We start from the raw sequence: 144,179 nt of genomic DNA, 5'->3' as shown, positions 1-144,179 counted from the left end.
GGTCCTCCCTCATTTCCCCATCTCTCTACCCTCTTTCTTCACTCTAGGAAGTGAACACTGTTCCAGCTTGGGTCAGGTGGCTGTTTGTTGGTAACTGAAGGATTGAGGGAACCTAGGTTTCACAGTCTCCCCAGACTTTCCAGTGGGGGAGAGGTAATTTTTCAAAAGGAAATCAAGGTGGAGTAGATACCATGTTGTCAAAAATCAGCATGTTCCACGATATGTCAATTATAGAAGAAGGGGGCATCTAAGTGCAGCAGACAATATATTTTATCCCATTCACTCTAATAGCTTGTTAATTTGTCTCTCTCCCCCAATAGACATTGAAGACCTTGAAGGAAGAACCATGTCTTATTCAGCTTGTATGTGTGGCCCCTCATAGACACTCATAGACACATACAATAATTATTCAGTGTATGAAATAATGAATCGATGTCCTTTTGAGTGAAAGCTTTGATTTGGCTAGTCTTTCACCTTTCAGAACTACGTTATGGTCCCCCAACCCCAGCCTTCAATGATCCTTCTTCCTGACCTAGAATCGCTCAGCACTGAACTCAGCAGCTCTCAGTCTGTCCACTCCCTGGGTGCTGCCAAAAGAATAGAGAGAGTGCCAAGGGACTACAGGTCAGATACAAGACCTCTCTTTCTTCTTTTATTCACCCATTTCTTCTAATACCATTTTAGTCTTCAGGGACTTCTAACATCCTTTTGTTCCTGGGGTGCTTAGTCATCTTGATGTGCTGACATCTAACTATTTTATCTGACATAATACAATAGAAAGAATGTGCTTTGAAATCAGACAGATGTGGGTTTCAGTGTGAACCACTAATTACTAGCTTTGTGACCCTGGCTATTTTTTTTTAACCTCTCTGGGTTTTGAGTTACACATAAATCCACTGAAGACACTACAAGTGTAAATGAAGTAATATATGCAAAGACACTTGTCATAATGCTTGGCATGTGACAGGTGTCCAGTGAATATCAGCTCCATTCTGCTTCAGTGGCTTATAGCAACAGAGGCATGAGGGAAATCTGCAGTGCTAGAGTACATAATTTGAACTGAAAGGAGAAAGAGGAAAAAGCAGAATGAACATACTGAGTTGCTTTAACATGAATCAAAGTCAATTATTAACTTTCCACTGATTATATAAAACATACCAAAGTTTTTAAAAAATGTAACAGCTGGGCTTAAGGGAGAAACAAACCTATATATTTTCTAAAACCACAGCAGAATTAGATATTCCCCAAACTACAAGCTTTATAGGCATAAGATTTAATTGGAAGAGATTTCTTCTCTAATGAGTGTTGTCTTGTTCTGCTGTAGGGTGCATTGAGATGAAATCTTGGGTTCATTATGGGTTGTTAGTTTGCATCACCTGAGAGGTCACATGTGAGGGTACTTCAAAAAGTAAGTGGAAAAATGGAATTTAAAGATAATACAGTCCTCCCATGAACTTTTGGAAGTACTCTCACATGGAAACCCCGGGGGAAAATAGATCAAGGATCAGAGAGTCAGGAAACACCCAAATGAGCTCCTGCCTAGAGGCAGGAAGGTGGGGTCTACCTAATAACTTTCTTCAATCCTCTGGCACCATCTTTTTTTTTTTTTTTTTTTTTTTGTCTAATCAATTAACAATTTTTAAAATGAATTACACCATATAATGTGATAAAAAAAAATTTTAAGAGATCAGTTCTAATAAAAAGAATTAAATATCATTGGCTATTATTGTGCTCTGTTTTCCCTTCCTATTTAAAAAATTACAACCAGAAAATTCAAGGTACTGCAGTGGCAATATGATTCAAGTTTCCCTCAGATTAAATCAAAAGTGTGTTGCCTTGGGAAGAACTGAAGTCAACTCAACCCTTCCAAAGGAGCACACAATATCCACCCTGCCTGCCTCTTTTTACTCATTTTTTCCCTTTCTCCAAAATTCTAAGCTGCTCACACATCCCAGGTTATTTTTGAGGTGAATAAGCGCATGCTATCCTGGTGTGGAAATGCCTGGTATGTTAACTCATAGTTTGGAGGAGAGGGAAAATATGAAATAAAACTGGAAGGTAGCGAACTAAAAATGGTATACCCCACCTCCACGCCTCCCTCTTTAGCACAGGGCCACCTCTTTCCTTGCAAAGGGAAGCCATGCTGCCACAACAGCCGAGGACAGAGAGCCTTGGTTTGTTCCTGGGACACACTTTTTTCCTATGGGAGTAACGACTGTCTACCACAGTGCCTTCCCCTACCCTGGGCAGAGGGAGATTGGACACCTGACTGGCACTAGGCCTACCAGATGCTCTTGACCTGGAATGCCAGTGTCGGGAGAAGTGACACAAAAACTGAGAATGGTTGGAAATCATCTTCCCTTGTGGCAATGGAACTAAGGAAACTGCATTATTCCCCAAACCTGAATTCCTGGAGTTTCTTTTACACTTTTATAAGGCAGATTCTTCAGCTTCTTCTGTGAGCTACTCTCTTTCCTTCCAATAAATTCATTTGTTTGCTTAAGATATCTACAGTCAGCTTCTGTTAACCCCATCACAGAATTCTGACTGAAGTAGCTTCTCAGATGCTTCAGCCTCCAATACGCAGTGTTAAAGGTCAAAATTTAGAGGTTGGGGAGAGTCACTTAGGTTAAACATTTACTAAAGCACCAAGCTCAGTTTTTCTCAAGCTATTCCTCCCCCAAATGTTGGCTTTATGGCATCCCTTACAGAGTGGTGGTCACACAAGACTGGGAAAGAAACAGAGCTCCCAAGCCAATTTTCTTGGGGTTAATTTGATTGAAATCACCAGATTCTCTAGTTCTGCCAATGCTATTACAGTGAGCATCACAAATTCTATAAAAATGTCGGTGGTGCTGGTCTAGGTAGGTTTCAGTCAGTCCTGTAAGAGGCAACAACAGAGGTGCACAGTAATTATATAACCAATTCTGGTGGAGAAGCAGCCACTGCATTTAAAAAATCACTGCGTGGGAACATTGTCAAACCACAGCCTCCCATTAGGAGCCTACACTTCCCAGAAGATCCTTATTCCTTCATTTAGGCAGCAGTTTTAAAGTCAGCTGGAACCACTGTTTCTTCACAACAGAAACCAAAAAAGGGCCAAGACTGTATTTTACTTTACTATAAGCAGCATCTCCCAGTGGTGCCATTTTGTATCCCTAGGATGTCACCTTGGGAAGTTATTTCTAGCTTTGGTTTGAAAAGTAACCTAAATCAGCAACAACCAGCCTTTCTCTCGATGGGGCTGAGGGAGTAGGGGAAGGGGTGCACCAGAGCCCTCCTGAACCTGTTGAAATTTCTCCTCCTCCCCCTCCCCTCCCCCCCCCCCCCCCCGTTTGTTTGTTTTTGCTGCCAGTGCTACTCCAGCATTCTGATGAGAGGAGCAACTTCTGTGTATTCTTTCATTCCACAAACACTTGTTAAGTACCAAGAGGTACAATGTCCTGTACAAGGCACTGGTGAACTACGCAGGCGAAGTCCTTGCCTTCAAGGAACTTCTATTCCAGTGGACGAAGACAGAAACACACACAATGATTTCAGATCTGCTTGGCCCACCGAGGAGGCCCTGATTCTAACCAGGGATTAGATCTCCTTACTTTCCAGGTGGCAATGGTTGCTTATGTGACAAACACTTCAGACAAGGAAAACTAAAACAGGAGATCTTTGTTTTCAAATAAGTTCAAAGAAGGAAACTCTTTCAAGGAAGTTTTTACTTCCATGGACTTCTTTCATTACTTATTTTCATTTGAGACCTTTCAACGAGTACACTGTGTCTGTGGATTGCGCTGTGATTGTGCATGTGATCTTTGTGCACGTGATCTCATTTGGTCCTGTGAGAAGGACTGAGAAGATATCACCCTGATTTTACAGATGAGAAAACCAAGGCTCAGAGAACTTGCCCACATGCACTCAGCTTCCTCAGGTATGACCAGAAGCCAGGCCTTCCCCTTTCCTCTGCCCTGACTTCTACCCGCCCACCTACCTCGTCGCCGTCTTTTTCATCCATCACAAAGTGCTCTGCTGCTGTGGGTTTGATTGAGATTAGCCATAATATTTTGATTATGAACAGAACATTCCCACGACATACACACTCCTAGAAAGTACACACCCCTGTAATTTGCCACCATCATTCGTCAAAAATTATCATTTCTTATGCTTTTATTGGCTTGGCTCGGAGACTAGGAAAAGAACTACATTTCCAGTGTCATTTGTTCCTTAGCAGGATAGTTGTAGGAAGCAATCTAGAGAGCAACACACCTAATTATTGTTGTGCATCAGAAACACCAGAAGCAGTAACTGATGCCATATTGATAACCGCAACCTCTGGATTTATAACAGTAAGTCTCAGTCTTCCATGACCCATTTCCCTGATTCATCCATCCCTATAAAAATTGATTAATTTAGTGACAACAGGATGGAAATCACATATAAATAAGTGTTATAATAATGTGGCCTGTACTAATGAAGCTAACATTTATCTGAACACCTGTTACAAGCTAGGCCCTATGCTAAGGGTTGTGTGCAATTATCACATTTAATCTTTACCCCAGCCTTTTCATATAGGTGCTATTCCTATACCAATTTTAGGTGAAGAAATTGAGGCTCCCAAAAGTTAATTATTTGGCCCAACAATACGCAGCTACTTACAGGTGGAGCCAATGTTTGAAGCCAGGCCTATCTGACTTCAGAATCCTCTTTTCTAATCACTGTCTAATCGGGGGCACAGATTATGAGAGTTAGACCGTAGTTCAACTCCCCGTTTTAGATACGAGGGGGCAGAGGCCCTGGCAGATTAACGATCTGCTTAAAGTCACACAATAAATCTTTACCAACAGAATGAGACTTGCTTCTACATTGCCTCTCCCAGCTGAAGAAAAGCTAGAATGAGTCTTTTGATATTTGCCTATAAATTTAAAGAAGAATATCTTTTGAGAGTTTGAGTAGAGAATACCCATGCCATATAAAGTAGAATCTTGACAAACTTGTACTCAAAAACCCAATTTTGAGGTTATCTATTCAATCATGAGAAACATTTCTAAGTGATTGAAATCTAGCCATAGTCCAATAGGAGTCTCCAATTTCACCTGGCTCTGTTTTGATAAGCGCAAACCTGGAGAATGATAATCTGTTTCATAATAGTATGTTTATCCCAAGCTTTCAGGGGAGTCATCTTTGAAAAACTCATAAGCAGGAAGTTAACTGCTGTAATAAGCTATGGTGATAGTGTGAGTTTTATTACTTTTGTTATTTTGGTTGTTTTTCTTTTCTTTTTTTAAGAACTCAGTAAACAACACTGAATGTTAACAATCCATTAGCTCTAAAGGAAACATTTTTAGCTCCAACAAAATTCCTTTTTCCTCCCAAATCTGAACTTGTAAACACAAAACCTCTTTGTCTTATAAAAAGGCTTAGCATTAGTTGTTTCCACAAGATTAGCCCTATTGATCTGAAGCACTTGTGCTTCTAAAAAATGTAAGACATCAATTTTTAACATTTGTCCAGGAAGCTGTGCTTGGGCTCATGTTATTTATCCAGCTGGGTATACCGACTAGGACAGAGAAGATCAAAGTAGTTGGGGATTGTGTAACATCTAAGATCGGCCCTGATAATCAATCAAGCCTGGAGCATATGGACCTGATTACAAAACGCCATCTCATACATTCTTTCAGGATACTGGTAAAAGGAAGGCAGTGCTATATCTCTCATGGCCATAACCCACTTCAAGGATTCCTAGGAGCTCTTTTTAGGTCATTCAGTTGTTCTGCTTAGTTTTCCGGATGGTAAGCATGCAGAAGGCACTAGATGAAAACCCTAACATGCAATTTGCATCAATGAGACCCTTGGGGTTGTTAAAAGAACAAATAAAAAAGGGTGTGGGAGGAAGTCTGTGGAACTGTGTGTTCCACCCCCAGATGGGCCCTCTCCCAAGAAGAAGGCTGTGCATCCACATGCTGTCCCCTCCTCCTGCACTCACTCTAATGGCAGGAAGGCAGTGAAGAGCACACAAAAAGATGCTCATTAGGAGAAACAGCTCTTTCAGTCTCTGTGTTTAACCTTGAATATTCAGTAAAAGCACTAGGGCTGGGAACAGAAGGGCCGAAACAGGAAGAGGAAAAATGCAAGATGGTTTGGCAAGAAAGCAGAAATGGAAAGAGCCCCCAAAATTAAAAAGTAAAATAAAACAAAAACCACAGGCTGCATTTACCTGACAAGCAAGAGAGTGAAGGAAGTAATTTAAAAACTAGAACAATGCAAAAGTGGCAGGCAGTGCAGAGAGCTCCCACCACCTTCCCCAGCCAGGCTGTGAGGGGGCCATGATCCATTCAAACCAGGCACCGCCAAGTCTAGCCTCGCTCAACTGCCAGGAAAGGAGCTTGCATGAAGGTAGGAGGGCAACGATGCAAAGAACCTGCTGGAATGCCTTCTCTCTCTCTGAGTTTAAATGCATCTCAGAGAACTTTAAAGGCTGACAGCTAAATTTAATCAGGGTTAAATCACCGAAATGAAAATGATGTTCTTATGTAACACAAATGAAGAGTGATTCTGCCAGTGCTTTCCCTACAAGGTAATGAATGGTACAGGCTCCTAGGAGCAGCCTAGCAGTTTGGAAATGTTATGAATTCAGGGGAGGCAGGAAATGTGAAAGTCTGGTTCATTGCTAATATTGTCTTCCGGGGATGTTAGCCCTGTAGGTTACACAGGCAAGGTTCTACAGCTGGTATTGTGTAATGACTGAGCACTTGCTCAGAAATTCTTCATACATGGCATCCTAACTCCATTCTATATTTAAAACAGTCGTTTTTTCTAAAGAATTCCAATGTTTTCTGCATAGGAGCTTGCATAAACCTTACAACCAGGGACTTGTACTGAATGAAGCATTAGTTTGTTTTAAGATAGTTGGGCAAGCTGATTTTCTGCCAGTTTAATCATCTTAGAAAATGCACAGGTCCGGTTCTGGTTCAGACTGGCTTACCACTCGATTTATTTTCTTTAAAACTGAATGTTAAGTCAACAGTGATAAGTCATGTATGCCTGATAGGATGTGATGAGAAGGGCACTTTACCTCCATAGTTGTCCTTCCAAAGACCTGTAACTCCTGTCTAGTCATGAGAAAAACATCAGATAAATCCCACTAAAAAACATCAGATCAATTACCTCACTAGCACTCCTCAAGGTTACCCAAAACAAGGCAAGTCTGAAAAACTGTCACATTCTAGAGGAGCCTAAAGGGACACAACAACTAAATATAATGTGATACTTTGGATGGGATCCTGGAACAGAAAAGGACATTAGGGAAATCTGAATGAAGTATGGGCTATAGTCAATAATAATGTATCAGTTTTGGGTCCTTAGTTGTGATGAATGTACCGTACTAATGTAAGATGTTAACAGTAGGCAAACTGGATACGGCATACATGGAAACCTCTGTAGCTTATCAACTTTTCTGTAAATCTAAACTATTCTAAAATGTTTATCAAAAAATAAATGTCAAAACAATTCCTTGAACTTGTTAAGACAAGTGAACAGATATGATGTAGTGGAGGGGAGGAGAGAGAGGGAGGGGTAAAGGGACATGAAGATCAACTACAATTTATATTGAAAAGTTAAAATAAAATTTAAAAAACAATAAAAAATAAATAAATGTCAAAAGTGAGTTTGTCTCATGGATCTTCAAAACTAATAATTTGAGCCTATTTCAGATTTCAATTTCTGGTTGGTTTAAACTCCTGTTCCCACTGTCTCATTATCATTAATACTTTACCAAGAGGAAAACTGAAACATAGAGATAGGGAGGAGCACAAGGTGAGGGACGATGTGATATAGGAGAGTTTCTCTTCTAGAGCTCGTCTACCCAGTTCTCCACTCAAGCACCCGGCTATGGGCCTTGCCCGACCACCTTCAGGCAGGATGCTGGGTAATAAAAGCATTTCCTTTTAAAGGGCTTATGTACCTCAATAGGATATTTTGAAGAGGGTTACGTAGGTACTAAGGAATGATTTTATAATGGTGGAATCTCCAATAAAGAGGCACTTAGGGACAGAGAGTGGTTCCATTGGTCCTCCAACTCCTACTCTTTGGGCCAGCCCCTACACAAACAACACAGTTCCAGCCAGTTTGTATCAGGGCAGCGGTCATAAATTCTGATTCTTAAGGTGGTGACTTCTTGGAGACATTCAGAGATCACGTGACTTCTCATGTCAGGTGTTTGAGATACAGTCAGTGTGGGAGTGAGGCCTGGAGCCCATAAGAGTGGGAGACCAGCCTCTGAGAGGTGACCTGTACCTTGATTTTTTGTCTTTAATAACCTGAGACATTGCTGCCAGCTATCTAACCAACGTCTGCCACTGCCCTAATGAGACCATGACAAACACTGGACTCATAAAGTCCTGAATTCACCTCCCCACTTCCAAGTTTGCCACTTCCTGGCTAGGTAGCCCAGGTCAAGCTACTTAATCTCACCGATCTTCAAGTTTTCCATCAGGAACAAGGCTGATCATAATCCTGCCTTGAAGGATTGCTGTGAGGATTAGCTGCACTGAGTGTGTGAGAACCTGTTGCCCAGTGTCTGGAATACAGTAGATGCTGAGCAAATGTTCCTTCCCCTCCCCCTCTCCTTCCTTTCTCCCAAAGCCAAGACAGTGGGGACAGGCACAGCCTGGGCGGCTCAGCCCCTATCACAAACGGTTCTCTGTGTTCTCACGAGATTAGCATTTCTAATAGGATCAGAGATTCTTCTAATTCATTGATCATGAATCCTGAGGTTGGCAAATAAGCTCTTCTAACTTGTGCAGAACCAAGAACTTAATGCTCTTTTAGAATGTACACTTACGTATTGTTATTTTGTTGCTATTCAATAGAAAGGGCCAATTTTATCCCACCAGAAATTGTGTGTGTGGCTCTCTTGCCGGACAATTAGGGTTAACTGAACCCAGGAGCTATGCAAAGTAGACACCAAAGGAGGATTGTTTAAAACAAGCCGGGCACTGGCTGCTCAAGGATGCCTCTCAGCGAAAGATGCCAGTATATCTCAGTAGAACAGGGGGAACAAATAAGGCACCTAAGACAGCTGAAAGTGGCGGGGAGAAGAAAGAAAAAAACAAAAAAAACAAGAAAAAAAGAGGGAAGCAGCCAGGCAGGGTAAACAAGAAGATGTCCCTCAATCCAGAGATGGTCTGGACATGAAAATGCTTGGAAAATTTTCAGTCTGAAAATCTGATAGGGAAAATTCCGAAGGGAAAGATTTCCCAACACACAGGCCATTTTTATTTCTGACTGCTAGCCGCCTCCAGGGTAAATGTGTTGCTGTTATAATAAACGTTATCAGGTGCATCTGTTATATGAAGCCTGTCCTACCTGTGTGGCCTGCTGCACTGTATGGTTCACAACTGATAGAAGAAAGTCTCTGCCTCTCTGTAAACCGAACCAGCATCAAAGTACCACACTTCCATTATTGTTGTTATTTACAGTCTGCATTATAACATAGCAGTGACACCTGTCAAGTAATCCATCTTTGGACTAAACATGATTTTGAAGAATCACACAGAAATCTTTGTATATTGGACCCAAAGGGGTCTTCTGAGGGGCCTTGAACTGTTAGGGGGAAAAAAGACATGAATTTTACAGTTTTTACTACCAAGTGTCCTTTGCTATATTATTTGAGAAAACTTTTTAATAAAACAGTTATACATGTTTATAGCAGAAAATTCTGAAAGTGAGGACCAGCTGAATAAACAAATACCACCCGTTATCTCATTAACCAAAGATAAACTACTAATTAATATTGTTTTAAGATTGTTTCTATTTTCAATATAAAATTATAATACAAAATATGAAAAACAGGGAAAAAAAGAAAAAAGAATCCATAATTATTCCACCTTAACTACTATCAGAATTTTGGTGTATTTTTTTTCTTAGGTTGTTTTTCCATTCTATGAATACTATTCCTCCTTTAACATGGCTGCAGCCACACTGTATATTCAGTTTAGTATCAGGACATTTTCACTTAACTGTCATAAGCTTTTCCAGGGTTACAAGTTTTCTCTTCAAAAGTCTTTATTTCTACCAGCACCCTAATATCACATAGAGTAGTTTTATTGTTGCTTATTTTAAACTATTCTCCGATAGTTGAGATTTAGTTTGTTTCCAGATTTTATTAGAAATACTACTGTGTCAATAACACTACCATAATTTTTTTTTTTTAAGATCCTGGAAATGGTATGTTTTGCTACCTCAAGTTGTTTCTATTTATATTATAAATTTTATTGAGGGCCTGGATATATGCAGGGTGCTGGTATACCTAGATGATTAAGATACAGGCCCTGTACTCAGGAGATTGTAGTCATATAGTGGAGACAGATGCTTCTACAGCATATTTTAATGCACCTTGAGATGTACTATAATAGAAGTAAGTGCCAGGATCTATGAGCTAATGTAGTCATTTGCACTATACTTGGCACATAGTAAGTGCTCCATAACAGAAGTGCATCATAAAAAATGACGATGACAATGACTGCAGACATCACATTTCTGATAGAATCATTCAAATGCTGGTTTCCATGATTCACAATTACAGAAAAATAAGATGAAGAGAGCAACAAAAAGTTCTGCATGAATTATAAAAATCAATGATAACCCAAATATGTCCAGGCTATGCCAGCAAATAGCAAAAATTATCAAGTTCCTCTTTATCACTAAGACGAAGTTCCTTGTATAGAACAGAAACTCCTTCCATGGTGATGTTCTAATGGCGTGATGTCATCCTAGTTTAAATGCTGTCAGACAGAATGACTTTGCTTTTCTGCACAAGACATGGGACAGATAGAGAGCTATTTTCAGATAAGAGATAAGTCAGGTTAGCTGTACTTCTTTTTCTTAAAAAAAACAACAACAAAATAACCATGTAACTTTGGAGATCAAGACAGATAAGGGAACTTTAAAATTTTCCATAGGTAGAATTTTTTTGCATATAATTCCTGATTCCCACCATTGCCTTTAGCTACCAGGTTCACAGACCTGAACAATGGTTAATGTTTAAAAAGGTACAGCGTGTTCTGGTTAACAACCCTGCTCGTTTCCTCTTCCTGATGGTGCTTCTGTGATTGCAGGTCTCATGTAAGGGCTTTTTCATTACACTAGAATACATGAGAAATGATGCTCAAGTCATAATAAATGTGAGATAAAAGTCACTTGAAAATAAGGAAGTTGCAGCCTTAAGGAAAAACTTGAATGGCATGGACCTCTGTGGGGGTAGGTTTACTATAGTCTGTGGAAATAACCCACAGCCACCATTGAAATATGTGTAAAGATTTCAGACAGGAAATGAAGGAAACGCTGCATTAAACTGAATGCATCGTGGGATTTAAGTAAGCTGCATATACATTCTCCGGTGAGAATTTCATCAGGGCACCACTGGCATTGGCTTGCCCTCTCACCAACAGTAGTGGAAAGAATTACGTGGTCTGCCTGTCAGATCCAGAATACAAAGTGTCTTCAGTCCCCCAGCTATCCTCCTTCGTCTTTGACTGACCCCATTTCTCATGAATCCTTTGTATGATCTTCCACGAGAGCCAGTTCAATGCGATTACTGACATTTCCCATAAATGATTCCTACCAATCCGATTAGTTCTGCTTCCTTCAAACTTTACTCAAAACTCAACTCATCTGAGAAGCCTGGTGCCTTACTGTCATTCTTTGTCCTTGCAAACCCTGAGCAATTACTTATTGATATGCTCACTATGACTGTGTATTTCCTTATGCCCAGCATTGGGCTTGGCGCTGGGGCTACACTGATGAGTCTCTCCCGGTCACTGCCCTCATGGAGGTCACAGTTCACACATGCACAAAACATCCTAATAAAATGTGATAAGGGCAGTGTTTGAGCTGAGATAAGCATGCGGAAGCACGAAAACATTCTTCCTCTGGGGTGTCAGAAGGCTTCCTGGGAAAGCTGATGCCAGAGTTGAGTTTTCTGGGCTGAGACGGTGGGCAGGTAAAGGAGGGTGGGGGAGGCACAGATGGTGTGTGCGGTAGGCAGTACAGGCCAGGAACCCCCTTGTGTGCTGTGCTGTGCTTGGTGTATTAGTAATTTTCTCTTGATAAGTTCTCTAAATTTGGGGGGGGGTTTGTTTTGTTTTGCTTTTTTCCTGCAATTGAATTATAAGCTCCTCCAAAGACCATGTTTTCTACTTATTTTGCCTTCTTCCCCATGGGTCTGTTATGGTCCCCAAAAATTTTCGAAGAGTGTGTTTCACTGTCCTGTGGAACTGACCACCTCCTGGCCCCTCTGCCCTCCAGAGCTAACGGGTCTCTGTGTGGCCATAGGAAGATGTATCTTGCTCTCAGCTGCAAGCCTTTTATCAGCTGTCAGGATAGACCCAAGAAGACACACACGTCTGCCTCAAAGAGGCTCATGTTGCCTAAGAGGAGGAACCATCCAAACCACTTTCTCCCCAAATCCATAAGTACCCATCAAACACCATCTTTCCACTATTTTATATTCTTAGCCTTTGCTATGATGAGTTAAATTTTACAATTAAAGTGCTCTGCACTGACATTTCTATTACGATTTCATATTGGATAATAAAAATTGTCACTAAGCAAGTATGGAATGGAAGTTTTAATCATCCTACAGAAACAGAAAGTAATCATTTTTTAAAATTGATGAGGCTGATACTTTTTCTTGATGTGATTGCTAGCTCAAAAGTGCCCATGCTGGGTGGTTCACTGCCCTCCCTTGATTCATATGACTTTATTGAAAGGTGGAAATGCTTAGTGGGCAAACAGACCAGTGTGTTAGGAGCCTTTATGAGCTTTATGGAATCCCTCTGCTTCCCAGCGAGAAGGCTGGATCCCTCAGATTGAGGTTGAGGGTGGGTATGTGTTCATCATTTCTGGCCTCATATTTGGCCCCTAGGTAACCAGACCTCACATTCCAAGGCTGCCAAATTGCCATCTTTCATGGATGGTTGAATCCCAATCCCTCCCTGACTGCCTGGGGTCAGGAGTAGAGGAGGAGAAGAGGCAGAACAACAGCAAACTAAACTCAAACAAAAAAAGAGGAAAAAAGCACCAAGCGAGTTTGACCGTCTCTGCTGCTCCAAAGCTGCCATTTCAAGGTTATGGCTTTACAGTGACAGAGGAAGCAGTTCTCCACCTGAGCCCTCCTTCATGGGAATAGCCAGAATCTAGCCTGCCTATGAAAAGAAGAAAGGAAAATCCTGGAGCATGAAGCCAGACGGGGACTTTTGGACACTGAATGCAAAGCTTTAAATGGTACTAAATAAAATACGATATAGGAACTTGATTTCCAATGACCCAGTAACAGGGCCTAAATCATATTTTAGTGTGAAAATGAAACTAATAGTCTGTTTTAAATTCCCCAACTCGAGTTACCAAACTCTGGCAGTATCCTAATAACAAAACACTCCATGGATGAGATGGTTAAAGCCACTTCCAAATCCAAGGCTGAATCACTGAGGAGGAAGAAAGGAAGCAATATTTCTTAATTCTGTTAAAGTTCACAGTACCCAGGCCAAGTAATCCATGTCAGACATATTAGAAGAACTTGTATGCCAATACTTTGGGAAAACAAACAATAATTTGTGAGTGACTTTTACACCAAGCCCCTTTATCCTTATTAGTCTATTTGAGATTTTAATACATATCTCAAAAGATAGTTACTGACTTCGTGTTCTTACCATCTTGATGCCGATTATTTAACCAACTCATAGTGTTTCTTTGTTCATGTTTTCTTTCCTGGTGGGGTCTGGAAAATTCACTGAGGACAGAAACTTTGTCTGATATACTGTTCTTCCCACAGAGAACTGCACATAGTAGGCAGACAGTAGGTGCTCAATGGATGCTTGTTTCTACACCTGCAATGAACTGCTTCACTCCTTTCTGACTTTTCCTCCCTCTCAAGCTCACACAAAGGATAATGGGAAAACGTAAGATGCTTTTCAATACTTCAGTGGCCTTTCTCCACTTTTAAGGACAATAGGCCTATAGGAATGGAACTAGAAGGAGGAGGGATTTCTTAACAAATGTTGACCTAATTAAAGAACAATGCCCGAATTACCCAACCAGGACAACATCACTGGCTGGTTATTGCTCTCTAACTAGCTTTTTATGTGCAGTCCCAGCAAAATGTAAGTTCAAAAGCAATCATCTGGCCAAGAGTGCATTTTACAGATAACTCCATATCTTTGCTGAACACAGCTCTCTAATCTGTTGCAAAATACCAGCACCCTTACAGTGGCCGCATTGATACCTACAGCCACCAGGCAAGGAACATTTGGGAAGACGAACTTCTGTAGATAGATGACTTCTATAGACAGATAAAGAAGGACATTCAAGATTACCTAGTCTTTCGTTTCTCAGATGAGCAGACTGAAGTCAGAGAAGTTACAATCTGCCCAAGATCACATGGCTAGTTAGAGGTTGAGCTAGATGAATGAACCCACGTCTGAAGGTTCCTAGTCTGATCTGTTTATTCAAAAAAATATTTATTAAAGGTTTACTACGTGCTTAGTATGTTGGAGCTACAAAGAGGAGAATGACATGGGCCTTATACTCAGGGATTCTAAAAGGCAGTGAGACAAGACACAGCTGTACAGCAATGTAGAGTGATGAACGTAAAGGATACTGTGCGAGCCACGTATAGGATAAAGAGAATGAGGCACCTACTTCAATTCCAAAATGTAAAGGGGCACCAAAAACTCCTTAATCAAAATATAGAATATTATCAAGATAAAGGCAGTATCAGTATTACTGGCTTTCCCTTTTGGCTCCAATATAACTCAGCAAGATGCTATTGCCAATCCTGTTTAACATTGTAATATTTCGTTCATCATGGATTTTTTTGCATTAGTTTTGGTTGTTTAAAATATTGAATTAAAATATTCTTTTTCAATGACTGAGTTTTTTTGGCGCCCCCACTCTGAAATTTTCCACCTTAGGCGAGGGTCTCACTGTCACCTTCAGGAGAATCTAACAGAGGCCGGGGTGGCTGGGAGGAAAAGGAGTGTCCTTTGTGCATATCCCAGCAGAGGTACGAGGTTTTCAGAGAGGCCTACAGAGCAGCTCTGCCTTGATCTGTTTTGGTTGTTAACATTTTATGTAATAGTTTATAATATTCCTCGTTTGGAAGAAAGAGTCTCTCAGGTTTAAAAATTTGTTTGAAAAGCTCTTACAATAATGTATTAGTCTGTTTCTGTTGCTTATAACAGAAAAACCTGAAACTGGATAATTTTTCCTGTTTGTTTTTTAAAGTTTTTTATTGTAACATAGTTGATCATACGTATCTGTGGGGTACAGAGTTGAATATCAGTACCTGTGTGCAACATGTGATGCTCAAATCAGGATACTTACTATATTTAACATTATACAATGTAATCGTTTTTCGTGTACCTTACCAATTCCTACCCTACCCCTCTCTCCCTTTCCCACAAAACTAGGTAATTTGTAAAGAAACAATATTTATTGCTTACAGTTTTAGAAACTGGGCAGTCCAAAGTCCAGGGAACACAGCTTGTGAGGGCTTTGCTCTTGATGACTCTTCAGTGACTCAGGGTGTCACATGGCAGATGGCGGAACAACAGAAAGAGTTCCTCACATGCTCTCCTTTTAAAGCCCTCAGAACCACGCCCATGACCACCATTAAACCATCAGTTTATTAATCCATTTACTAGGGCATGGTCCTCACAATCTAATCACCTCTTCAAGGTGCCACCTTTCCTTTATCATAATAGGATTTCCCACCTTCAACAGTTACAGTGGGGATTAAGCTTCAGTGAGTTTTCGGGGGGGGGGGACATTCAATTTACCGCAGATAATGAGAAAAGATTAGATTCAAATGTATAAGGCCCATTATATACATCATGGAATTTGAGCATGGTGGTGGTGGGGGGGCAGTGTAAACAGATAAAGCAGGTGAGGCGTAAGGGTCCCAGGAGGCGTACTAGATGCTGGCTGTCTCACCAAACTTGCAAAGGGTCCCAGAGCCTGGCTGTTCATTTTCCTCCCAGCTTCCTCTGGAGAGCCCTGTCAACAGACTCATTCAACAGACATGTTCGGTCATTACTAGAGCAAATGGCTTACATCCCCCTCTTCGTCTGCTGGAAAGAGGGATTAAAGGATAATTTTCAAAATTTGGCTATCACAATAGAAAGTCTGCTTTCCTTAGACAAACGCTTAATATACGAAGAGGGACAAGGACAGAGCAGAGAAAAAAATATATCTTAGAAATGATTCCTAAAATTAAGTGAATCCAGCCAGACATTTTTAGGGGCTACCGCATTGCACAACTCCAGGGGGCAACTTCTCATTGTAGTCTGTGTACATGGTGCCCCTGCTGGGGTCATGCAGTGCACAACCAGCTGAATATATGGGACAGCAATAGTTGATGACAGCCCTCTAAATATCCACCCAGGAATAATAGCTTGTGTCCACATTTGGATAATTAATTCACAGATCCTAATTCAAACTATTAGAATTGCTTGGTTTTAACAAGCTGGCTTCTCACATTCCAGAAATTTTTTCTAGCAAAAGTGCTCAAGTGTTTTCTGAGGAGAGATTTTCATTCCTTTCAAGCCCTGCAGTTATTAGGGAAGGAGATATGTGTGTGTCTGTTAACAAGTGGTTAAGGTAACAGGAAATTTGGGAGATGCTGAAAGTAAAGTCTGCTAAAAAAGTTTTCAACAGCAGATTTGAGTTTAATATATTGGTTTTATTGTATACAAAAAAAATCTGATATGACCAAGTTTTGGGGATAAGTTGCAAAATTTCACTCTTATACACCTCCAGAGAGATGCAGTGTGGTACTGTATTTCTGAAAGGCTATTTGGGGTGTGTGTGTTCAGATTCTAAATTATATGCACATCAAAAATTTTAAAGCAAGTTTTAAAACGATGTATAGAATGACTCCACAAAAGATACATGTGAAGATAGGAAAAAGAATGGCAGAGAAGGAGCTTGGGGCTGGAGTTACATTTGGGAGTTTGTCAATATATCTATGATATTAGCGCCAAGAGACTGGATAAGATCACCTAAAGACTGAGTTTAAGCAGGGAGGCTGTACCCAGTCCCTGCCTTCTGGAGCTCCCTAGAGTTGAGGCCACAGAGATGAGGAGGAGCCAGGAAGGGGTGCTAAGAAGGAAGAGGTGAAGGAAAAGGACAAAGGTGCTCGCTGTGTTCTGCAGCCTGGTGAGAAATCATCTTTCAAGGAAGAGGGATTGATGATCTGTGTCACTGCTGCTGGGGGGTATGTAAGATGAAACTGAAAGTTGTCCATTGGCTCTAGCAGCTGAGAGGTCATTGGTGACCTTGACAAAGCAGTTTTGGTGAAGTCTGATTGGAGTGGGTTTAGCAAAGAATGGGAGGAATAGGAAACAGTGAATGAAGACAACACTTTCCAGGGGTTTTGCTGCAAGGAGAAGAGGAGAACTAAACCTGTAGCTGAAAGTGGAAATGGGACCAAAGGAAGGTCTCCGGCTATTCATTTTTAAAGATGGGTGAAATAAGGAAGGGGGGTGGGGGGGGAGGGGAAGAGGCGGGTTAATTAACATATGAAGTGACCAAATCTAAATCAACTTCTTACAGTTGGTTGCTTAGCATATGGAATATGCTTACATGAAACACCTGAGGGTAATTAGTTAGCATAAAGAAATGTTAGAAATAATGTTTCATGGGGGAAATTGTGAGTCAACACTGGTGAGACAGGACCCAAGGCCCTAGCACATGGGCAAGGATATGAGCCCACTCCCACTCAGGTCTGGGGTCTCCTAGACCTGGGTCCGTCTACTCCATGGAGGATCCTCTTGCTTGATCCAACTCAAATGTCACCTATAGAGCCCTGCTGTGAGTATGTCAACAAGTCTGCTTCTGACCATGCCTGTCCTCTATGATGCTGTTGGCACATATGGCAGCAGAGAAGGAGCTGCCCAGAGCCACAGTGAGGGCTGTGCCTGCCTGCTAGCATGTGTCCACATGTTTGACCTATTTGTTCTGAGACTTGCTTGAATTGTCACACACCAACTGGTTTGGATCAAATAACACCCACTGGCCTGTTAGAGGAAACTACCAAAATTTACCAGAAAGAACCTCATAGTTGTCTATTGGCCAGATTGGTTTAGGCCATTTGCTACAAAGAAAAACAATACCATTCTGGGGAAAAGCTGAAAGCTTTTCCTTTAAGAACAGGCACTAGACAAGGATGCCCACTCTCACCACTCCTATTCAACATAGTGTTGGAAGTACTAGCCAGAGCAATCAGAGAAGAGAAGGAAATAAAGGGCATCCAGATTGGAAAAGATGAAGTCAAACTGTCCCTGTTTGCAGATGACATGATCCTATATATCGAACAGCCTAAAACCTCTACAAAAAAACTGTTGGAATTGATAAATGATTTCAGCACAGTAGCAGGATACAAAATCAACACACAAAAATCAGTAGCATTTCTTTTCTCCAATAGTGAACATGCAGAAGGAGAAATCAAGAAAGCCTGCCCATTTACAATAGCCACCAAAAAAATAAAATACTTAGGAATTGAGTTAACCAAGGAGGTGAAAAATCTCTATAATGAGAACTACAAACCACTGCTGAGAGAAATTAGAGAGGATACAAGAAGATGGAAAGATATTCCATGCTCTTGGATTGGAAGAATCAACATAGTGAAAATGTCCATACTACCCAAAGTGATATACAAATTCAATGCAATCCCCATCAAAATTCCAAAGACATTTTTCTCAGAAATGGAAAAAACTATTCAGACATTTATATGGAACAATAAAAGACCAAGAATAGCCAAAGCAATGCTCAGCAAAAAAAATAAAGCTGGAGGCATAACACTACCTGACTTTAAGCTATACTACAAAGCTATAATAACCAAAACAGTATGGTACTGGCATAAAAACAGACACACTGACCAATGGAATAGAATAGAGAATCCAGAAATCAACCCACACACTTACTTCCATCTGATCTTTGACAAAGGCACCAAGCCTATTCACTGGGGAAGGGACTGCCTCTTCAGCAAGTGGTGCTGGGATAACTGGATATCGATATGCAGGAGAATGAAACTAGATCCATACCTCTCACCGTATACTAAAATCAACTCAAAATGGATTAAGGATTTAAATATACACCCTGAGACAATAAAACTTCTTAAAGAAAACATAGGAGAAACACTTCAGGAAATAGGACTGGGCACAGACTTCATGAATACGACCCCAAAAGCACGGGCAACCAAAGGAAAAATAAACAAATGGGATTATATCAAACTAAAAAGCTTCTGCACAGCAAAAGAAACAATTAAAAGAGTTAAAAGACAACCAACAGAGTGGGAGAAAATATTTGCAAAATATACATCTGACAAAGGATTAATATCCAGAATATATAAGGAACTCAAACAACTTTACAAGAAGAAAACAAGCAACCCAATTAAAAAATGGGCAAAAGAGCTAAGTAGGCATTTCTCTAAGGAAGATATCCAAATGGCCAACAGACATATGAAAAAATGCTCAACATCACTCAGCATCCGGGAAATGCAAATCAAAACCACATTGAGATACCATCTAACCCCAGTTAGGATGGCTAAAATCCAAAAGACTATGAACGATAAATGCTGGCGAGGCTGCGGAGAAAAAGGAACTCTCATACATTGTTGGTGGGACTGCAAAATGGTGCAGCCTCTATGGAAAATGGTATGGAGGTTCCTTAAACAATTGCAAATAGATCTACCATATGACCCAGCCATCCCACTGTTGGGAATATACCCAGAGGAATGGAAATCATCAAGTCAAAGGTATACCTGTTCCCCAATGTTCATCGCAGCACTCTTTACAATAGCCAAGAGTTGGAACCAGCCCAAATGCCCATCATCAGATGAGTGGATACGGAAAATGTGGTACATCTACACAATGGAATACTACTCAGCTATAAAAACGAATGAAATACTGCCATTTGCAACAACATGGATGGACCTTGAGAGAATTATATTAAGTGAAACAAGTCAGGCACAGAAAGAGAAATTCCACATGTTCTCACTTATTGGTGGGAGCTAAAAATTAATATATAAATTCACACACACACATACACACACACACACACAAACCGGGGGGGGGGGAAGAAGATATAACAACCACAATTATTTAAAGTTGATACAACAAGCAAACAGAAAGGACATTGTTGGGGGGGAGGGGGGGAGGGAGAAGGGAGGGAGGTTTTGGTGATGGGGAGCAATAATCAGCTACAATGTATATCGACAAAATAAAATTTAAAAAAAATAAAAAGGCAATAATGGAATTTAAAAAAAAAAAAAAAAAACAATACCATTCTTTGATATGTATAGGGAAATTGTCTCGGTAGTATATAAAGTGGATGTAAAATCATATTTAGAGAATTTTGCTACTTTTATTTGTTATATATAATGTAAGTATTAAAAGTGTGCTACCTATGACATAGCTTTAAGACAGCCCTCAGCTATCCATCCCTCTTTTAACCAGATTGCTGCCTCAAGATGCTGCTACCCAGATTCTATCGCTGTCCCTCCCACGGAAGATTCGGCGTGATTTTTAGGAGGCATCTGCCTTGTTTCCACAATGCATCCCTTCCCTTTGAAACAGTTCCTCCAGAATTTGAATTTTCAGCCCCAAGTTGGCATTTCTCTGATCCATTTGCACTTTATGCACTATTAATGTTTGAATTGATTACACTGGATAACTTTGGAGGTTAAAATTGATTCATGCAAATGGACGTCTGAGTAAGCAGTAGAAATATGACCTAGAATAATCTCATGGCTTGATATTGCATGAACATGTTTTATAATCTGTTTAACAGCAAACTTGATACTTCCTAAATGTGTCAACCATAGCACACCCTTTTCTGTTAGAAGAGAGAAAAAGAAAAACCATATTTTTCTTCCCATTTATAATCAAGGAGATTATGAACCTGAGAAAATCTGCTTGCCCCATTAATACACTTTCTTGTGCCTTTTTTTTTTCACCCTATATTCTTTTTTTTTTCTATTTTGTGCAGGACTGGAGCAAAAAGCAACTCTCATACTTGGAATGATGACATTTAACCTCAAGTTTATTATTTTAAATACACCTACCTGAGTTTGACAAGGAATCAGAGTGAACATCACCAGTAATGGTACAATTGACATTATGTGTCCTTTGATATGACGCCCTGAGAAGAACACAGCACCACTTCTGTGATATTCCTGGCCAACTGCATATACCAATCATAAGGAAACATCACACAAATGCAAACTGAGGGGGATTCTACAAAGTGACTGGCATAAAACCTTTAAAAATATTGAGGTCATGAAACACAAAGAAAGGTTGAAGAACCACTCCAGACTAAAGAAGACTGAAGAGACGTCAAAAGTAAGCGCAGCACGTGATCCTGGACTGGATCCATATAAGTACCGCGCGCTAACCGATTGCGCCACTGGAGCTTCTGGATCCAGAAACAGAAGAAAAAAGTTGTTTCTGTACATATTGAAACAATAGGCGAATTTGAACGGGACGAGTGGATTAGGTGGCGATATTGGATGCTGATACTGTATAAACCTCAACTTCCTGCTTCTGATAGCTGAACTGTGCTTATGTAGGAGAATGTCCTTGTCTTGTAGGAAGTTCACACTGACATTTCTAGTGGGACTGGGGTCATGTCTCCAACTTTCAATTTTTTCAGGAAATGCATAGATAATGATAAAACAAAAAGTGGCAAGATGTTAGCAGCTGGGGAACCTGGGTAAAAGGTAGATGGCAGTTATTTGTAGTATTCTTTCTCCTTTTTCTGGAAGTTTGAAATTTTTCCAAAATAAAAAGTGAGGAAAAAAAGAGGAGACTATTAAAGTGTATCTTGAAGCAAAAGTCATTACATTACTTACCATTACTATTAAAATGAGTACTAACTACCTCCATAAAACAAATTGCAAATACCTGTATCTATAGATAGATAGCTATACATGTACAAATATACGATATAAAGAAAAGCTACTTATCTGTATCTCATATGTGCATTATGTGTATCATTTGTCTTGAGATCCTGCAGACCTGCTCAGTTAGCATATGGGCGAGCTCCTGGAAGCTCCAGGGGTGACTGTGGTGCGCGGCCAGCGAAGCAAACCATGAGTCCCTTCGGTTCCTGGAGCTCGGGGGTAGGTCTGGGAAGGAGAAAATTCTGCTTCCTGCCCTTGTTTTTTCTCACATTTCAAGTCCAGTGCCCACTCTCTCTCTCTCTTGTTACTTCACACACTGTTACCTGATATCGACTCAGTGTAGCTTCCCAACCTGTGTTCTTCAACTCTCATGCGTTTCCCGAGACAAGTGAAAACAAAAACAAAACTCATCTGGTTCTCGGGTTGAATAGGTCCGCATAATGCCTCACACGGCGGCTCCTTTCTGGGAATGTATAACATGCATTAGTTCATAAACCAATTGTGCTTAATTCAGCACTTTGCACGTTTTTGGCCATGGAACACTTCACCCCTGCCACTTAACACCAGTCACACACACCCTGTGACACGTGTGTTCTCTGGGTTTACTCCAGAAAACCTAGATGATCCTCTTAGGATGCTGAAGGGAAACCCCTAAGGGCAGTCAGGCTGCAGGTGTGGCTCAGTCTGGGACAGGCTCAAGTCGTTATTCTCACAGTTCTGCCTTCTGCTGTGGGTCAGCTTTATCCTCAGGGTGACTTCCCTTGTGAGATTTTAAGATGCTGTGAGCAGCGACTAAGTCTAAGGCTTCTCCCTTCACAGCCAGGGAAAGAATGTATTTGTATTGAATCCACTCTGGTCCCACTACCCCCGGACCAATACACCAGATCAAGGGAAATAGGATTACCCTGTTGTTTTGGACCCATCTGGGCTCTTCCTGGTGGCTTCTAGGGTCCCAACCATACATGGTGGCTACACAATGGGGAGGGGGTGGAATGGTAATCGGATTGTTCTCCACGATGTGCAATTGGAGGCAGCAGAGCATTGAACTGTTCTCTATCTCTGGTTACTTCTCCTGGGACAAGGAAGGAGCCCCCAGAATATATTCCTCTCCTCTCTTGAGTGGGCAGGGAGCGCAGGGTAAAGGGTAAGAATACTGAGGAAAGGGTAAAATAGTATATTGCATCACTTTTTCCATTTCTTTCTTTTTTTTTCTTAAATATTCTCATGATTTCCCATGATTGGATTTTTATTTTTCTTTAGCTCCACCCAGATTTCCTGCAAGCCTTGGCTCTGGAGCACACTGGTTACTGTTCACCTACATTCAGACACCTCTGAAATGAACAAAGATTGCCTGCCAGTTCCCTCACTGGAGGCTGAATTCCAAAGGTTATTTTCTCTAAACTTTAATCTCAACCTTTGGCCCCAGAATTTTCAAGTCAAATCCTTCTTAAGGTGGGTCCTCCCAAAGTGCTAAGAATGAAACAATGTGTCTTTCTGGACCTTGCAGTAATTTCCAAATCGCACTGGTGAATTCAAGTATTTGTAAATAACTTTGCATGGGCCATCCACGCTGCAACCAAGAAAACTACAGTGCTAGGTTAACCTTAGAGCTTTAGGTTGATGTAATACAAATAATGAACAGAAGTTAATACAGCCCCACTTGTCCTCTTTTCCTGTGAAATAGTTAATAATAATGTCACAGGTACAGTGCTTTCACATGACGACAGGGGCTTTGAAGGTGGGCCGTCCCCATTTATCACCCAAGTAGATGAGAGATTCTAGAAGTCAGGCCTCTTTGCAGCAGGAGGCTTTGGACAGTGCCCAGCGCCTCCCCAGAGCAGGTGTCCAGTCAGGTGCTATCTTTCTCTTCTCTTCATTTCTCCCTTCCTTTCCTTCCCCCAAAACACTGCCCCAAAGAAAAAGACCCAGGGCATTACAGAAAATTAGTGTAACAAGTTATTCCCTACAGCTTTTTTCCTACTGCCCTTCTGGAAATCATCAGCTCCTTATTATTAAGTTACTGCCTAATTCATTTCATCAATTACTATGTGAGAAGGTGTGTTACCCCAAACACATACACACACGTGTATTTAATGTGAGGCCTTCAACACCTCAATTCAAAATAGTGACAAGAGATGAGAATCTCAGGCCTCACCATTCAATGTTTGCTACTCTCTTCAGTCAACCCTAGAGGTAAACTGGATTTGAAAGTTTCTTGAGTTCCTTAAGGCCACCTGAGACTTGTGAGTCTCCTCTGGCCCCAGAATTACCTCTCTATTTACAAGTTCAGTAGATGTAAACCACAGGATCATAGAGTCTCAGGGCAGGAAATGAACTGAAATGCTCTATCCTCTATTCTAAGCTACAATTTCCCTTCCAGTTGGTAATCTAAATTATCTCCAGGAACAAGCTACCCTTTACCTCAAAAGGAGGTCCATTTTGCTTTCAGACAGTACTAATTGCTTGAAATTCCTCATATATCTGGTTCAAGGCTATCTTTCCACAGTCTCTACCCTCCTTCTGCCTCTGGAACAATATAAAGCAATGTCTAGAGTTTCTACAGGACAGTTTAGAATTTCTAGACTCCAGGCTATTTCCTGCAGAGGAATCTTGTGTTTGAGCAGGTGGGCCTTCTGTGTTCACCGTTCCCAGCTGGGGGATGCAGTGTACTTCCTTGTACCTCAGTGGCCATGCTCTATGCACTCCTGTCATTCTGATCAATCTATGGGCTGATCTATGTCCCATGAGGAGACTTAGCATGAATGTTTGTCTTACTAGGGATGATGGTGACTATATTCATCAATGAGATTCTTTCTTTTAAGAATTGGTCTGGAAAAATGGGAGAGGCTAGTTAAATAGTAACATCAGCAAAGCAGAGACAAAAGAAAAATAGCCAAGTCATGTTAATGGTGGAGCACTAGAATAGGAGTCCTGCTGTGGGGTGGGGTGTAGTAGCCAGGCTACTTATAATTCAGTGGACTCTATCAATAATTTTGGATGGTTTCCTGCATTTGATTATAGTTCTAAGCTTAGGCCCCACTAGACCATAACTCATCATTGAATAGGCTGGACTCTGAGCTCTTCCTGGGTTGCCATAATTGAGATTCTTGCCCACTTTATTTTCACATCTATCCTTCTAGAAATTCTTGCATTACTAGAAGTAAACCAAATGAATCTCTAATCCTTGCACCCACAAAAACCTAACTAATAGTTCTCACATTCTCTAAGTCTTCTCTTTTACAGGCTAAAGATCTCCCCAAACATTTAAACCATCGTTATGAGGTGGCTTCCAGTCTCTTCACCTTCTCCACTTCCCCCTCTCTCCCATCACCCTTCTTGAAATTTCTACTTCTCACCTTGTGTCACCCCCGGTAATCAGCATCACCAATGAAGCATATCAATGGCATACTAAGCACTGTACACCGAGTCCTCCTGCATAAGAAAACTTTTATGAAATCAAATGCATACCTTTCTTTTCATTTTTCAAATAATCGGAGTAAAGTTTTCCTTACCTGACCATGGAAACCAAGCATTGTTGGAACCAAACTTGTGAAAATGAACTAAAGTGAATGATTATCTGCATGCTCTTGAAGGGAATATGATGTAGACTCTTCTACTTATCTCCTGACCCATCCCCTTCATTGGATAAGATAATCAAAAGTACTGGCTCTAATTTCAAGTGACTTAGCATTGGGAAAAGAAGTAAAAGAATATTCTAAACTCCACATAATGTGTTTAAATGTATTATTTGAAAGAAAATGCAAATGTTCTTATGTGTATCCATTTTTTGGCTGCAAGTAATAGAAACCCTAATAGTTGCTTAAACCATAAGGACGTTGTTTAATGAGGCATGTAAAAGTGGGTGCATGTTCCATGTTTTGTTTTGTTTTGTTTTTTTCACTTGAGGTTAGAATCTGTAACTCTGCCTACAGAATTCTGCTTGGCATTTTCCCATAACCAGAAGACTTCCCCTCACCTCATTAGTCAGGGCGGAAGCACATGGCCAGTCTGAGCTACAGGGAGGCAGGGAAGTGAGTATCTCTGGCAAAGGGAAGTAGATTGTCCTGACTAGGCAGAGTGTCTGTTTCAATGTGTTTAAAATTTTTAAAAATAGAGTTCTATTTTATTACAAAAGTTAATACATAATTATTAAAGAAAGTTTGGAAAGTAGAAGATTCCCTAATGCCATAACCCCAAAACTCCTCAACATACTATTTTAAAACTGTTCTAATCCTATTGCACAGAGTTTGATTTTTCTTTTTTCTTTTTATGCTTAACACACAATTATTTTTAAGCTTGATGGTTTTAAAAGTATATTTACCATATTGAAATAAAATATAAACTAAAGGAGGCAGCATAGAACAGTGGAGAGAGAACTGGCTCCAGAGTGAAGAGATGGTGTTTGAGGCCTGGGCTCTGGCACTAATCCATCCCTGTATTTCCACTTCCTCAAAATAAAGAGGTGTGTTTCCTTAGTTCCACATCATCATGAGAGCTGTGCCTTTGAGACACACAAGTCACACTATTCAGGTGCTGATTTAACATAGCAGGTTGGGGTCACAGAGACAAGCAGGCCAGGTGAACTGAAGGTTGCTTCCATATATAATCAGATGCCCAATAGAATATAATATATAATATATGACATATAATATAATACCGGGTCTTCCCATTTTTCAACAGAAGCCAGGAATCTAGATTTTCAACTGAAATTGTTTGATTTTTAAATACTGGCATCTAACTTGAAAAACAAAACAAAACGAAACACTATACAAGCTAAACAAAACACGTCTATCGAGTGTCAGTTTATAACTCCAGCTAAACCGGCAGTCAACTTCATCAACACTGGGCAAAGAATGGATGGAAGGGGGCTGAGAAGAGCTTGCTTATAAGACATTTTGGCTATACAGCAACTGAATTATCACAATGAGTCTAAAATACCAAATGCTTATATTAATGGTGAATAAACATAGTCTAGGATTTTATCATCTCTAGTTTTTTTATATTGACAGTATTAATTACTTCCCATTGCTGATTCCAAAACGCCCCTGGGAGTGAGCTGAGCTTTGATGTGCTGCCTTGAATAGGTGTGTACTGTTTCGGAAACAACTAAGTCAGGACCCTCCTACCTAGGCCTCAAATTCTTTTATGTGTATTTTCCATGATCACATCTGGTTTAAAACGAAGTCCTGCATCTTTTGCCCTAATCACTCAGTTTAGGGTAAAAATGAAAATGGAAAATGATAAAAGTCTCAGACAGGTGCCCCCTTGAGTAAGAACTGCCTCCTCAAGCAGTTAATTCTTTTCCTCCCGCTCTCAGTGTCGCATCTGTAATCTCTCCTTTTCAAAGAAAGAATGATCAACATCACTGGTTGTGAGATTCTGACTCTGGCTTGCTGAAAGCGCTGCAAAAGGGGGATTTCACGACTTTGAACTTTTCATGTGATTTTTGCCTTTGACAGAGTTGTTATTAGAGTTTTGAAAAAACAACACCCACCCCCCTGCAAGAACGTCAGGTTTCTAAATGATTCATCTCCTTGCAGACCTTGATATTCAATCCAGGTGTAGGAATAAACAGTATAGCCCTCGGCTGCTATCCTTGGGGATCAGAAAAGCTTCTGTGAAATTCAATAGCGAAAGGTCCAGGCGCTTCCCCTGATTTTCTCTTTGTTCTACTAACTTTTTATCTGTGAAAAGCAAAGGGATTTCCTCTGGGGATTAAGTAGAGGAAACAACCTGAGGTAGCAACAGTGTTTCATTAGCATTAAAGAGATGCAAAAGTATCCCGAAGCCATCTCAGCAGGAGTTCTTTTCACAATCTTGGACTGTTGGTCTTCCATGTACAGCACCAAGCTCCACAAACCCTTGCCCCATGGAGGGTGTCTCTTTCTCCTGGTCACAGGAATATCTTGGGCAAACAGTAGTGATTTCTTAAGTAAGGCAGAAGAGTGCTTCATCTAAAAGTGATACAGGCTGACTTTTTTTTCTTTTTCTTTGTATTTTTCAAAAGTTTTTGCATGTAAAAATCAATGGGTACCTCTCATCCTGCCGTGTCTTGGTTTACCGTCAATGAAAGGATCAAAGGAAGGAGACAGGTGATTAATTTTCTTAATGATGGATCTTAGATGCTACTGTATGAAGAATTTCCTCTTCACAGGCTTCTGGGTTTGCAAGGTGCCAATGTGCTGCTCTATAAATTTGTCCTACTTTTTATGGCAAACCAGGAGTCTGAAGAAGGGTTACGTATGACAGTAAAGGATAAGGATTTGTGCCAAAGCAGCTATACGAATGGCAGCCTGACATATCCATCTTCTGTCAACATAAGGCTAGATAAAAAGTAGATAGGTAGCTGCTATTCAAAGGCCACTAAAAACTCTTGAAACAAACAATAACATAAATCACATTTCCATTAGATTTGTTTCTGAAATTTTTACATTCTGATTTGTGGCTAGCACTTACTTTAAACATATTTGATGGTAACCTGAATGACCAAATCCTAAGGTAACCATGTTTTTAATTACTTTCAAAATAAAACAAGTTTTTTTCCTTTGGATGAATGATTAATTTTAAAATTTTCAAAGAGCCAATTATTTTTTACATCTCTTATTTTAACTTTGTTATATTTTCTTTCACTTATTCTGATCACTCTTTTCATTTTTAGGGAGATGCTTCATTCATACTTTGATTGCTTTAGCAGTATCCCATCTAATTTAACATATCACATTTCTATTTTTATTTTAAAATACTCTACTATACTTGGGGTTTCCCCTGTGGCTCAAATATTATTTAGTGGAATTTAAGTTTTCTTTTTCATATTTTCTGTGTGATTGATCATTTATTTTATTATTTCTAATTTTACAATTTGCTCTCTGGCTATATGGCATATGGGGTTTTGACTAATATTTATATCGTGTGGTCCAGAACATGGTCAATCTTTGTTTGTTACTCATGGGTAAAAATGCAAACGTGCTTATAGGTGCTTCCATGTAGTTGTTTCCACATATGTTAAGTCTGCCTTATTAATATTGTGTGATTTTGTATGTGCATTAACTAAATTCTACTTTTAAAATGGTGATATTCCCAATTATATTATGTGTTGCATTTCTGCCAGTTTTTTCTATTCATGTACTTTTTGCTTTATAAGTTTAGAATTTTCAGATGATCAAGTTATTTGTCCTATTGCTTTTGTTGTGAAAGCTACTTTATTAAGAGAAGAATCTCAAATCGGAATCTTCATTTTTAGTAGAAACACGTTTGAGATTTGACCCAAAAGAAAATGCAACTAATGTACTTTGCAAAGAAAGAAGTAGCTGTGCACACACCTCTGCCCCTTCCCCTCCTTACTAATCTTTGCCTCTTGGCCAGCCATTGACCTATTTTCCTAGTAAGCACAGGCTGCAATTGTGTTACCTGGCTGAGTCACAGTTGGAGCTTATGGAGGGCAATGTGGCAATTACACTGTGTTCCTAGATTCATTGCACATTCATAAATCCTCTGGTGCATGAAGTCTAAAACCTCGTGACTCGATAAGGCAAAAAGTTGTTTAAGCCATCAGGAAAAATGAAGCATATAGTGTACTGGTGGTATAATTTCACATAAAAATCTACAATAGACCCATCTGTTTTTGTTATTAAATTTGTTCATGGATTCATCAAGATTATTTGTCAATAACTTCCAAATATTAGAATCTTTTCTTTCTCTTAGCAGCCAAATATTTCTATCCAGGGACAGATGGTTTATCTTCCAATCCTCTTAGATGCATAGGCTTCGTCATGGGAATAACAGCCTCCGAGTTTGCTGTACACATGAATGAAATGTTAAGCGAGGATTTGGAGTATCTTGTCTTTGGAGAAAAGGCAGGAAACAAATAATACCTGTTCTCCAAATGGTCAAAGGGCAAGGGTAGTATGAGTTCCAGGCAAGTCTTTTTCTCAGTGAAACTTAACTTGGTTCCAGGCCCTTTCCCCACTTGTCGTTTTTGCTTTACTTTTCTTTAGCGTAATTATGGCATTAGTATTCTCAGGCTGAATTCCTCAGGAGTTGCTCAGTGACCAGCGTTTGGCCAGACCCTTGAGGTTTTCTGTGTATAGAAGGCTAATTTCTTTTATATAATTATTCTTTTTGTTGAATTTTTTAAAATGCAACATTAACTTTGGATTAAATACCATGCCTTCATTCACTACCACTTAATATTAGTCCCTGTATCTTTTCTACAGTTATAGTTGAAATCATGTTATTTGGATGTGCAGTCCAGAGAAATAAATATATAGCAATATAGCAATATAGCTATATATAGCAGTAATAGCTACTGTTTATTGATATTTACTCTGTGACAGATACTGTGCTAATCATTTCACCTAGTTCACATTTTTATTTTCACCATTTATGGTTAAGGAAACTAAACTTTGTGAATAACTTCCCTAAAGGTCATACTGCTAGAGAGTAGCATAGCCAGAACTTGCACCCAAGTCTTTCTGGCATCAAAGACTGTGCATGTATCTACTGAGCCACACAATAAACAGCAGGTCATAGGAATACCCACTCAGCCCCAAATATAAAGCATCTAAATTTTTACCTGTTATTTCTTCCTGCCCACTCACCCTAGTTTTAACTGCTTTTGACTTTAAGTGGAGCAAAGAGCAATGTGTTGTATTTTTTTTTCTTTTTCTTTCTCCTTAATTGATCCATGCTAATTGTATATATTTATGGTGTACAATTTAATATTTGGATGCACTTATACAGTGTGCAATGATCATATCAGGTACTTAGCATATCCATCACCTCAAACAGTTGTCACCTCTTTGTGTTGGGAACACTCAACGTCTTCTCAACCAGCTACTTGAAGTTATACAGTAATTTGGTGTTGACAGTTGTCTCCCTATATTACTACAGAACCCTAGATCTTATTCTTCCTTTCTCTTTACAGTTTTGTACCCATCGACCACTCTCTTCCCCTCCCTCCTTCTGTGTTCTCCCTCCCCTACTAGTCTCTAGTAACCACTATTCTACTCTCTACTTCTATGGGATCAACTTCTTTAGCTTCCACATACGAGTGAGGACATGTGGTTTTTCTCTTTTTGTGCCTGGCTTATTTCACTTGGCATAATTTTCTCCAAGCTCCTCCATGTTGCTGCAAATGGCAGACTTTCATTCTTCTTTATGGCTGAGTAGTATTTCATTATGCATATATACCATATTTCTTTATCCAATCATGTGTTGATGGACATTTAGGTTGGTTCCAAATGTTGGCTATTGTGAATAGAGCTATGATAAACATGGGAGTGCAGTTACCTTTCTGACTTGCTTTTCTTTCCTTTGGATATATATATACCCAGTAGTGGGACTGCTGGATCATATGGTAGTTCTATCTGTAGTTTTTTGAGAAAACTCCATACTGTTTTCTATAGTGGCTGTACTAATTTAGTACTCTAGTACAACATTATATTAGAGTTTCCCTTTCCCCACAACCTCACCACTGTTTATAATTTTGTTTTTTTGATAATAGCCATTCTAACTGGGCTGAGATGATTTTTTTGTGTGGTTTTGACTTGCATTTCTCTGTTGATTAGTGATGTTGAGCATTTTTTATATACCTGTTGGTCATTGTATGTCTTCTTTTGAGAAATGTCTATTCAGCTCATTTGCCCATTTTAAAATCAGATTATTTGATTACGTACTAAGTTTTTTGAGTTCCTTGTACATTTTGGATATTAATCCCTTGTCAGATGCATAGTTTGCAAGTATTTTCTTCCATTCTGCAGATTGTCTTTTCACTCTGATGATTGTTTCCTTAGCTGTGTAGAAGATTTTTAGTTTGATACAATCCCATTTGTTTACTTTTGCTTTTGTTGCCTGTGCTTTAGAAGTCTCATTCATAAATCTTTGCCCAGTCCCATGTCCTGAAGTGTGTGTCCTCTGTGTTTTCTTCTAGAAGTTTTATAGTTTTGGGTCTTACAGTTGAGTCTTTAATCCATCTTGTCTTTATTGTATTAGGATAGTTTCCTTCAACACCTAGTTTTTAGGTTAGGTGTAGAAAAGAATTTTTATCATGAAGGGACATTAAATTTTATCAAATGCTTTTTCTGTGTCTACTGAGATGATATGTTTTTTTCTTTCATTCTGTTGATATGAAGTATTATGTTTATTGATTTGCGTATGATGAATCATCTTTACATCTCTGGGATAAATCCTACTTGATCATGGCGTATACTCTTTTTGATGTGCTGTTGGATTACGTTTGCTAGTATTTCATTGAGTATTTTTGCATCTATGTTTATCAGGGCTATTGCCTTGTAGTTTCCTTCTTTTTTTCTGTCCTTGCTTGGTTTCAGGATCTGGATAATGCTGGTTTTGAAAGAATTCTGTCCATTTTAGTTTTTTGAAATAGTTTAAGAAGTATTAGTTCCTTAAATGTTTGGTAGAATTCAGCAATAAAGCCATCTGGTCTGGGGCTTTTCTTTGTTGGGAGACTTTTCATCACTGATTCAATCTTATTACTTGTTATCGGTCTATTCAGGTTTTCTGTTTCTGCTTGGTTCAGTCTTGGTAGGTCATATGTGTCCAGGAATTTATCCATTTCCTCAAGGTTTTCAAATTTTTTGGCATATAGTTGTTCATAACAGTCTCTAATGATCTATCGTATTTCAGAAGTATCACTTACAATGTCTCCTTTTGCATTTCTGATTTTATTTACTGGGGTCTCTCTCTCTCTCTTTCTCGGTTAGTTTGGCTAATGATTTGTCAGTTTTATCTTTTCAAAAAACTCAACTTTTCATTTGGTTGATCTTTTGTATTGTATTTTCAGTCTCGATTTCTTTTATTTCTGCTCTGATTTTTATTATTTCTTTTCTTCCATTTACTTTGGGTTTGATTTGTTCTTGCTTTTCTGGTTCCTTGAGGTGTATTGTTAGCTTATTTATTTGCGATCTTTCTGCTGTTTTTTTTTTATGTAGGCATTTATTGCTATAAACTTTCCTCTTAATACTACTTTAGCTGTATAACATAGGTTTTGGTATGTTCTGTTTCTGTCTTCATTTGTTTCAATAATTTTTTTTATTTCCTTCTTAACCTCTTCTTTGACCCATTGGTCATTCAGAAGTATGTTGTTTAATTTTGGCATGTAGTAGTTTTGGAAATTCCTCTTATTATTAATTTCTAGTTTTATTCTATTATGGTCAGAAAAGGTACTTGATATGATTTCATTTTCTTTTTTTTTTTTTTTCTTTTTTTCAGCTTCCTCACTGCCCCCTTGCCAGTGGCTCCTCTGGTTTCAATTTTTTTGAACTTGTTGAGACTATTTTTGTGGCCCAGCATAATCCTGGGGAGTGTTCCATGCTGATGAAAAGATGTGTATTCTGCAGCTGTTGTATGAAATGTTTTGTAAATGTCTCTTAGGTCCATCTGGTTTATGGTGCCATTTAAATCCAATATTTCTTTGTTGATTTTCTGTTTTGATGATCTGTCCAATGTTGATAGTGGGTGTTAAAGTCCCCAGCTATTATTGTGTTGGCATCTATCTCTCCCTTCAGATCTGATAATATTTGTTTTTTTATAACGGAGTGCTCCAGTGTTGGGTGCATATATATTTACAATTGTTATATCCTCTTGCTGTACTGATCCCTTTATCATTTTGTAATGTCCTTCCTCATCTCTTAGTACAGATTTTGATTTAAAGTCTATTTTATCTGATGTAAGCATAGCTACTCCTTCTCACTTTTGTTTTCCTTTTGTGTGGCATATCTTTTTCCATCCCTTCACTTCCAGTCTATGTGTGTCTTTGTAAGTAAGGTTTGTCAACTGGGGTGCAAGGCTGTGCTTCCCCCATTGGTTTGGGAGCAGGTCTGCCAGCAATGGGGCTGCTGAGCCACTTGTTGGGGGCTGGGCAAGGCCACTAGACAGGGGCTAGGGAGGAGGCCCAGACAGCTGCTTCTTAGGCAGTGGGTAAGGCTGCTAGATGGGGCAGTAGAGAGGGGGCCCTTCCAGCTGTTTCTTAGGCTGTGGGTGAGGCCACTAGTTGGTCCTGTTGAGGGAAAGACTACCCGGCTGCTTCTCCACGAGGGCATGAATGCCCTTTAGTTCCACTGGCCCTAGGGTATGTTCATTAAGGTAGGGATCTGTGAGCTGTTTCTCCAGGTTGGGAGCTCGGGTGCACAGAACTCAACCTATTGGTGAAGTGGGGAAGGGGTCTTCCTGTCTGGTCTCTGGCCAGAGACATGGAGGACTGTCTGTTCAGCAGGCCTGGGATTGGCTTCCTAGACATTCAGGATTGAGGTAACAGCCACTCCTGGGTCTAGGGTTCAACTGCTATGATCAGGGCATTATAGCTTCTCCTGTGAGTGCACTGGGAAGAAGGCTGAGGTTTAAGACTAGGGAAGCACAATGGCTACTGGCCCTAGGGCAGAGCATGCTCCCGCAGTGGCTCTGGCTTCAAGATGGTGCAGTACTGCATCAGCTTGGGTCATGAGGGTGGGGGGTGCTTCTGTTTTGAAGCAATGCAGTGCATGTGTTCTAAGCAGCTCCCCACAATTGGCTCTGAGCTTTCCGGGGCTGTGGAATCCTCCTGCAGTGGGAACTGCAGGTCTCTACGGTGAGGATGGAGGTTGGTGGATGTGGTAGTATCAAATACTGACAATATTAATATGGCTTTTCTTCCCCTCAATCACAGAAATCCTAAAGACTCAGTCCTCTTCAGCCACTCACCTGAAATTTGGTTTCTTGAAATAGGCTGCTGAGGCACTCTGCTAAAGAATATGAGTTGTCTCAACCTTAGTCATGGTTGAGAAGCCACTTCAGGGGTAGTGGAGGAAAAAGTCTGCAACTTAGTAATTGTTTTCATATATTCACAAAACACATGCTGTGTGCCTATTATAAAGTGGGTACTATTCTCAGTTCTAGAGACCCATCAATGACTGACAGCAGAGTTCTTGCCCTCCTGGAACTTGCTCTTAAAGGGGAGATGTATGAGTGAATCAACACATATGTGAGATGGTACTAAGTGCATTGGAGAAAAGGAAGCCTGGTCAGGAGGACAGGGAGAGTATGGAGGGTTGCTATTTCAAACAGGGCAGTCAGGGAGGGCACCTCTGAAAAGTCAAGGAGTGAGCAGAGGCTGAAGTTTGTGAGGCATCAGTGCCTGAGGGTAGAGCATAGAGTGTTCCAGGCAGAGGAAATGGCAGGTACATGCTCTCAGATGGGAGCAATTTGCTTCTCCAAAGGGAGGCAAAGAGGCCTCTGTGGCCAGAGGGCTATGAGTGAGGGTGACCCAAGGTGCAGGAGAAGGGAGATCAAAGAGGAGGTGTTGGGGGTGGGGGTACAGATCAGATACTGTCAAGACTTCAGTTTTACTCTGAATGAGAAGGGAAGCCCTGAAGGGTTTTGAGCTGAAGAGCCACATGCGTTGATTCAGGCTTTTCAAGAGCCATTCTGGCCTGCTGGGCAAGGGTGACAGCAGGGAGACCAATGAGCAGGCACGTGTAGTTGTCCAGGCAAGATGATGGTGGCTTGGGCCTTGGTGGGAGATGGAGGTGGTGAGAAGTAGTCAGGTGTTTCATACATTTTGACAACATTTGCTGGCTGAACGAACTGCGGGGTGTGACAGGAGTCAGGGAGCACTCTAAGCTTCAGCTTGAGCAACTGGAAGGCAATTTGCCATGTTACTGAGACGGGGAAGACTAGAAGAGGAGCTGCTGGTGACAGTGGCCTTGTGAGAGAGGACAGCAGAACTGGTTTGGACCATATTTAGAGATGCCCTAGTAGACTTCCAAGTAAGGACTTTGATCAGGCAGTTGGATATTCAAGTTAGAAAAGAGAGAGGCTGGAATCTCATGAAGAACAAAGAGATTCCTCAAAAGCTAAAAAAAAAAAAGGTTAAAAAGAGGGGAATTATAAAATGACTCTCTTGAAAAAGCTTCAAGGCTTTTTCATTTATATCACTAATTTTATATCATTTATAAAGTTCTGTGATGACTGCAAAAGTATGCAGGTGTAAGAGGTGGCTGAAGCTAGATCAGTGGTTCCTAATGTGTGGGCCTCAGGCCAAGAGAATCAGCATCACCTCTGAGCTTGTGAGAGATGCAAACTATCGGGCCCACCCAACCTAGTGAATCATAAATCCTGGAAACTGTTTTGACAAGCTCTCCAGGAGACCGTCAATCACATTAAAGATTGAGCTAAGTGATAAGAAGTTTAGTATTTCCAGGTTTTAGTCATATAAAAAGGAAAGGAACAATTATTTTTTTAAAGAAAAATGTCTTTATTGTTTGAAGCATAAAAAATAAAAATTGGTATGACATTTCATTTCTTATTCTTCTCAACAAGGTTATAAAAATACAATGCCACTTAGTCTCCCTCTGTAAGCTCTTAAAATGTCTAGAAGTTCACACTTAGTCTGATACAAAAAGGCACTTTCAACACACAATGAGATGATTTTTAAAAACTGACCTCATAGATGCAATTGAAATTGCTTTGAAAGAAATTGCTAAATATAGACTCCTAAATAAACAAGATTTTTCACTTTTCCAAAACGTAGATGCATTTTCCCCATGTTGCTTACAGACACCGTAAGTATGGACTGCTTTCTCCTACCTTTGTTATTATATAGGTTAATAAAAAGCAAGCTAAAATTAATTTACCTGCTTTTCTTTGCTTTAATCTCAATTTTGTTTAAGGCAAAACAAAATTCTTAATTTGTAACCAAGATCTTTTAGAATACCTGGCTCATTTTGATTTTGTTTCAAATAACAATTCATTAAAAAAAATAGGAAGACAATACAAATTTTTTTTTAAGTACTTATTATTTAGCTGTCAAAATCACCCTAAACAGCAATATGTCTGAAGCGTGTGTATTTTTAAATGTTGTTGTCGCATTATTCTGGCTCTTTAGTATACTGAAATCACACTAACATAATTTCTGTGAACCATGACCATGGGTTCAGATACAACCCAAATCACTCAGTGCATTCATCTGTGATAGGAAAGATACGGGCGCTTCACATGCTTCTAACTCTTCATTGTCCTTCAGGAGGGCCAAAGGCTAAACGATGTACACCATAAATTAAATAAAAACCCACTCCCTATTAAGTGCTATTGCTAATTAACATAGGGGTATTCTGGCTGTGAAAATTCTGTGGTCTGAGAATTTTTATTAGATCATCTTTTCAAGCCATTAATAAAAAATGTAAATTATTTTTGAAGTACAAGAAATATGAGTCACATCAATAATTCCTGCTGTTGTATACAGAATGTTATTTTAGAGGTAAGTAAATTATTTCATCCCAAGGATGTGTTCGCTAAAGAAATACGTTAATTACTTTAAGGAATTGCCTGAGCATGGTTAATCTGAAATGATTTAACAATGAAATCCAGAAATTTGGTTACTTTCCTGGCTGGATTTGGACTATAAATGAAAACTGACATTAAAATAATATGGGGGAAAATTATAGAGTCACTTGAATGCTTATCATTTTATTACTACAGTCATAAATGATAGTGATTTAAATTAGTCCTTGATATTGATTTGTGTGTTTAAATTAGTCCTTAAATATGCCTTTTCTGCCTTTTGTTCTGTTGCTCACCCCTGAAGAAATGCCACAGTAATTAGCCCATGTTTGTGTTGCGTGGAGCATCTTGTACTACCTTCCTGAGTATACGGACATGTGTTCATTTATCATGCCTCTGTTCATACTTTTCTATTCAACTTTTCTGTTGGACAGCACTGAAAAGCTTTTGCTGATTTTCAAGGCAGTCTTTCAGTTTATCCTCAGTCAAAGTCAGTCGTTGCTCTAAGATGGAAACCGTCTGCAAAAAAGGAGGACAAAATAATCAATTGCCTGGTAACGTGGTGCTGAGAACAATGATCATCTCTACATGGGAAATCCTTTTTAGAAAGGATTTAGAACTGGGAAGCCCACCCTTTTGCCAAGAAGTTGGCTCAGAAATGAGCCCCAGCACAGAAATGCTCTGGGTATTACTGAAGGGCAAAGCACTATCAAGCAGTTTGAAGAAAAGAGAAAAACTGATGCATTCGAAGAAAAAGGTGTAAAAGATCAGGCCTCTGTAGACAGCTCTTATGTCTGCTCCTCTGAAGCATCAAGGACGGATCACACATGGCATTCATTCCAATGGTGCCATAAACTACTCAGTAGTGTGGGGAGTGCAGATGGGGGTGAAATGCCACATGTCCAGCCCAGATGCTACTGAAACGTCATCACTGGTCATTCTGTCACAATCCAATCCATAGAGAACCATACCTATAACACCCGGACAGCTGGATTTAAAATATCATAATTTGGGGGCAGGCCCCGTGGCGCACTCGGGAGAGTGCAGTGCTTGGGAGCGCAGCAACGCTCCCGCCTTGGGTTCGGATCCTATATAGGAATGGCCGGTGCGCTCACTGGCTGAGCGCAGTGCGGGCGACACCAAGCCAAGGGTTGCGATCCCCTTACTGGTCACACACACACACAAAAATATATATATATATATATCATAATTTTGCTACCAGTTCCCTCACCCAGAAGATGATAATAGTACCTCATAGGGTTGTTAGGATGATTGAATGAAATATTCCATGTAAAACACTTAAGCTAGTGCTGGGAGCACAGGACTTGATAAATCTCAGCTATTCTAACTCCTTTGGCTAATAAATGATTGCATACTCATTTATTAGCCGGAGGAGTTAGAATATGTTGGGAAAATAGGATGATTCGATCAGGCTCCCCTCACCTTAGGGCCAGATAGGGGCGGTTCCATAAACATTGTGTGTGTGTGGGTGGAGTAAGTGTGCCCCTACTGCACCACTTTGCCTGGTGTTTACTGCCTCCAGCACTTGCCCTGCACGGCCATGTTTTTTCCAGACCTGTAGCTTCCAAGGACCATGTGGCCGGTTACCTAGCTTACAGACCTGCGTGAAGGGGTCTGGTGACCCAGCCTGGCCTGTGAAAGGTTTGTGATCCAGTCTGTGAATGGGCTTGAGGGGTCTGGGGCAGCCCTAGCTCAGCGATAGGCCCAGGCGGCGCAGGATTACCGGCAGGTAAAAGAGCCACAACAACTAGCATGGTCGCCTAGCTTTACACTTGGTGTCATGAACAGGATTAAGAGCTAGACAATTGGTGCTGTGAGTAGGATTCACGACATTAGCCTTAGCCTTAGCCTCGCAGTAGCTAGATAGAATACATACATACATACATATATACATCAACTTTGGGAAATCTCATTTTTTGTGATATTGACTACTTCGCCTGCTCTCTTTTCCATCTTTTTAAAAAATATTATGAAACACAGATCATTCAGGAAGCCACATAAAGCACATATGTCATGTAATGAATTCTCATAAGAAAAACACCCTTGTAACCATCACCCGTGTCAAGAACTAGAACTCTACCAGCCGCCTCCCATTACCTTACAGGTTCTACTACAATCCCCTTCCCTGCCCTCACTCCGTAACAGCCATGACCCTTTATAATAACCTCTTTCTTGTGTTTATGATTTTATTTCTCAGGTGGACATCTCTAGACACTATAATAATTTTTTCTTTCCCATTTTCAAGACTTGATGTGTCACTTAAAGTCTCTTTTAATCTACAGATGCCCAGCCTCTCCCTTTCTTTTCTTTACAATTTTCCTGTTGACAGGCTCAGGCCATTTGACCTATAGAATTTCTACCAGTCTGGATTTTAGGGATTGCACACTCAGGGTACACTTCAGCCTGTTTTTCCATCCTCTGTATAGTCTGTAAATTGGCAGCTGTATCCAAAGGCTTGATTAGGTTAGATTCCTTGGTAAGACTACAGGTGATGGCTTATTCTTTCATTAGAGGGCACGATGATAATGTTTGGTTGTTTCTCTTTTAATTTTGGGGCATTGTACATAATGATATTTTAATTCTATCATTTAAAAATTTATTAGTTGGGATATGGCAGGATAAACACTTGATTATTTTAATCAACAAGTTTCAAGACAATGAATTGATTCTCTATCATCCTCTGAAGGTAACCAATTTTTAAAATATCATTATTTAATAGCTTTTGCTTTCACATTCCATACTATAGATTATGACTAATTAAAAATAATAGTGACACTGAAACACTTTCTACCATTTGTTGAGTACCTATCATGTGCCAAGCATTTTGCCAGATACTTTATATACATTATCACAGTTCCACATGCTAACATTGTTGACACATATATTATCAGACCTTTAACTCTGGTTATCTCCATTTAAAATGTAAATTCATTTTAATTTATTTCTTTTATTTTTTATTTATTTTCATTTTATTTCTAATTATAGTTCAGTAGAGATCATTATAAACACCCTTAGTTAGGAAACTTAGGTGATGTTAAGTCATCTGTAATTCAAGTGAATCAAAACATGTTTTCTTTACTTGCTACTTGCCTGCAGATTCACTGCTCCCCTTTTGCAAGTGCATTGTGCCTGCTTTTAACCTCTTTAAGATGTAAAAGGAATCCAGCCCTTCAAAATTAAAAATAAAAATCTACAGAGGAATTCATAAGCTTGAAGTGATTTATTTAACCTTGAATCAGGTAAAAAGGAGGAGAAACAGGTCAGGAAGCTGAAAGAGTGGGGAATGGAAAGATTCATTTGGAAGAGATCCTAATGAGGACCTGAAACTAAAAGATGACAGTGTAGGGAGGAAGTCATGGCAATATGGGAAACAAGCCAACTAAAACTAAATCTGGCATGAAGCTGAGACGTCAACAGCCTCTAAAAAAGAAAAATGTCTGATAAATACGAAGTCACCTCCAGCACAATATTACGAAGTGAAATGGGTGATTTTAATATGATTTTCATTGAGCAAATCCTATGATGATTTCAAGTTCTCATATGGCTACTTCTCACAATCTGTCAGGACCCCCAAACCACATACTCTTAACTGCAGAGGCCCTGAGATGGTATCAACAGGATAAAAAATTCACTTAATTAGTGGTTCTAAACACTGGCTGCAAAACAGAATCATAAGAGGGGCTTAAAAGATGATTCCAGACCAATGAGAGTGGACCCCCTGGAGGTGAGTACTGGACTTGTGCATGTGTTTTAGCTGCCTCGATGATCACAATGCACAGCTGAGAACTGAGTAAGGTGATTTCTGTGCAAGAGATATTTCAAATTGAAATATTTATTCTGGACAAGTGATTGACGTCTCTCCAGTTCACATTAGCCTCTCCTTCTGCATAACTTGTGACGATGTCCATTCTGACAAATATTAGTATCCTCATTCCAACATCAAAAAGGAACAACAGAAGACTTCTTCAAAGGAAACACTGAATCAGCAGAGCTGGGAGAGAAACCTTTGGTATATTTGTTTTGATATACTACTTCCCTTAAATTACATGTATAGCTCCTGACCATGATTTGGAAGACTTTCGGGACATTATTTAAGCCACTACATTCCTTCTTTGCAAAGGTAAATTGGCCTCAAAGGACTGGGTAATATTCTAAAATGAGAATGCAAAACTATCACCTCTGGAAGAACACTGCATCAGTGTAAGAGGCCTTGGAATAAGGGAAGTTATAGAGTGCAAAACTATAAACATTGGCAGTATTTCATATAAACCAGGAATGGTTACTCCCAATATATTTTTCTTATGGCCCTAGATATTTCTTTATAACTAGCCTAATCTGAACACACTGCATCACAAATTCTAAGGGCAAAACATTACTGCCTAGAATCAAATACATTTGTAGCATGGAGTGCCACTGCTGTTCTTCATACCCATACTGCTCCCTTCTGGACCCCGATGCCAGAGATAGCACTCTGTATGTGTGCGTGTGTGTGTACATATATACCCATACATGTACATGGGCTCTGAGCTTATCTTCACAGATCTTGCTTAGAGCAGGTCAGCCAAGTGTGCCTTGCCATATTGATTGACACCGTCAGTTTACCTTGCTGGAAAATTTTCCCCTTGCTTCACTAGTTCTGAAACCTGCTATAACCAGGATTGTTTTGTATATCTTACCCCCAAGTGCAAAGCATGCCAACCCACCTGTGTCAAAACATTGAGCTGTTCCATAATATGCTCTAAAGCATCAGTCACAGCGAGCGGTATGCTTCTTTGACTCTCGGAGGGGTGGTCACTCATGTCTTCTGCGTTTTTTTTCATGGTTGTTGGTGAACATTCCGGTGACATTAAGGAAGGGTTCAAGAAACATCCACAGGTCTCTTCACCCTTGTCTGGTAGAGTTCTACTAGTGGTTTCTGTTGTCTTTAACACCATCGAAAAGATAGAAAAAGTTATATTTTCTAAACTTTAAAATGATATATATAAAAGTTTTAAATGTTCCTCTTCTAAAAAGCCCAGACTTAACATTTAATTATCTATCCTCAATTTTAACAAATTATGGAAATTACAATTATAATAAGAAAACAAAGCTGACAGAAAATAGAGAAAATTCACAATTTTCCTTGATTTTCTTTTCAATGAAATACACTTTGCATTCATCTGTCTGAGGGATCAGGTATTCCACCATTAAAAAGATTGTTAAATGTAGTTTAATTCTTAGTTAAACTAAAACAAATAGTTAAAAAACAAATATTCACATTCATTAGGATGACTAATATTTTTTAAAAATGGAAAATAACAAGTGTTGGCAGGGATGTGGAGAAATTGGAACCCTTGTGCATTGCTAGTAGAAACGTGAAATGGTATAGCTGCTGTGGGAAGCAATTAGACAGCTCCTCTAAATGTAGAATTACCATATGATCCAGTAATTCCATTCCTAAGTACATATCCAAAAGTACTGAAAGCTGGGAGTCATACAGATACTTGGACACCAATGTTCATAGCAGTATTATTCACAACAGCCAAAAGGTAAAAACAGCCTGAGTACCCATCCATGAATGTATAAACACAATGTGGTATAAATATACAATTGAATATTACTCAGCCATAAAAAGAAATGGAATTCTGATACATAGCATAATACAGATAAACCTTTGAAACATTATGCTAAATAAAACAAGCCATACACAAAAGGACAGACATTTTATGATTTCACTTATTTGAGGTATCTAGAATACGCAGATTCATAGAGACAGAAAGTAGAGTAGAGGTTACCAGGGGCTGGGAGGAGGGGTAAGGGGGAGTTATTGCTTAATGGGTACAGAGTTTCTTTGGAATGATGAAAAAGTTCCAGAAATAGATAGTGGTAATAGTTACACAACATTGTAAATATTGTGAATGTACTTAATGCCAGTGAATTATACACTTAAAAGTGGTTAAAATGGTAAACTTTATGTTATGTATATTTTATCATAAATCCAAGACATGCTGAAGCACTCCATATAATGTAACTTTGGGATCAAAGCCCCTGTTTCCCATGATCCTTTGCATTTTTTAGGAAGACAAAAACTTTCAAGTATCCCCCTGTCATAGTCTTGCTAATTCATCATTTGTTTAAAAACTAAAAAAAAGCCCTCAAAATCTATTCACAATTCAAGTTCATTTTAAAAACATGTATAAAATACATTTTAGGTTGGGGGGGAGGGGGGGGAGGGAGAAGGGAGGGAGGTTTTGGTGATGGGGAGCATTAATCAGCTACAATGTATATCGACAAAATAAAATTTAAAAAAATAATAAAATAAAATAAAATAAAATAAAATAAAATACATTTTAGTATTCCCACCAAGCTAAGTGTATCTGCTCAGAGTCTTTTCATTTGTTCACTCAACAAATATTTCTGGGGCTGCCCTCGGTGCAGGCACTAAGTGGTGGGGACCCAACAGTGGGCAACATGATCCAAGACCCCGCCCTCCTGAAGCTTACATTCTGGAGTCTTCAGTCATTTGGTAACTTAACTACTTTTCTCCCTCAGAGATTTATGAGCTTCTACATTTTGTTATGTTTTTGTTTTCTTGTCTAGCAGGTTACATATATCTTGAAAAACCATACTGTTCTCTAAGGAGCTATGCTCTGTAAGCCCCCCCTTCCCTCCTCTGGGATATTGCTAGAATATGAACTTAAAATACCTGAGGGAGAATGACTTTTTAGGGTATGAAGCACCCATTAAAATCCACAGTCTCATTACTATCACTTTGAATCACTCAATTCTATATGACAAAGAAAAGTTAAAATTGTACTGAAAATGTCCAGAAGAAAACTCCTAGCTATCACAGGTCACGGAAGAACAAGTTAACATAAAGGATTGTTAATGCTACTCATTATGTCACCCTGTTATTATGGGGTTATACTCCAGTGAGTGAAGTACAAAATTAAGTATGTAGATATGCGATGTAACACCAGGTGACAAGGTTTATGAAGAAAAATAAAGCCAGGTAAGGTGCTTCACTATAATGTAGTTATACTGATGATGAAATTTTTAATGGAGAAGTAGAGAATGAATTTTAGACACATTAAATTTGAGATGTCTATTAGACTTCCAAGGAGAAAAGTTATTAATGCAATTAGAAATGCATGATTCTAGATTTCTGTGGAGTGGCTGGGGCTAGAGATATAAATTTGGGAATTACTGGCATACAGATCTTTATATCCATGGGTCTATGATTACGTAGGCAGGAGCCAAACACCAGAAGAGCTGCAAAGACTTTAGAAGGTAGGGGGAGGAGAGCATGAAAGGGGACTGATGGCTCTGGAGGTGGGAGGGGCAGTGGCCCAGAAACCAAGTGAGAAAATAGTTTCTAGAAGGAGAGAGTGGTTGCCAGAATCAAGTGCTGCAGAGAGGCTGAATTACATGGGCCAATGGGACCTTGACACGAGTGGGATGGTGGGCACAACAGCCTGACTGGGGTATGTTCAGAAGAATGGGAAGTGAAGAAATGATGACAGTGAATCTGAGCAGCTCTTTTGAGAAAAGTTTTGCTACAAAAGGGAACACGGCAATGAGACAGGAGCTGGAAAAAGATGAGTCAAGTGAAGTTTTTGTTTTTAAAGATGGGAAATATGAGCATACTTTAAAAAGTTCGTGGAAAAATAGAATTAACAGATAACACAAATCTTTCCACGAGCTTTTTGGAGCACTCTTGTATATCACAAATGTGTGCTGCTGGAAAAGACTGAGTAGAAAGAGAGCATCCAGGACACAGGATGGTGAAGGTATAACTGGATCACCACCCAGTAAGTGGGCTCACTAGGCATAGGCTAAGTGCCCCTGGAGCTTTGCATAAACAAATTTAAGGTGAGACCAGCCAGCCTGGCTGTCTAATCAAATTCAGCTCCTTGGGTGTAGGCATGAAGGAGGCAGAGGAACAGACTTAACCTAGGTTGGTATGTTTCTGGGTGAGGACAACAAAGGCAGAAAGGGACAAGAGCATGGCTGTGGTGATATGATAGAACACAGAATCCAAGCCAAGTAAAGGAGAGAGGCACCGACATAGGAGATGGGCAGTGGAAAGGCAGGAGGCTTGATGGATTAGAGGCCCTCTGGGACTGATGAATTATCAAAATGGGAAAGCTTGAAGAGTGGTGGCCAAAGATGGGAGGCCCTATGTTGAATTTACAATCAGCACAATGGGTTCAGACAGTCACCGAGTTCATGGGAGAATCCTGATAAAGAGGACGGCTGTCTTGTAGAAGTGACTCAGAGTGTTGCTTTATTTTTGGTTCTTTTCTTAAAATCAAAAGCCAGTGTTGACCAAGGAGTGGATGGACCAGTCAGGGGAACAGAAAAAGGAGCTATAGAGTCACCCAGATGTGGTTGTCACGGGACCACAACATAGAATTCATTCTCAATTTTTAAACTTAGGCTGTTGATCCTGAAGGAGAAAACCACATCTTTTCTATCTTATACACTGGCACAGTGTACTGCGTATCCCTGTTTGAACATACCCATCTGATCAAGTCTGATTGATTTAAAAGTATTCTAGTGTAAAAATGAAAGAATGTCATGTGAAATTTTGCCTCCCAAACTAAATTTGATGAGTTGAGAAAGACCTGTTTGTCCTTCAGGAGAAATCATACAGCTCTTTTTCAAAGAAAAACCTTCAGGCTTTGGGGATAAGGTTTTACAGAGAAGACTTTGCTTTTTCTTCCTGAAAGCAATGGGAAATTTCATTTCTATCAGATGACTTGAAAAACATATCCCTATGTAACTATCAACTAGAAAAGACAGCTGAGATCACAAATCTACTGTCTGCCTTTGTCATTAATCTTAGTCTCATTTCTAAAGAAACTTATTAATTTTAAAGCCATGAATGGGTAGAATACAAGACAAAGAAAATATGTACAAAAATTTCTTTCTACATTTCACTTTTTACATGATTAAGCAATCAATTCCTTAAAGGAAGATCTGCCTCCTAAGACCCTATGCTGATCTAGAACAGTGCACTGCACCAGACATATCATAATTAATAATAAAAATACTAACCAAAAGTATCGGAGGTGGAGGTGGGACAGGGAACAGGCAGTGAAGTAGAATTAGTGCACTCTCTTCTGAGTTAATATTAAACTAAAAAAGCTACAGGTATATGTTATTCCCAGTATTCTAGACCAATATAACACCAATAAAATTTTCTGTAAATTGAAAAGGAAAAAACAAGAAGCCATTACTTCTTTTGTGAACCCTGCTGGTACACTTCAAAGGGCATTCAGAGTAAGGGATTTATCCTTTTTCTCTCTTTCATATAGAATTCAACAAGAAGCATTTACACAGTATGCTAAACAACGAGGGAAAAAATTTATAGTTATCTTTCACTCTGTTTAAAGAGAGAGAGAGAGTGTGTGTGTGTGTGTGAATCTAAATTCTGAGGCAGGTAATAGCTTATATTATAAAATTATGTATCTTTTAAAAGATATTTTATATTCAAGTAGGTATTACATCTTGGAAAAAATGGGGGTTTGACTTGGAAAGCCATATTTGGTTAGTTTCACCCACATCATGTCTCAGAAAAGCCATCTGTTCACCTTTCAGAAGCTGCCCCTTTCTTGAAAGCATGGCACCAATCAAGTAAAATTAATATGAGGGAGTAAGAAATGCAGCCTCACCGCAACACTAACATTTTTGAATGAATCAGTAGTCTTTCTCTTTTTATCTAACTGATAACTACTGAATTTTTAAAAGTTCCAACTATGCTTTAATAAATTCAATGAAAAGGTATAAGGAATAACAAAGCAACCTTCTCTCCCCCAGCTTAAGAAATAAACCCCTCTCTGATCTCCCTTCCTTTTTCTCCTGAAGTATATACTACCATACTGAATATGGTGTCTGCCATTCCAATTCATGTCCCTTTACTTCTATCACATATGTTTCGCATGTATTAGAACTTCACATAAAATAGTATTGTATTACATTAGAACCTTTCAGTATTTTGTATTGTGATGTATGCAACTCTAGTTCACTCATTTGTACTGCCAAATCGTATTCCACTGACTGACTACTCCACAATTTATATACCTCTTCTACCATTAGCTAGCGCTGACTGCTATAGTGAGCATTCTTGTAAATGTCCCCTGTATAGAAGTATGAGATTTTTCTCTAGAGTGGAATGGCTAAGTCATAGTTCTACCTCATACTGTTCAAAACAGAATTAACTTACACTTCTACCAGCAAAAAAGGTTTCCCTTTTTTCTACAAAGTCATCATATGTGATCATTAGACATATTAAATTTTGCCAAAATTATGAGCAAGAAACAGTATCTCATGGTTTTAATTTCATTGCGCATTTCTTTGACTATTAGCAACTTGAGTATATTTTATGTGTATATTCATCATCTTCCTGTAAATCACCTATTTAAATCCTTTGTTTACTTTTTTTTTTTTTTTCCTGACCAGTAAGGGGATCACAACCCTCGGCACAGTGTGGTCTGCACCACGGTCAGCTAGTGAGCACACCGGCCATCCCTACATAGGATCCAAACCTGCAGCCTTGGCACTACCAGGGCCGCACTCTCCCAAGTGAGCCACGGGGCCGGCCCCTTTGTTTACCTTTGAATTGGTCTACTTTTCTTTTTTCTAATTTATATTTAAGAGTTCTTTAAGAAAGAAACAATAATCACAATAATATGTTGAATTTTCAGAAGGAGAAAACAGAACTGTGGTTACTTGAGGTGGGAAAGGGGGAGAGGGAAGGAGTTAGGGAGAAATTGGTTAATGGACAGCACATATTGTACACAAATACTGATAGTCAACACTGTATCACACAAATACAATCATGTTTCAATAAAAAAAAGAGTTCTTTTATATTTCAGGTAACAATACTTTGATGTTTATACATATACATCTCTTGCTCTGTGGTTTGTCTTCACTTTTATTTTATGGGCTTTTTAAAAATTTACACAAGTTTTTGTGTTTAATATAGCCAAATTTATAAACTTTTCTTTTATGATTGGTGCATTTTATATTTTGCTTAAGCAATCCTTGCCTACCCAGAATGTATAAACGTATTCTTCTGTTTTCTTTTAGAAATTTTAAAGTATTGCTTTTCACATTTAATTCTTTAACCCATCTGGTACTGATTTTGTTTGTGGTTACAAGTATGAACATGATTTTATTTTTTTCCATATGGATGGTTATCCCAGCAACATCTATTAAACAGCTCACTTAGTGACAAGTCCATCTTCATGGATCTGCAAAGTCAAGTCTTTCATGTATTAACTGTCTGTATGGGAGTGGGTCTGTTCATATGCTCTTCATCATGGTCTCTCTGTTTCTCCCTGTAACAGTACCATGCTTAGAGCTTTCTGAGCCTCCAATCTTCAAATTTCTTCAAAATTGTCCTGGCTATATTTGGCTCCTTGCTACTCCATAAAAGCTTTAAATTAGCTTTTTAAGTTTCACTAAAATTCTTACTGAGATGGTTATATGAATCGCCTCCAATCTGTAGATTTATTCAGGGAGATACATCTTTATGACATCAAGCCTCCCCACCTATAAACATGGTATTCCAAAAATCATGGACTACTTTGAAAATTTCATGTTATCCTGACATAGAAGCTACTCAGTATTCTTGTATCATTTCAATTTTAATATGGGTGCTGCAGAAGCAAACATACCACCACCACTTTTGTATCCTAACAATATATACAGAAAGCCAACCACTTTTGTATCCTAACAATAAATACAGAAAGCCAACCACATCAACAGGTTGAAGTATGTCCTCAAATAACTGCCCTCATTTTTATAAAGCAAAAAATCATGACAGAATTAGAAACATTATTTAGAACACATCTCTAAAAATTATTTTCCAGGCTTGCTTATTTCCTGAGATAAATAACATTATTCCTATGGGCCCTATTCTGTCCTTCAAAACCCTTCAAGTGCCAAATTCAACAGAAGTGAGCTGTGTGTTAAAAGTCACGAGATGATTTTTTAAAATTGGACATACAAATTAAGTCATGCTTTGCTCACTTGAATAAAATTTTAGCTTCCTTACTGTATTTGTTTTAATGCTATGAAGAGGCAATTTTAAGGCAGAAATGCATCTAATCATTTAACAAAGCTACATTCAAAAAGCTGGCAAGCTTTACACATCACCTTTTAGAAAACAAATATTTTATTTATTTATTGTTCTATTCACTATCCAGCATAATGAGACCATTCTAGTATGATTAATTTTTACCCTGTGATTATAGAGTAACAGTAATGTATATTCACAGCTAGACATCAAGAACCATGCTTCTGTCTATTCATTATTCATTAAATCATTCAAAAATCAGAGAGTGAAAGCTTTCTATGTGAACTTAGTATATAAAGCCTACAATATCTTAGTTGACTTAATTTGTATTTACAGAACAATAAAGTTTTCCCTCATCTTCCCCAAATAGATGCAATTTGTCCCTCCTCCAAATCTCTATAATAATTCAGTTTTGCTTCTTAAGGCAATTACCAATTTTTTCTTGCATTTCTGCTATTTGTGGTATGATATAATTATCTGTGGTATCACATAACATGGTGGTTATATAAATGGTACATCAAGTCACATTGACTTGGGTTCAATCTTTTCTCTGCCCTGTATCAACTGTATGACCTGGGACAAATTACTTGACCTTTCTAAGTCTTAGTTTCCTCATCTGTAAAATGGAGATAATAATACTGGGCTACATATATGGTTGTGGTGATAATGTAGGTAAAGAATTTAAATCTACAGTTTGCATTATATTACCTACCATCATCATTATCATCATATCATGCCCTTTCCTGCCCTCCCCCAAATTCTATACTGCACCTTTCTTCAAGGCAGAAGCCATAGTTCACCTTTTTTCAGAAAGCCAGCAACATGCTGAATAATTCCTATGTGTAAGGCACACAAAAAGTAATTAATAAACTTTCTTGAATTAAAGATATTTTTCTATCCATTATGCTCTCAGTTGTTTTTTTTGTTGTTGTTGTTGTTGTTGTTTTTTCTCTTTCCTATTTCTATGTCTGGTTTCTCAAATTAAATAATAAGCTATTTAAAGGCAGGTGGAGTTCAATAAATAAATAAATGAGCCATACAAACTAAATGTTAACAGAGTTATAAATGAATAAATTATGCATTGTATATACATTTAAAATGAAAATCTCTGTTCAGCAAACCCCAAATAAAAAAAATTAAGATATTTTCAAAAAAAAAAAAAGGATATTTTCAGATGTAATTTTAAAAAGAAAAAAAAGGTTTCAAATTTCAAGCAGCTGATTGAAAAATGTACATAATACTTTCTAAAAATACACAGCAGACAAAGATCTAACATCTATTTAAAAATTCTGGTCTCATCATTTTAGTGGATGAAAAATTATTTCCTAACAATCATACAGGAAGTCAATCTAATATCAAGCAATTAGAACTATGAACTTCATCTAAAATATTTAACACTTTGATAAAGATTATATAACTGGACACAGTTGAAAAACTATGACATGAAAATCTCTAGGAAGAAGAGCATTCTCAAATTGCTTATGAGTAGAGTATCAGTAACAAATACTTCATTATGAATAACTGAAAATAAGATGTTTTGATAACACTATACTGTTTGGTAGAGCTACCATATTTTACCTCCACCCATTTTTGTGTGTAAAAAGATGTGGGTGTTTTCCTCATTTCTTATGTTGCTGGTCAAAGAAACTCAGAAACCAAAGACAATAAAAATAATGACTGTGTTTAGAAAGAAAGATTTTTTTTTCTTAACAATCTCTATGGGTAAAAATGGCCCAGAAAAAATAACATTCAAATATTACCATAAAATGCAAAAATATTCTTCATAGCTGACATGAGTCAAAGACAATATGAAATAGATTCTATAACTTTTTAAAAAGAGTTGTTAAGAGTCATGATAATTTATCTCACCCTCTGGAGCGTGCACATGTGCACACACACACAAGATGAGTAAGCAGGAAGTTCTTAAAGAGGAAGTTATGACACCACTAGAGCATGTCCACATTCACAGCCATTAAATGTAACAAATTTTATCTACTTCATGTTTCGGTCACAGAATTTACCAAATAATCAGCATTATTCAAATAAGCAGTCTTCTAAAGATCCCACCTGATGAATGGGATGCAATTAAGGCAGAACATCTGTTTATCCTAATCACTGTCACATTTACTATGGAGCTGCAGTTTAGGGGTCACCCTGTGAGACATTGTGGCTTTATAAATTAATTAAAGATTCTCAAATCTGTATTTCTGGACTAGATGCTCCATACCCAAACCCTGTCTCTTCCTGCCTTGATAACAGTGCCATTATCTACCCAGCAGCCCCAAATTTGGAAGATATTCTAGACTCTTCCCTCTCCTCCCCTGTTCAGTCAGTAAACAAAACTTGCTCACCCTCTCTCTTCTGTATCTCATGAATCGGTCTCCTTTTCTTCATTCCCTCTGCTACTGCTCTACATCAGGCACTTATCACTTCATATCTGATTCCTCCTACAAGTGCCTCCTCATCCTCCGTCTTCCAGTCTCACCTCCCTCCACTACTCTGTTTTCACATCTCCAGAGTAACTTCCCTGAAACCCAGATTTGCTCTTGTCACTCCCCTGGCTTAAAATCCTTCACTGGTTCCCCGAAAGTTCTGAGGATAAATCCAAACATCTTCAAGTGCCGTTTAAGGTCATTTACAGTTCACCCTTATGTCCTCTCTCCTTTCTCATCTCTTGCTATCCCTTGATCTCAGTACTGTAGCCAACTTGAAATGCTCACTCCCCTGAATTCACTCCCCCTCAAGCCTTCCTCATTTTTCACTTGCTGAGCTCTGTCCCTGTTCACCTTATTACCAGCTGAATTCTTAAAGAATCAGCTCAAGTATCACTCACTTCTAGAAAGGTATCTCTGACTAACTTTTTGTCTTCTCCACCCTACCCCAATTCTCCAGGGAGCATGCATGCACACACTCCTCCCTCTCCCATGCATCACACCTTCTCTTTATTTAACCACTGCACTCCCATAGCAATTTAGGCATATGTTACTGTTATTGGATTTAATCTTTCACTTGTATGTTCCCATTGCTTGGTACATAACAGGAACTTACCAAATGTATTGAATAAAATAAAAAATCTACTCTAGCTCTCCTTTGCTCACCCTTTCCCCCTACTCACTCTTCAACCCATTTCATACTGGCTTGCACCTGTATTACTCCACCATAAAAGTTCTCCAAAAGGTTACCAATAATCTCCTCTAAATTCATTAAACATTTCTGCATCTTTCTCTGAATTCTGGGCAATGCTGACTTCTACCATCCTCTTGAAGTGCTTCCCCTCCCTTGATTGCCGTGACACCACACTCTGGCTTCTTTGCTTCATACTAGCTTTCTCCGTCTCCTCTGCAGATTTATCCTCTTTCATTGGACAATTTTATTAAAATTCCTCAACATCTAGCACTCAACCCTCTTCTTACGCTATACTCTCTATTCAGGCAATCTTATCTCAGCCTACTGCTTCAATTACCACATACATGTGATACATTCTTGTTTCCACTCTAGAACTTTTTTTAATGCTCTGGATATGTGTACACAATTGTATATCTGCCATGTATTCTTGGATGTTTCGAAGATACATCAAACTCAAAGTGTCCAAATTGGAACTCGTGATTGCAAATTTGGCCCCCTTAGAAAATCCCCTACCTCAATGAATGACATTTCATTGTATAAGCTAGAAATCTAAGAATTATCCTTGATAACCCCCTTCTTACCCCCAACTCACTACAAATCCTATCAATTGAACCACTTAGATCAGGACATCTCAAATTTTAATGTACACACAAATCACCTGGGATCTTATTAAATGCAGGGTCTGATTCAGTAGGTCTGGGGTGGGAACTGAGAATCCGCATTTCTATTAAGCTCCCAGGTGATGCTCAAGCAAACCGCCCATGAATCATATACTGAGTGGCAAAGTTTTATATCCCAACTTAAATGCCCTTCTCAGGGAAACTTTATCTGATCTCAGCTCACACACATCACCGATTTGGTCAAATGCCCCGAATTCACACTCTCACTGTACCACGTAACTCTCCACGATGGCTTTTGCTTATCATTATAACCACATGCATTCCTCCCCACCTCCTCCCCACCCCCATATTCCCAGCTCCTACCTAGTGTCTGGCACATTTGTTTTTGTGAAATGAATGAACAATGTCCATTGAACCAGTCCCTGACTTAGGCCAAGTCACTTTCCTTCACAATGCTAATTACCACAAGGTTCACCACCCTGAGCTCAGCTCCTACAAAAATCCAGCTTATCTATGGTTAATAAATCTAATAAAATCTCTGAGAGATTTATTAATTTATTAATAAATTTATTAATTTATTAATAAATTAATAAATCTCTGAGAGATTTATTATTTCTGCCAAGCTTTGCTCATTGGGGGTCCACAGAGCTATGGCCAGAAGAGTATTTGATTCCATATGTACTGGCCTTTCCATTCTAACAAGCTGGTTGGCTCAAGTCTCCTTGTACCATCTACCAGTACTCCAGATTTTTCTGTGCCAGGGAAGAAGCAGAGGAAAACAAGCAAATCCTAGTTATCATGGTCAGATCTCCCATCCTGGTGTGAGAAATGGCTCGAGGAAAGGTGGAAGCAGAAGAAAAAGGCACAAATTTTTAGTATGCCCTTATTTTTTTTCCATTAAAAAATCATGGTTTAAATTCTCATAAAATTCATTTTTCCTTACATTTAGAAAATATTTTTTGACTAAAATCACTGTAGGAAAAATTATATAAATTAATGGCTAGATAGAACAGCTAGAACATTTGCATGAAATAAATTGTAGTGGGAGAATACAATGGAAGAGCTTGATTGCAAGAAATACATGACAGGCAGAAGCAATGTCACTGTTGCCAAGAGAACTGCCTGGAAAGAGTGCTAAAGCAAACACTAAAAATAAACAAAACATACTCACAAATACATTCATAGTTTGAGATATAAACCCTGCAACTGTCATTTCCTTTGACTAATAAATACACAAAAATAGTCATAGCACTTAGAAGCAGAAATAAACAGACCTAATCCTTAATTAAATTAGTAATATAATATCTTAGAGAAAACTGTTGCTCTCTGAATCAAAAGTTTTAAATACATTTAAGGTGAGCAATAGTTTATTTTGAAACTAAAAAAATCTTTTTTCTCAATTCTATTTGGTAAACCTGTCAATATACTCAATTTTTTAAAAAGTGATCTTTCTTTTTTTAAAAACATAATCTTATATGCTTGAAATTTCTTATGTCATTTAGTTGTATATCAGAAAGAGACTGCTTTTCCCAGGGGTGGGGGGAAGAGGGTGTGAGCCTTTGATGCATTAGTGCCCAAAATGCAAAACAGCAATATGTTTATTGCATGTATAATTCAGAGTATCTAAATATATGATTTCTAGAAAAGGAAAGAACAAAATCATTTTTATCAGCACCATGCTCTAACCAACTGAGCTAATTGTCCAGTTTAAAATAATTTATAAAATAGTGTTAACGTCTTAAATTTTTCAGTACTTTAATTGTGTACTGAATTATATAAAAAGTACACAGAATTTTCTAAAAGTACAAATCTTGGAGAGTACATTTCTTAGTCAGATTCTTCAATTTTTAACTGATTTTCCAAAGCACACAATTGTCTTCACTTTATCTGAAGACATTTCCAGTTCTGTTTAAAGTATGGAATGATTTTAATTAAATTTATCATCCTGAAATTTTACTAAATTATCTCCAAAATGCATATTTCCAAATTTAGAATAACATTTACTCAGCATGGTACTCTGCCTGATGCTAGATGTCACTTAAAATAAATTTATTTTACATAATATCAACCTTAGAGAATGAAGAAAGTAGGGTGCAAATTCATTTTACGGAATTTGAAGCTTCAAAAAGAACTGTCTAAGTGAACTACAAAATTTCTTTAATAGTTTCACCTATGAGGACAAGGTATAACACTGTAACACCCTGCTCCTTTACGTAATCAGCCGAAGGGATGCAAACTGAGTCTGAGGAACTGTGAACATGGAACGACAGGATCCCTTGGAAATATGGATATTCATGATCTAAGGAATAATAATAGCAAGAGAGAGAGAAGGGTTGGAAGGACAGCCTGGATACTGCAAGTAGCTGTACAGTTGTAAGAGTTCCTCAAATCACTAGGAACAACAACAAAAAACCCCCAGAAAACTATTATGGGTGTGGGCATGCTTTTGAGCCTTGCCCACAAGACTTCCAACCCAATAAACTGAGGATATTTACCAAGAAAACACAGCTGTTTAAAAATAAGTGTCAATGGAAAACAGGATTCACTTTACAAAAATCACACTAACCAAATCTGATGGAAACTGATGTTCTCACGTATTTCACAAAGGAAATAATACCTGAACACACCAGAACTAACAGCAATAACAACACGAAAGGAAACTTCCACACACACAGTTCCTGCCACGAAGAATATCCTTTCTTAAACAATTAACAAACAAAAAATAAAAATTAGTGATAGGGCAAGGGTGGTGACCTGGGGGGAGTAGCAAAAGAAGAGTAACAACAGAGCCCAGCCAGTGGAGGCAAAGCCATTATGTCACTGTGAAATAGAAAGACATAAAAGATCAAATAATTATTCCTTGATCAACCTATGACGAGCACACCAAATGGAATACCTTCTGGATTATCAGTAAGAGACAAGTGTGTCTTAAATAGACTATTACTTTTGATGAGGATTCTAACACTAAGTTAAAGATTTATGCTCACTAAAGTCTGGTACATGCCAAGCATTTCCATACTTGGCAAGTGGAAATAGGCAATGTATAAAATCTCAAAGTAGCCTCCACAACCAATTACTTACAAGCATTGAGTATTTCCCCACCTTCTCCCAAACTGGAGGTCCTCAATACTTATCCTGTCTTCCTTCTTTCTTTTTTTTTTTTTTTCCAACCAGAGATGCTGATCGGACCTATTTGGCTACTCTACTATGGTGAAGAAACATTTACTTAGGCTAAACCCTGTTGACAACAAGGAAGCTAAAACCAGGATTCAGAGTGACAAGGAATGTGGTCTAGTTGTCATGACTGTGGGAGAGGCAGTATGGTGCAGGCTTTCAGAGTTCGGCCTCTGATGTTAGTCCAGTCCAGGCCTTGCTTGTCTCCTGCACTTTCTAGCTATGTGACTTTGGGCAAGTTACCTAAACTCTTTAAGGCTAATTTGTGGAATAAGAGAATCTATGTGCATGCTTAGTAAGGAGGTAAAATGATTAGTAGTACATGAAAAATGGTGACTGTTTTTATGGGAACCACTGGCACGTAACAAGAATGCTCTTAAATCTGATTCAATGAAACTTTAAAATACTTGTCTACAATACTACATTCCTAGATGAGCAACTCAAGATAGTAAAGTTGGCAATTCTCCTCAAATTATTTTGTAAATCTAATGCAATTCCAATCAACATTCCAGTTGGATACTTTTAAGAACTAATTCTAAAGTTCATATGGATAAATAACAGGCAAGAATATCCAGGAAACTTTTCAAGAAAAAAACTGTGCACTGTATTTTAACAAAATATTCTAAAACTACAATAATTGAAAAGGTATGATAATAGGTCAAGAACAACCAGATCAATAAGATAGAAGAGAAGGTCTCCAAATAGAAAAGTACATAAGAATTTAATGTTTAATAAAGGCAATTCAAATCAGTGAGGAAAGAAACAGTACAAACTGACAGCACATTGTTAACTATAAATCTGTACCTTCCAACTAAATTAATTCACCTGGAATTTAAGATTTTGTTGTTAAATATAAAACCTTAGGAAGAGTACCTGAAGATATAGTTGGGGATTGGGGGAAAATTTTCTTTGCATAGAATTCAGAGGAATCATAAAATGAAAATAATGGTAGTTTTCAAAAGTTAACACAATTAAACCTATCAACAATCAGAAATAAAATTCTAGAGAAAATGACAAAACATAACTGTAGCATATGGCAAGAGGTCAATCTTCCTAATTAAAATGACTCAAGGATCAATTTTAAAATGAACAAAACAATAGGAAAACAGGTAAAGCATACAAATAGGCAATTCTCAGAAATACAAATGAACAATAATCATGAAAATAAGTCAAAGCTCATAAGTCATCAAAAAATGAAATTAACTTGATAACATTTATTGCTTATTAAACTTTTTTAAGGTTTTTAAAATATTAAGTAATTAAAAATATAATACCTTACTTAAGAGTGTAGGAAATAGGCAATCGCATATATTACTAGTAGAAATTCAAATTTGTATACACATTCTAAAGTGAAATTTGTCTCACAAAGTTTTTTTTTTTTCTTTTTTTTTTGTCGTTTTCGTGACCGGCACTCAGCCAGTGAGTGCACCTGTCATTCCTATATAGGATCCGAACCCGCAGCAGGAGCGTCAGCGTCGCCGCGCTCCCAGCGCCTCACTCTACCGAGTGCGCCACGGGCTCAGCCCTTATAAAGCTTTTTGAAAAAGTTCCTATCCTTTAACCCAATAATTCTTCTTATAGAATGTGTCTCTTGATTCCAAATCCACCCTTCAGAACTCTGTTTTGTGATGTTGAGACAGGGGCTCTGTAAACTACAGTTTTCTCTTGTCAGTTAGTTCCCTGTCAGGCTCTGCAACTGGAGGCTTGAGAAGGAGGCCAGAGGCCAGAGACAAGAGAGACTTGCTCCTCCCTATCTGCTTGCTGTTCCTGGCAGCCTCTTCCCAGCAAGAGCTCTTAACCCCCTTTGCTATACTAGCACTAGCTGGCCAGCACTCCGAGGTTTGGGTCCAGCTCCACAGGGTGTGACCTGTGAGCTACTGAGGTTGGAGGTCAAGGCCTATTCTCCAAGCTTCTGGGTTCTAATAACCCCAAACTCAACCTAAAAGACTATACTTCAAAATGTTAACAATGGTTGTCTCCTGGCAATATTTTGTTTTTTGCATGAGGGGTCTTCAAAAGTTCACAGAAAGATTCTTATTATCTCTTAATTCTATTTTTCCACAAACTTTTTGAAGTATCCTTATATTTTGTGTGAGGGTGTACGTGTTTTCTAATTTTTTAAACTATTATTCATTCATATAATTAAGAAAGTTACCGATTTAAAAACATATATATCAGGATACACAGTACTTAAAAGCAGTCTCTAATGCCAGATAGAGCTCACAATCCAGCTTTGTTACTTGCTAGCTGAATGACCCTGGACAAATTCCAATGCCCAGGTTAGTACATGATACATCTAGGACACTCAGAGGAGTTCTGTTGAATGGATAAACACATTTTTTTCCCCTTTACACAATTAGCATCATATTGTTTGTAATATACATTTTCATATGATGTATGGAGCAGTTCTACTCATGACATAGAGAAATGTGATTTTTGTTTTTTAACTTCTTTTGAAATAATTTCAGAGAAAAGTTGCAAGAAAAATGAAAAGGACTCTCATATATTCTTCATCCAGATTCACCAATTGTTGACATTTTGCCACATCTGCTATATCCCCATCTATCTATGTAAATTGTTTTTCTGAATCTTTTGAGAGAAGGTACTGACGCCATGCCCCTTTACTTCAGTTACTACAGTAGGTATGTCCTAAAGGCAAGACCATTCTCTTACATAACCACAGTACGAATATTAAAATCAGGAAATTCAACATTGACATTATTATTGTCTAATCTTCAGTCTATATTCAGTTTTTACCAATTGTCTTAATAATGTCATGTATGGCAATTTTTCCACTGGCCTGGGATCAAATCAAGAACAACATACACTGCATTTAGTTGTCCTTAAACATGGAATGGCTATATAATATTCCATCTGTTGCTATACTATGCTTTTATTTAACTAATACCCTGTTAAAAGACACTTGGTTTGTGTTCTTTTTTTGTTATTATAAACAATGCTGGAATAAGCATCATTGAATAGAAATCTTTGCATGTACATCTTATCACAGATGCTCCTTGACTTACTATAGGGTTATGTCCGATAAACCCATGGTAAGTGAAAAATATCCTAAGGTGAAAATGCACTTAATACACCTAAACTACTGAATAGCACAGCTTAGCCTAGCCTACCTTAAACATGCTCAGAACACATACATTAGCCTACAGTTGGGCAAAATCATCTAACATAGAGCCTCTTTTATAATAAAGTGTTAAATATCTCATGTAATTTATTGAATACTGTACTGACAGTGAAAAACAGAATGGTTATATGGGTACCTGAAGTATGGTTTCTACTGAATGCTTATTGCTTTCGCACCATCGTAAAATTGAAAAACTGTAAGTGGATTCATCATAAGTTAGGGACCATCTGTATTTCTTTAGGATAATTTACTATGGATCATTCAGAGTCCAGCAGAAAAACAAGCCATAGGGTTATTTTAACAGAGAGAATTCAATATAGGGACTGGTTAAACAGGTTTGGAAGTCTGTAAAGGCTGAAAGGGAACTCTGAGATAAGGAGAGATAGTAAAAACACAAAACAACTACCTCGCTAAGGCTGGGGAACAAAGGAAAGAAGTTGGATTATTAGAAACTAGACACTTAGAGGCCCCTCACTGAGCTGAGACAGTTTGTTCATAAGGAGGAAAAAGGAATGTTCATTAAAAAGACAGTCTGAAAAGGAAGAGGAAATGCCTCACATTCCTTCATCTCTCCTTCAACTTAAAACAAACAAGTAACTCATGTGCTTTGGCAAAATAATCCAAACAAATACAAGAAAAGTAATAGAATTTTGCTACAATAAACACTGAAACCCACCAAAATTCTGCAGTGATTTGGAAAGCAATTTTAAAAGTACATATGATATAAAAATTGAGCTTTGTAGTGGCCATCATTATCCCAAGAAAAAGTAAAACACAATACTGTAGCAATCAGGGGAAAAAATAGGAAATCAAATTATACTGAAACATTTTTCAATTGTAAAAGTTGATTCAAGTCAATTTGAAATTTAAGTGATAGGACTGGTTGGTTGATTGATTTAAAGCAACATAGTTTTATGTATGCTTGAGGATGTATGGTTGTGTACACACTATCTCTTCTACTGATGCCTATCTCAGAAAGTAAAAGCAAGCAAAACGAAAGACACAGAAAGAACTAGACCAGCCCTGGGCCTTAAGAGCCAGTTCACTAAGATTATGAGGTTTTCAGTCTCTCTGAAGCCCTAATACATCTTACATAACTTGGCTTCACAAAGCGCAAATAACTGACTGAAAAGTGTTTTAGTAGTCTTGCTGACCACTTCCACCAAATAATGAACTGTTAAGTGGCTAAATAAGGAAAGGAGCAAAGCCGTCTAGCAACACCAAATACTTCAAAACCGGATTGGTACAGACGTACAGAACAGTTGAAATCTAAGTTCACTATTTTCTGTGAAACTCAGTCAGCCCCACAAATGGCATTTAGCTCCATAGTAAACCAGCCTCTAGGTCAGCAGGAAGCTCATTATGGGCTGGCAGTCCAGAAGACAAGCACTTTTCAGAGTGCTAGGGTTGTAATTTCCTGTGTGAAAAGCTCACTGCTGTTCTTGCATTCCTCAGGGTGCATGTCTTCTCATCTCAGAGGATGTTGCTCTTCCACAGGAAGAGGAAGGAACCAGTTGTTACTGGATGTGTGGGCTGAGAGCTGTCGGGCATTTTCAGCATGCCTCAGTCTCAGCTGTGGGAACTGGGGATGCAGCTTAGATTCCCAGACCTGGGATAGTCAGTATTACTGCAGCAGTCAGGAGTCACAGTTTAGAAATACAGTATCTCAGGAAGTGGAAGGCTGAAATAATACCTGGAACTTCAACACCTCCAGTTCCCAGAAATGTGCTAATTTTCTAAAGGAAATTCTAAAAAGCATTTATTCTGTTGGGCTCTCAAATAGCACGTTTCACAAAATCCTTTCATAGTTTCCTTTTTTAAAAAAACACATTTCATGTAGAAAAGTTTAAATCTTAAATCACTTTTGCCAACAGGAATAAGGACCAGTTTCACTGTATAAAGTATTATTTAACTAGGACTATTTTAAAAAATTAATTAGTATAAAATCTTTGGTAAATTCATTAATATAAGTTCTCTTTCTTGGTGACTTTGACAGTTAAAGGGAACAGAGCTCAAATTAGTAAATTTTTCAGTATATCTTAACCAGACACTTGAGACAGTGATTATTATGATTTTTATAAAAATTATATTTTATTTGGAGGAAAAAAAAGAAAAGAAAGAAAGCCTCTGACACACTGTTAATCTCTCATTACAGTGAGACTATCTTAGTACATTTTATAGCTATCCATATCTCTCTATTTTTAAGTCAGCCATCATATTCACAACTGTTAGTAGTTTTTAAGACATTCGGGTCATTATGTACTACAAAAGCAAGGATCCAGCTAATTTGGAAATAGTCTCTTTCTAATTTCTAATATTTTCTCTCCTATCTTTTAGAAATTATATCTGAAAAAATAGAAATGTGTTTTCTATTTCTAAATGGCAAAAGATACTTGAAAATGTTGTATTTTTACTCATTCTTCTGTTAACTATCATGTATGTTCTATTTTTTAAATGCCTTCGACAATTTAATTATCTCACCTCTTTCCATTTCAAACAGGACTGTTTTTAAATTATTTCTTAAGACTTATAAAAATTCCTTTTTTACTCCTACTAAGCATCTCAGCATTTAACATTTGACTTTTTGAGTTACTGGATAAAAAATTACTGTATCCCACTTAACGTATTTACTATCATTTGAAGTTAAGACCAAAAGTCTCTTAATAAAAGGAGAATAAATTGAGGGAGGCACTGGCTGGTGAGACCTGGATCCTACAAATGCCTAAGTTAATTTCCTTTCCAGCCCTTAGAACAGGGGCAGGAGAAAGATACTGCAGAAAGATACTGAACCAGTGCTTCACAATACTATAAAAATGTCTGTTTGCTAAAGCTTAGTATGCAACCACAAAGTTACAGACATACATAACTAGTTTCAGAAGTCATATACACTAAATGTACAAATCAAATGTCACCATATAAACTGTTGCAAAGTTTAAAAACTTTAAAAAGAAACTCACCTACCCCATATTTAGAGGATGTTTGTCTATAAATGCAGGAAAGTTAGCATACAGAAAAGTAGAGAAAGGAAGTTTGTGAAACATGATTTTTACTGATTTTCCTGGAAAAGTAAATGGAGAATTTGGGGACAATAAATTGCATAGGACCATTTTACACTTTCAATGTTATAAATTTTAGTTTTGAGACATTTAGGTTTGCATACTCTGTGTTCTTTCAAGTAAGTCTTTCCAAATCTTTGCTTACATAAGCAGTTAGGAACTGAAATAACTCTGAACTAGTTACGCAATGTTGTCTTGTAACCAGGATGAACTGTTGCCACAACATCCGTGGAAATATTCTCTCTATATCTGCAAGTTTACTCTTTGTGTGTCCATATATTTTCTCAGTACATTAATATTTTTCAGGTAGCATATATATGACAATCTCCATGAAAGTGCGTAATGTTTTTCTTCCTAAAAATAGGCTGATGCAAAAATCTTTCCAAAAAAGAAGTCAATGCACTTTACTGGAAAATACAAATCTAAATGACATTGAAGAAGAAGGAATGTGCTTCCCAAACTCACAGAAATGGCCTAGTATCTGTTGCACTGATACAGCCTATCGCTTTCCTGATACTAAAACAGAAGACAGGAAAACCATGATTCTTTTTCTCTCAGCAACCCCTCTGCCAAAATGCTGCAGAGCCAGGAGATATTCTCAGCTACCCTGAGATTATTCAAGGCTACACCTTACTGTCCCTGGGGAAAGGAGATAGGGAATTCCACAGCTGACATCCAGTCTGTCAGGAAATCCTCTTGGCTCTGCCTTCAAATTATATCCAGAATCCAATCACTTATCACCACCTCCTCTGCTACTGTCCTAGGTCAAGTCACTATTGCCTCCTATCTGACTATTTCATTAGCTTCCTAATTAGTCTCTTTGTTCCCCTTCATAACCACCTCCAGGCTGCTCTCACACAGCAGCCAGAGTGAACCTGTTAAGATATAAGTGAGATCATGTCCCTCCTCTGCAGGAAACCCTCCAGTGGCTCCTGTGTCACTCCCAATCTGGCTTCTCTCACTGTTCCCTTGCCTGGAGTGCTCTTCCTAGATATCCACAGGACTTGCTCCCTTCATTCCTTCAGTTCTTTACTCAAATGTCACCTGTCACATGCCTCTTGTTCTGACCATACTATCTAAAATTGCAGCCCTCTTTCTATCCCCTTCCTATCTGCCTTCAGTGCTCTTTTTCAGTCCACTATATAGTTTATTCTTTTTTAATCTATGAATTGTCTGTCTCTCCAATGACTATGTAAAATGTAGGCTTCTCTGGGGCAGGTAATTTCATTTTGTTCATTTTCTCTAAAGCCAAGAATGGTGGGTTCCATAGAATACTTACTCAATTAATATTTTTTGAGAGACATATACATATGTAATGTGAATGGGTATCCTCTCTGGATTCTAACACATCTGCCATCTGTTGAATTAGGCAACTTAAGTACCTGAAATTAGACTGATGCACTTTATTACCATGCTACATATTTTCAGTTTCTCCTGAGGCACCTACTTATGCCTTGCTTTCCCTGCCTGGCATGCTCCCACCAAAATCTTAATCATCTCTGGTCAGATCAAGAACAAGTCAAAGATTTTTTTCTCATCTAAAGAAGTCCTCTAGTTTCCTACAGCCAGTGAATGATCTCTTCTGAATATTCCCATTAACAACTTTTCATTGACAATCATATACTTGGCATCTACTGTACTGAAACTGACATTTATCTCTTATATGGTTATTTCTACCTGGCTAGGTTGCATGTTTCCTGAGATAAGGCAGCCAGCTCAACAGGCCCCTCGGCATCTCCTGTAATGCCTTCATGCAGCATGTCTTTAACTACTTTGACTGATGGAGTGACAAAAGACTGTAACTCTTGGATTTTTTCCTATCATGTAATTGCAAGTTCTCAGTTTATTGTAAGTAATTAGTGTGACCTGAAATATTGTGCCTAATTCTAAAGAAAGGCCTATACATTATGCTCATGTTCTGCACAGTTGCTAGGATGAAGATGAGAACACTGTGCCAGCTCTCTGAAAAAAGTACAGTATTTTGGCAATCAGAGGAATAACAGCAAGATTACCAACTTCATTTTGTTCATTTGTAGGATAAATGATGGTAAAATTAATACATCACACCTTGGGAATATAATTTACCTAAAGATAAAAATTTTTAGCAATACTAGAGTATTTTAAAATAAATTTTATTTACAATTAGTTTTAAAAAAACAAAAAACTTCATATTAGGATACAAAAGAAAAATTCCTATCTTACTCGTTATTTTTGGGTGGTTGGTACTGGGGGGTCTAGAATATCCCATGTAGCCACATTGCATGTCAGTCCTACTGCTAAATACCCTAGAACAATTTTGATGACAGAACCCTGGTCTAGTTGTAACTAAATAATCATCAAAAGACTCAAATGAAATCTTGAAGTAAATAATCTTTAGAAAATTAGTATATAATAAGTAACAATATAATCAGAATAAAGATTCAAGAATTTGAGAAGATGAACTATGTCTATATGACAATCAGTATACCTCTTTACAGAAACTTTTTTTTACAAGAAAGTTTTTGTTGGTTTTTTATTGTATTGTTTTGTTTTGTTTGTCAGCGGGCCAGTACAGGGATCCAAATTCTTCACCTTGGTGTTATCAGCACCACACTCTACATAGTAATCAAACCAAACTGGCCAGCCCCTACAACAAAGCTTTAAAAATGAAGATTTGTAACAGCTTATTTTGATCCCCAAATATTGTATCAAATTTCCTGCCTGGCATTAGAGACGTAAGTGCAAACCACAAAGATACCAATTGTTACACTGTATGCCAGAATTTCTTCCCCGTAATGAGAAGATTTCAGAGCATAGATATCAGTACATTCATGTCTACAAATTATCCTGAATATAATATTAAATCAAGTGAAAGGAGAAATAGAAGCCAATTATTTCTAATAATGTAATAAACCTGCTTTTATCCTACTAAGAAATTTGACAAATTAAGGTTTAAAGAGTAAACTTTTTTATGTCCCATCTTGTTGAAATGAATTTCTAAGGAAACTTTCTTCTAGTCTACAAAAACCAACCAAACCAAATCCTACCACAATAACAAAAACAAAAACTACCTTAAACTGCATTTTTTGGGGGTGGGTGGGGGCTTCCAATAGTTCTGAGTTTTAAAATCACAAATACATGCAAAGTTCAAAAATATTTAATGTAATTGTGCTTCATGTCAAAGTAGAAATAAAAGAAAAACAGTCACTGTATAGAGGATACTACAGAATAAAAATTACCACTACATTAATGGGAAGGCAAACAATTAAAAAAAAGTAATTCATGTTAGTTTTCTAACCAATTATCTATCAGTGAACTAAAAGAAATAAGTATACACTGAAATTTAAAGGAAAGCCCTTTAGGGATACTCTTTATAAAAATCTAAATGATTTACGGAGCATCTATGTCTTCAGAATGCACTAGTAAAATAAAGTCCTTACGCCTTGCCTGGAGGCAAAGACCTACCTTTCAGATTGTAACCGTACTTTAGATGGGAATTTATTAGCCTAATCCCAGACCAAATTAAAGCAAACAAGATTTTGTTTTCCTGTGTTTTCTTGTTTGCTTGCTTTATTTTTATGTGGCATCAAGTACAAACAGCAGAGTCTTTCTTTTAATACTTACATTTTGGGTGGAATTATGTGAAGTCACTGATAGCAGACCATTTTTGCCCACAAAATGACAATTTCATATAATTCAACCTAATATTATTCCTTACAAAAATAATAACTGTACTCTTCAATCTTATTATTCTGTTTTGTGGCATAATTATTAAACTTGTCATATGTGTGTTACACAGAATTGTCCACTCAAACTCCCACATACACAATATTCCCTGACTTAGGGTCCTATAATGTAGACCAGTTAATTCTGGCACCCCTGGATTACCCTCAGGGAACAGGCACCCTACTGTCCTTTACTAGATGACAGTTATGCCCACTTGCATAGCACACTGTCTGTTGAGAATGTCTGGATTCCTCAAGTCATAAGGCTTTGTAAAGCCTGAAGGGTACTGGCAGGAAGAGTGAGTCTCAGAAGGTAGTCAAAAGATTTTTAATGATCTGTAATATTTTCTAGGCCAGGAATACTCAATTTTTGTCTACCGACTACCTCCCACGGAGGCAGCACATTCTCATAAGCCACCTATCTTTTGCTCCTTCTCACTACAGTGGAAAAAATCCAACTCACCAGAATTTATAAGTTTCTGTGGCATGCATTTTGAGTAATTCATTGAACATAAATGTATTGAGCACCTAGTATAAGCCAAGCACAGTGGCAAGTTTTAGAGGTCTAGTTAATTTTTAATTCCATTTGTAAGTTATTAATGCAGAAATGCTGATAGAGTTATTTTATAAATACGATCACTGTGAAAGACAAGACCAGCTTGAGGTCTTAGCTGTCACCAGCGATTTGTGGAATTCCCTTTGACAGTCAGACTCTTGGTTGCCCTCACTTGGTTCTTGTCACTGAGACTTCCTGTGAGGGTCCTGTGGGATTAACACTGAAAGGACCCTTTAATAAATAGAGTGCTTTCAGGTAAAGGACGAGTCCTCTGCAGAATTCCTTTACAATAAATACTCTTCTTGAGGTCTGTTGGAGTTTGTGATGTCATAATGTCAGGTTTTTTTTTTTTTTAATTTGGGGGTTTTCTTGGCCACACATTGAAAATTTTCCCAAAATATTTAACTAAACTGACACCGTAACAGTAATGTTGTCAAAGACCGTGTTGTTTTTCCCATTTGTTCCTACAACTAGTTTTGTACTTACTAAGCAGGATCGACTGAGGCAATGATTTGCCTTGAAAAGATTAAGCAGACACAAATTGAAAGGCCAAAACTCTCAATCTGTGAAGAATTTGGATACATTTAATAAATTATACATGTAATCTTTATAAACAAAATTGCAAGTTTTAGAAATATTTCTTAATTTTCTGGATAATCCATCAAAAGAGATTAAAAAAAGGAAGGACTGCTTTTCTTATAGCTTCTAAGGAGAAGTCTAGAAGTAAATTTAGCACCACCGAAAGACAAATAACAAAGTAGGGAATCTACTCTGTAACAGCAAGTGAAATGTTGCCTGGCTGGCACCTTAGTATATGAGATAGAGAGTACGGATTACACTGAGCTCAGGGTCCTCAAAGTAAATGTTTTTCTGGAAATTGGTGCTGCTCCCCCTTGTGGCTACTTAGACACATTGTAAATAACACTTTTTGTACAGGTTCTTTCTAGGCTATATATTGCTAGAATATATATGCTAAAATATTAGGCTACTTAGCCCACATTTTTTTGCCACCCCCCAACCTGCCCCATTCACTTTTAAGAAAAATGGATTGTGTCAAATAATAAGTACCACCTAAATGTGAAAAACAACAACAACAACAACTTACTGTGGTAGAATCAAAAGAAAGGATGTCAACAACAGGGGGAGTAGAGATCTGCAAATCGATTACCTCAAGCTTTGGATTAATCTGTGTATATACATAAAAAAAGTTAAAATGAGATTTTTATACCATAAGAAATTGGATGCTATTTGTAAAAACCTAGAGATTATTTCTTAATACATTCTAAAATTAAAATATAGTGTGGTATATTCATTAACATGGATGAAAAATTTTTTGCAAATATTAGCCTGTCAAATCTATCAGTGTATAAGAAAAGATCATTATGACAAAGTTGAACTTATTCCAGGAATAAATGGTTGCTTTCACACTAGAAAATCAATGTAAATTACCTGTAAAGAGATATTAAAAATAAAATAAAATGACCCACCTCAAAAGATGCAGAAAAAAATCCTAGCCAGTTCATTAAGAAAAAGAGAAGGAAATAAAAGGTGTTAAGATGTAAGAAATAGAAGGAAGAAATAAATTGTCATTCATATTTATTATGATTATTTATGGAGAAATCCCAAAAGAACCTACCACTAAATCGTTAGAACTAATAAGAGAGTTTAACACAATTGTTAGACCCAAAATTGATGTACAAAAATCAATTGCATTTCTGTATCTTAGCACACAGTTAAAAAATGTACATTCTTAAAAGACACCATTGATAATACCATAACAATTTTAAAATACCTTAGAATAAACATACAAATAAGTATAAGACTATATGGAATAAAAAAAATAAAACTTAGGTTGACATTGAAGAAGCCTCAAATAAATAAAAAGCTATACTTGGAAGAGCTCAGAAGCAGAGTGCTGTACATATGAAAAATAAGTATAAGAGAAAAGTGGCACCACAAATCAATAGAAGAGGTGTAATATGTGGTTGAGAAAACTGCTGGATTATACGGAACCCTGCCTAATACTACATACAAAGGTGGGCAGCAGATAAATTAAAACCTAAATGTTATGTTAAAATTATAAAGTTAATATTAGCAAATGCATAAGAATATCTTTGCAACCAAAGACCAAGAAAGATATCTTAAATAAAAACTTCAAAAGCAAAACCATATGGCAAAAAAAACAACAAAAAATTGCTGTATCTGATTACACCAGAATTCAGGATTTTTGTTTAACAATGGACACTACAAGTCATCAATCAGATAATGGAAGAGGAGGAGATACTGTGTGTCTAAAATGGAAAAAGGACAAATATCTAAGATATACAAAACCCCCCACAAAAACCTACAAACCAAAATGAAAAGGACAGTAACCCTGAGAAAAAAATTATAGAAGTGAGAACCTAATAATTAATCAGCATATAAAGAAATTTTCAGAAACACTAGTAATGAGGAAAGTTAAAATTAAAGCAAAATACCACTTAATGTCTGTTAGATTACAAAAACCAGAAAGCTGAATAATGCCAACATTGTTTATAGAAACATTGTTTTGTATTGGCCAAAAAAAAAAAAAAAAGAAAAGAAAATTAGAAATACTCCAAATGTCTATCAGCAGTAAAATAAAATAGATACATAAACTGTGGGTATTACTACTCTGGTAAGTTCCCTGGAATACTACACAGCAATGAAAGTGAATAAAATATAACTGTGTGCAACAACATATAAATATATGAATTCAGAATTTGTATGTATGAATCTCAGTATTTTAATGTTAAATGAAAAAGCAAGCTACAGAAAAATATATGCAGTATGATTCCATTTACATAAAGCTCAAAACCATTCAAAACTAAACAATATTTAATTACAGATTCAAACATATATAGTAAAATTACAAAGAAAAGCAAGGGAATAATTACCTAGAGTGGTGACCACCTCTAAGAAGGTTATTTCAGAATTTGAAAAAACCAAAAAAAAAAAAAAAAAAAAACGTTCAAACATTATGAATGCAAAGAAGTAAACAAAGAGCAACAAAGATAGCGGAACTTAATATCAAGTAAATAGTACCATCAGTAAATGTACTGAAGCACCTCAAAAGAAACTGTTGACTGAGGACTTAGTTAGAAAAGCTTCCTATGGAGGAAACATGGCTTAGGATGTCAACTTAAAAAAAGGTTTAGAAAACAAAAAGAGTGAGAGAGGAGTTAAAGAGCATTCCCCAGCATGGAGGCAGAATGCTGACGTGCTGCTTTTGCACAGGGGTAGAAAGAAGAGAACGTTAGAGAGTTGGCAAGGGTCAAATTGTGAAGGGTGAAGGCATTTGGAAAGGCACAGAAAATTGGAGGCTAAATATGCTTTACAAAGGTTAATCTGACAGAAACATGTGGAGTAGGAGGAAGAAATCAGGGATGGCAGTGAATACACTCCTGCAATAGTCCAGGACTATAGTGATGAGCCAGTGGTAAGAGGAGTGGAATGATTTTTAAAGCATTTATCTTGCTTGATAGGTATAGCTGTAGTTTTAAAAACAGTAAGAACATTTTATAATTTTCCCTCCAACTGTGTGAGAGGGGGAAGTGTACATGCCCATTAATTGCCACGTTATGGCAAAGAAGGGATAACCTGTGCAGAGTGAGGATAAAAGACTATCAGCTCAGCTAACTTTGTTTCTTTCTGGCTGTTCCCTAAAGCAGAAAGCAAATAGCCTCCTCCTGTTAATTCTGAGTCTTCAGCAGAAACAAAGAAAAGAAACCTTTTAGGCTCACTGTCTGAAGAGACTGCCGGCAGACATTTTATTCTCTTTTATCTACTGCCACCTAGTGTAGACAGGAAACTGTTTACCTATGAAAACATGACCTGGTTTCACCACCTGAGATTGGGACCACTCAAAAAAATCTAAATCACGTGAAAATAGTCAGCACCTCTCAGAGAAAAATCCTTCACCGTCTGTATGTAAGTTGGGAAAAACCGCATGTAATTAACAGTATTTTACAGCACTGTGGCACAAGCTGCTGCCACATTAATAGAGAAGGAAATTCATACCAAGTAAACGTCTACAGTTCTCTCCATAAAGAAAATATGCTGAGGGAGTAACATTTCTATTTAAATTCTTTCCTCGCTAACCTCTATGAATACAAATAGTACCTTCTAGCTCCTATGTTTATTAAAGAGGAAAACCCTTTAATAATTAGAGTTGCTGTCAAATGGAGTGGCTTCCTTAAGAGAGGCTGAGTTCTCCATAGCTGAACAAGGGTGTAAAACTAGGAGTCATGAATGAGGGAAATATTAGCCTATATGACCTCAAGGATAACATCCCACATCCCACTCTGAGATTCTGTGTGTCCATCAAAATAAGGAGTCCATGAGCATGAACACCTTTACTAAAAATTTTCATACGTTTTCACTAGACCACAAGCTTCTGAGGGGCAAGGAGTATGCACATCTTATTCATGGCTGCATACTCTAAAGCTAGCACAATGTCCAGCACACAGATACTTTAATACCTGTTAACAGGATGAAATTTAATTCTGATCATATTAAAGCATTACACCAAAGTGGTTAAAAATACAGACTGCAACCACAGCGCCTGGGTTGAAATTCCAGTGCTGCCACTTACTAGTGTTAAGATTTAACTTACACACGCCTCGACTTCTCATCAGGATAAAAATGGTATTTACTTCACAGAGATGTTAGAATACTAAATAATTTACGCAAAGCATTAGAATAGTGTTTGTTTAAGTGTTAGATATTATTGTTATTGTTATTATTAGTTTTTGGCAGCTGGCCAGGACAAGGATTAAACCCTAGACTTTGGTGTTATCAGCACCACACTCTAAGCAACTGAGCTGACCGGCCAGCCCTATTATTATTACTATTATTATTATCATTATGTAATCTCTGGAGAACATTTACTGAGGTCCAAAATACTTTAAAAATATACTACACATATAACTAAAACACAAAATTGGTAGACAAGTGGACTTTTTAAAATCATAAATGGTAAAGTTTTCAACCTCATTAGAAGATTGAGATAACAACCCAATTTCAGACTTGAAGACTTAAATCGATCATGTGTAGTTTTCAACAATGAATCATGGTTACAAAATATTATTATATAAATATTTGGTTAAGTTAAAGGATGTTTTTCTTCTTGCTAAATATCATGTAGAGCTTTTTATGCAATTTATAGATTAAGGTAATCTCACAGGGCCAGTATAAAATTAAAAGCCATCAGAACAATTATTTTATTTATAAATTATTTTGAACTAATTATAATCTTTTTTTATAATATTCTGCAATTCTCCTAGAATAATTATTTTGATGTCTTACTGTCACCAAGATCTATCACCATCCCTTAGAATGGCTGTCCTGTCTTCCTATCAAAATATGCAAATGGAGCGGGGACTGCTTAGGAGAAAAGTGTTATGCATACACATTAAATTCCCCCTTCAAGAAGGAAAGTTTGTTTTTGTCTGGGGGCAGGACAGTGCAATTCAGCTTGTGATAGTCTGAAGAAGATAAAGTTATTATGAACTAGTGATATGCTATAGCATAATGTGGGCAGGGTTAAGATACCTTGTATAAAAATTGGGCTTCTGGGCCCAGCCCGTGGCGCACTCGGGAGAGTGCGGCACTGGGAGCGCAGCGACGCTCCCGCCGCGAGTTCGGATTCTATATAGGAATGGCCGGTGCACTCACTGGCTGAGTACCGGTCATGAAAAAGACAAAAAAAAAAAAAATTGGGCTTCTTTCCCACCAAAAAAAGTACAGCGTTGTTTTCATGTTTTTAATTAAGATGGAGTGCCTAGGCCAGAAGTACAAAAGTTGTTATACCAGCAGAAAGAATACAGGAGGGTTCTGTTTCACACAGCAAGGATTCAATGCTTCATGTCTCCTTTTATGTGATCTCTTCTCATTTATTCTAAAAACAATTTAGCTATCACCTCCTCTTTCCATGTAAGAATTAGTAATTTATATATTTAGTCAGCTGGTAGCCAAGATCTAAGACTCTGCAGGGTTCCCCACCTTCAAACAAGTAAAGCACTTAAGGCTGGCAAATGGGTAGCTTTTGCAAAAGGCCAATTTTAGCCAGCAGACTGAGATTATGCAATTCACATGAGCCTCACAGAAAACATAATAAAATACAAATGATAGGAATGTTATGTTGCTTTGAACTCAGAAATGAAACACTCATGATTACTGCAAAAAGAGAAAGTTAAAAAAATTAATTAGTTCACTTAGATACTGTTTATTCCACATATTTTAATAATACCTGTTTATTTTCTTTAAATCATGAATACTGACCTCAAAAAAAGTTTTCCTAGTTTTTAAATATTTCCAAAGTAACATATGTAAGCTCACATTGCCTATAGCTGTAACAAAAAAATTTAATCTACCAATTCAGTATTTCAAAGTAAAATTTACTAATCATAAATGAACACAGCACTACTTCTATTTTGATTCATACTATTCCATTTTAGGTGAAAATTTTAAACTAAATAGGCTTTTGGCTCTGTGATGGATCTATTTGCATTAATTTGAAATAACATTTTTATAAACAACAATTTGGTACTTAACAATTATTTATTCATAATACTAAAGATGTCCTCTGTCCAGAAAACTTTACACCCTTACTAGAGATTTTTAAGAAAAAAATTAAATGGTTGTTCATATGCAGAATCCTATCACTTCTCTGGCATTTTATATCACAGGATCTGAAAGTATTTTACAAAAATAAGTCATATTGTATACTTAAGTTACCATGAGTGCTTACAGATAATTTAAACTGGGTACACGGAGGCTGACTTCCATGAGGCCTCAAAAAAAAAAAACTTTAGTCACAAGTTTCAACATTCTGTACAGTGCAACTGAACTCTAATTTCATGATGACATCAAGGATAGTTTTTAATAGAATTTTTAAGTGTACATGTGAACAGTACTTTTGAGAGTGGCTTTTTGCATGGCCTGGGTCAGTCTGACCTAGCAATACAAAGCAACCTAGTTGGTTTTACAGTTGTCTGGCTATACTGTCAGGGCAGAGCTACTCAGACAACTTGTTGACATTTTAAAGAAAGTACAGACTTTTAAATGTACTGGCAGTAAATCAAGAAAATGGCTTAAGTCTCCATGCTGAGGTGACATGGTATCATGGAAATATCACTGAATTACGCATAAGGAGACCCGAGCTCAGCCTGCAGCTGTGCCATCCAACACTCTGGAAAGGTGGTCAAGTGGTTAACAGGGCAGCAGGGTATCTGCCTCCTGATCAAGCCCATCCAAGCCACAGAAATACTAGAATAAAAAGTACCACGAGTCACTACAACCAGCTTTGGTAAACAAGAAAAAAATACGTTAAATTAAAATATATTTCACGTTTTATATGAATATATATGATCACAGGGGATCAACAAATCACACCTATAATTGCAGAAACTGAAGAAAATGTGATGAGCAAGAAATTATATTACATTCTTTCTCTATAAAATAAAAGAAAATACGATGATCTAAATCATATTTAGATCTAAAAAGAAAATAAATTTCTTTTATTTAGAAATAAAAGAGAAAAAATGATGATATGATAAGTAGGATGAAGAAGTAGTAAAGCACAATGATTAATACTTCAGAGAACTGGAAAGATTGTCAGAAGTTGGAAAAGACAAAAATTATAGCAAAGAACTGAAAATAACACTACCAAGGAGAAACTAGGACAGAAATCCCAAGGTACAGCTGGATTAAAATAAATCTAGAAAATAGTCCAAAAAAAAACTGAAAAGAAAAAAAGATACATATACAGGGACAATTTGAGACATGCAAAAGTGCCTGAGACAACAAAAGACCAAGACTAAGAAAACTAACATTAAAGAAGTGACTGGGGTGGGAAAAAGGGAGACCATGGAAGGATGGCATTGACTGTGAAGGAGGCTACTGTGCACTGACACTCAGGAACAGGTCTCAAGAACTCAAAATACCTACTCTAAATGCAAAGAAAGACCCTGCCAATGATACACCCCCCCACCCCCCCCACACACACAAAAAATTCAGTTGAATAGGTAAGAGTAATTTCTGATATCATCTCTTGGAAGAGGAAAGGAGCTTAAGAAGAACCATGCAAAATGGTAAGAAATAGACTGACACTAGCTAAGTATCCAGCAAAGATAAATTTCTCTTTGAAGAAAGTGGAGCACTTAAATCTATAGGAGGACCTAAGGGATCTTACATACAGCTAAACAGATAATTATGTATTCAAAAATATATGTAGCAAGGAATAAAATGGTCTCAATTATTAGATTTACTTGCTAAATCTCTTAACTGTCCATAGGTTTTTTTTTTTGCTACATAAAAGGGTTTTAAGATACTTTTTTCAATAATTCTTGCAAAAATTCTTGCCTTCTGCCTTGTTCTCATGCCAGACATAACATGACCTACCTAAACACACCTAGAATATGAAGCTAGTTCAGACTTCACAGTCACCAAAGACCTTAGATTTAATTTCTCATTTCCTAGTACTATCACAATTTTTTAGTTTTATTTCTGGTCCTTCAAGAATTAAATATAAGGCTTCAACACTATTACACACTACCCTATATATATAGTTTTATTTTATTAGTGAAAACAATTGACTGTTTCTCAAAGTGCTACTGTTTTAAGTCAGGACTAGGTATTATATAGCTCGGTATAATTTCAAGCACCTAGTTGACCAATTGCCACAAAATGTAAACAAAAGGTAGGACAAATATGCACAAAATACTCACTTCAACAGTTTCAATTTTTCCTTCATGGGGATGTGGTGTTCTTGGGTAGATGTCAAGAAGATGTGGTGGTGAATCAAAATGTAATCTTTTGAGGTTTCTTTTATTAAGAACTTTACGATGCAATTCATCAAAGTTAGTTCTCCATAATAAGACCTACAAAAAAAGTCAATAATATCAGCAGTTATTGACTTATATGTACAAGCAATAGAACTGATTTTTTAAAAAACGAATATACAGAATCATCCCTCAAAGTAGTCAGAAAGGCTGGGTATAAATAATGTTACTGTTTCTCAACACTTCTTTTTAGGCAGGTTGGGGGAGAGAGTTAGTGTTTCAAATTGCCTCCATGTCTGGTTTAAAATTCATATTAAGAAAATATTATCTTGAAATCCTTTTTTTTTCCAAGTTCCAAACCATGTTCCTGGATTGATCATCCACTTTATTCAATAAATCCAACTATGAAAGACTTTTGGTCATTTCAAATAAATGCAGATTTGCTACATAAATGATTTATATTTACCATCCTCAAGAAGCTTAACATTTGAAGGAACAAGACATACAGACAAATGATTAGGCAATAATTCAAGCTAAAGTGTTATATACCTCCTGAAAGTGGACATTCAGTTAGTGTCAGTTACATATATATTTAAGTGTAAAACTGAGCAAAAGAAAGTAAGTGCTATGTGAGTTCCCAAAACTTACTAAAACTGGCACTATTTGAGCTATGAGATAGCAGATGTCCTGGCAAATTAAAATAAAACCACACTGATAATCATCTTAACATACGCAAACTAGCTGGTTATAAAAATCTTAGCTGAGGTCAAGGATCCCTTTATCCTAACCAAATCAAAGAGGGAGCTGAAAGATGTACAAACCTGAGTGTCTGCACCTCCTGATGTAAATAGCTCTCCACCTTTTGAAAATGAAACAGTAAAGACAGGTCCCTATGAAATAAAAGGAGATAGAAAAAAAGTAGTTGGTGGTGTTTACTCATGGCCAAGAGGACTGTGAGTACCAATTTTTCATCCTACTTTATGTAGACAACTTATGCAATAAGTCTCATAGAACATATCCATTTGCTAGAAACTAATGCTGGGGGAGTAAATATAATCAAAGAACCAACTCTAAGTTATACCAAAACACAAACAAAGGATACTAAATAAAAAAGAAATGCAAAAAAATTAACCAGAAAATAAACTTTTTCTCCTTTAAAAAAAAAAAAACTTCTACATGTGTAAATTGATAAGACTTTCTGTTAAGATTTTCTGGCTTTGAACCCTGTATTCAAGCAATCACTAGCAGAAACTGAATGATAAATATGTAGGTAATGGGAATGAGGCTACATAAACAAAGGCTACTTGTTGACCACAACAGGCTTCACTGAGTTCTCCCTCACGCAGGCAACAGTGACCCTCTGAAAGTTTTAAGAAAGCAGGACACAGATAGGAGAAGAGCTTTGACTGATGAAAACCAACATCACAATTGTGAGAATGATGAATTGAAGTAAGAATGAATGCGTGGAGGCCATTTAGGAAGCTACTGCAATTATCTAGGCGAGAAGTAATGAGGAACTTCAAACTGAGCAATTACTGTGGAGTTGGACATGTCTGTACTTGCCACAGTCACAAGATGAATAACCTCTAGGTCAATTTTCCCGTCAAGAGTAATTATTTCTCATCTCAAAAATATCAATACATTCTGTTTGTTTTTAATATGCCTTAATCTATACAGGAAAACTTTTTATAAATCCTTAATCTATACAAGTAAACATGTCGTATTTTTCCAAATAGACCATCCTACAGACTTAGGTTATTAAAGCTTCATAAATACCTTTACCTACAGACTAAAAAAAATTTCATCTTCATGTATAGTGTTTTTCTTCTAAAATATTGTGTTTATTTTCCCCCTATTATTTTGTACTTCTTTCACGGATATTTCAATCCTTGGCCACTTTTACTGGTTGTGTTTATTCGGCCTAAATCCATGGAGATGCATATATCTGAGCTGGTTAGTGTCTACGTCTGCTTCACCCTAAAACCACTGCAGAACAAATGATAAAGCAAGGCAGGAAGCCAGGCAGGATATAGGAAAGTAGAAAGAACCTCTTTTCTTCTTTTATCACAAAGCCCATTCTATTTCTAGATATAAACATCTTATACTTGCTTAAAAGGAAGTATCTAGTACATCTAAAAAAAAAACAACAACAAAAAAAGAAGGATGCATTCTAAAAAATTCAGAAAAGTTTGAATATTTACCCACAAGCGAGGAATAGTGTATATACTTTAAAAATTTCTCTTTAATGCATTACATGCTGAGACTGGGGAGTGTTCTTTGAACAGGTTTAATAAATAGCACCCCTCCTTCCCACTTGGTTCTAAACCAACTGAGAAACAAGACAAAGGAATAAGATATATGAGAGCCAATATATCACCTCTCTTGCAGATAAATGCTTGTAAAAAGAGAATGTAGCTTTTATCTGAAAGGCAAATAGACTTTCTAGACCTGATGCCCAGAATGAATCAGATTTGACTACCCAGTCACAGGCAACACTAGACAGGGCAGGTCTTCCCACAAGAACGATCAGAGGAAAACAGTAAGGACAGGCTCACTCCCAAGGGCAGCAGAAGAAAAAGTGTAGGAAATAAATTTAGCCATCATTATTTCAGTAATCAACCTATACTATATACTGATGAAGACTGCAGTAAAGGATCCATTTAATGGTCATTGAAAGATATACATTGATTTTGACAAGAATTACAATAAATAATATTTCTAAGAGTCGCTTCCAGAGTATAAAAACATAGCCTTAGAAGTAAAAAATTTTTGTGATTAGCAGCAATGTGTACTACACCTGGAAAAATAATAAAGACATATAATAAAATGGATCAAAACTTTTGAATATATATATTATTTAAAAAGCAAAAATCTTAGTGTTAATACCATATGTCCTTGAAGTGTATATATGAGCCTTCCTTCTAAGAGATCCAGAATCTTAAGTGTACCATCTGAAGAAGCAGTGATGAGATAGTTACCCGAAGGATGGAATGATAAACAGTTAACTCCACCGCTGTGCACTGATTTATGGAAAATAAAAGCAAAAAGTTCAGACAATAATTCTCAATTCTAAAGATGCCCCTTTGCCTTATTAGCAATATTAAGTTGAAAACAAAAACCAATTAGAGGCAATGTCTCCACAACACCAAAATTCTATATAGCTCACTAAAATGAATAAGTATTTTGGTATCATATAAAGATAAGCTTCCAACGAATGACACAGAATAACTTTAAAAATGAGACCATGTCATTGAAAGATAACCTTACTGTCCATGCAGCCATAAAGTTGTTTCATATATTACCAATATAACCAACAGTTGATTACTACCAGCTCATATAAGATATATAAGCTAACCTCAAATTAAATTTAATAACCAATTAGTGGCTCAGGATTAAGGGGTGAGGAGTATAGAGATATATTTAGAGAAGGGCACAGTACCACCATCATTTCTGAGAATTCACTTCTGGACATGATTCTTCCAATGGGAGGCAGTATAATACAATGATTAAAAGTTTGTTCTTCCACGGGCTTTGTAAGTAGAAATGCTATGCTAGTTCTATCAATTATTTGAGCAAGTTACTTACCCTTTTTAAGCTTCAATTTCCTTATCTTTAATATAGGAGCAATAAGGATACCTCTTAAGAATGTTGTAAGGATTTAGCACAGTGTCTGCTACATGGTAAATACTGAATAAGTGGTAGCTTATACATACGTGATTACACATATGTGTAATTATAATGTGGTTTTAATATAAATCCAATATAAACCAAGAAAATCAATTCACTTCTCTTTCAGCTACAATACATATGCACAGGAGGAAGCTGTTTCCTACCAGTTATAACACCTATTTGTGCTTACATAACTCCTTGTGATTCAGAATTCAGAGTCAATTTCTATTCCTGACTTCTCACACAATACAGATGACCAGAGTTTGAAAATCTCACAATAATTTTTTTTTTTACATCCCTAACATCATCTTTAATTAAGGTTCCTTCAACCTCCCTCTTCTGCCTAGCTTCGCAGACCCTGCTGTTGATGGAGGCGAACTATACTGTTTTCTTGCCAGTTCAAAGGCAGCCCTGTGACTCTCAGTAAGAGGGCCAAACCACACCAAGAAGGAGAATTGGTTCTTCATAGAGAAGCCTACTCCATAATGGAATTTTTTGTTAAATTGTTACCTTGATAATGCTGGAGTAATTTGTTAACTCTTATATCCCAGATTTTCACCGTATGATCAGAACCTGCTGAAGCTATGCACGTACCACTAGGGTTAAAATCCACAAAACTTGCAAATCTAGGAGGAAAGAATAAGATGACCTAATATTTTGATATCTTTACTCTCATTTCTTTACTTAAATAGTTACAATTAAATGTCTCCTTAGGACTGGACAAGGGGCATAAAGAATAAGTATGATTTGTAACAATATATATGCTAGTAATATTGATTTGATCAACATATCTCAACGGTGAACCACAAAAATATGTATAATCAATTTTGATTCAATAAAAATTAAAATAAATAAATAAATGTCTCCTTAGCAAATTAACTCATATAAATGCACAGAGAATGGACTTACCCTACAGAATCTGAGAAGTTATTAACACATTGCTTATTTGTGGTATCCCAAATTTTAATAGTTTTATCCTCACTACATGACACAATTAATCTTCCGTCAGGTGAAAATCTAGAAAGCAAAAGAAACAAAATTCTATTTGTGAAAGGCTCCTGACAACCACCACGCCTATCTTCCACACCACGTACAAGTCAGGGTGTACACATTAAATACCAGAGACAACTATTACCATATCATGCAGCAAAATCATATTCTGTATCCAACATCTTTCCAACTACATATCATCATGACAAACAACACACTGACAGACCATTAAAAGATCAAAATATGCTATGTAGACTGTTTCTTTTTTCTTTTTATTCTTTTATTCAAATAATTTAGTTTTATGGCATTGCTTCTAGGCTTTTTATTTAACTCAGCACTCCTTCCAAGATAAGTACCCTGTATTTTTTAAAGTACCCTACTTCTTTCTTCTATTTCTGTCATTTATGACCCAAGAGAACCTTTCTTACTCATCCTACCAACACGGTAGAGAGGCTTATTGTAAGGAAAGGACTGGTGTGTTAAGAATTAAAATTAAGTGACATCACCAACAAAAGAACCTCCCCAAGCCTGTAACTTCCTGGAACTGGGGAGGCCAGAGAGCTCCAATGGACTGAAAATAGGACAACTTGTTTATACAGAAATTCCTTCATGGTCAAATCTATCATCCACATGCCCCATTAAAAAACAAATGAGAAAAATCTCAGACATCTTACTTGCTGTTTTTGTGCTGTCTATTCCTTTTAAATCCTTTCCAAGGTTCTTTTTTTCCCCCTAAGTGCCTCTTAAAAATAGACAGAAGAGCAGAGGACCAAACAGAAAATGAAAACAAATTTTAGACTATTAGGAAACTATGAATAGTAGTTTTGTTATTTATATTTAGCAATAATAAAAACCAAAAAAGACAGATTTAGGTCATAGACTGATTATGTTTCAATTTTATTTGTAGTTTCCCTTTATACCCAGAGGCCAGATTACTATGTCATCAATTAAGGGTGTGGAATACAATTGAAGGTCTTTCTTTTTGTTCTCCCTCCTTTCCCCACCCCATTCTTAAGGCTGACCTGGAAATAATTCTTCCTGACAGAAACTTTGAATCTGGCATTTATGGATTCACCACATGAAAAGAAAAGACACAAGGAAGCATAACTGAGTTCTGTGTAGAATAATCTTTAAAAATTCAAGAAAATAACCTTGCAAGGAAAAATCTTTCATGCTGGGTAGTTTACTCTAATTTTATAATAACAAGTAATATTTTATTAACCTTTTCCTCCAGAAAATATGTGAGAAAAATTCAAATATGAAGGACAGTATGATAGAAAGGCTCCAAATAGAGGAAAAGGACTCTGGGGAAGAAAAATCTACTCAGTGTCTCCATGAACATAAACTTATCCTAATAACTGCAAACAACTAATGCAAGGAATCAAATTGTTTCTTAATAAGGTATAGTTTTAAATAAATTACTTAATGTGAATATTTTAAATGACAAGAATATTCCTAAGAGATGACTTGATTCTTACATTGTGAGAAAGCCATGATGAATAAAAATATTTAACAAAATTGAATGATAATATACAAAGGACAAAAAACTCACCCCACAATATTATTGACCAAACCCTACCATCATTATCATATCATTATCCTTCCCACATTTACCAAGCACATATGGAATAGAATGGTTCTTAACACATTATCTACAGCAACTTGTTTAATCTTCAAAATAACCCTATAAAACAGGTCCTATTTTTTGCCTCAGTTTACAGATGAATAAATGGAGGCACATAAAGGATCACTAACTTCCAGAGTCACACAGTCCAGTAAGGAGAGGAGCCCAGATCAGAACCAGGCAGTCTGTTTCTACAGCCAAACAACCAAACCACTCTGCTTAAGTCTCTGAAAAAAAGGAAAGTTTCTTCTACCGGCCAAATTCTTTAGAGCACAGGAAGTACTGTGTGGCTTTTGTGTAAACCACTGAAAGTTCTAAAGTAGCGGGGAACCATGAGGCAGTGCTCTTAGGAGGCTACAGACCATCCTTTAATAATAAATCTGTGTGTGTTGCCATAAGTTATAAGTAAAACAGGCACGGTCCCTGTCCTTGAGGAGTTTATGGGGAAGATATTCATTCACTGATTCATTCAAAGATTTACTGAGCACCTGTCAGTACCCAGCACTGGGCACTGCCCTGGCTAATAGGAACATAGTCATGAATGGCACCGGTAAGATCCCTGCCCTCATGAGGCTTTCATTCTAGGGAGAAGTAAAAAAGGAGGGCACACAAATAACATAATTTTAGAAAATGATACAAAATAATTTTGTAACAAAAAAGGTGCCAGTTTGTCACCAGACACCCCATAGAAGAAACAGGATTTTAAAGAAAATTGTAAATAAGGAAAAGCAAGTATCTTGGTTAACTAAAATCTCATCTGAGCAGGAAGGTCCACAGTCTGGGAGAAATTTCCCAGTGCTGAAGAAATGAAGGGTATGTGCACCTCAGGTAAGTGGAGAGTACAGGCAGTATCTGGGAAGAAGCTGGTGCTGGAGGGAGGGAGGTGTCTACCTCCAACTTAACACAACCCGGTGGGAGACTCAGGGTTGAGGCTTTCCCCCTGCTCAGGACACTACATTATGATCCCTGCATATGCTTTCTGTATACGTTTTTCACCTTTGGCTGGTAGTGAGGACTATAGTTTGTATCTTCTTCTCCCTTTAATTTTTAATTAAAAATAGGTTAGCACCAATAAAACAGATTTCTCTTTGCCCTGACTGATCAGTTAAGGTTACTCCATTATTGTTAGGGCTCAGACAACGTCTAACTGGGCTGTTAATTTTAAAAATGTTAAGAGGATATAAAATTTCTACTAAAACATTAGTAGATTTCTGACTTTCTATCTCAGTACCACCGAACCACCTTTTAAAACTTCCGGAGAGTATGTCAGCAAGATGGATATTACTTTAGTCAACAGTGACTAATGGATCGACAGACAACATGGACTGTCTGTAAGGCATTTGAGAAGTTAATAGAACTATTATTGAATTCTGTAAAATTTATTGGTACTCATTCAAGACAACAAGGAAACTCTTCAGCTTCTTTTTAAAAAAATTGATTCACATGTCCTTGAAAAATAGCCCAAATTACATAACAGGATATCTTTAACTTGGAATCTATGTAGTTCCTGAAACTATATGTAAAATATTATGAATATATGAAGTTGTAGAGTTATTTGTCCATTAGAGAGCCAAAAGTTTCTCTGAACCATGATAAGTTTTAAAGTGCTTTCATAAGAAATCCAAATTTTCCTTTGGATATTTCTTATTAGAATAAATATTCTATAAAAATACATTTCCAGCCCTCAGGACTCTGGGGCAAAACAGGGTAGGCACTGTTCCATATCCCGTAAGAAATCAATCATTAGTTAAGAGGAACCCTGGAGCCAGCAGGTCTTCAATGGGAGGGGGAAGCAATAAAAAGTAGTGAAAATAGGGTGTTCAGTAAGTACAGAGTCCTGAAGTCTAGGACCAATTCTGCAACTGCCCAGCTATGTAACCTTGTGAAACTCAGAAACCACTGGCCAGCGTTTTCTATTTGTATAATGAGGGAGTTTGGATTGCATTCAGACCAAAATTTTCATAGACTCGTTAAAAAAAAAAAAAAAAAAAAATTGGCCATCTCAGAGTTTGCTTTGATAGAATTTGGTGTTTATATGTTGAAGGTGAAGTTCAATATTGAAGCAAAATATTTATGTGTTTCTAAGTGTTGGTCAGCATCAAAAGAGAAACCATCTGTTGACTACAGTAACAGGATTCATTCCTACAACTGCTGAGAGACAAAAGGCAGATTAAAAAGATATAAAAAGATCAAGTATGTCATGAAATGCACTAATTATTTATTGGGTCATTTATCATCTATATGCCCAGACTTCTCTCCTGGGATCTCCACCCATAAGTACAACTGCCTACTGGGCGTCTCCTCTTGGATATCCTGCAGGCACCTCCAATCTGAACTTGTCCAAATCTGAACTCATCATCTTCCTTCCCAGATTGCTCCTTCTCCAGGGTTCTCTTTTTCAGTAAATGGCTTCTCAAGCCAGAAACCTAGAACTCATGCTTGAGTCCTTTTTCTCTTCCACCTCCCCATACTCCATCCAATCCTTTATCAGGTTCTGTCTCCTCAAACCACAATTGGCCCTGCTGTCTTCCATTCTCCACTGCAGCAAAAGTAACCTTTAAATCTTCAATCAGATTGGGTCATTTTTCTGCTTAAAACCCTTCGGTGGCTTCACAATTCCCTGGGGGAAAAGTCTGACACCCTCATCACCGCTCACAGGTCCCCCAGCTATTCCTGGCCCCACACCAGTCCTCTCTCAGGTGTTTCCTCATCTTCTGGTCCCTGTGCCTCAAACACTGCCCCCTTCTCTTTATCTGGTTTAAAGTACAGGACAGAAAAGGATTTTACGCATCCTTCAAGTTCTCTGCTTCAATGTCACTTCCTCAAGAAAAGCCTTCTGGAACACCGCTCCCAATTGGCTAGCTCCCCAGGATGTGTTCATCAGACACATTTACAGTCCATCACACTTACCACTGAGTGATGTGTGTCTGCTTCCCTAACAGAAGGTAAGCTCCAAGGAGAGAGACCACATCTGACTCACCCACTGTTCTACCCCCAGACACACCAGGCACTAAGGAGGTCCTCAGTAAATATTTAGGGAATAAAAAACAAAAACAAAAACTTTTTAATGGAGTTGAGACTAACTTAAGGTTTTATATAGTCAATGAAAGCTGATGTTTAAAATCTTTCAACTCATTGCATAACAACGTGAATCTACAGTACTTAATGCCACAGAACTGTACACATAAAAATGGTAAAAATGGTAAATTTTGTTATATTTATTTTACCACAATACAAAAAATCTTTGCAATTCAGATGGTCAAAAGATCACCAGTAGCACTACCAACAACTGGAAATTAAAGGCATATTTCCCCCTAAAATTAATGCTGAAAAAGCAATAATGTTGAAAAAGTTCTCTACATTCACTTCTACTTATTTTTGACTGAGGACACCATAATGAAACACAAATTATGCCACAATATACATTATTTTAAAAAAACAGGGCTATACTAATTTCACCTTTAGAAAAATCCTTTTGCAACTAAAAAGAGATATTCTCACCTACACATAGATTTCAAATTATAATTGGTTTCTTCATTAATCATCAAATACAGAAAATCTTAAAAGTCCAAAATCTCATCACCAAAACACAATAACACTTAATATTTTGCATACAATAGGTACTTTGTCTTTTGTTCATGCATAGGTCTTCGACATTAAAGTCGTGCCTTCTGAATTTTGTACCCCCATGTAAACACGTTTTCATACCATAGTTTTCATATAATCTCCTCTTAATGCCCACATAATAATCTAAATTTATTTAACTACTTTTCTTTATTTGGAAAAATTGGTTATATCCAATTTCTCATCATTATAAATTATACCGAAAGCAATATTTTTGAATACAAAGCTTTTTCCTTTAAATACAAAAGAGTATTTATTTAGGATAAATTTCTGATCATGGAATCACTACAACAAATATTTCTGATATATTTTACAAGTTAATTTCTAAACATACTATACTAATTTATATTTTAAAAGCATAAATATATTACCCAATAGATGGCATATCTTATAAATATTTCTGTAAATTAATACGCATGGTCACAAACAATGGTTAGTCCAGAGAACTTAGCTACTCATCTCCTCCTGCATTAACAGGCACCATCACTGTGCCACATGGAGTAAGTCTGGGCTCCAGGAACAAGTGCATAGTAAGTACTGGGCATGAAGTCAGACACAGAATTTTAACTCCTTAACTCCACAGCATACATTTAAAATTCAAATAAGAAAGATAGAAACAATTGCTCTGCTGAGCCTCTATATCCATTCATATATTTTTAATATTATTTATATATTCCATGCATTGGAAGAACAGTATCATTTGGATTACTTTTGGTGTTTAGTTGTTTCATTCATTTACAGTTTTTTTAATTGTATGGTATGAAATAAAAATCCAGCATTATATTTTTCCAAGTAGAAATCAAATTACCTTAACCACACATTAAATAGTCCATATACTTCCCCACTGATTGGAAATGCTATCTTTATCATAAAATAAGTTCCCATTATATACTTGGGTCTGCTTCTGGGATTTCTATGACCTGTTTTTCTAATCCTATTCCATTATCACCATACTTTATTACTGTAGTTTTATTCTATGTTTTGAGAGCTGGTTGGACAAGTTTCTTCTAATTTTTTTCTTGTCAATTTTTTCTTGGCTATTCTTGCACATCTGTTGCATTTATGTGAATTTTGAAATTGGTTTGTCCAACTAATTCCTTTGACAGAACTCCAGCTCTGGTCATTGGGGGAGTAATGGCTATCAGACTTACTCCTCTACCACAAACAATCATACAACTGGGCAAAATACATGAATCAAAATATATGTCTCTGGGTAAGAGACAGCATAGAGGATTGTGAACCTTGAGAGGTGGAAAACACATGAGATGAGCACAAAATCCATCCCAGATTTCTGTCTGGGAACACTTTCCAAATCATGGTACAAGGAAGTAGAGCCCAAGGAGACAGCAGCAGTCTTACCAGGCAGAGGAAATGGAAATCACAATTCAGGGCTGCAAAAGGGCTAGAATATAACAGGTGATGAGAGAGGAGCTATAAAGAGCAAAAACACGAAAAATTATGCCTAGGAGGCCCTTTGAATCTTTGGTCAAATATAAAGCCGCTATACACAGGGCAACAAGGCATGGCAGAGAACAACTATTAGGAGGCTGTGAGTTGAATGAAGATTACAGAGGTTATGCAGTACTTAGAGATGTTCAGCTTCTGACCAGACTTTGCTGAACATTCCAGGCATTCAGGTGAGATCCTAGAAAGGCCACAAGTACTATAGCCTCTGAGTAAAGGCTACTCCAGACCCACCCTACAAAGGCTAAATCCAAGGCTTACCAGAATCTAGCTGGGCCAGCAGAAAGTTAATTTCCTACCAGAACAAAACTCAACACTCTTTAGCAATGTAGCATAATGCATACTCTCAGACATTTAGTAATGTTTGGGCATACAATAAAAAAATCACAGGACATACAAAGAAGCAGAAAATGTGATCCAGATATGGCATAGATGTTGGAATTAGCAGACAAGGACTATAAAACAGTTATTATAAATATGTTCAAGGATTTAAAGAAAAAGATGGGCATTATGAACAAACAAGTGGAAAATCTCACCAGGGAAATGGATAAACTTAACAGCAGATTGGACACTGCAGAAGTAAAGACCAGTGAAGAAGTAAAGACCAGTGAACCTGAGGACAGGACAATAAAAACTATGCAAACTAAGCACAGGGAGAGAAAAATTTGAAAAAAATGAATAAAGCCTCAATAAACTGTGGGACAATATAAAGTGGTCAAACATATGTGAATCTGGAGTCTCATAAAAAGATGAGAAAGAAATTAGGAAAGAAAAATATATGAAGAAAAGACAAAAAAATTTCCAAATATGATGAAAAACACCAATCCATAGATCCAAACAGTTCAGTAAACTACAAGAAAAAAATATAAAACCATACCTAGGCTCATCATGATCAAATTGCTAAAAATAAAAGATCTTACAGCAGCAGAGAAAAAAGACACATTAAATATAGAATAGGACTTCTGCCTTCACGTTAAAAAAAAAAAAAAAATGCAAACCAGAAAACAGTAGAATGATGTCTCAGTCTGCTGTATGGGTTGCTATAACAAAATAACACAAGCTGGGTAGCTTACAAACAACAGAAATTTATTTCTCACAGTTCTGCAGGCTGGAAAGGCCAAGATTAAGATGCCAGAAAATTTGGTTTCTGGTGAGGGCCTACTTCCTGGATTATGGATGGTACCTCGCTGTGTCCTCACATGGTGAAAGAGGTGGAGGGTGTGGGCCTCTTCTATAAAGGTACAAATCCCAAAGGCCCCACCTCCTAATACCGCAAACTTGGAGGTCAGGATTTCAACATACGAATTTTGGTGGTACACAAACAATCCGATCCTGGCAAATTACATCTTTAAAATGCTAAAAGAAAAGTTACTCACCAACCTAGAATTCAACATCACAGCAATAATATCCTTTATAAATGATAACCAAAAAGCTAAGGTAAGTCATCACAAGGAGACCTGCACTAAAAGAAATGATACCTGAGGTTTTTCAGGCTGAAGAGAAATGATACCAGATGGAAACATGGATCTACATGAAGGAATAAAGAGTGTTGGAACTGGTAAATATAGGGGTAAATATAAAAGCCTTTTTTGTTTCTTATTTTCTTAAAAGGAAAATTGGCTATCTAATGTATTGTGGGCCTTTACGATATGTAGAAGTAAAATTATCAAAAAGTAGGTAAATGGAGATATGTTTTCATAAATTCTAACATTATATATAATGGTATAAAATTAATTCAGGAGTAGACTGTGATAAGTAAGGTTGCATACAAGGGTATTTCAAAAAGTTCACAGAAAGATTCATATTATATTTATCTTTTAATTCCATTTTTCCACAAACTTTTTGAAGTACCCATGTATTGTAACCTCTAGAGATTACCACTAAACAAACAAAATAAGACAAAGAGTAAAGCTAAAAAGTCAGTAGAGGAGTAAAATGGGATACTGAGGAATATTCAATTAATCCAAAAGAAAATGAGGATAAAGAAACAACTAACCAGACAAATAGAAAACAGTAAAATGGTAGACTTAAATCTAATCACAGGACTAGTTACATAAGTTTAAATGGACTAAGCACTCTAATTAAAAGGCAGAGATTTTCAGACCCAACTACTTAGAAATAAAGTTACCTTCTGATAGTCAAATACATAAAACACATTCACTAGAGGATAGTAACTACCTGTAATAACAACCCCCAAAACTGTGCAAATGTGTGAAATGACTTTTGAACACCACTTAAAGGTGACTCCAGTATAATCCCTAGGAGGAAGAATTGGAATGTGAGGGTAGTTAATAGCTGACATTAATTGACACTTTATATCCTCACAATGACTGTATGAGGAATGGGAGCAGGACTAAGCCCCAGAGAGATTAAATCATGTGTGCCTAAGATCACATGCTAGTGAGCTTAGGCTCTTAACTACTATATGCTGCCTCTCTGGTGAAGCTAATCAACTTCAATGCATTGCCTGAAAGATCCTCTACCAACAGAGAGGTGTCCAGCTATAGCAAGAGGCAGGGAGCAAGAGCTAGTCAGCATGTCTCCATCCTGGCCTAGAAAGGAGAGTACCTGACCAGCAGAACTGATCATGCAGTTCCCTTGGAAGGTGTGCATATGTGGAGGACAAAACTATCCTTCAACATTTTTCCAACACACTCCCCTTGCTTTAGTTCCAGGGCTCATTGAGCAGTCTTCTGATTATATTCTGACTTTATTGGCAAAGGAAGAAGACTCTGAATTAGATATGCTATGTTCCACGCCCTCGGGCAGTTATCATTGTCATTATAAATAAGTAAGCTGGCATCTGGTTTATGTTTCATTCTCTCCTAAATTTATCACACATGACTCAGTTCCCCCTGAGCTTTTTTCACCTCTGAGTATAGAGTGAAAATTGGACTTCTAGTCCTGCAGACCTTAGGAAGAAAGTCCTAGTTCAGGATGACCTCATCCAGGCCAAGTTCTCACAGGAAGATGCACAGACCTTCTGGGAGGCTGGGCCTGGGTGGTCAATTAGGCCCTCTAGACATTGGTCTCAACTCTCTTGTTCTAACCGCAACCAAATGAACCAAAAAGAAAGACTATAATAAATGTATAAGAAAGAATCTGTAAGCATGTTGTAGAGAACATATATGGAAAGTTGCCAACCAGATGAAATCCTTATCATTAAACTGAACCAAGTTATTTATCAAAGAACACTCCTTCAGGGCCGAGCCCGTGGCGCACTCGGGAGGGTGCGGTGGTGGGAGCGCAGCGACGCTCCCACCGCAGGTTCGGATCCTATATAGGAATGGCCGGTGCACTCACTGGCTGAGTGCCGGTCACGAGAAAGACAAAAAAAAAAAAAAAAAAAAAAAAAAAGAACACTCCTTCAGAAAGGCCTCTGTAGAGTTTCATATGAATCAGTCACTCCAAATAGTAAGAAAACAACTGATTAAAAAAAAAAAAATTCCTCAAAACCATAAAGTACCAGCAAGATAAAGGCATTTCATTAAGACCAGGTATGCTGATTAAGCAACTTGTCCATCTGAACCAAAGTCAACAAAAAGGAACAAAGAAAGTAGCGAAGCCACATGAACACCTCCATGCATAACATGCATGTACAATACTCCTGGATTTGCTATTAAAGATCCACAAAAATTGCTCTTCCCTGAAAAAACCCATGACAATTCCCACCAAACTTACCTGCACATTAGAGATCAACCACAGCCTACTGACCAACCTTTCATTCATTCATTCAACCACGTTTTTGCACAACTCCTCTGAGCCTAACACTCTACAGTGCTTCTCACACCATATCTGCCCGTCTTGAACACTTTCTCCTGATATCTACTTTATTGGCTCCCTCAATTCAGTCAGGTCTTGGATCAAATGTCACCTAGGTAGATATGCCTTCTCTGAACTCTGTATATGAGAAAGTACCCCCAACCCCATTACTCTCTATCTTGTTACCCTACATTATTTTTCTCCAGAGCACTTATCAAATATATTTATTGTCTGTCTCCCTTTAGTAGAGGAAGCTCCATGAGAGTAGGAATTTTGTGTTCTACCTTCTGCCATGCCTATAGAATTTCAAACAGTGCCTGGCAAGAGAATCGAACATGAATAAAATCCTTTTAAGTCAAAGTCTAATAGGGAAGAGAGGCCTAAGCTGAGGGCAATGTGGTGGCATAAAGAAATCATAGTAAGCTTGGCCCTAGAGAGTCAGAAACACTTCTTGGAGAAAGAGATGCAGAACAGGATCGTGAGGTAAGGGAGAAAGAAGGGGGCACTCTGGCCATGGAAAGCAGCATGTGGAAAGGCACAGAACATAACAGATCACTGCATGCTTGAGGAACCTTGCATAGCTACAACACTGAAGGGTGAAGGAGACAAAAGAAAGGCAGGTTGTAACGGGAAGGCAGAGCATACATGCCAGGGCAGGAGTCACTGAGGGGTTTTAAGTTAAGGAACAGCATGACCAGATTTGCTTTTTACAAAAGTAGGGGTCGGAGGGAGAAGAATGAAGGTGGACCTGTAGTCAGAACACTTAGGAGATGACTGCAAAAGTCTCCACAAGGGCCAGTGATGCTAAAATGAAGGCAGCAGTACTGAGGACGGAGATAAAACAGTTGTCTTGACTGTATACAAAGATCCCACTTATCTGAGGCTCTGCTCCAGTATTACTTTCCATGGAAAGCATCTTTCTCGGGGGGGGTGGGGGAAGCAAGATAATGTTTTAAGGCTCATCACACACACAGACACACACACAGACACACACAGACACACACAGACACACACAGACACACACACACACAGACACACACACACGTTTAGGTATGGCTATATTCAGAAACCAAGCCATGTGATTAGACAGCAGTGTGTTCTGTCTTCATCTCACATCTCTGCTCTCCTCTGAATCAACATCATTTTCAGGTCAGTTCTTTGCCCACGGTGTCCCTCAGCAGCTCCAGGCTTCAATAAGCCTAAACGCAGCAATCCAAGAAGAAAGGCCTGTGGTTCCAACATGACTCGCTCCTGTAGGAGGGAGACACTATGTTCCCACTGATGAGCCCAAGCTGAATGCCCTAATGGCACTTGGGACAGGGCCAATCCAGCATATAACATACAGAGGGGGGGACATAGGGGAAGGTAGGATCCTCAAGGAAAACTCGAGTACTACAACCAGCCAACAAGGAGTGGTTTTCTAGGCGGACAGAAGTGCGGTTTTACCACCGCTTTCTGCTCTTGAGGTGATAAAGGAGAACAACATTTTCAGTGGTTCCCCCTCAAATGGATTTTCCCCCGAATTGATGGTGCTCAGCTCGAGGAAATGCAGTGTTATGGCATCACTCAATCCCAAACACCATAACCATTGAGAGAAGCCTCATTACCCTCACTTTCTATTGAGGCTGAGAGCAAGAAACTAACTTGCCAGAGGGCAGCCACATGGAGCAGGCAGGCATGTGAATCCTGGACTACTTCGTCCCACTACATTTCATGCCTGCTGACCACAGCTGAATAGTTAATGTGCCCAGAGCATGCCATGTCCTCTCAGGCCACACTTCTTTCCTCCTCTGGCTCCCTCCTTGGAACAGTTTGTCTACCCTCCTCCCGTCTGACCAATATGCTGCTGCCTCCTCTTCCCTTTCCCTCCCCTCAGTCCTGGGCCTGGAATGTCTCAATTATTCCTCACACAAATCTAGTTCAGTGCCTCACTCACATACTCTCTTAGCATCTGTTTTTTTACGCTCCTTGAGGCCAAGATTGTGTCTTTCATCTCTATGTATTCGACATAGATATGTGGTACATAGCAGGGGCTATGCTTATTCAAGGAATATTTTAAAGACTAAAATTTCACATTATTGGTGACTTTTCATATACTCTTCTGTCTTATATTAGCATTAATAATATAGAACAATGAATAAAGTATCTCCTAGAATTTGCTTCTGAGATAATTTTCCTCTTACATGAACAACTTTATTAGTGCCTGCTGTATGAAATAATGTACCAGGTGTCCCCAGCTAGGATGTGTGGGGACATCTGCATTCTTGATACTAGAAAATGAAAACTATGTCAGCCACCATCACACCATTACTACTCTCAGCTACAGAAAACTCAGGCTAAACATCACGCCAAATTTGCACTAACAAGGTTATGTGGTTCTAGAGAGAATTATCTCCCTGATCCCTCCAAAAACTGCCATATACACAGATATGAGAGTTATTATAAACCACCTTTATGCTATATATTTACTCATCCAAATACCGTAACAGCCTATGTGGCAGGTTACTACTATCATCATCCTAATTTTATAGGTAAGAAAATAGGCACTTGAGAAGTTAGGTAACTTCTCCAAAGGTCACACAGGTGACAATGGTGGGCCTGGGATTTTAACCTATATATTTAGGTACAGGACCCATGTTCTTAACCACACAGCTACATGGCATATATAGAAATAATGCTGAGATGGCCAGAGTCAAAAAGTGGCTGAGGTCTTTAGAAGAAAAAAAACGACTGACTAAAAGTATGACCTTTTGTCTATCTTTTTTGATACTTCTCAGGCTTATTATCATAGATTATAATCAACACCTCCTGTGCAATGATGTCCCCTGAGACCATAACAACAGTGAAGAGTGTGGAGTGTAAGGCAAAATGACAGACCTAGGCTCAAACTCCCATTCCATCCACCTTTGCTGGGGACACCTGGCACATCATTTCATACAGCAGGCACAAAGCAGGGGGATCACAGGGCTTGCAGTTCTGCTCCCAGTGCCCCTATCTGTGCCATATCCTTTCTTGTGATCTTGTGAGAACTGTCTTCTATCCCCACACCCAGAACACATGATTGTTCTGACCCCTCCTCCCTGGCCAGACACCTGACCTAAACTGAGGCAACCACAATATCTCACTGCCAGGTGAAGGAACGGGCACAGGGCCTAAGCTGGGCCACAGTCACCCCCTGGTACTTTTTTGATTGGAGCTGGGAGAAAGGCTTTTCCTCTCCAGTGTCCAAATTGTGAGGACTTAAGCCTGGAGCTGGCAGTGACTTCACTATCAGCATGTTCGAGAGAATAGAGCCAATGCATAGAGAAGCCCAACAAGACACAAAGAGACCCAATAGTATTGGAGTCCCTGGTTCTAGTCGTCCCCTCCCCACTCCAAGGTTATCAAACACATAAGCTAATTAATCAATTCTTTTTTGAGGGGAGAAAGAGAATTTATTTGGGAGTCTGTCACTTTAAATTAGATGATTCCTAACTTTAACTTTCTGAAACTCAGTTTTCTCATCTGCAAAATGGGGGAAATAAAATAGCCCTTCCCTCCAGGCAGTTTGGATGGGGAAATGAGACATGCGCTGTGAGTACTTTAGCAGTATATCTTATGAATAGGAAGCGCTCCGTGGCTGTAACTGACCAGTAATGACAATACCTACAACTGAACTTGTCTACAACAGACTGCTGCCAAAATTCTGGAGTCCTTCTTGACTCCTCTCTTTCTCTGTCACATCCAATGTGATAGCAAGTACTATTGGTTGTAACTTCAAACTCTATCTAGAATCCAACCACTTCTTGAAATCTCTACCACCATCACAGTAGTCCAGGCTGGGACTTATACTAGAACAGCCTCCTAACAACATCTCCTTGCTTCTGGCCTGACTTCTGACAGTCTGTCCTCCACACAGCAGTCAGAGAGATGAACATGCTCCAGCTGCATCTCATCATGCTTGGGGTACATGTCAGGGCTGTCTGACCTAGCCCCATTCTCCCTCTGGGCCCTTTCTCCCCCACACTATCGTCCTTGCTTTTCCTAGAACAGCCACCAGGCTCCCACCTCAGGGCTTTTGTCCTTGTTTCCTTTATCCAGGACGTTCTTTTCCTGAATTTCTTCAAGCCTCACTCCCTCCCCTCCTTCAGGTTTCTGCTCAAAGGCCACTTTCTTTATGAGCAAGTCCCTGAATCCCCTGTTTAAAATTACACCACCCCTCTAACTCAGCTCTATCTTCTTCCATAACGCTTAACCGACCACCATCTGATCAACTATATTTACGAGTATTTTCCTATTTTGTTTTATTGTCTGTCTGGCTCTCTAGAATGTACGTTCCACGAGAGAAGGGAGTTTACTCTTGTTCCTAGCACACAGTAGCCACACAATAAATATCTGTTGAATGAATGAATATGACCTCGATCCTCTTTACTGGAAGGTGGGGGACAAACATGGACTACAGCAGAAAAAAATAATGCGGAAATCTTATGAAAGCTTTTGCACTTACTTGGCACAGCGTACCCAGTGTGTGTGTCGGTACAAAGAATATAAGAAGCGCTGGCGATACATGTTCCATACTTTGATGGATTTGTCTTCAGAAGCTGTAGCCAGAAACTGGCCATCAGCTGAAAAGTCCACACTTCGAACTGGAGCTGTATGAGCTTTAAATTCCGATGATTTCCCTCTCCTGAAAATAAACAGTTTAATATTTAAACTCTCTGGACTTAATTATAATCAATATTTAATCAGTAGACAGACTTTGAAACTCTTGCAAAACCTAACAAAAGTGTGAAAAGGCTATGTTGTACTGTACTCTTCATCAATACTGTTTCATACTGGTTTTATTCATCAAAGTCACAACTGACACTTAACAAGACAGACCCTAGTTTTCGTCACTCTGAAATCCATTTGCTGTTCTTGTTTTAATCGGAAGCCAGGAAAATAATATTTTGAATAAATCTCTGCCTTGCATTTTAAGTTCCTATTGTTCCTCTAGAAATGGCAATATATAGATTAAAGAAGTTACAACCTAGAAAAGCAAAAACTGATAAAATCAATAGCTCCAGTGCTATTTTCAAACTGGGGCTACATGGAAGTTGTGTGGACTGATAGTCTGGGCTGGGAAGGAGGATATGTCTTCCATGTCATTTGCCTCTACACAAAGTGTCCCTAGGTAACCTGACTTTCCTAATCCTACCTATGCTTCCATCCACCAGTAATAAGAACTGAGACCTCCAAAGTGTATGTAAGGCCTTGCTCATCCAGTAGGTACAATTTACACTCATAAGCAAAACAAAGGATAAGTGGTAATCACATACATCAGTTCTTAACACCTTGAGATTTCAGAAGTGGTTTTTCTAGGGTGGAAAGATAAGAGGAAAATAGATGGATAATATAATGTAAAGCATTTGAGGAGAAGCAGAAAAATTGTTAAAATAGTTAGAAGCAGGCCGGATAGCGCTAGAGTTACGAGGTGATATTTGGGAAATACTACTTTTTGTCAGTGTCCCCAAGTTCCCAAGGCAATTTCACCTTATGCTATATCCAACACTTAGCAATTTTCCTATCTAGAAAGTCATATTTGTATCAGTGATACCTTATGGGGAAAACTGCCATAACTGCTTGAAATAGGGCAGGCAACAGAATTTACTCAGACACAATATATCTGCCTCCAATTTTCAAATGTTCACACTGACCTCCCATACATCCATACCTCATCCTCTATTTGCTACCTTGGTTGGTCAGATCAATATCCGCCTATCTCCAAGCCACAGCATGTAAGTCACACTTGACTCCTCCTACTTCCTCTTCTCGCACATCCAGTAACTCAACAAACCGATCTGACTTTCTAAATATTTTTTGAATCCTCTTCTTTCTATCACAGCTCCGCTTGCCTTAAGATAGATATATCCTCAACATCCTTCACCTAGATTATTGTAAAAGCCTCTTAACTGGTCTCCCTGCTCTAATCTTTTATCCCTCTCCATTCACCTACATACTATGCTTATTACCTTGCTAAAAGTGTTAACTCCAAGAATGTAAATCCCACATGTCATTGGCTCTCCTCCAATATAAAGTACAACACCCAAGCTCTCTGGCAAGGCATCCTGCCACTGTGCCGAACTTTGTACTCAAAACAGTCATAGTGCTTCACATACACCTGTGCCTCCGCCCTTATTGCTTTCTCTGGCTGGCCTATTTCCCCCATCCCTAGAACCCCTTGACCAAGCCAGGCAGGCTTAATTGTTCCCTACCTGCTACAACTATTTTACTTACTACATTATACAGTGACTTTAAAAAAAAAAAATAGATCTGTTTCTTTCCTATTAAGCAGTAAGATTTTGAGGACAGAAATGATGACTTATCCATCTCTATAAGACAAGCATCTAGCACAATGTCAGGCACATAAAAAGAGCTCAATATATTTTGTTGAATCCCACTAGGAAGAATTGATATTTAAAGGTTCTTAATTCCTACCTGGCTTGGCTTGTAGAAGGCAAAGTGGCCTTAACCATCCCAGTGGCCTATAGAAGGCAAAGGTGACTTTATCATAAATATCCATCACCCGATAAATGATATTATGTCAAGAATAACTGAAATAAATATTAAACAAAAATTAGGAGGGTACATTCAGCGACTATTTCAGTGAGGTTTCAAGGGAGATTTCTATGAGTAGAAATAAGGAGTACAGTTTTTCCTGAACTCAAGTATAAGTCCTAGAGACAATAAAGAAAAGACTTGGCATCTGCCATGACCAGGAAGCCAAGAGACAACCAGTCAGTATCATCAAAATCTGCCCTGATCTTTAGTTCTATGCTCTACATTCCAGCAGGTTTTTCTACTTGCCTTCTTTCTAAAAGGCCCTGCTCTCAGCTGTAGGCTGGCCTACCCACTGGATCCTGTTTCCACAGGAAGCATACAAGAAACCAAGATAGGAGTGCCTTGTGTTTGTGGTGCTGGTGCTTAACTGGTTTCTAGTTCCTCACTTTGCCTTAATATAGGCTCTCTGCCTCCCACATATATTTACCTGCCCGTTCAGTCAGATTCTCTTGACTGCCCACTGTGATGAACTCCAGGCCAGACCTGCTCCCCTACCTGCTCCTACCTATTCTTTCTTAGCCTTCCAGTCATTGGCTGTGGTGTCTATCTGCAAATGTGGCTACCAACATTTCTCTCATTCCTGTACACGCATATTGCTCCTCTCCACAGGATGTGAAATCTTTTTATTTCTCCTCCCTTTGAATCTGGGCTAGTGGTGTGACTTCCTTTGACCAACAACAGAATGTGGCAGAAGTGACACTGTGCAAGTTTTAGGCCTAGCCCTTAAGAGGTCTAGCAACTTTTTCTTTTACTCTACTGGAACCCAGCCATTGTGCTGTAAGAAATTCCAGGTTATAGTGCTAGAGACAGAGCACATGGAGAACCAAGTCAACCCGACCAATAGCCAGCACCTACTCCCAGGCATGTGAGTGAGGTGTTGGACCTGTCCAGCCCAGATGCCAGTTTAATGAAGCTGCATGAGTAATCACAGCCAACACCAAATGGGGCAGAAGAACCATCTAAACAACACACAAAATTGTCAGAAATGATAGTTTTTGTATTAAGCTACTAAGTCTGGTGGATTGTTATGTAGCAATAGATAAATGATACATCAGCTTCCTTGCCATGACCCACCATTGCCCTGGCCCCACTGTGACATGATTTAAAAAGAGAAACTAGAGCCATGTATACAAGCTTAATCAATACACTTAGATTAGCTATGACAAATTAATGATTCATTACGCTTTTAGCTCCTCTACCATTACACAGTTTATTCACTGAGATTTCCTTGAATTAGTAATAAGAGACTGAAGCTGTGCTGTGTCAAAGATAGCAAAAAAAACTATTCTCAAATTACCAAAGTTAAGGATTTCGGAACACACTTCTCTTCTTGGACCCAAAACCAGTCTCTTTCTCCTTATAATTCTTTTCTACATTGCCATCTACATTATCATTATAACATTTCACTTCTCTTCAACTGTATTTACTCCCATCAGAATAATATTCAGATTTCTCAGCATGGAGTTTCCTGTGTGTGGTTGCAGAAAAAAGTACCCATTGGCAGTGGATGCCCCGTAAGCTTTCTTTCATTTGGGAGTGCCCAGGACTGCTCAGTCACATGCTGCAAATCAAATCATGACACAATAGAGTCAAAGAAAATGCTCAAATTCTTATCCTCTGAAGTATTTATGGGGGGAAATGGTATTGTGTATGGGATTTGTTCTAAAAATACTCTGGGGGGAAGGTAGGGAGGATAGGGAGGGGGGAAACAAGATTGGCAGAGTACTGATAACTGTTAAAGCAGGTTGATGGATATACAGGGGTGGGGGAGTCATGCTATTCATTCTACTTCCATGTATGTTTGAAAACTTACATACGTAAAAAATTAAAAACATTTAAAAAAAAATCATGGCTCAATAATTTCTTAAAATAGATGGACTATCAACTAGGGTTTGAAAAGTCTCTTATAGAGAGATTTGTTATAACTTCTGCCAGAAATTTTCTTTAACAAGAAAATCCTGGAGTCCAATAATGAGTGATATGAACCAAAGAATAGTTCTGGCACAAGATTTTTCGATAGGGATCCAAGGGCCCCAAAAAGATGCATGAATGGGCATTAGGAGGTTAATAAATGGTAAACTTTTGGTTATACATGCGGATGTGTATCTTTCTGAGGAAACAATCTAAAACTTATATAAGATTTACAAAGAGACTGATAACCCCCCCAACTTAAGATATATTAAGCATATATGCATGATTAGAAACGGTTGTCAAAAACAGGACATAATTATGAGTTAAAAATGAAGAAAAATTTATATGAAACAGTTTGACTTTACAACAGAGCAGTACAACTTATACTCAGGCTAAGTATAGTTACGTAGGTAATCGGGGGATGTAGGCATTCCCCAGAGTGCATTAGAAGCAGCCAGGTTCCAGGTTTCTTTCACATTTCCAAATTCAAAGCATATCAGGTATTTCTTTGATTCTCTTACTTATCAGGAATCCAGAGTCTAACGGTTCTGTCTCGTGAGGCAGATGCCAGTAAGTTTCCATGTGGAGAAAACTGCACGCTGGTTACAACATCCTTGTGACCCACATATCTGTAAGCTCTAGCTTGTGGCTTGAAATTCCATAGCATGAGAAAGGTATCCCAAGAAGCAGTAGCTATCAAGAAACAGAAGAACAAAACCACTCTTTGTTAAAATGCAAACATAGGCATTTGTGGCTTTTCTGTAAAATGTTAATGTAAAATGTCTCATTAATGTGGGTAGCATGTCTAATAATAGGCATCCAGATGATAGAGAGGCTGGAGGCTGTAAGGCTGACCAGGTAATAGCAAAAATATTTTTAAAGATACTCAAAACTACATCACTAGTATACAAACTTGACTGTGTCCTTTATAACCACACAGCAGGATTACTGGCCCCTGTATTTGATTAGAGTTCAATAACTATTGACTAGAAGAAGTCAGCACAGTGTAACAGAGTGCTGTGATTTGAATGTCTCCCCAAGCTCATATTGGAACTTAACCCATAAGATGGTGGTCAAAGGTGGGGCCTTTAAGAGGTGATTGACTGAATTGCAAGGATTGTGCCCTCATGAATGGATTGATCCATTCATGGAGCAGTGGGTTGACAGTTTAAAGGGTGGTCATGAGTGATTGGGATAGCCTCATAAGGAAGGCAAGAGAAAAGATTAGCTCTTTCTAGCTCTTGCCATCCTCACCATGTGATATCCTGCATCACTATGAGACTCTGTACAGAGCCCCATCAAGAAGAAGGCCCTCACTAGATGTGTTCCCTGGAACTTGGACTTCCCAGCCTCTAAAACTGTAAGAAATAAATATCATTTCTTCATAAGTTACCCAGTTTAAGGTATTCCATAAGCAACAGAAATCTGACTAATACACAGAGAATATACGGTCTAAGAGTCAGTCCTGTCTCTAGCTCTCTGGGTTATTGAGAAAGTTACTTAACCTGTGTGTCTGGAGGACTGAATGTCTTTGCTGATAGGGCTGGATGAGATGATTTTTTAAACTGTTTATATGGAAATAATTTCACACTTAAAGAAGAGTTATAAGAATAGTACAAATAACATGAATATGCCCTTTACCCAAATCAACGTGTTAATATTTTGCCCCATTTGGTTTATAATTTGTTCTGTGCTCCTCTCTCTCTGTACAGTAACACACATATGCACATATACACAGACACACACAAATTTTTTTTCCTGAACCATTTGGGAGTGAGTTATATAAATCATGGCACCTTTATTCCTAAATACTTCAGTGTGTTTTTCTTTCTTACATACCCATAGCATGGTTACCCACTTCAGGAAATTTATCATAGTACAATACTTTAAATTACCAACAGTATTCTAATTTTGACTATTGATCCTGTAATGGTGTTACAGCTGGATAAGATTACTTTAAAAGTCTCTTTCTGTTCTGCAATTTTATGACATTTGATGTTAATTAAAGAATCATATGTGTCAGACATTAGCTTAAGGCTTTAAGAGAAGGAAAACAAATGCAATCAATGGTAGAAATAAATGCCCTGACAAAGAATGAACAAATAAACAAATAAAAGGTAGGTAGCTTACCTAAAAACACAAATTTTATTATATGCATATACCCCCAGGATATTCCCAATAATAGGAACCAGGTCAATGAGAATCACTAAGTCTAGATTGTAGACTTATGAAATGCTTAGAAAAAATGCAACTTTATACACTTGGAATACGATTAGTATCACTGTACAGGAGAAATAGTACCTGGTTATACAAAGTCAATGACACTTTCCAAGTTGTTTAGCCAATGTATAAAATTCATTTGTATTTTGCCTATGCATTATTTTTATGCAAAACAGTTAAAATGAGTTTATAAGTTTTAAGCCACAATGCTGCATACCGCACCTATTAAAAAGAAGTACAAAAAGTTGATCACCAAACCTTATCCAGATTATTAAATATTTATATTAGGGTCTGAATTATGTGGGCTAATGCAGACAAAACAGGGAAAACAATGAATTATCATATGCATTATACTTAGAACCCTATTTCAGTTCTATGCATTATGTTGAAAACAAGATATACAAAAGCAAATAAGACACATTCCTTCCCTCTAAGAATTACACTATAGTAGGGGAGACATCATTAATAGTCTCCTATGGATACAGAGGACTTTGTATATTATTTACTCATTAATCTTAGATGAGGTGATTAGGTGGTCCCTTCTTAGGAAAGGACATCTGAGCAAAGAGCTGAGTGAAATGAGGAGCGATCCAGGCCAAGATGTGGAGAAAGAGCACTCCAGGTGGAAGGAACCCCATGTGCAAAAGCCTGAGACAATAACACACTTGGAAGACCGAGGAGTGACAAGGAGGCCAGTGTGTCCACAGTAGAGAGGAGAGGTGAAGAAAGAAAATGACAGGAGGGAAGCCACAAAGGAGGCAGATGACAGATAAGAAGGCATGGTGAGATGTGTGCAGTTTATTCTAAGTGCAATGGGAAACCACTGTAGGATTTTGAGCAGGGACAATCTCATGATCTGGTTTAAGAAAACTGTCACTCTGACAGGGAGGAAGGGATGGCCTTTTCAAAAATTATGTTGGGTCAAATGAATATTCATAAGGAAAAAAATAAATCTGGACTCCTATACTTTATATTACATACAAAAATTAATTCCATATGGATTGCAGTTCTAAATGAGATAGGTAAAACAATAAGCTTTTGAAAGAGAACACAGAATATCTTCATGACCTTGGAGTAGGTAAAAATTGCCTAAACAGGACATGAAAGTTACTAACCATAAAGGAAAAGAATGATAATTTGTATTATACTAAAATTAAGATTCTTTTTCATTGAAAGACACCACTAACCAAGTGAAAAAGCAAACCACAGAGTGGGAGATGTTTACAATATATATATCCAACACAAAGCGAAGTATGCATATACAGAATCTAAATTCAATAAGAAAAAGGCACAGAGCAGGAGCCACAGATAGCCCCCCACCTGACAGAAAGCAGGAGTGCACCTGGGAACCACAGTTATTACCACCACTGCCACAAATGCCAATTCTGCATGGGTGGGCCACCACAGTAATCAGCACAGCCACTGCTGGCACAAGGGCAGCTCACTGCCACAGCATAAGCCATGGCCACCATGCAGGTGGTCCACTAACCACTTGACTACACTGACACAAGGAGAGTCACTACCAGAGTCTGGAGAAAAAAGAGGACGTCTCTCTTCTCAAAGCCCACTCCAGAGTTATAGAAGAAGCAACTGCTCTACCAGATGACCAAACATCAATGTAAAGATACTAGAAATACAAAAACTAAAAATAATAAAAACAAGAATATATGACACCACCAAAGGAATATACTAATTCTTAAGTGCCAGACCCCATATAGCAGGGAACCCTCAAAATGACTGAAAAGGAATTCCAAGCAACAATCTAAAGGAAACTCAATGAGATACAAGAAGACTCAGAAAACACAATGAAATGAGAAAAAGTACCCAGGATATGAAGGAAGAAATTTATAAAAAGATTTATACATTTAAAAAAAATATAGCAAAACTCCTGGAACTGATGGATTCATTCAACTAAATAAAAAACACAACCAAGAACTTAAGCAACAAGTTAGAGCAAGGAGAAGAAACAATATCTGATTTTGAGGAAGGTCTTTTTGAAATAACCCAGGAGGACAAAAGAAAAAAAAAAAAAAGGAAAAAAGAATTTTTTAAAAAATGAAGAAAATCTAAGAGAGCAAGCAGACAACTTTCAGTGCATAAACATCCAAATAATGGGTTCTCCAGAAGGGAAGGAGAAAGGAAAATGCATGAAAACGTATTCAATGAAATAATAATGGAAAACTTTTCAGGTATAGAGAGAAACATGGACCTTCCAGTCCAGGAGGCTCAAAGATCCCCAAACAGATTCAATCCAAGAAGATCTCTGAGACACATTATAGTCAAACTGGAAAAGCTCAAAGACAGGGAGAATCTTAAAACAGCAAGAGGAAAACATCAAGTTACCTATAAGGCAGTCCTCATCAGACTAACTGCAGACTTCTCAAAAGAAACTCTACAGGCCAGAAGAAAATGGGATGACATATTCAGAATATCAAAAGGAAAAAATTGCCAATGGAGTACTGCCATGCCATAAAAAGAATGAGATTTTGTCATTCACAGCAACATGGAGGAACTTAGAGAAAATTATTTTAAATGAAGTAAACCAGGCATAGAAAGAGAAACACAGCATGTTCTCACTCATAGTGAGAGCTAAAAAATAAAGAAAGAAAGATACAATGGTCACAATAATTTATTGAACTTTCAAAAGGACAGAACAGAACTGAGGCCATCAGAGGTGGAAAAGGGGGAGGGAGAGGAGAGGTTAGTGAGAAATTGGTAAAGGGCCACGAAATATGATTACATTGTGTAATGTTGAATATACTAATTATCCTGATTTGAGCATCATATATTGCACACAGGTATTGATATTCAATGCTGTATACCACAGACATGTACAATCAATTATGTTTCAATAGAAAAAGAAAAAAGACAGGACAATGCCCAATAGGAAAATAGGGAAAGGGCTTAAACAGGCACTTTATAAAAGAGGATATCCATATGGCCAATAAACAAAAAGGCGCTCAATTCCATTAGTTATCAGGAAAATGCAAATTAAAAGCACGATGAGATATTACTACGCACTCACCAGAATGGCTACCATGAAAAAGTAAATAACACCAAATCTTGGTGAGGATGTGGAACAACTGGAACTCTCATGGAATGCTGGTGGTTGTAGCCACTTTGGACATCTGTTTTGAAATATCTACTGAAGCTGAAAATACACTTACCATTTGACTCAACAATTCTACTCCTATATATTTACCCAACAGAAATTCTTATGTATGTTCAGTAAAAGACATCAACGATAACGTTTGTGGCAGTACTATTCAAAATAGACCAAACTAGAAACCCAATTACCCATCAAAGTGAAAGAGATATATCAGTTGTGATACATTCATGCTATATACCTACTGTGTAATTAAATTCATGTATATGAAGTTTAAGAAGCAGCAAAACTAATCTATGTTGTTAGAAGTAAGCAGGGATATTATTTGGATGGCAGAAGGGAGGACAGTGACTGGCAGCAAGCACAGGGGGACTTTTGGAGGTACTGGTAATGTTATGTTTCTTGCTCTGGGTGTTCATTAAATAGGAATGTTACATTGTAAAAATTCATTAAGTTGTAAAATTATGATTTATGCAATTTTTGGTACATATCTATATTTCAATAAAAGATTTAGAAAACAAAAAACAAAAAACATCACTCTAGCTGTTATGTGAAGAATATACCAGGGGCAAGGAGACAGAACTGAAGAAGGAAATCAATTAGGAGCTATTGCAATCATCCAGTCAGGAGAATTCAGTGATCTGGACTAGGCCGGAGGTGGAGGAAGTCAGAGAAATAGTCAAAATCAAGATATGTAATAAAGGAAGAGCCTATGAGGCTTGCTAATGGAGTAGATGTGAGGGAGAGAAAAAGAGAAGCAAAGGTGCCAGGCTTTTGGCCTGGGCACCCAGGTGAATCTTAGTGCCATTTAATGAGATGGGAAAGATCAGAAGAGAAGGAGGTTCGGAGTGAAATAGGATGGGGTGGAAATCAAGAGTTCTGTTTTGCACACAGTAAATTTGAGATAGACATACAAATAAAAATGTCAAGTAGGGAGATGGATATACCCACTTGGAACCCAGGGAGAGGTTATGACTGTACAATATGGTTGTTAAAAGAGTAAGCTATAGAATTAGACTCCTTGGGTTCAAATACAGACTGTCATGTACTGCTATGTGCTCTTGGACAAGTTACTCAACCTCTCTGTGCCTGGGACACTTCACCTACAAAATGAGGTGTCGAAAGTATGAAATGATACTTGTACTCCATGCCTATCACATAGATAACACTCAGACATAGCTATTATTGTTGAAGGTTTTTTGGATGTTTTTGCTGTTAGCAGTAGACTAGAGAAAGTATTAGAGATTGTAAACTGGACGGAGTCACTTAGGAAGGGAGTACAGAAATAGAAGAGGGGGAAGGCACTTAACCTTCAAATAAGGAAAAACAAAGGAAGGAGCCATAAATGAAGTAGGAGGGGGCAAGGAAACTGCAGGGGCAAGGAAACTGCAGTGTCCAGGAAAACAAGAAGTATTCCAAAGGGTGACAAACTGTGTCGAATGCTTTCAAGAGACTGTGTAAGATCAGGCCTGATCAGGACGCACTACATAATTTCCAGGGCCCAGTGCAAAAATGTAGATGTGGGGCCCTCACAGAAAAATTATTAAGAATTTCAAGACAGTGACAGCAGAGCATTCACTAAGTGTGGGGCACTTTGCATCTGTACAGGTAGTATGCTCACAATGCTCGCCCTGGGCCTGAGGATCAAATGTTGGTTTGGCAATAAAAATTGTTTCAGTGATGTGTGATGTGGTGGGATCAAAGCCAGAATGACATGGGTTAAGGAGAAAACGGGAAAGAGGCAGTGGAAAGAGTTAATGTATAAAACTCATTCATTAACTCATTTAAGGTTTACAGGGTCCCTAGTACTTCATATAAGGGCCAGAAAGAAACAGTATTACAGGATTATGGTGCAGCAACAATTAATTGGGGGTGGGGGAGGGGGGTAAGAATGTGAAGCTTAATCAAGAAGGTGACACAGGGTTGGAGCCTTCACGAATTTTGTCAGTAGAAGAGAAAAAGAGCATCCTAACCAGAGTAGACTTCTCAGGTTTTTCTCCACATTCTCCACCAGAATATCTAGAACTGTGAATTGTACACAGTGGGGGCTCAAAAAATTATACATTTAGAGTTAATGGCTACATACTCACATTAAGGCAACACTTGCTATATATCAGCATGAAGCCTGCTAAAGCGAAGTAACTGAGAAAGCAGGATGAACAAATGGTTTAAAGGACAGGGACAGCCTAACTTAGGGTGATGTGCCATTTCAGAAGCCTACTAATTATGAAACTCCAGAAGCAGAGATGTCCCAATCACAGCAGAGTAGTTCAGGGTACACTCTTTATTTTCTTCTAAATTTCAGGGAACCAAAAAAAGACTAATAATTTATTTAAAAAAATACATGAATGAATTCTTATTGAAAACTATGAAAACCAACACTGAATTTTCCTCCATACTTCCTTAACCTTCTTTCTTAAAGGATTCTCCCACCAAACCCTAATACCATGATAATAAAAGGTATTTGATTACTGATGTCAACGTTGTACTGTGTCAACTTGGAATTGGCTTCCTTACATTTCCATTGAACCACACCCTATATAAACATTACCACATAATTTAAAATGTCAAAGCTTGTACTATTCATCATCTGACTGGCTTATTTTGAGATTAAATGTCAAAAGGAGGAAGTTAAAAGTTTAACTAGCAAATTTAATTTAAAAAAAACTTATTTAAACGCGTATTCGATAAGAATAATCTACTGTTTCAAGAAATGCTTGTTAGGACATGAAAAAGAACAAAGCTCACTCATAGGCCAGTGCTTTGTCTCTGGAGTTAACAATGAAAAGCACACTAATGGAAAGCATGTTTGCTCTCCCTAATGTCCAAAAGGCCAAGAGCTTTTGTGTACATTAAGTAGCGATAACTTTCTTTAGTCAACCCAAGCTCTCTCACTTCTTGACTTAACCAAATTACTTAGAGTTTTGATCTGTCAGGAATACTATTTTCTGAAAAGAAATGGTACTGCCTGCAGTTTTGGTGTCTCATTAAATTATCCTATTTATCTTTTCAGTTGGTAATACAAGTACCTGAAACAGAATTCCAATATTATTACAAAGGGTATTTAATAAAATCTCTTGCCAGTTCTTGGTCACCTGGTTCCCTTTCCTAGAGGCAACCAACATTACCATTTTCTTGGAAATTCTCCTATGTGCTTATACAAATATGTGTGCCTATTTTCATGTGCTTTTTATACAAATGATAGTATACTATACCTGCTACTTTGCATTTGCCTATCTATCCTCCCCTCCCTCAGGCCACTTAGTATAATAGATATTGGAGATCACATTTTATGAATACATAGAGTTGCCTTATTCTCCCCTCTCCCAATTTTTGGGCAAGTTTTATTTAGATAATTTCAAGCCTAAAGGAAAATCACAAGGCAGTGTAAGAAACTCCCATACATTCTCTACCCTAGACTTTGCCATTGTTTAAAATTTGTCCATTTGCTTTATCATTTTCTCTCTACATACATACCTTCATTATGCATATTTTCTTAAACATTTGAAACAAAGCTAGAAACATAATGTCTCCTTACTATTAAATACTTCAGTGTGTATTTCCTAAGGATATTCACTTACATAAACCACAGTACAATTAACAAAGTCAGGAAATTAAATGCTAGTTAACATATATTATTATTTTATCTGTAGTTCATACAAAGATTTTGCCAATTATAGCTATTTTCCCCAGTCCATGATATAAACCAGTATATGCATTGCATTAATTGCCATGTATCTGTAGTCTCCTAAAAACTAGGAAGAGTTCCTATGTTGTTCTTTGCCTTTATTGACCTTGATATTCTCAAAGACTGCAAGCCTGTTATCTTGGTAGCACGTTCCTTAATTTTTTTCTGATGTTTCCTCACAATTAGATTCAGGTTATACATTTTTGACAGAAATATCACAGAAGTTATGTTGTGCCCTTATCAGTGCATCACATTAGGGTACACATATTTTGTCCTAATATTTGTCCTAATATTCATTATATTAACTTTGACCTCTTAGTTTAGGTGATCTCTGCCATGTGAAGTTAGTATTTTTCCCCTCTCTAATTAATAAGTAATTTGTGGGGAGATACTTTAAGACTATATAAACATCCTCTTTTTCATCGAACTGTTACACACTAATTTTAGCATCCTTTGATAATTTTCCAACCTAACATTCTTTCTATAACTTACTACTTAATGTTTAATTAGTTATTTAATTAGTGAACTAATATTTGTTAATGTATTTATTATTGTAAGAAGAATCATTCCTTTTCCTCCATTTATCTATTTATTCATTCACTTATTTATATCAGTGTGGACACGTAGATTATTCAGTGTGTTAAAATTGATAAGTATTATTATTTTGACTCAAATTGTTCCAGATTTGACTAGTGTGAACTCCTTAAAGCTGACTTCTGTGTCCTTCTGATGTGTGTCCATTATTCTTCGAGCACTACCTGACTTTCTAGAAACACAGTACAAAAATAGCGCCAAGATCTTGGTTTCTAAACACCATTCTCCACTAAAAGGAATCAGAGCTTCATGGAAAAAACATACATCTAAGATGTACTTCTCTTGCCCTCACCCTGGAATTGGCCTTTTCACCCCTAGAAGTTCTGATTCCTGTTGGTGGAGAACAGTATTTTAGAAATCAAGATCTCAGCACTATGTTTGCTCATTTCTACCAGTATGTCAATGAACAGAGCTAAGAAATAAGATATAAACAGAAATCTCAGCAGGCAGAACTTAAGAAATTAGTTATAAATAGAAAGTTAAATCTATGTATATGTAGACATGTAGATAGATGTAGATATTAAAACCATGAATTCTAATCTAACACCACAGAGTATACTCTGGCCCTTCCACTTTCCATATTTGTAACTCTCTCCTCCCATAGCAAGATACTTGGCTCCCATTATGCTCAATATATTTTTGCTCAAGCCTAGAATATACAAACAGTAGTTTCTAAATCACTAACCCACACCAGTGCAAAAAATAATCCCACTAACTAGGGTTTTCAGATTCAGTTTTGTTCTGAGAAGCAATTAATTTATCAGTGTCTCCTTTTCGGTCTTGTCATGCTTGGTTTTATTCTTTCAGAGAGGAGGATGTGGACATAAGAGAGATCATCTGTAGATGTTCCTCTGGTCCAGTGGTAGCTGTTGGGAAGAAGAGAAGGCATGGGTATCAGGGTCAGCCAAGGGGCTATCCAGAGCATTATGGGAGTAAGAGTTTGCACAATGATTAGGTTTAAACTTCTAGTCATGACTGGAGGAAACAGAATGGGAAACATGGTGAATTTTTTCTCAATAGCCTTTTGGAAAGTGTGGGCTCTTGAGTTTCACAGGATGGGTTCGGAGATGATGAGGGGAGAGGATGAGAGAAAACGATAGACTGTGAAATGTTGTCAGACCCTTTTATGGATAAAGAAACTGAAAGTTCAGTAACTTTCCCAAAACTACATTGCTAATAAGCCACAGAGCATGGTTGAGCCTGGTTTGGAGTCTGATTCCAGAGCCATACTCTTTTCTGTTGGGTTGTCAATCTCTCTCCAAGAGGGCCATACTTAAGATTAAACAAACAAAATATATGAGGCAAATGTTTTTAGGCATTGAACTACAGACATTATAAAACTGTGATCCTTGCAAGAAGGGGAACACACAAGGTGAGACCCACAATCGCCTTGGCTTTCTTCCTGAGAACATTTTTCCTACTACACAGCAAGCAGAGAGGTAGAGTTGAAGCAGAGTGAGCTGAGGAGCCATCAGAGTTCTGGGCTGTGACTGCTAGGGACAAAATTTGTGTGGCAGGACTCCCGAGAAGAAGTGATTGAGCGGAATAGGTGGTCACAGGAGTTGGGTTAAGGTCTTCGTAGTTCCTTGGCCAAGGGTGGAGCAGCACGTGCGACCTAGCAGGGATCACTTACTGCTGGACTGAGTGTCGCTAGATCTCTCACTCTGACAAAGCAGGGAAATCTCTCTGAGCACCCCAGGCATTGAGCTAAGACACCAGAAAGTCCGTGCTTTAGGAATCAGGACCACACCTAAAATAAAGGGCATACCTTAGGACTAAGTTCAAAACTGAAGTAGACTCACCGTAACAAAGAATAAAACCAAGCATGATAAGACCAAAAAGGAGACACTGATAATTTAATTGCTTCCCAGAACAAAACTAAATCTGAAAACCCTAGTTAGTGGGATTGTTTTTTGCAGTGGTGTGGGTTAGTGATTTAGAAACTACTGTTTGTATATTCTGGGCTTGAGCAAAAATATACTGGGCATAACGGGAGCCAAGTATCTTGCTATGGGAGAAGAGAGTTACAAATATGGAAAGTGGAAGGGCAAGAGTATACTCTGTGGTGTTAGAACAGAACTCATAGTTTTAATATCTACATCTATCTATATAGCTCCTCCTTAACTACTTAAACCTGCTTGGGGACACCAAGTTCCCTGAAACTCTTTCACGTGGCAATCATTTGCTCTTTCACACTTCACCTACTTCAGGTCATAGTCTTTCTCTCCATTCCAGCTCCTAGCATTATCGGTTTATTTAACAGAATCTGACCCCTACGACAGGTAGAGAATAGTGCGGGAAGGGCGAATAGTGCGGGAAGGGCAGTTGTCCTAAGTAACAAAATAGAGAAAATCTCTAAATGGGGAGCTTAAATTCAAGCGGAGAAGCAGACAAATATATCACACATGAGCAGGCAAATATATCATTTTAAATTGTGCTAAGAGACATGAAAGATAAAGCAGGAAGTCATGAGAAGAATTTTGTGTGGGAGTGGGATACTTAATTTAGATAGAGTGATAAGTGGCATTTTAAGTGGAGGAGTGAAGGGCCAGGAGCCAGACAAGTGAAGAATGAGGTGGTGAAAAACATTTCAGAATGGGGGGAAAACAGAGCTGCTTCAAAGACATTTTCTTCCATGCCTCCTCAGCAAACCATTCTATGGTCACACTCTGGGTCTTGCCATCTGCGGAACCTGAACACTTCCCAAATCACTAATTGAAACCCACCATGGAAACGTGTTTTCCTTATTGCTCACTTGCTCAGCAGCTTCCACCTCATCCAGAACTCCAATCCATTGACCTCTGTTCCCCACCGAGACTCTCTCCTCACAGTCTTCATCTCTCTCCTCCCCCTTACACATACATTCAATCCCTTGGCTCTCCCTCCTTCCTTCAAATTCCCCTGGCAAAATCCCAATCATTCTGCCTTTTCTGAGACTACATCTGTGCCAGTGAGAATTGCTGGACACCCCTCCAGAAACACTAGAAATTCATGATCACTAATTTCACATGGGCCTTCTACACTGCAAAGTAGTGCATAATTCTCTATTAGTGCCCTCCCCCAATCTCTCTAATGACTACTTAACATCTTCTGCTCTCTCCAACATTTCTATTCCACTCCAGATCTTGGCTTTCATGATACCCCCACTGTAACAACTTGCCCTCCTATCTTTCTGACTATTCCTTCTCAGATTCTTTTGCTATCTTCTCTTCTGATCTAAAAGGTTGGAGATCTTCAGGACTCAGACACGGGCCATTTGCTCTCATTGTTCTATAGTCTTCCCAGGTGATTTCAACCATTCTCATGACTTTAAATACCATCAATATGCTAATAACTCCCAAATTTCTCTCTTACCCAGACCACCACTCTAGTTTGAAGATCACCATTCTAGTTTGAACCACCATTATCTCCTGCTAGTATTACTATAGTAGCTCCTAAATGTTTCCATACATAGTACAATCTCCACATAGTAGCCAGAGTGACCTTTTTAATATATATATCAGATCATGTCATTCCCTTACTGAAAACCCTTGAACAATTTCCACAACTCTCAGAACAAAATTCTAAAAACTTAATTTCCTGTGGCTGCCATAACAAATTAACACAAACTTGGAGGCATAAAACAACGGAAGTTTATTCTCTCACAGTTCTGGAAGCAGAAGTCCGAGATCAAGGTGTTGGCAGGGCCACACTCCCTCCAAAGGCTCTGTAGGAGATCCTATTTCTTCCCTCTTCCAGCTTCTGGTGCCTCTAGGCAGCTCCTTGGCTTGTGGCTGCATCACTCCAATCTCTGCCTCTGGCTTCACATGGCTTCCTCTTATAAGGACACTCATCAATGGATTTAGGGGCCCACACAGTTAATTCAGGGTGATCTCATCTACAGATCCTTAATTACATCTACAAAGACCTTTTTTCCAAATAAGCCATATTACAGGTTCCAGGGATTAGGACATGTGCGCATCTTATGCAGGGCCACCACTTAACCCATCGTACCTTCCAAGGCTCTGCCCAACCTGCCTCTGCCTCCCCCTACAACTTCACCTTTCCCTCCCTTTCTTAGTCTACCAGGCTCTACCCATTATGGCATTCTTTTACTTCCTTGATCTAGGACATGCTCTTTCCAACCCTAGGTCTTTGCCTATGTTATTCTCTAACCTTTACCTAGCTAACTCCTCCTTCAGGGCTTCAGTTAAATCTGACTTCAGCAGAGAAATATTCCTTGACCCCATAAATTTAAGTATGTCTCACTGTTATCATTCCTCAAACATCCTGTTCCTTTCCTTCACAATATTTGACTATTTTCCTTACACATGGATTTGACTTACACATGGATTTGTATGTTTGCTTGGTAGTATTTGTCTCCACCACCAGACTGTGAACTCTTTATACCATCTTATGAAGCACATCTGTTTTGCTCCCATCTGTACATATACTCAGAGGATAGGACAGCGTCTGGCACGCAGTGGCATTAAATAAAGGAGTACTAATAAAGGAGTATTTCCCCTTCCTCTTTTGAACAGGATTTGATAAGTGCAAATAAATGGGTTAGAATGGTGACCAGACAACCAAGGACACCACTGGCCTGCAGAAGATATCTCTCCCAGCCCAGCCTAGGACAGTGATAAAAGCTTGGCACAAAAGGAAAAATAGTACCCAATTGTTGGCAACTTAGAAGGACTTCTCTAGTCTTCAGTTCTGTTGTGTACAACTATACAACTCAGGAACTCATTTTACCTTTTACAGTAATCTCTACCTCTTATCCAAAGGAATGACTGAAGTTTCTCTAAAATTTTAGGAAAAACTCCAACACAAACTGATTTCCATGTGCCACCTAATACTAAACTGGAAGATTCACATATATATCTAACTTTCTTAATTCTGAAAATAACAAAATGACTCAAGTATTAAGGATAATAAATCCTGCCAGCCTGTTCTAAAATCTAGTATGCACAGAGACACACAGAAAAGAGAAATCTTTTCTGGGACACCTGAAATTCTCCAGCTTTTTTTCCCTAAGTTTTTAAAAAAATTTGGATATAATTCACACACCAAAAACTTCACCCTTTTTAAGCATACAATTCAGTATTTTGCCCAAAGTTGTGCAACCACTGTCACTAATTCCAGAATGCTCTCATCACCGCCCCCAAGAAACCCCATCTCCACTAGTAATCATTCTCTATTCCTCCCTGTCCCAGTTCTGGCAATCACTAATGTACAGTTCCTATGGATTTACCAATCTTTGTTTTTACATTCATGAAACTTAAAGAGAGAGATGAAGTGATTTGCATAGGGTTGCAAGAGTCAGTAAGAGAGCAAGGTTAGAGCATGCATATTTACAGTAACTTTTAAGAGTATAAAAAACAAGAGATCAATGAAAACATATTTAGCTTGTCTGTATATATTCTAAATGTGGCTATAAGACATCAGATGATAAAGCAGAGTCCTTAGTATAGCCATTCTCAGGTAGTGTTTTTGGCCAGGGAGAGGCAGGGGTGCAGTGTGTTAGTCAAGAATCACTGAAGAGGAAGAGGGATGCTACTGGCGGGAGGGAATTGAACTATGGACAGGGAAAGTGTGAGGTTATGTGGTTTATAGGACAGACATTTTGTTCCAAAAGCCCAGGGTTCTGACATTGGTGCTAATGAGCCCTGGTGCCCTCTTGCTTCCTTTTATAGTGGCCACAATAGGTCCCAAAGATCCCTGACCATTTCCAGTTTGTTCATGAGTTGTTAATGCAATAATAGTGCTAACACCACGTCAGAATACTTACTGGTTAGTTACGAGTTCTAAAATAATGTGGGCACCTTGACTTTTTTATTGTACTGTCTGCATTTTCAAATAAGTAAAAGAACTACAAGCTTAACTTACCTCTGTTACCATCATAAATGTGTACACAGGAGCAGTGATCCCACAGTCAAAATTATCAGAATCCATTTTCAAAAATAACCAGGCACACATTTTATTTTATATGTCTCAATCAACAGTGCAAACACCATTAACAAAAGGAGAAAAAGATGGGAACCACTCATCACACGCAAAAAAATCATTGCTCAAAAGAGATTACTGAACTTCAACGTTCTTTGTGCTCATTTAAAAAAAAACTATCAAAACAGCAATTCAAAAGGACAAACAAGTCAAAACTAATATTTTATTAATTCAAATCAAGATTCTAAACCAACTAAGACTACACAACTTAAAAATAATTCGTCTCCAACCTAGAAAAGTGTGATTTGCCAACATATAATGAATAGGCAGGAGCCTACTACTGGGTGAGTAATCAAATTTTTTTTTACACACAAATTATTTGGAGTTATAGAGGTCCTTCCAATGATTAGACTATCATTTAAAAAACAATGGCTGCTAAAAATCCCTATTAGAAAGTCCATGTATTCACAGAACTGGACACTAAATGACATAGTGAACATTTAAAGCTGAATCTCCTTGCCCACCAAATATTTTCCTAAAACTGTTATTAAGCACATAAATTAACCTAAAAGGTCAACTCTTAATTGCCTACAGCAAAAGACAGCTTTGGTACCAATAAATTAGAATTACAGAATCAAAATACATTTAGTATGTATCATTACAATGTGTTTTGGGAATTTAATTGGAACATGCCTGTATATGAAAAGTGTATATGTGAAAGTCTTGCTTTTCTGTTATGTACATATTGTGAAGAATAAACAGCCTAACTATTCTGAATTATTGATATAAATAAAGTTCCAGCCTAAAATGTCTTCCAAAAAAGATTGCTGGGTCACACCCAGCAATTCAGGGCAAATGTAAATAAATAATTTAAGTATTCTACTTCTAAAGGCCTCTTTTCCCTTTTGACAGGAGTATCAGTATACTAAAATAAAAATAATTCCAGTAAGTTCTTCCAGAATATTTTAATTTTAGTTCTCCCACATGATAGGGGGCTAACAAGAACAACAAAAAATAAATAAAAAGAGAAAAGTAAAAAATAGAAAAAAATTTTTTAAAGCCGACTGAGCAAGGGGAGAGGGTGGGTTTAGGAGGATCTCTTTTGAAAAATTCAGGGCATTATTATAAATCCTTCCTAAACTAAACCCAGGGCCAAACACACTGCACATGGAATCTGGATGATTCTTTGATAAACATTAAGGTTGCTGGATAACTTACAGAAACTATTAAGACATTTTCATTTTAAGAGGCAAAAGAGAAACAAAATATTCAAGATTACATAGCAATTTTATTTTTTTAAATGGTTATTCTAAATAATTTTATAAGTTCAGATTTTGCAAAGTTCGTCCTCTCCCAGTCACAAGTAAATACTGAAAACAACTTTACTTATAAATAAGGTGGATTAATTCTTTCTGGAATATGCATTTTTCATAAATCTACACCCAAGTGAACTAATGAGATTTAACTCTAAATTCAGCCTTTGATTTCAGAATATAACATTGGTATGAGACCAGAAAAAATACTTTTTTAAAAAAAGTATGTTTACTTCTCAAATAATTTAGTTTGGAAAATATTTATATTCTTAGTCAAAAGATTACTTTTAGAGTCAAAAAGTTTTTAAAACAAAATTGGTTCAACAATTGTCAAAATAAAATGATTACAAACAGTGACTAAACAACTTTCCACCCATAGACATAAACAACTTCAGGTGAGCTCAGCTCACTTAATTTTTAAACTATTTCTCTTTCTGCAGCTTCACAACTGGACTGAACATTGCTCAGCTGCTCAACAACATTTTCTATGTTAAAAATGAAGAGATAAAAAGTGCTACGATTGCACAGTGACTGAATCTGAGAAGGGTATAACGTACAATCAAAATTTCTAAACTGGAAGGATCTTCAAGATCTAATCCAGCATCCACATTTTACAGATGAGGAAACTGAGGAGCAAACACATCAAGTGACTTGAGCAAAGTTACATTCCTTGGCTGAGCCATTCACTCATTCAGTCATTCATTCACCCACTTACTCAAAGCTGCCTAAGGGCCAAGATGGGTGCTCAGGGTGTTGAAAACCAGCTAGAAGGCAGCATTCACAATTGCTGAGGCAGTCTTTTTCTTCCTTCCATTCTTAAGATAAAGCCTTAAATTTCCTGATCAGCAAGAGCTTGTAGAAGAGTTCCACAGCCTTTGTAGAACCTGGCCCACTTTCAGTCTCACACATTTCAATAAACACAGTTGGGTTAAACTTCAGAGAGGCCTCAATTGTGTTTACTTTAAATGATTAAGCACTAACAAAGGGAGGCACAGTATTCTGAATGGGTCCCTTTCTAGTACATTCATAACTTAAGGAAGTGCAATGAGAAAATGCCCTATGCACACAAACAAGTTCACAGAGAGGACAGCTTACAAAAACAGAGCAATGTGAGGTATCAATATATAAGTCAGTTAAGTCCAATAGTTCAAGTTTATAAAGTGTGGAATGTAAATATCTCCCCATGTCACTAAGCCATGGGTATAGTTTTTTGAGAAGTCTGTATGTCGAAAAGATCTCCAAACTCAAATTCAAACTAATGCCCTCTTCCAGTGACACATATATCAAAACTAGGCCTCTCTCCCCAAGATCAACTTTCTTTGATTTCTATTCGAGTGAAGGAAAATTAGATTGAAAAATAAATAAAACCTAAAATTTAACGAGCTGGATAAAAAAAGTTCAAATTCTATGTAATCAAAATAGCAATAGGTCAAACTGCACATTTATGAGTTTTGTTTAAAAAAACAGGATGTGCAGTAAACTTACCCATCAACACAAATCATACCTCATTTTGCTTGGACTTTCACATTCTTTAATATTAAGTCTGGCACTTAAATGTCTTGTATCTCAATTCAGTCAACTTCTTTAAAAAGAAGTAAGAGACCATATTGACAAAGCTTTTAAATAAAACAACCCATAAGGCACTTTGAAATATTAAACAGTAGCACTCTGTGCACCCAGTTTCAGTGTAATATACCAAAATGAACCACAGCTTCAGCGTGCTCTCACAGATGACCGTTGGGTGACTTCTGATAAAATACAATCTTCTCTGAGGCTCTTTGACTTTTACTGAAGCTATTGTCAGCTTATGGTGAAAGTGCTGTTGTACTCTACTATTTCTCAAACCTCCAGATTTGATTTTTATCTAGAGCATCACAAGTTCTCATTTGAACATTAGGTCGGCCCTCGGGTGTCCGATAAGCACTAAGACATAGTCCTGAGTGTGGATGGAAAATGGTTCCATCTTCTTTAAAATGCCAAATTATGTTTACTGGAACAGGGAGCCCATCTTTAGGACAATTTTGCATTCCTACATAATTTTTTTGCTCAGGAACCTCCGCACATAACTCCGTCACAGAATTAAACCTTATTTCTTTGTTTGAAGTATATTCAAAGAATTGATTGCCTCCTTGACCATGGCATCCAAACAGTGAAAGGTTAGCACCTGTGGGGTTGTTGTCAGGAGAATTATAATCTAAACATTCAGAAGAGATCCCCATACTGCGAATAGCCCCATGCCAGCCTGGCCTATCCTCCGGAACATGTAAATTGGAAAACACATTTTTCAAATACCAGTCGAAATTCTTGCATCTCAGCCGTTCTCGTAGTAATTTTCTTTCAGAAATATCACCGTACACTTCTTTCCTTGCTGGAGGGTTTCGATTGTAGAAATGCTCTTTGTACTCATCCATCCACACTTCTGCTGCCCGAGCAGTATTCTGTAGGAAATTGGGGCGAGCATACGGTGCCCGCATGGGGAATACATGGCCCACATGGGAACATGGGTGGATCTCCAATTTACCACCACACTGCCACACCCTAAAAGACAACTCGAGATTTTCACCTCCCCACACTTCCATTCCAGTATCATATGTTCCAAGGTACTGAAAATATTTCTTGCTGACAGCAAACAATCCTCCAGCCATGGTGGGTGATCTGATGGGGTCAATTCTCGATTCCCGCCTGTCCCTTTCATGTTTGGGGACAGAATGCCACTGGAATGTTAAACGCCAGTCAAATCCACCAATCATGGGCTCCCCTGTCTGCATATAGAATTCAAAAGTATTCCAATCAATGGTATCTATAACAGGACAAACAATTGCTGTTTCATCTCTACTGATCCTTTCCAAAAGTGGTTCCAGCCAACCAGAATTACACTCACAGTGACAATCCAAGAAGGTGAGGACATCACCAGTGGCAAAAGTGGCCCCAATCAGGCGGGCCCTAACCAGCCCCTCACGCTTATTGGTTCTAATCAAGCGGACTCTATCAAGATTGCTGATATAAGTTTCAAGTTGTGTCTTCAAATAAACTCTGTCACTCAAGTCATCCACCAAGATGATCTCCTTCAAGAGGACTGCAGGAGAAGTTTCTAAAACACTGTGAATGGTGCGCAGTAAAGTCGACCAGGCTTCATTATAGAAAGCAATGATAACAGAGGTGGTGGGAAGTCTCCTATAGTTGAATTTCTTGGATTTACACTCATACATTCTTTTATCCTCTATGTGGCGGTGCAGAGAAATCCTGTCACTAAGGTAAATATTGATGGCATATCTCTCAATGAGTTCTTCTTGCTGCTTCCGTTCACCCTCGTTGAGCTGGAGTTTGCTGGCTTTCCCCCACTCCCCAAGTGCATGGGAATCTGCAGGGGGCTTCTCATAAAGTGGTCGAGACAAATCCTCTGCATTTTTCTCCAGGTCTGAGAGCCGTCTTGAGACCCGCTCCCTGGTATGGCCGGCTCCTGGGGAGGCATGGAAAGTGGAGACCGAGAACTCCACAAGGACATAGGCCACTGCTAAAAGCGCCAGCAGGAGGCAGCTCTTTCCTACCCAGGTCTTCCTCACGGCCATCCGGATCCTCATGGTTAGCGCGCGGACGCGGCCACCCAGCCACAACGCAGGGGAACACGCAGCTTGAGTTCCCGGCTCAGGTGGGGGGGGGGGGGACTTCCCAGCAGGTCCCTCTTTTCGTGCAGGCGCTCGGCTCCTTTCTAACCTCCCGGCCTTCCCAGGGGTCACCTGAGACGTCTCGGTCCACGGCCTCCGGCACAGTCCCAGTCCTCTCTCCCCACTTCCTCCTGCTCGTCTCACAACTTTTCATGAACTCTCCAGCCAACACCCCACCCGCCCCGGGCCGAAGACAAACCCCTCCCCTTCCCACTCACTCCTCCTGGTGGTTAGTTGGTGAAAGTTTTCTGCCAGGCCCAGGCCCCACACAGGTCCTCAGTCGTTCTCCCGCGGGCCCAGCCTGGACAGGAGGAAACGTTTCCGTCCAGTTGAGCTTCTGTCTCATTACGCAGGGAAAAGAGGAGAATAAAACTTACCCAGTTGTTTGCCGTTAGGGCTGAAGTCTACGGAGGTGATCGCAGCTTTGTGGCCTTTAAAATAACGCTCCAGAACCGGGTCCTCCTGGGAAGGAAAGTTGTCAAGTTTTGAAGGCAGGCGCAGACCTCGAATTCTGGGGGTCGGGGGTCAACGCTGCCCTTCCGCCGGGGTCCGGCCCGGGAACGGCCACGTAGGCGGTGGGCTTGCGGGGCAAGAGTGCCGGGCAGCGGCACAGGCACAGGGCCCGGAACCCCTACGGGGAGACGCGGGGCGCCGGCTCCCCGCGCAGAGCCGGCAGAATCCTCCATTCGCGCTTGCCAGAGCGGAGCGCATCTCAGGGCCCAGACCACCCGGCGGCTTTCCGGGCCCCGCCTGCTCGCCTGGAGCCGGTAGGTGCGAGGCGGCGCCCTGGCTCTGGTACTTTTTAAAAACCTCCCAGTTGATTCTGACGCAGGGGCTCCACGGAAACCCTCAGAGAATTCTGCGGGCCCTGGGGCCACCCGGGCTGCGTCCGGAGCTCCGGGACGCGGGGTGAAGCTCCCGCTGCTCTGGTCGCAGACAGTGAGACGCGGACGCCCCGGGGCAAGGGGCGGGCGGCTCGGGACCCAACTGCGGACACCTGCCTTCATCTCCCTCAAGGTGCGGGCCGAGCCCCGACCTGGCCCCACAGCCCGCGGGACCGACTCTGGGGAGGACTCCCCCCAGCCCGTCCTTACCGGGGCGGAGGCCATGGGGGGAGCGGTCGGCGCCGGGCTCCTGCCGGTGGGGGGAACCGGGGGAGGGGAGGAAAGGGGACGGGCTAGGAGGGGGGACCGTGCGGCGCCCGGAACCGTCTAACCAGAGCGGCAGCGCCTCACGGTCACTACAACAACGGCGGCCCAGTCAAACCCCGCGCTCCAGGCTTGGCCAGCCGAGTCCCGAGACTTCGCCGGCGCCGGAAAGAGCGGGCCTCTGCCAGCGGGAAGGGGTACGCCCCGGGGTCAAGTGCGAGGACACACCGAAGCCAACGTTTGCTAACACTCGGGTTCCCCGCGGTGTGATGCCGGGAAGGTGGGTAGTAACTGGGACAGGAATGAGACTGATTGATGGGAGGGGGTTGTGAGCCTGTGATCGATGCAATCAGAGTTCTATTACGTGTTAAAGAGACAGCGCCTGCGAGTTTCAAGCTGGGTCCCCCTACAATTCTGGATGACGAAGGAGAGAGCTTTGACGTGAAGAGGGACAGCTTACTGGTTATTGATACTTGTATATTCAAAAGAATGAAATCCCTGGAGGACAGATTTGAATTTGTTTAATCACTGTTTTCCACACAATACCGTGCGTGATATATACATAAATGCTGGATACACGTGATGAATGAATGAGCGACTGAATGAATACGTTTTGCATACACTTCCTGTTTTTCTGCTGTATGTTTCTATTCTGATCTCATTTGCGTATACGTTAGAGCAATTAACTTACACAGCAGTATATTTAGTCTTTAGAAAGACTTAGACACGTTTTTTGTTTTAAGTTATTAGACCACATAGTAACTAAAACCATTTCTACCCAAGCTTTCTTACACATAGTATCATTTGTGCTCCAACAACACTAGCAATTTTATAGAGTTACAAAATGTTATCAACCTTCAGAAATTATAAATTTGATTCTTAAATACTGATCTTAGAAATCACACCAAAAATCTCTTACAATTCCAAGCCCGTATCCTTTTTTTTTTCTCACCCTGCTTCAAAGTATGAAAAACTCAACTGAAAATGACACATATCTACACGTTGTCCATGCTTCAATCATTCCTATCCAATGAAGTCTCCAGAAAAGGCCCAAAAGGACAGGGTATGGGGCTCTTCTGGGATAGCTGAACACATAACGGTTCCTTCCTCCATACCTAACCCTGTGCATCTCTTCATCTGTATCCTTTGTAATATCCTTTATAATAAACCAATACAAGTGTTTCCCTGAGTTCTATGAGCTGCTCTAGCAAAGTAACTGAACCCAAGGAGGAGGTCGTGGGAATCCTAATTTATACCCGGCTGGTCAGAAGAAGAGGTAAGACAACCTGGGGCTTGTGTTTGGCATAGGAAGTGGGGCAGCCTTGTGGGACTGAGCCCTCAACCTGTGGGATCAGATGCTATCTCCAAGTAGATAGTGTCAGAATTGAATTGGATGACACCCAGCTGACATCTGCTGCAAATTTGATTACTTACTTGCTGGTGGGGAGAAATCCCCACACATCTGGTGTCAGAAGCATGTTGTGAGAGTATAATGGGAGAAAATGAGTTTTTTCTTCACTCAAGACCCTATTCCTAGAGATGCCGATTCAACATATACAGGGTGGGATTCAGGACCTACAGATGTAAGAAGCTCCTTAGATGATTGCTATGGGAGTCTTAGCTTTGTACATTGAGAATCATTGCTCTAGTCTAGGAAATGATGTGTTAAGAGTGTTAATATTAGCAACTTGTCAGCAAACTCTGGCAGGAGTCTAAACTTTGCTTTTTATTTCCAGTATAGGTCTGACTTAAAGACTGGCATGCTTAAAAATAATGCTGGATGCTGGTGGGAATGTAAAATGGTATAGCACTGTGGAAAAGTTTGACAGTTTCTCAGAAAGTTAAGCATAGAATTACCCTATGATCCAGCAATTTCACTGCCAGGCATATCCCAGAATTACTCAAAACAGGGACTCGAACAGATATTTGTACACCAATGTTTAGAGCAGCATTATTTACAATAGCCAAAAAGTGGAAAAAACCCAAGTATCCAAAAGATGAATGGGTAAATGAAATGTGATTTATACATACAAGTAAATATTATTCAGCCATAAAAAAGGAATAAAATTCTGATACATGTTCCAACATGAATGAACCATGAAAACATTACACTAAGTGAATAAGGAACGTATCACAAAGGCACGTAACATTCCACTTACATGAGTTACCTAGAATAGGAGAATTCACACAGAAAGTAGTATAGAGGTTGCCGGGGTTGAGGGTAAGAGATAATGAATTATTGCTTAATGGATACAAACTTTCTATTTTGGATGATGAAGTTCTGGAAATAGTACTGATATTTTTACAACATTGCGGACATATTTAATGCCAGTAATTTGTACACTTAAAAATGAGTAAAATGGTAAATATTATTGATAGATCTTGGATGTGGCCAGCACCATCTTGGACGTGGTCACATCACCTTGGATGCGACTGGCGTCATCATGGACATGACTGGCACCATACTGAGTACAAAATGGCCACCAGTCTTTTACCCTACCTCGTGGTTTCTTCAAACAAAGAAACCCTCTACCTCGTGGTTTCCCAGACAAAGGACCCTTCCACTCCTGCCTGGAGGTACCGCCCATCTTGACTACGTCACCCCTACCCACCACATCCGCACCAATAGTGGACCCGATCCCACACACCAGCGCTCCCTCCCCCTCCTCGCCTGCCTTTTTTGCACCCACCAACCCATATAAGCGTATGTGCTCCTCCTAAGCTGCCTGCCCCACCATTTTGAGAGCAGCCCGGCAGGGTTTTTCTCCCTTAATAAAACCTGAATGGCCTGGCATTTTGGCTCGTTTTCTTTCATTTTGGTGCCAAAACCCAGGAAGGGTCTTGGCCGGACCGTCAGCCAATCCCCTCCCGTGGCTCTGGGCCGCCCTTCCCAGACCTGCCAGACTGGGTGCCCCTGGGACTGACACATCCACCACCAGCCTTACTTGGGGTGAGTTAGGGGAGTCCTTCCCATCTACTCCTATGGGTTTTTCTCGATCCTCTGTCAACAACTACAGTCTGGCTCGAAAGACCAGGCACCTGGCCTGGAAAACCCCTCTCCTGCCCCAGTTACAGGGGGCACCCTCATACCAGTGGCTGCCCTTCGTCCGAGGGGGCAGAGCAGCAACAGGGACGACTTTTGTTGTTCCCACCCTCTTTCTACTGGGACTTCTCTTTCTCACCCTCAGCATGTGATCCTCTCAGACTAAACCCTCCCGATCTACTCCTCTGGGGTGCCTCTTGGCTAATCTACAGACTCCTCGGCCTACAAGGAGATACAAAACCCAAACGGCTCCTTTTTTATTGTAATCAAGTCTGGCCTAGATATAAACTCAGTAATGGACCCCAATGGCCAGAAAACGGCACCTTCGATCTGGCTACCCTAACAGATCTGGATAATTTGTGTCACAGAAGCGGCAAGGCAGGAGAGATTCCCTGCATTCACGTTTTCTTCTATCTTCAGTCTCGCCCCTCCCTCTGTCAAACCTGTGCTACGTCCCAAATCCTCCTTGCCCACGCTCAGCCTCCCCCATCAGATGCCAACCCTCCCTTCGATTCCTCAGAGCACTCCGCACCCCAGCCCCGGCCATATGCCTCTGGCCCCTCCCAGCCCCTTTGCCTGCACCGACCCCTCCCCCTTCGCCACCCCGCACCTGCTGTCGGGATGTCTCCTCCACCCGTCCGGCCCCTCCTGACCTGCCAGCCCCCTTGTATACCCTTCATGAGGTTGCCGGTAGGGAGGGCATTGTTTGCGTCCATATTCCCTTTTCTCTTTCTGACCTTTCCCAGATTGAAAAGCATTTCGGATCTTTCCAAACAGACCCCAATACTTATGTAAAGGAATTTAAATACCTCTCACAATCCTATGGCCTTATCTGACATGATATTTTCATGATCCTTACAACTACCCTTTCACCTGAGGTTTGAGAACAGGTCTGGGTTGTGGCCCAACAACACACAGATGAGTCACATGCACAAAACAATAGATTGCCCACAAGTGTTGAAGCCATCCCCCGTGTTGACCCCAATTGGAATTATCAGAGTGAACATGGGGACGGTGACCTCCAAGATCAAATGGTTACTCATATACATTCTGCTTTACAAAAACTTACCCACAAGTTGGTTAACTATGATAAATTGAGAAAAATTACACAACAATCCACTGAGAACCCCAGCAAGATCCTAACCGGTCTCTCGGAGGCACTACAAAAATATACCCGTATAGATCCCTCTTCCCCAGCTGGGACAGCTCGCCTCCATTCCCATTTTATTACTCAGTCTGCCCCAGACATTCAGAAAAAACTAAAGAAACTCATAGATGGCCCCAGTTCCAACCAGAGAGATCTCCTCAATCTGGCTTTCAAGGTTTTTAACAATAGAGAGGAGGAGGAAAACAAGGAGTGATACAAGAGAGATCAGGCCAAATACCAGCTTCTGACCAATGCCATCCAGGGACCCTCTACCCAAAGGGCTCGCATATCAAAAACTCGAATGTGCCACCTGGCAACTGTTTCAAGTGTGGCCAACTGGGCCACTGGGCTCGAGCCTGTCCTAACCCTAGGCCCCCTCCTGGGCCTTGCCCACACTGCAAGCAGGAGGGTCATTGGGGGATCGACTGCCCCGCTTGCCAGAGAGGGAGTGGGCCAATCCCCACCCCACTGGTAAGACCGTCCTTGCCTGAACTTCTTGGTTTTGCCCAGGAGGAGGACTGACAAGGCCAGGGTTCGAGGCCCCCATGGAGATCACCATGCGTGAGCCCTGGGTAACTGTCCTCATAGCAGGTAAGCTGATCTCTTTCATTATCGATACAGGGGCCACTTACTCCAGTCTCCCCAAATATTTGGGGCCCACCACTTCATCCTCTATCTCTGTGGTGGGTGTTATGGGATCCAAATACTGCCCTCAAGTGACACCACCCCTCCCCTGCACACTTCCCCACACCCTTTTCACATAAATTCCTGGTTATGCCCCAATGCTCTGCCCCTTTATTGGGGCATGACATTTTCTCGAAGTTCGGGGCAACTTTAACCTTATGTGATCAGACACCTTCCTTGCTGTTGGCCCAAGCTGCCCCAGACCTGGACTCTATGGACTCCACCTTTCCCTTTTCCTCTAGCCTGGTCAACCCAATTTTATGGGATATATCTTCCCCCTCCATTGCCACTCATCAGTCCCCCATCCTTGTTCTTTTAAGAGACCCTTCTATTTTTCCTAACATACCTCAATACCCCATTGCTCTCAATCATCTCATAGGGTTAAAGCCCATCATACATAAACTCCTTTCCTCCAACCTTTTGCAACCCACTCATTCACCATACAACACACCCATCCTCCCAGTGAAGAAGTCCAATGGCTCATACCACTTGGTTCAGGACCTCTGAGCCATTAATGCAGCCGTTTTATCCATAACCCCTGTTGTTCCCAATCCCTACACCCTCCTATCCACCATTCCTACTATGACTCATTTCTTTTCAGTCCTTGACCTCAAAGATGTTTTCTTTTCTATTCCCCTACAACCTTCCTGCCAAGACTCATTTGCCTTCACGTGGACTGATCCTGACACACATCGATCCCAACAACTCACCTGGACGGTCCTGCCCCAAGGGTTTCAGGATAGCCCCCACTTCTTTGGCCAAGCCTTAGCTCGAGACTTATCTGAACTTCCACCCACCTCTAGCACTACACTACAATGTGTAGATGACCTTCCATGTAGCCCCTCATATGAGGACTCATAGGACCACACTATTGCTCTCTTTAATTTCCTGGCCTCCAGGGTATATTGAGTGTCCCCTGGCAAGGCCCAAATTTCCTCCCCTTCAGTCACCTATTTTGGAGTCCACCTTATTCCCAGCACCAGAGATATAATGGGAGATCCCAAGAGTCTAATTTCTGAACTCCCTACCCTTACCACAAAGGGTGAAATCCTTTCTTTCCTGGGACTTCCAGGGTACCTTTGCCTATGGATTCCCAATTTTGGTATACTAGCAAAGCCACTTTATGAGGCAGCGAAAGGTGATCTTGCCATTCCCTTAGATCCCATAAAGCCTATTCATTCTCCCTTCCAGCGACTAAAGGCTGCTCTCCTCACAGCCCCAGCTCTATCTCTCCCAAACCTGTATCATCCTTTTATCCTATATGTCACCAAGACCCAAGAATTGGCAGTTGGGGTTTTGGGACAAGAGACAGGAGATATTTTCTCCCTGGTTGCATACCTCTCAAAACAACTAGACACCACAGCCTGGGGATGGGCCTGTTGCTTACGGGCCTTGGCGGCAGCTGCCCTTCTAACACAAGAAAGCTCTAAATTAACCTTTGGACAATAAACAGTTATTTGTTACCCCCACCATCTTCAAGACCGTGTCAGTCATAAGGCTATGTCAATTCTCTCTCCCTTCCATCTACAACTCATCCACCTTACTTTCATTGAAAATTCTCAGTTTTCCTTTAAACCTTGCCTTCCCTTGAATCCAGCCACTCTCATTCCAAGGCACTCTCAACCTATAGAACACAACTGTATGGAGGCCCTAGATTTTTTCCTCAAACCCTTTCCACAAATCTCACCATACCTGTTTTAGTCCATTTTCTGTTGCTATAACAGAATACCTGAGACTGTGCAATTTATAAAGGAAAGAGGTTTATTTGGCTTATGATTCTGGGACAGCTGCATCTGGCATGGGCCTCAGGCTGCTTCTACTCATGGCAGAAAGTGGCAGGCAGCAGGTGGGTACAAGCAGATCATATGGTGAGAGGAAGCAAGAGAGAGAGAGAAGGTGCCAGGGTCTTTTTAAGCAATGAGCTCTCACGGGAACTAATAGAGCGAGAACTCACTTATTAGTACCCCCTCCCACAGGGAGAGCATTAATCCATTCATGAGGGATCCACCCCCATGACTCAATCAGTTTCCAACACTGCCACATTGGAGATCAAATTTCCACATGAGTTTTGGAGGGCACAACACAACCAAACTCCATCACTCCGCCCCTGGTCCCCCAAAACTCATGTCACTCTTACATACAAAATATAATCATTCTATCCCAACAGTCCCAAAAGTCTTAGCTTGCTCCAGCACCAACTTAAAAGTCCAAAGTCCAAAGTCTCATCTGAGACCAAAAGCAAAAGTCCTTCCAGCTTTGAACCTATAAAAGTCAAAACCAAATTTATTTACTGCCAAGATACAATGGTGGAACAGGCCTTGGGTACACATTCCCATTCCAAAAGGGAGGAATAGGCCAGAAGAAAGGAGAAACAGGACCCAAACAAGTCCGAAACCCTGCAGGGTAGACATTATGTCTTAAAGCTCCAGAATAATGTTCTTTGACTCCAAGTCCTGCATCCTGGGCACAACTGGGCATCTGGGCCCCCAAAGCTTCAAGCAGCCTCACTCCCACATCTCTGCCAGTCACAGCCCATTGGGCTGCACTGGTGCCTGGAGCTTTTCCAGGCCAGTGTTGCACATTACCAGTGGCCCTGCAGTTCCAGGGTCCTGGAGGCAACCCCGCTGCCTTGGCTCTACTAGACATTTCCCTGGTGGGGACTCTGTGGGAGCTCCAACCCCACTTTCCTACTTGACGTTGCTCTAGTACATGGTCTCTGTGGTGGCTCCTCCCCAGTGGCAGGTCTCTGCCTGCCACTTTTCCATACATCCTCTAGAATCTGGGTGGAGGTTGCCATGCTTCCACTGCTCTTGTGTCCTGCCGGCCTGTAGACTTAACACAACATGGGCGCGACCCAGGTTTCAGGCTTCTACTCTCCAGGGCTGCTGCATGAACCACACTTGGGGCCACTTTAGCCAGAGCAGCTGGGATGCAGGGAGCAGGTTCCCGAGGGCAGCTGTGCCCCAGGTCTGTCCTCTGGGGCAACTCAGTCCTTCTAGGCCTCTGTGACGGGTGGGGCACCCCTCCAGACTTCTCAAATGCCTGCAGGGCTTTCCTCTCATTTTCTCCACTATTAGCATCTGGCTGCCTCACTGCCAAGATAACGTCCTTAGCAACCAGTTTATCTGCTCCACCCTTGCATTGTTCTCCAGCTCTCTGCTTCCTTACTGCATGGTCAGGATGCAAAGTTTCCAAATCTTTATGCTCTGCTTCCCTTTTAAATTCTGGCTTTACATCCTGATGTTGCCACTATAACTCAATGTAGGCTCTTAAAAGCAACCATGCAGCTTCCTTATTGCTTTGCTGCTTAGAAATTTCTTTGGCCAAATGCTCTGGTTCACAACTCTTAAGTTCCAGCTTCCACAAAGTCCAAAGGCATGGACACAATGCAGCCAGGTTCCTTGCTGTGGGGTAGCAAGGGTTATCTTTTGTCCAATTCCCAGTAAGTTCCTCATTTCTATCTGAGACCTCATCATCCGCATGGCCTTTACTGTCCACATTTCTATCAGCATTCTGCTTGCCACCACATAAGAATCAAAGACATTCCAAACTTTCCCTTGTCTTTTTCTCTTCTTCTAAGTCCTCCAAACTCCTCCAACCTTTGCCCATTACCCAGTTTCAAAGCCGCTTCCACATTTTCAGGTATCTGTTTAGCAACACCCCACTTCTCTGGTACCAATTTTCTGTTTTAGTCCGTTTTCTGTTGCTATAACAGAATACCTGAGACTGCGTAATTTATAAAGGAAAGAGGTTTATTTGGCTTATGATTCTGGGACAGCTGCATCTGGCGTGGGCCTCAGGCTGCTTCTACTCATGGCGGAAAGTGGCAGGCAGCCAGTGGATATGAGCAGATCATATGGCGAGAGAGAGAAGGTGCCAGGGTCTTTTTAAGCAATGAGCTCTCACGGGAACTAATAGAGCGAGAACTCACTTATTAATGCCCCCTCCCACAGGGAGAGCATTAATCCATTCATGAGGGTTCCACCCCCATGACTCAATCAGTTTCCAACACTGCCACATTGGAGATCAAATTTCCACATGAGTTTTGGAGGGCACAACACAACCAAACTCCATCAACACCCCATTACAGAGCCCCAACACACATGGTTCATAGATGGGAGTGCCACCTCTGCACCAGCCTCCCAGGTGGGATATGCCATGGTAAGCTTAACACTAACCATCGAGGCTGCTCCCCTTCCTCCTAACACCACCTCCCAACAGGCAGAACTTGTTGCCCTCACCTGCACTCTCATCCTGGCCAATGATAAACAAGTCAATATATACACGGATTCTAAATATGCCTACCACATCTTACATTCTTGCACAGCTATATGAAAGGAGAGAAGATTCATGACTATCCAAGGAGGGCCCATAAAAAATGGACACCTCATCAGGACACTTCTTGAGGCTGCCCAGCTTCCAAAGGAGGTCGGAGTTATACATTACAGGGAACACCAGGCCTCCTATAGCCCCATAGCCCAGGGTAACAAACAAGCAGAACTTACTGCAAAACAGGCTGCTGAATCATCAGACCCCCACACTTCCTTCACCCAGGTTCTTTTTATGACCCCTACGCCTTTACCCCAGTACACCCCTCAAGAGATACACTGCCTCCTAGAACTGGGGGCACAAAAGAATGATGGCTGGTATGTTATTTCTGGTCGTTATGTTCTCCCTGAGACATAAGCAAAACAAATCCTCTTAGATTTCCATAATACAATCCACATAGGCCACAAACCCCTGTCACACCTCCTTCAGCCTTTATACTATTATCCCCACATGACCAAATTACTTAAACAAATCACCAAAAACTGCCCATTTGTTCCTGTCGCTCCAATCAGGGTGGCCTCCAGAGCTAATACTTTCCCACTCATCAGGCTAGAGGCTGTACTCCTGGCCAAGATTGGCAAATTGATTTTACCCACATGCCTCCCCTCAAGAAAATGCACTACCTCTTAACCTTAGTAGATATCTTCACAGGATGGGTAGAAGCTTTCCCTTCCATTTCAGAGGATGCAGCCACAGTGACACGAGAGCTCTCACCTCAGAAATCAGCCTGCAGTCAAACAATGGCCTGGCATTCATATCCCAAGTCACACAACTCACAGCCCAAGCCCTAAACATCAAGTGGAAACTTCACATACCATATCAGCCTTAGTTGTCCAGCAAAATAGAAAAGGCTAATGATCTTATTAAAACACACATCACCAAATTGTCCATGGAGCTTCATCTTCCCTGGACACAACTCCTCCCTTTGGCACTAGCTCGCTTACAGCCTGCCCCCTGTAAACCCACTGGCTTCAGCCCATTTGAGGTCATGTATGGCAGACCTTTAACCCTTATGCCACTACCTCCTAGCCCATCACCTTTAGGCCAGTATCTCCCTACTCTTTCGCTTATTAGGGACCTTCTTCATGAGCAAGCCAAACTTTTACTAACTCATCCTTTCCACACTGTTCCCTCAAATTTAAAACTAAGCCCGGGACATCAAGTATGCATTAAAACCTGGATCCCAAAGCCCCTTTCACTGTGCTGGGAGGGGCCTTATACAGTACTTCTCACCACCTGCATGGCGGTAAAGTACGAGGAAAGACCTCTTGGTACCACCTATCTTTGGTAAAGTTAGCACCTGAGGCTCCACCCGACGAATCTATGCACACCAACCCAGAGGGGTCCTTCTGCTCAACCCCTAACCCAACTTTTCCTTACACTTCATCTATCTTAGGACCTACAAAATTAAAAATTTCCAGGACCTCCACTCTTACCCCAATTCCAGAGGAGAAATAATCTCCCCTTCCAGCAATCATCCTCTTACTTTTACAGGCCCACTCTACCTCGCTCATACAAGAGCCACTCCAAGATTGATCCCAACCTGCTATCATGAGTTTACCATCATGGGACATGATAAGCATATGCCACCTTGTGTCTCTAACCTTTATCGTGCTACTTGTCCTAACACTGGCTATAGGTTTGGCGTCCACCACCCCAAGAGATTGCAGCGCCATAGAAATAATTCTCCTGGCACTCCTATGCCTCCTGTCAGTAGGATGTTTCTTAACAATCTCGCTGAGTCAATGTACCTTTTAAATTAACTCTTTCTGCCCCAATCCCAAAAGAGATGATATTTCCCCCGGCAGTTATCCTTTCACTCTTACAGGCCCGCTTCACATCGTTTATTCAGGATCTAATCTGAGACGGATCCCAGCCTGCCTCCTTTGACGTGGATAACATCCTTGAGTGAGTGACTGAGCTAGCCTGCAGGGCGTCCTCTGTGATTACACCCCCTATGAATTTGCCCTGTACTCCTTTTTCCTATTATGTGTTCTCTCAGCCCCCCACCCTCACATTTTTCCTCCTTCTGTTTGTGCAGCTTTCGCCGTTAACCCAGGTATCTGCTTCGCCACGCACACAGTGCATTTCCCAGGTCAGAATCTTTGGGTCGGGTTGGGTGATCGGCGCACAGGCACTGACTAGACTTGGGCATGGGACTGTCCAAACTAGTTTCACAGCTATTACACATCTTCAGGCTCCCTGCTATGAAAGGTCCACAGCCATAAAATAAACTACTGGATGTTTCTTACCAAGGGGGATTCTGCTGGAGCCCAGTACCCTCCAAGAGGCAAATATGTGTGCTTCACTAAAACTACACACCTAGGTGATAGTGATGGGGAAGGGCTCCAGGATGAAACATGTTAAAAACAAATTAAACAAGTCATTAAAAGTCTTACTCCCACCCAGCCAAGCCGATGCCCTCTCCGGCTCCCTCAATCCCAGTGTCCATCCCAAATAGAACTCAAAGTTATACATCTCCTTGATGGCACCCACCATTTGCTTAATTATATATCCCCCTCATTAGCAAGAGGTGCTGGCTCTGTCTGCTATCGACACTTCCCCAATACTAGGCTACACCCCTGTCTAACTTCAATCTGTCTAATTTGCCTACAGGCAATCATACCTCAGTCCTCTTGGGGGAGTGGCCACCCACGTCACTTTAACTCAGCTGGCAGGGTATTGTCTAACAAATCTTACTGGCAATATAGAAGTGGGCAATCTCGCAGTAAAACATTGCAACCAAACCATTCCGAGGGACAACACAAACATCACCTGGAGCTCCTGGAAGGGGGTCTATTTTGTTTGTGGGCCATTTTCATACCAATGCCTTTCACAGAACTGGATGGGAACTTGTGCCTTAGCAATTTTAACATCCCAAATTAACATTGTCCCTGGCAACCAAATTTTAGAAATCCCTCTGGTAGCTCATACTCGGGTGAAACGAGCTGTTCAGGTTATTCCCCTGCTCCTTGGGCTCAGCATAGCAGCAGGAGTGGGAACAGAAGTGGGAGGCATAGCTACCTCAACAACTTACTATCATAAAGTAACCCAAGAGCTAGCTGATGGAATTGAACAGGTAGCCCCAACTATGATAGCCCTCCAAGAACAATTAGATTCCCTAGTGGAAGTTGTCTCAGAGAACAGGCGAGGATTAGACCTGTTCACAGCAGAGAAGGGAGGTCTCTGTCTATCCTTAGGAGAAGAATGCTGCTTTTATACCAATAAATCTGGCATCATTAGATATATGGCCCAACAACTCCGTGACCAAATGGCAAAAAGGAGACAGGCTGCCACTGATTCTTGGGAAGGGTGAAGCGAACTATGGAAATGGACCTCTTGGCTGATGCCCCTACTGGGACCCCTTACCATGCTGGGACTTCTCCTGCTGTTTGGCCCCTGTCTTTACTGGTGTTTTTCCAATTTTTTGCAGGACTGTATGCAGGGTTTTGCCAACCAAAAGGTAAATGAACTTTTCATGGAACATAAATATCAACCTCTCCCTTTAGAAGATCTCACCCTATGACAGGATGATGGCATTTTTGTGTGGCCAGATTTTTCCTCCTCACCCACTCTCAGCAGGAAGTAGCTTCAGAAGAATGAGACCTTTGCCCCTTTTCTACTTTTCTTATTCTTAAAAAAGCAGGAATGATAGATCTTGGACGTGGCCAATGCCATCTTGGGTGTGGTCACATCACCTTGGATGTGACTGATGTCATCATGGATGTGACTGGCACCATACTGAGTACAAAACGGCCACCAGTCTTTTACCCTATCTTGTGGCTTCTTCAAAGAAACCCTCTACCTCATGGTTTCCCAGACGAAGGACTCTTCCACTCCCACCTGGAGGTACCTCCCATCTTGACTACGTCACCCCTACCCACCCCACCCCCCCGCACCAATAGTCGGCCTGATCCCACACACCAGCACTCCCTCCCCCTCCCTGCCTGCATTTTTCACACCCACCAACCCATATAAGCGTATGTGCTCCTCCTAGCTGCCTGCCCTGCCATTTTGAGTGCAGCCTGGCAGGGTTTTCCTCCTTTAATAAAGCCTGAACTGTACCCATCATTCTGGCTCATTTTCTTTCAATTATGTTATGTGTATTTCACATCAATAAAAAAATAATGTTGGGATCTGAAGAGTAATCAAAACCTCAGGATCTCTCATAGCCATGACATGTCTAATATCACATGTAGCAGATTAACAAAAAAAGGAAGGAAATGTTGGAGATGTAGAAATTAACTCAAAAGAAAAGAGAAAATATAAATATAGATTTTTCTCTAAGTCTCTTATTAAAAGTTTTCTAAACCTTTTTTTCCAATTATCAAAAAAGACACAGTTTTAATTGAAGGGGAACAAATTACCTATTGTCCCATTACCTAAAGTTGACCCTGAAATATTTGTCATCTATCTATGATGTGCTCTCTACATGCTAGGTACTCTTCTAAGTACCTTATAAATGTTGACATTAAATCCTCATAACGATCTTATTAGAGAGGTGCTATTATTACCTTTTCCATTTTACAGATGAGAAAATTGGCATGCAGAGACATTAAGTTTCTTGCCCAAGGCACACAGCTAGGAAGTGGCAGAGCTGAGATTTTTAGACACTCAGCAATCTGTTTCCAGAATCCACTCTTTTAATCACTAAATCATAATGCCTTTTGTGAAATTTCAAGTGTATTGGAAATATGCAAAATTTTGTATCCTAGCCAAGGTTTTAATAGTAAATTTTACAAGAATAAAGCAAGTTATATCTCCTTTATTTTCATTCCACTGTCCTCATTTATCACTCCAAACTTCCCCTCCTGTAGTTCTTTTCCATATTTGATTTTATTCTTTTCCACTTTTCTTCACCTTTGCAAACAGCAAAAGCTCAGAGGTGGACATTTAGAAACTTGGCCAAAGTTGGGAAAGTATTTTCTAACCTCGAGCCTACTTGAGTTCAAATAATTGCACTTGCCACAGTGATTATGTGGGTCATCCCAAAACTGCAAACTTATTAATATCGAGGGGAGCCCAGCAGGATCAATATTTGAAAACCTACAGTTTATCTTTGGAGGCCAAGTACTAGGTAGGGAAAACTGAATTTAATGAGCCCTTCATTTTCAGGTCCCCCCCTCAAACCAGAAATTGAATTTATCCATTTGAGCTTGATAAATGATTGTTTTTATTTTAGTACCAGTCATTTGTAGGCCTTCAAATTTGGAAATTCAGGCATAGCACAAAAGTGCCATCTACTGTTCACATTACTATATGGCACTTGGTTTGAACATACTTTGAAGCCTGTTTACAGGCAGTGGAACTCTCTTAATATAATTGCTGAAAGTATAGGAGAGTACATAGAAAAGAAAATATGAGATGGGTTTGAATCATTAAAGAATTGACTTTCTTTTTTGAAGACTGTGAATGATTTCAATCAACATTCAGTCTCCAAATCCAATCAACAATACCCCACAATATATTTTGTGTTCCCATCTTTCTGTCCTTGTGGTTCCCATCACTCTCCATCCCCTCTTTCTCTGCCTCTTAGAGTATTTCATTAACTCCTAATTTGCTTTCTGACTTCAAGACTCTTCCCCACCTCTTTAGCCTGTGCACTACCAAAAAAATACATAAGAATCACCAGGGTGGCTTGCTAAAAGTACGAATTCTTGAGTCCTACCCCAGAGGTTTTGAATTAAAAGGTCTGGTGTGAATACTAGAAACAATCTTTCTAGGTAATTATAATATACACGAATATTTGTGAACCACTGGGTATACCATGTCATGTCTTCTTTAAAATGCATTTTAGGTGCACTTTCAAATGCCCCCAACCAAGTCCTATTTTATATCTAACCATATCTCCCCTGGGCCAATAATTAAGCCATCAAAGTCAACTATGTACATCCACACTTGGAGTCTTGCTAGAACAATTCCTATAGCTCTGAATGTCTGTGCTACTCTCTTCCTCCCACTTTCACACAAAGAAACCTATCTCAGGACCTGGGATGATATATTTATGTGAAATTATCTTTCTCTGAACCTATCTCCTCATAAAAATATGACTTACTATTTCTTCCTTTGGGTCCCCATGGTATGCTGCTTAGAGTTCTACTTAGCACTATTTTATGTTGCTGCATTACATTTATGTTATGTTTATATGTCTACCAGCCCTCATTGTAGTGAAAGGTCAGTAAAGACAAGAACTATGTTGTATTCATTTAAGTATCACTCTGTAGGTACCACAATCCCTGACACGTAGAAGAGGCACAATGAATGATTCTGTAGTGATTGAGGACATATGTTGTGTCTGGCCACCTCCATATTCACTGAAAAGGCCTACAAAAGATAGAAAATTGATCACTGTCCTCAAACAGTTTTAAATCTAATTGAGGAGACAGAACTCACCACATGAAACAATTAGTGATACTAATCAACACAAAAACTAAGTGATGTAATGCAGTAAGTACATAATAACCATAGGAATGTTACAAAATGTCAACGTAGTAGCCATATTATTGTATTTTTACAGTGTCAAATATACTTAAGACATTTGATTCGTTTTTGAAGATGTTCTTGTGTCAGGAAAGATTTTATAGGGGAAGAGGGCTTCAATTATGATTTTTTTAAATGATAGGATTAGTAGATTAGTGGTTGCCAGAGACTGCAGGGAGGAAGGACTGGGAAGTGATTATTAGTAAGAAAGGGGCATCTTTCCGGAGTGATGAAAATGTTCTGGAATTAGATAGTGGTGACGGTTTTACAACTTGATCTGTTTACTAAAAAAACCCCAAACAAACAAATGAAAAAAAACTCCACTGATTTTTACACTTAAAACCACTAAATCTATGTTCTCAAACTTTAGTGGGCATTAGAATCACCGGAAGGATGCGTAAAAAGGCAGCTTTCTGGGTCCCACCTTAGAGTTTTTGTTTTAGTAAGTCTGGGATAGGTCCCAAGAATTAGCATTTATAACAAGTACGAGTTCCTAGGTGTGATGCTTATGCTACTGGTTGAACTATCCTGTGACAATCAGCAGACTAGACAAAAAGGAGGCAGGGAGAAAGACGAAGCAGTACGGTGTTTTCCAGGGGCTGGGGGAGCGTGGAAGAGGGGTGATTGTTTAAGGTATGGAGTTTCCGTTTGTGAAGATGAAAAATTATGGATATGGATGGTGGTGACTGTTGCGAAATAATGTGGATACACTGAACGTCACTAAATATACACTTAAAATAGTTAAATGTCAAGTGTTTTGTGGATTTTACTACAATAAAATGGTAAATGTTAAAAGTAGGAGGGATGTGTTGAAAGCAAGGAAAACACACGAATAAAGGCATCACATTCATGGGATGAATTTCGATACAGTGGAGAGTACTATGGAATGAAGGATTCTAGCATTATTGGAGTAACAGTAGGAGGAATATAAAGAGATAGATGTGCGTGCAGGTGTAACATCATTAAAATGAAAGGAGGACGGCCGGCCCCGTGGCTCACTCGGGAGAGTGCGGCGCTGGTAGCGCCGAGGCCGCGGGTTCGGATCCTATATAGGGATGGCCGGTGTGCTCACTGGCTGAGCGTGGTGCAGGCGACACCGAGCCAAGGGTTGCGATCCCCTTACCGGTCACAAAAAAAGAAAAGAAAAGAAAAGAAAGAAAGAAAGAAATGAAAGGAGGAGGCAGAAAAACTGAGATGCTGTCCTTGGTCCTGAACCAACAGTACCTGTTGACAAATGGTTGTATTACCTATCCTGAGAAACCGGTAACGTCTCTTCTAGGGCTAATTGTTTAATTTTTAATCGTTGACAAAAAAGTGCTATAGCTTTAACTGTCTCAGGAAGAGTAAATTCATTGCAATAATTCACAATTTATTTATTTATTTATTTATTTATTTTTATTTTTATTTTTTAAAGATGACCGGTAAGGGGATCTTAACCCTTGACTTGGTGTTGTCAGCACCACGCTCAGCCAGTGAGCGAACTGGCCATCCGTATATGGAATCCGAACCCGGGGCCTTGGCGCTATCAGCACCGCACTCTACCGAGTGAGCCACGGGCCGGCCCATAATTCACAATTTACTTAGCCAATTCTATGTATTTTGACAGTTGCACTGTTTCCTTTTTTTTTTTTTTTTTTTTTTTTTTTTGCTTTTTTCCCACTAGGAAGAAAAGGAGTTACATGCCCCTCTTTCCTCTCCATCCTAATCATGAGGGTAAGCCTTGGAAGGTGAGCTGATACGAAGCTTCTCTAGGACTTTCCAAGTGACTGTATAAGAGGGATGTAGGGAAAGAAGAAATTGATGGTGGCTGGCAGGTCTTTGCTAAAATGTCACTCCTCAAAGAGGCTTCCTAGACCACCCTCTATACCGTGGCTCCTCCTTCCAGTCATTCCCTGTTCCATTACCATGTTTTATTTTCTGCATAGCCCTTGCTGTTTCCTCTGCCTCGAATTCCCTACTCCAAAATCTTTGCATGTCTCACTTATTTTATTTAATTCAGTTCTTACCACCATTTCTAAAATTAGTGCCCCGTCTCATTATCTAGCACAGTACACTTTTATTTTTCCTCAAACACATGTTGCTCCCAACTAAAAAATGGGAAAATGATTTGGATAGACATTTCAACAAAGAAGATTTATAAATGGCTAACAAACACATGAAAAGATGCCCAACATCATTAGTTAGGGAAATATAAATCAAAATCACAATAAATTATTACTTCACACCCACTAGGATAGCTATAATCCAAAAACAAATAATAACAAGTGTTGATGAGGATGCGGAGAAACTGAAACACTCATAGGTTGCTGGTAGGATGTAAAATGGTACAGCTGCTTTATACCTAGGAGTGGAATTGCTGGATCCTATGGTAATTCTGTGTTTAACTTTTTGAGGAACAGTTTGGAAGTTTCTCGAGAAGTTATACATAGAGTTTCCATATCAGCCAGAAATTCCACTCCTAGGTATGAACCTATGGTAATTGAATACATATGTCCACAAAAATGTTTTATAGCAGGATTACTCACAATAGCCCAAAGTGGAAACAACCCAACTGCCTATTAACTGATATCGGTTAAACAAAATTGGTGCATCCATACAGTGGGATATTATCTGGAAATAAAAGGGAATGAAGAACTGATTCATGCTAAAATGTGGATAAAACTTGAAAACATTTTGCTAAGTAAAGAGGCCAGACACAAGGTATGATTCCATCCATATGAAATGTTCAGAATAGACAATCCATAGAGACAGAAAGTGGACTAATGGTTGTCAGGGACTGGGGGAAGGAAGGAATGCGGAGTGACTACTAATGAGAAAGGGGCTTCCTGTTGGGGTGATGAAAATGTCCTGCAATTAGATAGTGGTGATAAGTTTCACAACTTGATGAATGTACTAAAAATCACTGATTTTTAGACTTAAAAATAATAATTTTTTTTCTTAAAAAAACAAACACAAATAACCACTTATCTCTCATCACAATATAAACTTTCTTTCAGTGATCCTCATGGGAATGAGGGCACAGCCCTCAGAGGCAGTGTGTAAGAATCACTTGTGGGCCCTTCACCAGGGTATAAACACTGAGGACAGAGACGTTATCTTGTTAACCCACTATATGCTGGGACAATGACACATAGTAGGTACCCAATAAAAATTTGTGACTTAAGAAATAAAAAAAGATAATTTCTGCAGAGGAGAATTAGGGAGTTTTTAAAAATTCAGTCTTAACTGTGTATTACAATAAAGTTGTTATTTCAGTAGAAGGAAACTAGATTCTTTTAAAGTCTGGTTCTTTAATATAATAAGAAAATTCCAAATCTAAACAATTTCTAACATAATTTAGAAATATATTTTAAAGTTGACCACTACAGGATTTCTTCCAAATTATAAAAATTACTGTAGTTTACTTCAGTTAATCACCTTATAGCCAGACCATTTTCATTGTATTCATGTTTTTTTACAAAAATACCTTTTGTTCTATAACCTTGGTCACTAATTGGTGGCTCATGACTGAAGCAAGTTCACAAATATGTTTTGTTTGGTCACTACAGGGTTCAAACACTTAAAAAAATTTAAACACCTATAGGTGAGCCAAGTATTGTTTGAGTCAATACACTTCGCTCTGTTATTGTTGTGCATGGCCTGATTCACATATTTAAATGATTTCCCTGGTCCTTTGTATCAGTTTGAAGGTCTAGATTATGCTGCTGTAACAAAGGACCCCAAAATATCAGTGGCTTAAAACAAGAAAGTGTATTTCTTGCTCACATTGTATCTCGATCAGAAGTCAACTAGAAGCTTAGCTCCCATGTCCTTGTCTTCCTCACTCTAGGACACAGGTTGTCAGGGAAGTGACTATCAGGAAGCTTGTTAGAGACTGGCAGCTGAAAAAGGGAGTAGGTGATGTCCATGGTGGCTTTTTAAGGTTTTATTGACCAAAAAAAAAGTCGCTGTCTGGTAGAGAAGCATGATTCTCCACCATGGAGAAATTGGTAAAAAGCTATACAGTCTAACACAGGCTTGGAGTAATTGCATTGAATGTAAAATTAGTATGAAAAAATCCATATTAATTTGACAATGTAAAAACCTTTCTACATGAAAATCTTAAAATGCGTGTCAGTTTCCTGACCATTTTTATGTCCCAACACACCTGAAGATTAATACACTCAAATCTTTGATTAAAGCCACTCAAGCCTGGATGAGGCAGAAGATGGGTCATAATCTTTGCTTTATTTTATGGGATGAGGACTGGCGGCAGGAAACATAGGCTTGAGTTTTTATTTTTAAATAAAAGACCCATAGGTGATTCTGGCATACTGTGCAGGGTGCTGTGTCCTCATCCCCATGAGGATTACTGACTTAGAGGCTCACTGCTTTCTGAGAACACACAGATTCAGATAAATAACCAAAGACCAGAATGAAAACATTACAACCAAGACATAAATGATTAGTAAAGGACTCAACTAACTTTGTTAGTGAAAAGTTAAGTCCTAGTGCATTTTCAAGTCAAGATGAGTAAGTAATTGGGAAAAGAAGAGCTCAGAGAGTAGCATGGAAATTTCTGTTCATTGCCATAAAATAAATGAGAGTCATTCATTTTAGAATTTAGCACCCCAGAGGTAGTATAAGTATTATTACTATCTCCTGTCTGGCAGAGAGTAAGTGTTTAGTAAAAGTTAGATCCATATTCCTCCATATCCTGACCTTCCTAAGGTTTAGGTAAACACTCTGTTATCAGAGGAGGGAGAAGAAAGGTGGGTCAGAGGGCGGTGTTGTCATGTGCATCTTCCCCAGCCACACGGACCCAGTCTGAATCTCGTGGAGAGAGTGGACACAGGAAGGAGCAGAAGAAGCTTTTTTTATAATTGAGCTGGTGAAACATTTGGGCACAGGCTGCAATGCTTGGGCAAACTGGAGGCAAAGTAGAAAAGAGAGTAACAAAGTGTGAGTCTCCCTCCCATGTCTCCATAGACCACAGCATGGCATTGACACAGTGAAGACTTCAGAGATTTTATCTTGCTGAATTGTTGTGAATTATTCAGTTCAACTGGATGATTTAAACCAGTGATTCTTAACCAGGGACAATTTCCTTCCCAGGGGACATTTGGCTGTAGAGGATTCTTAAAGCAAATGTACTTCACAGGGCCTGGATTTCCCAAAGCCTTGCAGTTTCAAATATTGACCTTGCAAAGGACAGGAAATTTTCCCCAGGCTACAAAGTCTCTGGTGTAAGATAAAGATTTGTAACACACAGCAAGGTTGCTGGCTCAAAGAAAGACTAGTTACTGATTAATGTGTAAAGATACTAGAAAATTGTTAGAGGGAGAAGGAATGTTTGCTAAGATCAAGCTTTTGTTGATAAGATCACTTCATTGCCTTACTGGAATGTCATCTGGCTTGTTTCAATGAAAGTTACCAGCCTATATTGTTAAACTATAACCCCACCTTTGTTCTCTTCCTGTAACTTCCTGGTCTGGAAAATATTTGCAGGAAGAGAACCCCAATTTGGGGTTAATTTCCCAAGGAAGGGATGCCTCTCGCTTGAGGGTTCTAGTGGGAGATTAACCACTTTGGGGTCTCTCACTGCTCAGAAGAGATGGGCTTTCAGTAATCCTTTGCATCTCTGTCACCCAGGGGAAGTGGGGTGACAAATCCATAGGGGACAAAGCAACATTTGGCAATGTCTAAAGACATATATGGTTATTACAATTGGGGGTGTAGGTGCTACTGGCATCTGATGGGTAGAGATCAGGCATGCTGCTAAACATCCTTTACTGCACAAGACATTCCCCCACAGCAAATAACTATCCAGCCCCAAATGTCAATAATGCTGAGGTTGCGAAACTCTGGTTTATTTATTTATTTATTTTAATTTTATTTTATCAATATACAATGTAGTCGATTTTTGTGTCCCTTTATCTATTCCTCCCTCTGCCTTCCCTTTCCCCCCTCCCTCCCATCAGCCTATCTGTTCACTTGTCTTAACAAGTTCAGGGCATTGAGATTGTTGTGTCTTCTTCCTCAGTCCCCCATTTGTTTGTGTATTTATTTATTTTTAGCTCCCACAAATAAGTGAGAACATGTGGTATTTCTCTTTCTGTGCCTGATTTATTTCACTTAATAGAATTTTTCTAAGTCTTCCCATGTTGTTGCGAATGGTGGTATTTCATTCTTTTTTATTGCAGAGTAGAATTCCATTGTGTAGATATACCACATTTTCCATATCCAGTCATCTGATGGTGGACATTTGGGCTGGTTCCAACTCTTGGCTATTGTAAATAGAGCTGCAATAAACATTGGAGTACAGGTATTCCTTTGATGATTTCCTTTCCTCTAGGTATATTCCCAGGAGTGGAATAACTGAGTCATGTGGTAGATCTATCTTTAATAGTTGGAAGAACCTCCAAACCATTTTCCATAAAGGCTGCACCATTTTGCAGTCCCACCAACAGTGTATGAGGGTTCCTTTTCTCTACAACCTCTCCAGCATTTATCCTTCTCAGGCCTTTGGATATTAGCCATCCTAACTGGAAAGAGATGGTATCTCAGTGTGGTTTTGATTTGCGTTTCCCGAATGCTGAGTGATGTTGAGCATTTTTTCATGTGTTGGCCATTTGCATATCTTCCTTTGAGAAATGCCTATTTAGCTCCATTGCCCATATTTTAATTGGGTTACTTGTTTTTTTGCTGTAAAGTTCTTTGAGTTCCTTGTATATTCTGGATATTAATCCTTTGTCAGATGTATATTTTGCAAATATTTTCTCCCACTCTGTTGGTTGTCTTTTAACTCTGTTAATTATTTATTTTGTTTTGCAGAAGCTTTTTAATTTGATATAATCCCATTTGTTTATTTTTCCTTTTGTTGCCTGTGCTTTTGGGGTTGTATTCATGAAGTCTGTACGCAATCCTACTTCCTGGAGTGTTTCCCCTATGTTTTCTTTAAGGAGTTTTATTGGAGAAATCCTGATTTAAATGAAAGAACTTAGTACAGTGCCTGGCACTTGTTGAATGCTCAATAAATATTGATTCACTGTGGGTTGATCCCCTGGTGTTCATAAGGTTTTAAATAATTGGCAATACCGTATATTCATCCTATATACCAAAATTTCTCCATTACAAGACATACATTTTGGAAATCTTTTTTTTTCTAGTTTCTTGAATTGGCATGAGATATGATCATTTATATATATTTTCCCATAAGAAGCTATTGTCCAATCATGGTACATATCAGTATAAGGCATCTTAAACTCCCAGAAAAGTAGTACACATAGTCTCTGAAGCTTCTAGGCTTCTATTTCCTGTATTAGGTCAGGAACTGTTGAAAACTGCCTGGGGACATGATAAAGTAACCTATTCATATATTAATTGATTTATTATCACCACTTATATAACCATTAATTGACTTTTCTCCTCCTGCTGCTGACTAATACTACTGTCAAATTCTGCACATTCTAATCTTTCTCTATTATAAATATTCAGAACAAAAAAAGTCAAAAACATTAGCTTTGGTAGAAACCCTGGAAAGCAAGCATGTCAATTCCCTCCTTTTAGAGACACGAAAACAGAGGTCCATGACAGCTCTTTGACCTGCCCAACTCCATCCAGCTAGTCAGTGACAGAGCAAAGCTTACAAGTTGAGGATCCAGAATTCTAGCTTGGGGCTGCCCCTTAGATAATTGCAAATGTATAATCTTTATGCAAGATGTGCTCAGAGGGAGGTTGTTAATTTTTACT

General features: G+C 39.1%; 2 protein-coding genes across 4 annotated transcripts; both read right to left on the bottom strand.

Annotated features, from left to right (window-relative positions):
* Positions 1–36,275: 36,275 nt before the first annotated feature.
* On the bottom strand, positions 36,276–120,830 carry POC1B (POC1 centriolar protein B). Of its 3 annotated transcripts, XM_063074923.1 has the most exons (12): positions 120,712–120,763; positions 119,995–120,079; positions 99,628–99,799; positions 95,103–95,282; positions 80,062–80,169; positions 79,663–79,778; positions 78,370–78,503; positions 76,305–76,373; positions 75,430–75,582; positions 67,788–67,868; positions 41,944–42,162; positions 36,276–37,738 (listed from the first exon to the last, which is right to left on the bottom strand). In XM_063074923.1, the coding sequence occupies exons 1-12, from the start codon at positions 120,724–120,726 to the stop codon at positions 37,634–37,636; spliced, it is 1,437 nt and encodes a 478-aa protein (XP_062930993.1). In that variant the 5' UTR covers positions 120,727–120,763; the 3' UTR covers positions 36,276–37,633. The 3 variants fall into 3 exon arrangements, with proteins under 3 accessions (XP_062930993.1, XP_062930995.1, XP_062930994.1); XM_063074925.1 differs by lacking the exon at positions 119,995–120,079 and having other exon boundaries at positions 120,712–120,830; XM_063074924.1 differs by lacking the exon at positions 67,788–67,868.
* GALNT4 (polypeptide N-acetylgalactosaminyltransferase 4) lies at positions 117,407–119,742 on the bottom strand. Its single transcript, XM_063074922.1, has one exon. It carries the CDS (start codon positions 119,531–119,533, stop codon positions 117,785–117,787), a length of 1,749 nt encoding a protein of 582 aa, XP_062930992.1. The 5' UTR covers positions 119,534–119,742; the 3' UTR covers positions 117,407–117,784.
* Positions 120,831–144,179: the final 23,349 nt, after the last annotated feature.

Source organism: Cynocephalus volans, chromosome 12 (genome assembly GCF_027409185.1).
Source record: "Cynocephalus volans isolate mCynVol1 chromosome 12, mCynVol1.pri, whole genome shotgun sequence".
NCBI classification, from domain to species: domain Eukaryota; kingdom Metazoa; phylum Chordata; class Mammalia; order Dermoptera; family Cynocephalidae; genus Cynocephalus; species Cynocephalus volans.
This window is presented reverse-complemented; position numbering and strand designations above follow the sequence as displayed.

What these genes read in the sequence shown, in the direction of transcription:
- GALNT4 (XM_063074922.1), bottom strand. Translation starts at nt 119,533, where the DNA reads ATGAGGATCCGGATGGCCGTGAGGAAGACCTGGGTAGGAAAGAGCTGC.
- POC1B (XM_063074923.1), bottom strand. An exon ending in CACTGGGTACGCTGTGCCAA is followed by an intron (nt 80,170 to 95,102) that starts GTAAGTGCAAAA and finishes TTTGCTTTCTAG; the next exon opens with ATTTTCACCTGACGGAAGAT. An exon ending in AACTTCTCAGATTCTGTAGG is followed by an intron (nt 79,779 to 80,061) that starts GTAAGTCCATTC and finishes CTTTCCTCCTAG; the next exon opens with ATTTGCAAGTTTTGTGGATT.